Consider the following 144,179-nt stretch of genomic DNA (forward strand, 5'->3'; position numbering starts at 1 on the left):
AATATGACACATGTCCCATGAATTTAGGGTGTACCTTGGTGTTAAAGAACTAAATGAGTGCTACCTCCAGAGGAACACACTGTGTGGGAGATGAGAAACCAAAGCTGGACCAGCATACAGATCAAGAAGCTTGCAACATTTGTGAACAGTCTCACTTCTCAGTGGGAGACCATCTTGTTGTTCCAAGATTATGGAGCCTTACTCTCAAAGGAAAAGATAGTGTATTGTGCCAAAGCAGCCATGACTGAAGGAGAAAATGACTCCTTCTCTGTAGTTACACTGTAGAACCGTGCCTGATTTGCACAGTAACCGAAGCAAACTTTTTTTTTAAGATTAGCTTTGTGCAAGATGTCTTTATTGAACCAGAAATTTGTGCAAAATGCTAATTTCTTCTCACTGAATGAATAAAAAGAATCATTGCTTTGGTCTAAATATGAATATTATTTTTGAATAAAACCAGAGTTTGTGATATATTTCATGACAGATACCTAGAGTGTGCGAGAAGGGATTTCTTCGATCTTGGTGTGATTTCATGCTGTGCACACAGCAGCGTTTTTAATCTGCTGAGAAGTCTTTCTCATGCAAACCGAATCAGTCGATGCAGCTTCTAGACCATTGCGCTTGTTGTTGCAAGCCCCACTTTGCATTTTGTTGTAACATCTTGTCTCGTGCATTTGCGGTGTCAGGAACTAGTGCAAGTACTATGCAAGGTCAGTAAACACTATTGAGCCTCATTCTGCAGGTGTTGTAGGTCTGTTTGTAGGGCTGGGTGATAAAACGATTGCTATACGGGATCGCAATAAAAGTTACAATGATAAACTTTGGACATTTTTAACTCCATATGGATAGATCTAACCGCCTGTCACACAGCAGAAATAAATGTGTCAACAGCCAGTCAGTCTGCAGTTTTTGGCTCGCATGTCAAACAACTTTCCCACTCAGACTCAGCCTTTTGGATCCTACTGTGTATATATATAAATAAAGATGTAGCATAATGGCTGGTTTACAATTTTACACTTTTTACTCAGATATCTACCTCTAAAACTAAGAGATGGCCAAAGGAATTCGATGTGACAGCTTTTAGTTTTACTTACATTTTAATAAGTTACAAGGCAAGCTAGCTTCTACTGTTTTGCTATAAAGCATGTTTGCAAAGTTAAATGTTTACATCATGTTTTTCTATTTTTTATGTTAAACTATTCTTAAGTTTAACTAATGAACCTTCTGGTTTCTTCAAGTTTCAGTCATCAGGATATTCTTCAAACTGGCAGCGTTATTAAATTATATATCGTGATAAATATCCATATTGATCAATATGGAAAAAAATGATCATGATCGTATTTTTTGCCGTATCACCCAGCTCTAACCACATGTGTCAAATCTCACAATCTCACACATCCAGCTCTATGACACTGGCGAGGGAATGGCGAGGGAATGGTGATGATTATCAGATGGTGTGATATATTTATGATGGTGGAGATGGGCTTTTTTTTGTTGTTGTTATTTGTGAGCACATCATTATTTCTGAAATCTGAACTTCTGTGCTGGACTCCGTCCCTGATGGGACTAGGAAAAAAGGAAATATACACCCCATACAGTTCATCCTTCTCTGTTTACCAACAGGAGGTATTTCTTTTACTGGTTATGAAATAGTTTGTACAATGTGTACTCTAAAGGAGGCAAGTTGGATTAATATGAACATTTCAAAGAGCCAGTGCTGCTCTGTTGGCGGAAATAATAATTAGATGAGTTTGTTATTCAACAAATTTGAAAGCAGGAACACTCATACACATATTAATTAAAATATAAATGGGTAGGGCTTCTTTTTCATTCATTCATGACCCACAGCAGTCACGGACCAACTAGCAAACTTCCTTGCAAACTTAATATGGCAAGATGTTTTTTTTTTTACAATAATTAAGACTTTTTATGGGCCTTATACCTTCTTATACTTGTGTTTTTAATCATTTAGGATAACTCTAACAATAGGCTACTCACCAAGAAAACTGTAGCTCATCAATATTGAAAGGAAAGTGTTTGTTTAAATAAAACTCCAGTCTGCTAAAAGGAATTCAGTGCTTTTCTGTGTTATCTGGGATTCTGTATGATCACTTTACAGTATGTCACCATTTCCTATCTGCAGCCCTCAAGTCATGGAGTCCAAGCAATCTGAGTGACGCAGGTGTATCTAAATTGACTCCTCTGACACAAGCTACGTTTACTTGGAGCCTATTCAGATTATAATCGTTTTAAAAGCCTAAACAGAATAAAAATGTTCCCTATAAACACCTCAATAAGAATAAACAGGCCCAAACCAAATGAAATTTCAAGTGGCTGCAGAGGGATAGTTTAAACCTTTCTGTAAACCCATCAAAAGAAAAATTGTACCATGTAAACAATTTAAACTGATTACTTTCTGGCTGCGTTCTTTCTGTGCATGCCCTCCGTCTTGACATAAATGCATGTGGACGTAAGTTTCTCCACTTCCAAAAAACGGCGGCTTCCAAGCTGAACTGGACCTCAGCGGAGAGTTTGTTTTTGATACAAACTCTTAAACAACTGAACATTATTGGATGCCTTAAGGGTAGGAAAAGAAATAACGACTTATTCAAACCAGTCTAGAAAAAGTGAAGAAAGCCGGTGTACACCGATGTATTCATCACTTCTGCACATGTCACACAACCGATTAAATGCGTTGGCGCATGTAAACACCAGACCGTATTAGATTAGATTCAATTGGAATGATTTCAATCAGAATGAAAAAAAAAAGTGTGCATGTAACTGCAGCTAGTGTCATTTCCACTGAACTGTTTCATTCAGGCTTTGGGCACCTTTCTGCTCGTCTCATCTACAGCAAATCCCTTTCAGACATTTAGGTAGCAGTGCTGCAGAAAACACGCTTGTCACTTCATGTTTTATCAAATACCCTTGACTCAGCATAATGAGAGAGAAGCTCTTAAATGCTACTACCAAAATATTACTTGTGTCCATGCCAGAATGCCTTTGAACTAACTCCGTTTAACCATCTAAGAGGGTGTTAAAGATATTGAGAATGATCCTCAGGGCTATTAGTGTTCATATAGGTTTGTTGCTGTGTGTGGGGCACAAGCTGAAACTGAGGCTGACTGGGACTTCAGCAGCGAGAGGGCATTATTCTAATTGGTCCCTTGAATGTTACAATCCCCCTGTATCCCTGCAATTTGAGGCAAAGATTGCAATTTCAACTGTCACTAAATATTACCTTCATTTTTTTTTTTTTTTTTTGTGGTACAAAATGCCCACTAAAAGCTTCAGAGTGCTTATTTAGCAAGGGAATATCCTTTTCAAAAGTACCCTTTTTTGTAACAAATATATGGAAAAACTATTCCCTGCTTTTTCCCTCTCTTAAAAGGCAGTGGACAGCATGCTATTGTAATAAATAGCATAATATAGTTCACAATTGTTGGATTCTTCTCATTCTTTCTTAAAAATCCTTCAATTTCTGTAGTATTTTGTTGAGTTGAATCATGTTTCTTGAGCATTAAACATGTTCTATGATGTCCGCTGCAATATGACATCTAATTCACTGAGCTTTTATATCCTTATATAGTCTGATCCTTATATAGGCTTCTATAGTCTAGTAAACATGAGCTGCAGACAGAACCTGTCTGGCAGAAAGTGAAACCTCTTGACCCATGACTTTCAATAACGTCCAATCCATAAATATTACTCCATCTTTTTTTTCCCCTACTGAAAGTCTGAAAGATGTAGGATGGCATTTTTAGGGCCTTGGGCAATGCGCTGTGCACAATCACTGATGGTGTGGTATAAAAATGTGGTTTGGATAAATGAAATGTGGTGTGCTTTAAATCTACAAATACAGTAGACTCTTATTGGAATCTACACATATGCCATAGTTGATATTATCAAATTAACCATATCACTAAACATCTTTAAATTATAACTGGTTACATTGCATCAGACATTTAATTTAGTATTGTAAATGTCTATGCCGGTGTTAAATTTGCAGTTTTTAAAAAGTTATGTCTATGTAGTATGTAAATGTAGCTGAAAATTTCAATGACAGTTATTATCACAATGTCCACAGAAATGTAATTACTGCTGGATAATAATATTCTTCCCTCATTCTCATCAATATACTCTCTCATTCTCTCACTAAACATTCATAATTCCATTAAAACATGACTACACTCTCAGTTTACTGACTTAATTATAACAATATAAAATATATAAAATACTGTTAAGTGATCAAACATAAACATCAGGTGCGATGGAAATGGAAAGACATTTTCTGGCAAGTATTCGACATAAGTCAGACTTTCTTGTCTTGTGTTTATACATAATGAATGAAGATCATTTGAGTTATGGTCAAATTTTACACAGATCTAATGACTTTGAGGACATAAGAGTGCATAATCAATGTGTAACCTGCACAGACCTCTGCAAATGTGACTGTCATACTGTAACACTGTCAGTTCATTATATGCTTGATTTCAATCCTCAAGCACAGTCCACGTGAGTATGTTGGATTCTTCTTGGCCCTGCTCTTCTATTGCTCACACACTGGCTATCCTGACTAACCGCATGCTCCAATTTGTTATAGAAAGTGCAGCGTCAGGATAAACAGAGAGTGAGCTATGACCGAGTAGCTCTACCGCTATTATTGGCTGCCCCGTGTTGTTGTTGACCTAAAAGATTAAATTAATCTATGTTTCCAGCCCTAACCTCTTCTGCAGCATCCTTCTTAATGCATCAGATGTTAACCATCATCCGTCATAGAGTCTCTCATTCAGCTATTATTATGGATAATTCAATGCCTTGTGGTCACTGCGCCTGCCCTGATATTAAAATTTTGACTTGAATTTCATCTGCAGCTGCAGTACTTGGACCCGGTATTGATCACATCAATGATTCAAAGGGCAAAGTGACTCACAAGCAGCCATCAACTGACAACAATGAACATACATACTATTATTTATAGTATTTAAATTAAAAGAGCCATTTTATTTTTATTTGGAGCTGTCATCAATGACAAAATACCTATACTTTGTCTTACTTGTAGAAAAGGGATTGATTAGTTGGAGTGAAATGGATTATTTCAGAGGCTAAATGAGGTTTCGTGCTGTTTGCCGGAGCTGTGAGTTCTCAGGAAAGTGACTGAAATTGTCTGAGTTCTTTGTACAAACAGCAAGTTTGTCCATCATCCCTCAAATAACTACAGCACCATGTCAACAGTCCTGCAGTAACTGTGTGCTTTTGGCAGGCAAGTGACCTAAAAAACGCTACCCACAACTTTTGGGATGATGGAGGTGTAAGCCCCTTTATCCTGCTAAATGAGCTCCATCTCCACAAAGTAGTCAGTCTAAATATTTAGTGAGACTCCGCAGTAATGTGCATATACCTATATGTGTTTCTGAGAAGAAAGCAATCAGGCACAATTCATTATTCAATATCTCAAAAATGGAAAAGTTCCAAGTATATTCTAATCTTGAGGAAAAGTATAAGACCATAAATTTCCATATATTTTCGCTGGATATCAAACATATGTTGATGTATGCATTAATAAACACTTTTCAAATATATCCCATCAATCTTTTATGGGATATATACTGTATATGAACAATATATCCTGAGATATGCTCATATTTTAGATTTAAATTCACTTAGAGTAGCATTAACAGACAGTCGAGTGAATACTGTTGGTTGACTAATTTTCAACATATGGCGACATCATCAGGCAGCAGTTCGCACAATAGGGTGCGTCTGCCCTGTAAACGTCTGCATATTCTGTTTGTCACACCGTGGAACACCATAGTTGAGTAGATTACATGACCGTGCACACTCATTGCTTTGAATATAGTGAGTCCCTTAAGATGCCTGCCCTACCAGTGCATATCCACAGCTGTACTTATCACCATGTTAGTTACAGACAGTGCAAGGTCTTTGGTTTTGGTCATATTGTAGGTTTATCTCTTACTTACAGTATCAAATGCTTTTTTTCCAGCTGTTCAGCTATCAGGATTTCTTTCTTTAGTGCATCTTGATGATAGACAATGTATTCTATAATATATTTAGTTCATTTTATCAAATAAGCTCATTAATTTCCTTCTGTCATCTAAAACTTTCCAGAATTTGATTTATTTTTGCACAAGTAGGTATCATTTTTTTTGCACTCTGATTGTGTCATAGGAAAGGAAAACTCTCCGACTGTGCTCTTATTGGTTACTGCGGGTCCATAAATGAGATCTCTATGCATGGGAGGACAGAGATCCTCAGGCGCTGCCACAGGCAGGAGCACACAGTAGTGGAGAGTTTCCAACATTAACCTGCAAAACATGTATACTTTGTGACATACTGTTATAATTTTATCATCTGGCTGCAAACGTACCGTTATTAACTCTCATGTAAGCAGAACTGCAAGAAAGCAAGTCCACCTGCATTGTCACACAAACATGCTTCACACAGCAGTGCATATCTAATGGTGTATCCCCCACCATGTAAAATGTTAAATAATTCATTCGCAGCTACATTTCAGTCTTGTCAGACAGAAACCATAACTGGGGAAGGTACTTTTTTTTTTTTTTTTTCCCTCTCCCACAAATCAATCAGTAATGGTTTGGGATATAATGTTACAGAAATAGCAATGTGACCTTTCAATTTGAGTAAGAAATAGAAATTGACACCACAATTGCAAATACATGTTTTCTGTTTTTTTTTGTTTTTTTTTTTACATAACAGCATTGAAATACAGATTGTTTTCATGCTACAGTCGTGGTAAAAGATGTACAATTTACTAAAAGTAAAAACTCCACCATAGAAAAACCCAAACCCAAAACCCAAATCCACAATAATCTTCAAACGATGTAATTTAGGGTCTTATGTACATAATAGTAAGCATAACAGCATCTTAAGAGTATTAGTAATGAGTTTCAATCCAAATTCAAAATTTTGTCATTTCAGTTTTTGTAAACTTACCTGATATTGTGTTTGGATCGAGCGTGGTTATGCTCAGACATTTATTATGAAAATTAAGCAGTAAATTTCACAAACCACTCATAAAAAACGTGACGCTGTCATTTCCATCTCATTTCCGGTTGCTGGAGTGTCTGTGTTACTGGGAGCGTTTCTGCAACTCAACCCAGTTAATTTTGCTATATTCTTCATTACTGTGGCTAATTACCTGCTGTACATTTAAACATACACTCTTAGCTCTCTCCTCCTTTCAGCGACTTTCTCAAAAGTCACACAGTTGTCTACACAATATTCAAACCTGCAAGTTACTTTAGCCTAGCAGTTAGCGATGGCTTCCCTCTCTCTCTCTCTGTTTACCTCTCATTCTCCTGCTCTCTCTTGCTCGGTGTGTCTTATGTTTAGCTATTCCCCTGCCTCCTATAGTGATAATGTATATGTAATAATTTAATCATTTTCCAGAGGCTTTAATATTATATACTGTTGGGTAGTTAATCTATAACACACTGTATTTTACTACATAAGCTGAAAGTTTTGGACGGAAGACTGAACTAGTAACCACACACTTAATGGTGGACACCAAAACAGAGTAAGCACACCTGAACATTACATCCTAAAACATCTCATTCCAAATCCATGGGCATTAATATATTTATATAAAGCCTCCAATCTTCTGCAAAGGCTAGCTGGTAAGATTTGAGAACCAGGCTGCAGGGATTTACTCCAATTCAGCCATGAGAGCATTAGTGAGGTTGCCACTGATGTTGGGGAGATAAGGCCTGACTGGCATTTCTGTTCATCCTAAAGGGGGTTGAGGTCAAGGCTCTGTGCAGGCCAGTCAAGTTCCTTCACACTAAACTCATTCAACCATTTCTTTATGGATGTCAATTTGTCATGTTGAAACAGGGAAGGACCTTCCCCAAACTGTTGCCACAAAGTTGGAGGCACACCGTTGTCTTGAATATCATTATAAACTGTAGTATTGAGGTATCTTGACATTGTAACTAAGGGGTCTAGCCTGGAAAATGAAAATATGTGGGTAGGAGTGTGAAATTAATGCACGGGAAAAAGTATATTTCACTCAGAAATTAAATGAATTGTGGGGCAAATTGTGGGGCAAATTTATAACATACCTCAAAATTGTACTTACTGCAGTATAGTACTTGAATAACTGTAGTTCTTACATATAGTTCTTGTGTTAATACAGTGTAAACATTTGTAAACATTGAAAGTATCCAAGACAGACTGGATTGGACCTTTTTTTTAAACATTTTTCTTTTTGGTTTCTTCTGAAACTATTTCCATACTGTGCAAGCAATATATCATGCAAAACACTAACTGCAAACATAGAATCTAATTTCCTATTCATATCCCTACAATTTGGACATGATTTCCACCTTGCTCAGTGAGCAGACGTAGCAGAAACAGCCCTTAATTGCAGATGAAAATAATAGTGTCTTCACATGTCGATTTCTTACCGGGTCTCCACTGATTGAAACTTAATAAGATGTGAAAACTCTTCCCTCCCTTCTACTGGATGAGGTGAACAGGGGAAAGAAAAAATCCAGCATAACAGGAATATCTGCTGTTTTTTTCACAGCTCAAAGACACTCATCAAGGTTGTCATCGTACAGAGAGACCTTTGACCCCTTGGTTAAGCCTGATGTTAGACTGGGAATCAGTGCGCTACATCTGGACTCATCTTTGGGCATTAGAGAGCTTTTGAAGGTCACTGTAGACCATCAACTGTCTCCTTTTGTTCTCTGCATTGTTTAAAACTCACACTTGACAGCTGAGTAGAATCAAGATTTGAGCACAACACACACACTGCCTCCTTGACATACATAAATGAATTAGCATAAATCAATTGTTTAACGCAATATCACTGAGCATAGTTCAGAAATATGTAATAATTGGCTATTTGCTGAAATGATTGATGATGTTGTCTTTCTTGGGAGGACAGACCCATATTTCCTTAACGAAGAAGTCATTTTAACCCAAACCACGTTTCCCTACCCCTAACCAAGTGGTTTTCTCACCGAACCTTAATCACAGAGGTGTCACATCGGAAAAAAACAATGTAACAGTGATTTTTACGAATTTGGAAGGCACTGAGAAATTATGTCCTTCCAATCTAGGTGTCAGATCACGAAACACTTTGCCATCGTTGGGGGCAGTTACAAGCAATTTGTCATTTAACTTGAAGGACTTGTTGGGAAATATGGTGATTTTGGTTAATATGAAAGAGTGTCATTGACAATTTTGCTCAATAATCAGCCAAATCTTTCTTTCCCCAAAACAGAACCATATACACATTGATATAATGCATCTGTTGCCATGAGCCAATGTGTTCAGCAGTAATATGCTGTCACATTGCAGACTATTCATAAACAATGTTCCTTATGTTAATAAAAAACATAATTCAGGTGGCATTATGTTACTTTGAAATAATAATGTATAATGCTAGATAAACTAGATTTTGAGGAGACAGGGTTGCATTTTTCCATATTTTTTTAGAAATATTACAGACTAAATTTGCTTCTTTTAAAAACCAACAAAATAATCAATGATGAAAGAAGCTGTTTGTTAAAGCCTTAGTCTAAACTAATCAACTATTCATTTGAAAGAGATTGGAGTTTCCCATACTTTGGTTTGGATTGAAATGTCTTGACCCACTTCTGTAATTCTACCTCTTGTTTTCATTAGCAGCTGCTCCATCATTCAGTCAGAGTGCACTCGGCCCATTAGGAGTTATAACTCTTGACAGTGCCTCTCTACTCACACCGCTTCCTGTGTTTAGTCATCACTCAGAGCAACAGAACTGAGCCACATGGTGCCAGTCGATACACGAGTGCATAGAAACGTGGATTTGAAAGTCAATGATTCTGTTCTATCATAACATTGATTTTTTTTGTTCAGTTGTTTTTGTTCTTTTTTTTTTTATATATTTCCAATTATACAGATAATATTTCACGTCAGATGTGATCCACAGTTACTTTCAGTTTTCACTCTTTTCTCTGGATGTAAATCAGCTGCTTCTAAACTTCTTCTTGTGTAAAACATATTGACTCTTGACATTCTCCCTTCTTTTCACCCAGCAGTGCCTGTGTTTGTATTGTAAATCAGATCTTGTGAATTTATAATTAATGACAATATAAAGTGTGGGATGGGAATACGAAAACCGCTGTGTGTTGTTTTTTTTCCATCACTTTTCCATCACAATTTTTTTTTTCCATTCACTCATGCATTAAGTTAGAAACACTGAAATATGAAGTCTTTCTTCATCAATAGTCCTTTAAAAATTGTGTAAACCCTACCCACTTGCAGCAAATTTCCTAAAATGTAAACTTTAGGAACTCTCAGTGTTCATAACTACTGCATAAACCATCGTGCATGAGGCAGGGTATCGTTACCTTTGAGAGGCTGCATATTCTTCACCAAGACATTTGATGCATTCTAACGAGGAAACAATATGTTTTTGCAGTCGGTAGCAAAAAAACAACTATTTGTTTGATTCCTGAGCAGCAATTTGTTTTGGCTGGGTAAGTGCTCAGGGGTAACAGTACTCACAGTATTGTCCACAGAGGGAAGAGTGGTATATGGATTTTTAATGGCAGCGAACAGTGTAACCTTGATGCTCGTCAACCACATATAAATTAGATGTGTTGCAGGAAGCAAACAAATTCCCAGTCCTACCCCGCTGATATGTGTCTCCCAGCTCCAGCAGAGCTCGCTGCCTCCACCATTTGTCTGTGTCCCCAACAGTTCCCATGCACACACCCACCCGAACCAGCAGCTTGAAATGAGATTCACTCAAGTGCATAATCCCTCAGTTTTGCTTAGCTGTGATTAATTGTCCAATGTCTCTTATATGGAGGGTCCACAGAACCAGCTTGTGCACCTCTGTGTTTTTTTTTTTTTTTTTTAAAAACCCACACTGGCGATTCAGTACGCCGCAAAAATGTCCTCACAAGTTAATCGCTTGCAAACTTGTCCAGGGAACACATTGTAATCTTAATGTATTGTTAAAGGCTCTTCAGCAATTAGCCCCCTTGGCAAAATGATTTACGGACCTGTCATTAAAAACCCGTCAGGGAAATAGACATCATGCAGAGAAATGGCCCTCTGGATCAATACTCAAGTAACCATTAAAGCACTGTGAAGCTTGTCATTAGGGAGAAGCATTGGTGTTTACAGAGTTTCACACTCATATATGTGCCTGGATGTTCTCCAGGCCCTCATTAATAAATCCACGCATGTTCTACCATCATCATACACACTTATAGCCTGTTTTTCTACAAGTTTAACTCACTTTGAAATCCATGCTATATATATTTCTACTTTATATTAAATCAACAGTATCAACCCCAGATTGAAATGAAATGTTCCTGCTAATGAAAGAAAAACAGGAGAACATTCAAGTATGTAAGGCAACGGTGTCAGGTAATTGACAGGAAGACGACTGTGATGCAGTCACAAGGGGATATCAGCCATTAGTGCATTTGTCTCCGTTTGATACTGTACAGGGGTTTTTTTTTCCTCCGTGACACGTACATCTTCATAGTCTGCCTAATGCAATGTTTCTGGATGAAGCCCAGAGTCTGGTAAGCCCTCTTTGATCTTATCGACATACAATATAATGATGGAGCTGTGGCCTCACGCCATAATGTGAGGTTTCAGGCAATTAGATATCTCTGCTTTGAATCTAAATAAACAGTTGTTGTGTCACTTCAGTGCCGGTGGCTACAGGCAAGAAATTGTTGCACAGTGTCTGGTAGAATAATACACAAAGACTGAGACTTCCCAGACAGAGTGCATGCAGGTCATTTTATCAGCAAGCACAATAAGCCGCCCTAAACTCGAACACCCAATCAAAGATTTTTACAATATTTTCTGAGTCAGTGAGAGATATGTGGAAGCATGCACTCATCTTAGAAAGAGTGCACAATCAGTAACAGGAGGATAAAACTATGAACATGAAGTGAAAAACTATTGTTTATTATTCAGTTCAGAACTTTGATAATGAGTAATTTGCAACCTTGTATTACATGAAATGTTTTAGAAAGTTTAATTATCACCACATTAAAAAAAAAACAACAACTCCTGCAGTGTGTTTAGCAGAGTAGTTATTGTTAGGCTACAAAAATGCTTGGTCAGGAAGGAAGATCAGGAGAAAGATCATGGTCAAGATTGAAAAAAGTCAGCATTAGTTCCCATCCACCACTTAACTGTCACATCCTTATTCGTAGCAGGCCACATGAATTGCACCCTGCTGCAACCCTGTCTTAGAATTTAATACTAGTTAATTATTGGTACTAATTTGTTTTCCCAATTATGCATAATCACTGCCTGGATTATGTTCCCTAGTAACATTTTTTAATGGAGGAAGTGCTACCTTTTTGTATCGCACAGAAGAGAGATGGCGTACGAAGAATGTGACATCGGAGACCGGGGTTTGCATCCTGACTCCCACGTGTGGTTTACTTTAGGTATCATAGTTTTTCTGCATTAAACCAAGACCACGAACTTTCTATGACCTTGACCAAGTGTCGAAAGTGCCTAAACATAACAATTAAAAAGTTTAATAATGCTGTAGTCACTGCAAGCAGATATTTCATTGGCTATCTGTAGAGTAATTATTGTATTGTCAGTAAACATTCTGATATGCTCATTATGTTGATAATTATATGTACTGTACGTATATATATATATATATATGTATACATATAATTTCTAGGATACAGGGTTGACCTATATTGGCATTGAACATTGCCGGTGGATATGCTGTAAATGATTCATTGCTGAATCATCTAAATTTCTGAGATAGGGATCATTTTTCACAAAGTACTAAAATGAATAGAAGGAAACAGCTTCTTCAGATTTTGTACAGACACCACTAGCAATAATTTCAAGAAGAGGAACAAACTAGATGATGAGAATAAAGAAAAGACACCAGTACTCACTTAAACCAGGTACTTATGACATTCTCATTTCTGAGAGAGATCATATCCAGACTTAACATCTCAGGAAGTGTGAGTTTCTTTTCTTTTAGTGCTAAGAATGAAAACACTTGTCTGCAGTCTGCAGACAAGTGCAGAGAGTCATTACTTTAAAAAAAAAAAAATACACAGAACATATCCACTTTAGAGTGATTTTGAAGCAGCATGCCAACCCTGGATGTGAACCAGAGACATAGTTGTGCTGGCAGGAAGAACTAGGCCTGGATGATAGATGATGCTGGAGGCAGTGTGCTGAGGAGCTGCTGACGTCTTTGAGACCCCCTTCCTCTCCATGTCCACTTCCTTCTGACTCTCATCTCGCTGCTCGCCTCCTCGTCTCCGATGCCTAATCTGTCTCCTCAGTGAGCACACTCTTTAGTTTATAGACCCCCCTCCTCCTCCGCCCCTCATCCATGACGCATCACCCTCTATTCTCTTGATGTCTCCTCTGTGGCCTAATTGATGGGTGAACACTAACAAGTTGCCCTCCCTCCATCTCTCCATCGTGTCCTGGTCCTGAAGGGCTTCTATCCCTCTCTCTCTGTCTCTCTTGTGCCTCATCCCCCACCCCCACCTGCCCCTTTCACTGCTCCGTTCATTATTCATTAAGTTTCCCTTTGGATCTAGAGAGAGCAAACGCATGGCTTAACTCATAGGCAGGCTCAACAGCTGGCCCAAGGCTACCTGAGCAATGTGTAAGTGTGTTTGTGCAGAAGGGAGAGAGAGGTAGAGAGAGAGAGAGAGAGAGTGAATGACTGACAGACGGACTAATTGATTGACAGAAACAAAAAGAAGGAAAGAGTGAAAGTAGAGAAACTGAGCGTGCCCTGCCGAAAAAAGAGTTTCAAAGTAGTGTAATTGGGCTTTGAAACCCGGGAAACACAGTGCAGCCAGGCTCAGGAGTGCCGGTTGCAGGAGGTGATTGTATTTTCAAACCACAATATAGGAGAATGTCGCCAAGCTGTGAAGTGTCACGCACAGAAGAATCGAAGGTAAAAACAGAATGTGTTTTTAAAACACTGTTAATGTTTTGTGGAAGAACAGGAAAATATTCCACGTCTGACAGTATCTGCTGTAGGTTATTGGTGCATCAAAGAGAAATAGAGGTTACTTGAGTTGTGTTTGATTTCATTATTTCCTTTTAGATTAGAGGTTCTATCAGCAATAATACACAACTAGGTTTCCTGATATGATACTTTCTCCATCAGGACATATTTATTGCGAATCAACGCTAATGATACCATCATTGCATCATTACTGCATCAGATATTTTTGAAGTTTAGTTTCTTATAAGAATGGTGTTTGTTTCAGCGGCAGAGTTAACGATAAAGTTGATGTAAAGTAAAGCAACTAGTCAGTCATACCATGGGATAATTGTCAGTGGAGGGTATTTCTTGTCTATTCTGAAATTTTGTTTTTTGCGGCTGACCGGAGATGTGTGGTCAGGAATAGATTTTCTGCTGTCAGGTGCAACGGTAGATGATAATGTTGAGAGACCTGAGTTTAGACACTGAGGCAACTGTTGGAATAGGAGACTTTCCTAACGACTACTGAAATGTAGAAGTTTATGTGCCAGAATATAATAAGTTTGGCTAATTTTATGAGAAGATGCTATGCCAAAAGTGGGTACACTTGACATAGTGTATTGGGGATAAATTGGGTTTTGTTTTTTAAATAATATTTTGAGGTTTAGAGAACAATTAGATATAATTTCTTAGCATTTTTTATATTGCTTAATTGTGCCAAAGTACAGTAAGTTTAGTCTCTATACAGCACAGTATTGTGACTGATATTGACATCTCTATGTTTTAGCCTGAAGATAAACATATTGTGTTGTTAAAAACGAGGTTTGGACACCTTGTGCGTGTCTCTGCTATTATTGCAGGTCTGTGCATTCAATCCCTGGTCAGATTATGGACAGACACTGAACATCATCAGAATGCCCCGGGGGGAACAGACCCTAGCAACAGCCTGTCAGTATCACCAGATGTGTAGACACTTGAGTAGGAAAGTGTTTTTACAGATGCATACACGGTTGCAGATACAGCTTTGAATTTCAGAGAGCAGCGCAAAGCATTTCCAAACACGGCTCAAAACAAAACGTCATCCTTTATTGAACGCTCAGCGCATCACTTATGCATCTCAAAGCATCAGCCGACTACTGATGCACCCTGTTGTCTGTAAACAGAAGCTTTGTAGGCAGGAGTGTAAATTTAGTGGGATGGGTGGTAGCACGGATACGGCAGTGTCAGAAAAACCGGACAGTTTAGGGCATCTGTTTTATCTTCTCAGCAAAGCTTATAGATTTGTTTCAGGAAATGTTTCATCTTTTGTCATATATAGCTTTATACGGCAATAAATGTTGATATTTAAAGTTGACAGACAAAGAAAGGATGTTTGCAATTACAGGAAATGAAAATGGAAAACTGTTCAACATCAAATTGAAATCGACTGATCTATTTAAATACTGTACTCCTACATATTTCAGTAGCAACTGTCCTTATGTTCATCCATATAGTAATACTATAGTAATGTCTTTATGAGTGTACATTTCAGTGTTAAGTTCTACCTGATAAAGAGCATTTGTGCTCAAAGCATTCTCTGGTAAAGTTATGTTGGAGTACATGCACAGACTCGTTCCTTTCTCTGGACCCCTAAAGCCCAAAATGGTATGCAAAATTTTCTTCTTAACTATTGAAAGCTACACTGATTTTTTTTCTTCTTAGGCAAAACCAAAATGGGCAAATTAAACTTTATGAATCTTCATACTGTGTTTCCTGAATTTCATTACTTAGATGTTGACCTCACTCTCCCAACTCTCCTAAACTTTCTGGAGTAATTGGTAGCCATGCTTTGCTAATGGCGCCATTAAGATTCTGGAGGATGAAAGTAACACTCACCTTCTTATGACTTCAATTTTAACCATGAGAAGCTAAAAGATGCTTAATGTTTTTCTTTCTTGTGTTTCAATGTTAGACTAGTTATGCCTGAATATGTGTGAATATTTTAAACCTTTGAAACAGGATCTGATCTCCATCTTCATTTAGGAAAATAACAGAAAAACACAGATGAAGGCAGAGTGTCGCTCCATCAATCCTGAAGGTGTGGGTTTTTGGTGGGAAGATGGAAATCAAATCAAGTCCTCCGAATTAAACAACCACAGAGGTTGTTTGACCATGTACTCCAGAACAACCCATCAGAGTGTTTTGTAATCCGAAGCCTCTATCGGCAGTAATCGGCAGGACAGCGTCATTTGTCTGTGCTTTCCAAAACCATTACACATCACAGTTAAAGAATTATGATGTTTTATGGTGTGATAGTGCTGTGGGTAAGGTTTAGGCACAAAAAACATTTGGTTAGGGTTAGGGAAAGATCATGGTTTGGGTTAAAATGATCACTTGAAACGTGGTGTGGGTTAAAGTCACTACTTCCTTAAAGTTAGGCAACCTTTATTGTCATGGCAGCAAAGTCCACTAAGTCATATCCAGCCACCCAACCCGCCACCTCCATGGATGTTTTAAGAGAGCTGGGTATAGCGTTGGAGGTAGGGCCCCGTTCATTCCTATGAAAGTTGCCCAGTGGAACATGAAGCCAAAAAGGTTTCAGCCTCCGCATTATGAACGTATGATCTTCTGCATTGTGGGGCCCATAGAGCAAGCACACTAGTGTTTTTTTTAACCCCGCCTCCCAACCGCATGCTCACTGGAGACTTCCACGGTCTGAACTGGCTAACTTCCGGTTTAGTGCTCCACTAACTTGAGTGGTGGGAAAAAAAACAATCAATCGTGTGGCTCTTCTAGACTTCCCAAATGTTATCAGACTGAATGGATCAAATTCTGATAGTAAAATGAATCATATCATGGAGGTGGGGATGCTTAAAAAAATATATTCACCGTTTTACAGCCACTTCTTTTCCCATGATTGTGTGCAGGGAAAAAAAGCTTTATGGGCCCCTGTCGGACCCGGAAGTTGTAATTACATGGTTTGGTCACTTGTCAAATTGGCTTCAAAGCCTGGCAGTCTTCCTTTGGGCTCGGCCACCTCTGAATATGGAGATTCGTCACCTTATATAGACGTCATCTGAACTGCGTCACTTCTAAAGGTCATAATGACTACGTCTGCTAGAGGGCGTCACTCAAACATAACTATAGGTCATTTTTAGTGACTGACATTACAATATACAGTGTTGTTTTTCTTCGGGAGGACAGGCCCCGATCAATGGATGATTGATGGATGAATTTTTTTTCGGCCCCATTATTTTGTGCCTCAAACATGTTCATTATTTTTTAGATCTTGACTTTTTTAAGCTGAATATTGAAGCACCATTGCATAAAAAACAAGTCCTTCCCTTGTTCAAGACATGTACACATCAAAATATACTGCCACGTTTCATATTTTGATAAGTTGTCCATTATTTCAGTCTAGCTCTGCAAGCCTTCATGTCTGGATATCTGCACTCTATTTACCCCTATCAGTTCCAGCAGAGCTCTGGCATTCGGTTCGGATTTACAGGGACCAATCAGTGTATGATGCTATCAGTCGACATATTAATATATCTCGTCCTTACAAGCAAAACGAGCTGTCATCATCGGCTATAACCTCTCCTTGCATTTTCTTGTGGCAGCAACATGTGTGCTGTGTAGAGTTCACTGAACAGTTGGCTGGGACTGAAAGGCTTTTGAATACACGAAAACACTTATCTCCAGTTTTTCTGCTAAAATGAGAAAATCAGTGCAACACTCTGTCTGCAGCACCCACAGGTCTGAATGTCAGTGTGATTTGCTGCCCGGAGTTTGATCCAGAGTCTCTAGTGCTTTTAAAATGAAACTGCAGGTGTAAATGGAAATCAAAATAACTTGCTCACTTTGGCATACTGGCAGTTTATTAGATGATAGTGAGTATTTTACACATATTTCCACAGGGAAATTATAACAAAATGATAATCAGATGATGGATTTAACGCTTTGTTACTTTATTATTAGGTTATTAAGTGGTAAAACATATCTATGTTGTTGTTTTAAAGTGCAGCTCTCTCTTGTCCTGCACAGTTTTCTTCACTGTTGACGCTCTGTATCCTACTGGGACAATCCGGGAAGGTAGGCCATTTCCAGACCTGTGTGTGCGTATGTGTGTGTGCAAGAAAATGAGACAGGGATAACGTATCGCTTCCCGATCACTATCTTATATAATCACGTGTTAACAGAGAAAGAGAGTAGCAGAGGAGGAGAGAGAGAGAGAGAGAGAGAGGTATGGGGAAGCACAGAGAGGCCGGTCCGAGTCTGACAGCCGTGGATTGATCTGAAAACCGACCAATCAAGCGCCTTCCTCGGCCTGAGCTGCCGCAGTAGCCGGGCAGGATTGGAGGATGCTTCGGCTGAGAGATGCGCACACACGCACGGGCTCGGCTCGCTCGTCCCGTCGCCCGCACACACACATACACACACACACACACACACACACACGAGGAAAAAAAAAAAAAGAGAGAGTATCGGCTCTCCGCAAGCCGTGCAGTCAAGCTCTGCTCTGGAGAGGATAGCAGCGGTAGGGGGAGGAAACTGAAAGAGAGACGGAGGGAAGGAGAAAATGAGGAACAAACTCAAACTTTTTCGCTTTTAATCAACCGTCATGCGTGTTCAGGGGAACGCACGAGAACAGGTAAGAGAGAGAAATAAGTTTGTCTGGCTTTGCACTGTTATCCCGCACATTAGAGTTTTACATTTGCACCTGTGCGCGTGACTGTGTGTGGCGCCGGCGTGTGCCACAGACAGTCTATACCATGTTGTGTTTGAAATAACTAAAGAAATAGGAGTCTTGGTGTTCCGCACGCGCGTACAAGCAGCGAGGGCATGTGTGCGCGCGCGCTTATAAGCGGTGAGTTTTGACTGTGTGCGCATTTGCAATTGCGCCCCGTGAAATGGGCACTAAAGAAACAGACATGAGTGGAAAAAAGAAGAAGAGTGCGCACTTTCTCCCAGTCATCTTCGCTACAATGAGTGTGTGTTTGGCTCCCGCCGCCTCAGTGTTTTCTCCTGGGGTGTTGTTGCACACAGCGCCTCGGTGGAGTTATTTATGAATGATAGACAGGCTGTTATAACAGAGTGGGAGTTGGAGCATCCGATCCCTCTGATGTGTGTGCCGCACCAGTGTAGCCAGACTGACATTTACGCGCACTGCAGGAAACAGGAGTCCACTCATTGACTGCAGCCCTCTCCATGAGTCGAGGCTTCTCTTTCCGCACCAGATCCAATCTGTCTGTATAGGGAGAGAAGAAGAAAAAAAAAACAAGAAGAAACAGAACAACACGCGTTTTAAGTGGATGCCTCAGTCATCTGAATTATCTAAATGCTTTGACAGTCATGTGTAGGGAGACGCGTGAGCCAAGTGCCAGATGCTTAGCTGTCCCTGTTAATGTTGCATTGATTGGCTTCTGGTGAGCACAGGGAGAATTGTATGGCTGCCAGTTTTAAGCATTGCATTTTTTTTTTTTTATTTCAAGGTGCTCACCTCTCTGGTGTGTTTGCAAATGTTTGAAGAAAAAATATGGCAAGTGTGATATGAACCAGTAGAATGTTGTGGGGCAACAGTGTCTGGGAAGAAAAAAAACAAAAACAAATAAAAACTGTAGATGATGCTGTTTCTTCTAGACTGTAGCTGAATACTTGACAGAATGGCTACACAGTGGGAGGAATTTAGATGTCTGACTTTCATGCAGGAAACATAAAAATATTATGTACATGTATGATCAGAAAAACTGTGCTTTGGGGGAAGGGAGGGGGTAGCGTCTGCTTCACTGAAACAGTCTTTTTTTAACAGCATACAGTATAAATCTTTATGGACTAGGGCTGCAACAAATCATATTTGTTATTATTACATTTATTCCATTTGTTATTACAATTATGTTCACTGTCTGTTATGCTGTCAGTTATCTTTTCAGTCAATTCAGACTATAAAATGTGGGGGGAAAAAAACACAAGCAAAAAAATGGCTGGTTTTGTTGGACCAACATTACAAAAACAGCAGACCCTCATGTTTGAGGAGCTGAAATCAGCAGGTGTATTGCATTTTTGCTTTGTAAATGACTGAAACCATTGAACTTGACGTTAATTTGTTTTCTGTCAACCAACTAATCGATCACTCAGGGCTAGACATGAGGAACTCGGTGATTTAAGATTCGATACCACATGTGATATGCATTACAGGCCTGCATGTTGTGCGCTTAAGTTATTAGCTTTAGAACGCCTGCTGTTGAACATCCATTCATCATGTCAATATTTTCTGTCTCTGGTAATTATACAACCCATTATCACTCACTTTCCTCCTATTTGAAATGTGCCAGTTTGAAAAATATAAGTGGAGCACCACATGACCACTGACCTAAACTGTGAATTTACAAAAAAAAAAGTCACAGCTACTAAAGCAGTTACAGAGGCAAGCAGTGTTAAGTTAAAAGCCACAACGTGTTATGTTTTAGCTTTAAAGTGGTCTGGCTATCATCTCTTTAAAATGAGGTAGATGACTGAGTTCCAAAAGAGGCGTAACAGTTGGTGCTTGAATTTGACATGTATTAGTCATGAAATTGTTCAATTTAATCTGGCAAGTGGAACAGTCTGGAATAGCACGGCAGCATATGCAAAATATAGCCCACCAGCTGCACTGACAAACAAAACAACAACTGTGTTTTAAAAAGGGATGGATGAACATGCAACTGGGGCTTCAACTAGTGATTTTTTTTTTCTTCATTTCTTTTATGTGTTGATGAATGAACTTGTGATTGGTGAAAGTGAGGCACTGAAATTGCTTGGTCAGTCTGACTGAAAGCAAGAGAAAAAAACCACCAAACCTCAAAGTGAGGGAAAAAAACAATTCTTTTTAACTTGATAAATGGCTTAAATCTCACATAACTGGAATTGTGACAGATAATTTTCTAGCTAATCAAAAAATGTAGTGATCATCTCAGCTCTACAATGAATTGGATTTGCTCAATACCACAATATGGCTAAACAAATCCATATTGTCTTAGCAATAATCAAACCTAATGATCTTTGAACCTATGTGGGAGGTTTTGATTTCCAGTTTCTCCTCCTATCAGTGACTCGTAGGCTTTCCTCATAGAAAAAAAAAGATGGAGTTTCCCACTATAACCTGTATGATAGCTCTGAAAGGACAAACGTGGCCCTACTACCCTGTATTAGACACTTTGTTGATATACTAGTATGCATGTTTGCCCAGCCTCATGGATGTTTCCTTGTTTGAAAAGGGCACAGAGCTAATTACAACCTTATTAATCTCACTGAAGACAGCGACTCAGAGGAAATGTCCATTTTACTTTACTGGTTTTTGAAAAAGCACGCTTTGTGAATGATGCAGACATGATAATATCTGCACAAAAGGCCAAACTGCACATGTTAATCACTGAAATCCCTGATTTGACACCAGTTACACAAACCCTACCCTGAAGTGTTGTGTCAACTCAAGTGTGAACAATTGTGCAGTTATCAGTCATTCATTACAGTGTGCTTGCAGCAGAGGAGACATCTTAAACCATGCACATTGCTCAGAATGGTGCAAGTTGCAACACAACATAAAATAATAATTTCTCAAACTAGGACCAATTTTAGATCACATGCTAAACAATATTGTAAAAACTATGTATATGTCTTTAGCGAGCTGAAGAGCTCTGCTAGTGACAGGCTTGTTATGCTCTTCAGAGAGATTCAGGAAGTCCTTTGTACCTGCTGCGGTGAAGATTTTTAATGAACATTGTCGTTGACTGTCACTGTTGATGATGACGATGATGATGTGATGTTGATGACTGGGATGGTGGTTGTACTGAGGATTGTGGTGATGTTAGTGTCCTTGAATATGTTGATGTTGATGTCATATATAACCACTAACATATACCAATACAGTCACATTGATGTTTACACTATTTATTATGGCGCTGTCCTCTCCCCTTATATTGTACTGCCTTGAGATGTGTATGCCTTTTCCCTGTTGTCTCACCTGTTGTCTGTCCTATATGTATGGTGGCACTCAGTTTCCCTCGTGGGGGATTAATAAAGTATTTCATATCGTATATGGTTACAGCACTTCAGCTTAATGCACCACTGATCAATCCACTGCTACCTACAAAACACTCTGCTAAGGCTCAATTTTGAACTGTTGTTTGATCAATAAAGTTTAACAAGTGGTCCACCACCACGAATAATGTATGCCCATGTATGTTAACAAAAATTTAAAAGGTGTACTCGACATGAATTCTACTTAAGTCTGTGAAAACAGTTGTACTATATAATGTATTTTCTGGCTCTGGAGGAAGGTTTCTTAAGTCTGAAAAAATAACCTAACTTGGGCTTGGAAACTTAAAACTTGTAATCGATTGTCTCTATTAGAACCTAGAGGTGTAGTGTTTGAAAGATGTACCAGGCACGGAGGACCTAATCAAATATGCTACTGAGTGGAAGTATGGAAATTGCAGTGTTTTTGACCCATAGTAGAGATTACAAATCAGGATATCTCTGCCTCTGCTGCACAGATTTTACCATTAAAAATGAAAAAAATCTGTTTCTTTCAAGTCCCCAAACTTTATGGAAGATTGATTGTGCCGAGTCAAAAAGCATGCAAGGTCCATCAAGGATTCATGGTCCATGCAGAAATGGTTCACCCCACATAGCTACAGTGTGATGGCCACCATAATGTTTTCAATCATATCATTAACGGACCAGACAGGAAGAAAAGAGAACAGTGGATTATTGTTCCAACTGCACAGTCAAAGGGCCATTCAAAGGATGAATCATGCTTTTTCTCCAAAACATTCACAGTCTCTACACAGATAGCAAACAAAAAGTGGTCATTCAGTGAGTCTGTCTGCCAAACAAGACTGGCAATGTAGAGGTTTTCTGAAAGTAAGAATGGTAGCTTTGAAAAGGCAAGTGTTGATCAGTGCTGTCAGTGTTGCAATCTTCTAAATCCAGGGCGCGACAAGGTAAAATAATCCCCTGTTTCTAATGCTGCGCTGTGATGTTTTTTTTTTTTATGTGGATTCAAGAGATAAATGAGGCATGGAATTTTGTCATTAAATTTCTTATCAGTCATTCTGCCCTGATGGGAATGTATACACAGAAACGCACAAAAATGAGTTCTCATATTGAACATTAAACATGCTGTAAAGATTGTATCCCTGACAGCAGCAGTCACTCAATTGGAGGTTGAAGAGGAAAAAGATAGCTAGCATGAGCAGAGCTGACAGGGGGAAATAAATAGCTCCACCCTAGTCAAAGTTAAAAGAAGCAACATTCATATGACACCTTTACTGTTTGACAAATTACAGTAGTTGTTTCTAAAAAAAAAATATTTGCACCACGTTTGCAACAACAGAAAAAAAAAATCTCACATATGGAATCTGATTGCTACTTCCATCTACCTGTAGATGTTCATCATTTGTATCCTGATAGAAAAGCATTATTTATCTTACAGTATCTCTGAGGGACTAGTATAAATGTATAACAACTGCTGTGCGTTGCCATTAAAGACTTAAAGGTGCAGTGTGTAGAATTTAGTGACATCTAGCGAAATGGATGTGGCAGAAATGGAATATAATATTCATACGTACGTTTTAATTTGTGTATACTCACCTGAAAATAAGAATTGTTGTGTTTTTATTACCTTAGAATGAGCCCTTTATATCTACATTGTGAGTGGGTCTTCTTCCACGGAGCCCGCCATGTTTCTACAGTAGCCCAGAATGGACAAACTAAACACTGGCTACAGAGAGGGCCTTTTGTGTTCTTCACAAGTTTTGCAGCTACTGTAGGTTCTCCTACATGTATGGGAGGGGAGGGGTATTCAATTGATTGCAATCTGCAACCTTGCTGCTAGTTGCCATAAATCCTACACACTGGTCCTTCAAATATTCAATGATATGGACGTTCATATCTGTTGGAAACTCTGCCATCATTTATAATATTATGTTCCACGTGACCTGGTGTCCAGTTAAACTCATTCTAGTTAAAACTTCCCACACTGATCATGCTTTGACAGATCCTGTCTGCTGCTGCTATTGTCTGTTACCCAATTCTCAATAAAGTGAACTTGTTACAATCATACTCATCCAAATACTGTAGATATTATTGACAGATATTCTGGTTGTCAAACAAAACACACAGCATTGTCTGCCAATGATGACATTTTCTTTGTTGGTCAAATTAAATCTAAATATTGGATGATTCAGTCCTCAGCATTTTCTTTGCCTTGAAATTCTTTCTGTACCATTATTCCAATTGGGAATTTTGCATTGTTGTCATTCAATCCCATCATTAAGACAAACAGCCAATCCCTGTCCAAAAATGTGACAGTGTAATAAATAAATGAATAAATAAATAACTAAAGTGAAATAAATGTCAGACTTTTGGTCATTGGACCGTTGCCAGCACAACTTACAGATTATGTCGTTTCAGAGACTAAAATAGTCTACCGGACAAAGATGGTGGCCAATAGCCAATCAGGAGACAGATGGTAAGAGGCAGAAGCTGTTTTCCATGAAGTGATCAGCTAGCTGGGTGGGTTTAACTACATGGTTTTCATTCTGGGAAAGATCACACTTGGAGGCTTTGAGGAGAACAGAAGTCAATTAGAAAAAAACTAAAAAAAAAAAAACAGTTGTCTTGATTTATTGATTTAAACCAAAAACACCAGCTTCAATATATGATTAGGTAGAGAAAGTTTCAGCAACTGTTCTTCTAACTCACAGTTCTGGATATTCTGTCATCTGACCTTTACTTCTTGTAATTTAGACTTCCATTGCTTATAGTGGCACACAGAGCATTCTGCATCACGTTGACATTATTGCACTTTGGGTTTCTTCAGTATAGGTGAAAGCAACATTAGAGTGATTCATCTCCTGCTCTCACTGTTAGTGATAAATGGGCAGAAAAGCATTTCCTTAAAGAACACTCGACACTATGAAAAGAAGTCTTAAGTCTGATCATGGCAAAGTATATTTAAGGCCATTGCATCAAGGCGTTGTGATTCTGACTTCACAAAAATATAGTGACAGTGTTCCTAAATGGTTAAAAGAAATTGATGAATACATAGACTGCCTCATAAAACCCCTGGAAGTCTTGAAATTTACTCAACGCTTACACAAATCACAATTTGCACTCCTCTTAACAGTCAGCCGGGGGCGGTCACAACTCTCCAAACAGCACAAAACACCTTCTCTCATTGCAATATGTGTAACACATGGTCATTAAATGATTTAATTGAAGCATTGCTCTATCCTACACGGCATAGAGAAGCTTTGGGTTGAGTCATATTGAGCATAGTAGGTAAAACTAAAAATGCAACATAATAAACATCATAAAATACAAACCAATAAATGAACACCGCAAATCAGGTTTGGCAGGAAGCTGATTTTCAGTGCATTTAAAGTAGGTAATAAAAGTGCCCATGCTTCAAAGTGTGATGTAAGAGAGAAAAATCTTCCACTGCAGTGGGATGCAGATGAGAATATTCTCTGTCTGCATATTTGTCCAGTGTTTTATGGGAAGAATGTCTTTGCAGCCTGTGAAAACAGAGCCATTTGATTGCCAATATGCTGCATGAATAGTTAATGCACTATTAGGGGGGAGTTGGATTTCCATGTCACATTTGTGAGTGTTTGCTCAGAGACTTTCCCTTTTTTAAATAGCTCTTAAGGATGAACTGTCATTATGTAATCGCTGCGCGTTTCAGTCGGGATCCTGGGGGCTGCCTGCAAGTATTTTATTTTGTTCTCTGCTTAAAAGCATCGGGATGGTGGGTATGCCTTTTGGTCTCATTCGGGAGGTTTCAGCTTCTTCAAGGGAAAGCCTGTTTTATTCACCTGGGCACATTCTTTATCATATTATCCCTCTCTAGATTTACATTCTAAGCTTTAGGCATTTTACTAACACTTTAACACTCAACAAAGAACACAGAATAAACTGGTAGGCATTCTGCATCTTGCTGGAGGAGAATTTAGCAGAATATGAGACTGATGATGGACACTGCTGAGATTAAACATCTGGAGACAGGATAGTTTCTGTAGCAACCCGGTCATTATGACATCAGTTTTACTGGAGAATGTTACAAAAACATCTGAAAAAGCACCCAGTGTGCTACATATTTGTTAGAATAAGTCTAAAAAACAAATTACCCACTTGTGCAAATGAGAAAACATTACATTTCCCTATGTTTTAATGGAACCAAATGGTTTCATTAGAGTAATGTACAGCATTTTCAAGTGAAGCTCTATATAAATTGTTTATCATGTTCACTGTTAAGAGATGTCACATTTACTACCTTTTTAAGATACTGCTCTCAGTGTTTTATAACTCAAAAGCCATGTAGTATCCTGACAGAGAGGAAAGGAGAGTCACGTTAGTTAGCTGTCAGTGTCACAGTGCAAAGAGAAACCCTGATGTATGGCACTGATAAAACATTAGTGTGCTGTGCGCCTGTCAGACCTGCTCACCCTTCACGTGCAATGGCGAGTCGTGGAAATGTGAGAGAGATGTTAATTGGACCATGCCAACGCTTTATGAGAGTGAGAGTGAGAGGGGGAGATGGATAGGGTGTCCCTACTGATTCACAGATCTGAGGTGGATGAGAGGCGAGCCGCGGGGGGCTGTCCACTAGACTTAAGATGACAACTAGAATTTTAATATCGCTTCAATACCTCTACGTAAGGTTGAATTCAACAGTTTTGAGTTTTATAAACAAGCTTAATAGATTCTTAAAGTTGAAATGTTATCTGTGTAGACATGTAGATGGCATGTGTATCGGAAAAGGAAAAAGAATGATGTGAACAAGCAACTCTGCTCTATTTCCCATTTGGAGATACCAAGTTTTGAACAAAACACATCCCTGCTTTGTCCTGCCATTCATACAGTCAGTCCATACTGAATACTCCATTGCCACCATTGCTATTAATGTTCCAGCTGAGCTGTGTAGTGTGTAAGTAGGTTTTCTTACAACCGTCTCCATAACTGTGATTGAACCATTCACTTTGTAGCAGCATCTGCCCACTTCCTCGCCCCAAGGACTGGGCTTGTGAGCTCGCGCACTGTTGCCAAACTGTCAAACCATGTGCCAAAGTGTCAGACAGCTCTCCATGTATTGAAATGAATCTCAATGCACCGAAACAAGTCGAGAAGCTATGCCAAGAACCTAATTTCAAGCTTGACATCCAACTGATGCCAAAACTAGTGTTTATTAAAGTTTATGCCAGTCTAAAAAAGAATGTATTTTGATTTTGAATCATGACCATACAAGCTCATTACATGACAGAAATATTGCACTGTAGTATTTACATCAAGCAAAGTGCAAACAAAGTGCTCATGCTTTCTCGTAAAGCACCAAACATCCCATTTTAGCATGAGGCATGAATATCTTGGGGTTTTGGTCTGTTGGTTGGAAAAAAACAAGACATTTGAAGATGTCACTATGGGCTCTGGAATGGGTATTTTCCCTATTTGCAGACCAATTTTACATTTTTTTTTTTTAATTTTTAGACCAAACAATTGACTGATTAATCAAAAAAATAGTAGATAGTTGCAGAGGAGGAAGACAGCATTACTCAATTTTCCTCTGGAAACAAACAAATAAAACAAAAAAAAAAACTTCCATTGCAAAGAACACTATAGAGTTAACAGAAATACTAATTTACTATCTGAAAGAAATGGATTTAGTGTTAAGTTTATTCTTTAAGTCCCATCAACAAGTGACAATCTGCATTACACCATTTGATGCTTACACACAGGCAGAGATCTCCTGAATTAATGTCTCAGTGTGAAACTGAGAAGAGGCACAGTGCACGAAAAGCCTCAGGGGAACAGCAATCATTAGAACTAAATGTGTCAGAATCAAGGAAATCCCACTGGTGATGATGAGGAATGAATATGAGAAAAATCATAATCTCAGTTCTGAGTGAGAAAGTCATGATTCTCATTTTTCAATAAATCACAAAGCATTGCTGAAAGACGCAGATATCTGAAATTAATTTTGTTTGAAAAAGCTGAAAGCCCAAATGCATTGCGCTGCACTGCTGAAAAACCTTAAAGCTGAAAAATGTAAAACTGGCAGAACTGGAAGTTGAACTGCATTACCTACAGAAGCTGAGAGTTGATAAAAGACAGAAAAATTGCTGAAAGCTAAACTGTAATACTGTAAAAGCTGGAAATTGACATGAATTGCCTGAAAAGGCTGAAGGCAGAAATTATTTGTATAGATAGCAGACAGATGAACTGAATTGCTAAACACTTTGGGACAAAAAAAGGAATTAGCTTAAAGAGCTGAGACCTGCAAACAAAAGTTGTGTTTGGTTGGAATAAACCTTCTGTACTGTCATAAGTAGTTAGAAAGAAAGTATTAATTGCATGGAATAAACATTCTGCACAATACACACTACTGCTGCTGCCACTGCAAGCTGCTGCTCCAGCAGCAATTTTTTAAAATCTACTAGCGCCACCTACAGGTGAAGTTATATCAAACGCTACAGACTTGCCCATCTGTACAACTTTGCTGAATTTGGTTACCATGGAATATTACATTTAAGAGATATGGTAGTTAATAAGTAGTCTGGTAGTGTTTCACTTATGGTCACAAGGTTGGACTGTTGGTGCCATGCTGTGTATATTCTCATGGAGAACTTGTGTACCAAGTTTCATTTCATTAAAGACAACAGAATTGTAGAAATATCATGTTATAATATAACAGAAGCTCCCCCTGTGGGTAGAACTGTATCAAATGTTACACACTTGTGCAGCGTGGCTGTGCGTACAACATTCCTAAATTCTGTTGCAATCGAATTTAGCATCCAAGAGTTATGCCCCGCTCAGTGCATTTAAAATTTTGGTAACCAGTTACACACAAACAGTAAGTCATACACTATTATATATATTTTAATGGTTTCTGCAGGTGCAAGTATACAGAAGTAGTTGGTGATTGAAAAACATACAGAGGAATGATAAATAAAGCTTTGAAGAACAATAGTGTGAATTCAAGCGTCCACGCTAGTGATGTAAAAAAGAAAAAAAGCATCAGCATGAAAACATCAGTCTCTCCAGTCCACACAGCATACTGTAAACACTCCCCTCCAACTACTCCTCCCTATCTCTGTCTGTGCCGTCTACATCACCAGCTTATTCTTTTCTTGGACTATGATGTGGCATATTAGTCTCTTGCTGCCCCCCCCCCCTACCCCCACCCCCACCCCACCCACGAGTCTCTGTGGGCACTTGAAAAGCAGTGTGGTGAGCATCTGCGAAACCCCCAAATCTCTCACACTTCATCCTCTCATGAGGGAATCTACCTGGCAGCGAGAAAGCAAGCTTATCTGTGTATGAAATGCTAATGCGAATAGCCTCAGCTCTACTTTGTGGATGAGAGCACAGGGGCCCTCTCCTAGTTGTAAAACCTACCTGCTCTGTGTGTTTTAGCATGTGTGAAATGGTGAAGCCCGTCAAACTCTAGTAGCCTCAACCCGAATTTAGACTTCTCAGACATGAAGAGAACCCAGTACTGTAGGTTATATGAATACATTTCCATTCTGAATCCACTTTGTGTCTTCTTCTCTTGTTCTATTTGCCACAGGATGTTTTAAATCCCAAAAGCACTACAAGCTCATTGAAGTAGTGCTGAAATGCTTAGTCGATGGACAGGAACTTAAGCAGGAACAATTTGATAGTAGAATAATCATTTCTGAAGCCAATATGCCAATCATTTGCTTCTACCAGCTTCTGATAAACTTGTTGAATGTATTTTGGCAGAAATTGAAATTAACATGGTTTACAGCCATGTTGGATTGATAGCAGACTTATTTTCTGCCTTAGCTGGTGCATTCCACCATTTCTTGACTCCACTCCACCATAACTGTTGATCAGCGTAATAGTGTGAAACTATTGGCAGGACATAGACATGAGATACCAACAGATAGCATGCCCAATAGCATTAATAGTGGTCAAAAACTCTACAGGATGCCTTTTTAAGTTTTAAACTGCTGGTTGGGCAAAACAAGAAATTTAAACATGATGGTTTCTTGACTGTAGTTGATGATCTTATGTCATCATTCTACAGATTTGAGCAAGCTGTAAAACTAATACAACTAGTTATTTAAGTTTATCATCTCACACATACTGTATGAAGAGTTTTGCCTCATGTGATGCATAAAAGTTAGTTTGATGCTCCTATTTGTGATTTGCATGCATGTGCCATATTATTATATGCAGTGAACTGATAATGGGGAATTCTCATTACTATTGTGAGGATGATTTGCCATGTTGCCCAAAACAGGAAATTGACAGAAAATTAAGAACCAACAATTTTGATAATTCATGAAGTCATTTAAATAGCAGATAAGCCAAAAAAATAGAGTAGTTCCAGCTTCAACATGGGGGATTTCCTGATTTTCTCTGTTTTGTATTGTTGTAGACTGTTGGTCAAATAAAACAAGCCATTTGTAGATGTCACCTTTGGCTCTGTTAGCATTATTTTAGTATTTGCTAACTTTTTATAGACTAAACAATTAATTGGTTTATTAGAAAAAAATAATCAACAGATTAACTGACGCTGAAAACAATCACAAATTTCAGCATTTCAGTCTTCTGGCAAATGCTTTGATGTAGGGCTACTACATCCACTACCCTTGTCTGGATGTTGTGCAGCAGCGCTGCAGTGAGAGTGGTGAGAGATGATGATGATGCCAGTTGAAAAACTGTGTTTTTTCCCTGCAGTGGCCAGCAGATGGGTGCTGTCTGCTCCATCCTGGCACTCACGCTGTATGATGAGAGCTCAAGAAACCTGCCATTAAACACACAACAGATGGGACATTTTCCATCTTCCACCCAGCTCTCATTAAGCAGCCAAACAACATATAGTGAGGTTGACGAGTGCAGGCATGTTTTCTAATTTGACACCAAGAAAAAAAAAAAAAAAAATGTGAAAGAACTCCTTCAAAGATAATTAAGGTTGTTTAACTTGGCATGTAAACATGAGGAGATGAGACCATCAGAGGCTTCCTGCTCTCATCACGGCAACCTTTGCCTCGCCGAGCAGTGTGAAGAGGATGGTGTGTTTCGGTTTTGAGGTAATCAAAGCTGAGGGTTAGGACAGATGGCGTTTGGAGGGTAGTGTACTGGAAGGACAAGTCGCTGTTGACTTTGGGAGACATAGTGGGAGGGGGTGACTGACACACCATCCTGCCCATTTGACTCAGTGGGAGTCATTACTGCAATGGGCCTAATTACCTTCAGGCCTAATCTGTGTTTAAAAACCTGCTGCTTATTGCTTTTAATTACCCACAAGTGTTGGAAAAAGAAATGAAATATGAGGTTGGACCATTTGTCTGTTATGTTTCTTCGATTTGTATGTATACAAGAGAGAGAAAATAGGTGGATTAATTTTTACAATATGTCATATTTTCAAGCTTCAGATGCTTAATTGTAGGTTTAGTGTTCTGTAATTCCTAGACTGTTTACAAGGTGGGCTTTAACTGTTCTTATACTCTTAGTGTCTGACAGCCAAGTGTGTTTTTTTGCTTTATTTCATGGCTACACCTTGATTTAAAATGTTTCTTGGACAGTCTGACTGTCTGTAGCCATAAAACTAGATTACTCTCACCCTCATCACTAGGCAAGAAGAAAGAGAGTTTATTCTCAGATCTTCAGATCTCGGTTTGACAAGAAGAAGAGGCGAGGGAAGTGTTATCCATAGAGCAGGGTCATGATTATTAGATGATCTTGGGGTTGTTTTCTGCCGACCATCCCCGGGTTACGTAATGTGATCAAAGTCATATTCTTGCAGGTGTTGGAACATGTGCTTGAGTCAGCTATGAGAGAGAAAAATGTCAATCATTTTCTCCTGAAAAAACTACTCAAATTGATATAGACTTTGTGTGACTTTTCAGTACAAGCAGTATTATTGTAGTGTGAATGAGCTGGAAATGAGATAGATTTATGAAGATGAGTGTATTTAACTTTGGACTTGGGCAGTATGAAGGTTATAGAAGTAAATGTGTGGCCATGTGGGGTTGCTGGTCTGAATCTCAGGGCGTTTTTCGGATTTAGAAATAACTCTCCAGGGAGGTGCTCAGAGCTGCTCAATGGCCAGCAGTAGACAAGTGTGATATTTCAGAACAGTTTACATCTGTGAACACTATTTTATGTGGCTGTCTGGACAGAATCTTCATAACATCAGGAGTCGGTGGTGCTAACAAACACAATGGTATAAAAATATCTCACAAAACCTAAGACGGAGCTGCATGGAAAAAGGGTACACAAGCTCAGATTCTTTATGTAGGAAACGTACAACTAAAACAATTCATTCAGCCATGATTCCCTATGTGTTTTGTAATAAGATGGCATTGTGGAAATACTTGTCTGCTTGGCTAAACCTCTGAATCACTGGCACCTCTCTCCAACCTATTTGTCTCCTCCAATTTCGTGGAACCTCCAGGGTGTGCCGCACATTCAGAGGATTGCCCCACTTGTGAAGCTGATCAGACTAATCTGCTTCCTTTCACAAACAATGAGCTGGGTCAAATCACCCAATAGACTCCAGGCAAAAAGCACTTATTTTTAGAACAGGTACAGATCAATGAAATGTGTTTTTTTTTGCAGTTCTGACAAAAGTGGCTGTTATTACTGTCACTGAATTGCAATATACAGCAATTGTAACCTAGATAATTCAGTCTACAAGTGCTTATAATCACAATGTAACACAGGTTCTTGAGGTACCAGTTAAACAGTTTAATGAGCCAAATTTGTAACAGTCCATGGGGACAACTTAAAAATAGATATTAAATATCGTTGTTAGATGAAATGCAGTGATAACAAAGTTAGAGTTGGATGAACTTACACATGTAAATATATAGTATATACATAAATATGTACACTAAATCAAATTCTGCCACCTCTCTCTCTTACAGTCTGCACAAAATATATTTATAAAGCCACATGCTGTAAAAAATAAAGTCATAATGATTGTTTTTGACAAGAGACTAAACTACATATTGCATCTATTATGCCAAATACATTTTTTATAGTTGGCTTCCATTTTAGCTTTTATTATAACAGGTTCATGGAGAGAGCACATTCTTATTCAGCAGGAACAACAAAGGAAAATAAATAAATTCAGGATCCTTTCACGACAGTGTTCAGTTAGTATACAGTCTAATTTCACATAAATGCATATTGCTGCGTCACTAATTCTCTCCTCTGCTGTTTATGTCGTACTGTACTCACTTGAACCTTCTCGTTTGCTTACCTCAGCTCAGTTAACATCGCCCGAGACTACAGGCAGCCAACCAGCTCCTATAAATGAGTGGAAAATGTTTTATACACTTTCAGGTGAGGTGAAAAGTCAAGAGTCTCTTTGGCTGTGGTGGTCTCTCTCTCTGACTGGCCATCTTTGTTCTGAGGATAGAACAGTGGTTCAGTGATATGTGTTTTGACCCACCCCGGTCTTCTGCTATCTGGTGTTTGACATCGACAGAAAGCTGATGCTGTGAAATTGAATGCAGTGGGTGAGCTCTCAGCAGGAGCCCAAAACATTAGCTATTAGTGGCAGGCGACAGGAGCCTGTTCTCCCTCTCTGCCGGGCTGAATTGAGGCGCATCTCTGTTGCTTTCTCAACATCTCTCTCCCTCTCTCTCTCTCTCGTTGTCTCTCATTTTATCTTCCTGCCTATTTAAGTGTTTCACATGCTGCAGTGTCATCAGCGGCTGTGGTTACGTGCGAGAAGTGTTGGCTGTATTCCGGCTAAGGTCTTATTTAATTTAAATTGTTTACATGACTAGTTGATTCCCTGCAATTGAGATTTCCTGTGTCCATGAATAAAACAGGAGATGGAAACACAGTATTTCTGTCTGCCTATGGTGTCCAAGCCACAGACCAATACTAAAAAAAAAAAACGTAAGAAAAGATTGATTATACCACTGGGGGTGTTGGGAAGAAGGAAGGGAATGATCCAGCGGCTCTGCAGGAGAAGTTTTGAGTTATGGATGCTACTAGTTAATATGCTCATTACTGACTAGTTCATTTTGATTAAGTGATCAATTATTTTGTCTATAAAATGTCAAAAAACACCCATCCCAAGTTCCCAGAGCCCAACATGGCATCCTCCAATTGCTTGCTTTTACTGACCAACAGTCCAAAAAGCAAAAGTATTTAATTCAATGAAAAATTTAATGAAAAACAATAACAAAGGAAACCAACAAAATGCTCAGATTTGAGAGTCTGTAATATAATGATGAATGACTTAAATGATTCATGAAAACTCTTTGTTGTCAGTCGACTCATTGATCAAACAACTTATCATTTCAGCCCTAGTATGAGTCTTCACACACATGGTGAATCAAAAAAGTGAAAAGATGTGTCTTTTCTTCAAACAAGTCCCACAAAAAGACAAAAACCAACAATTCTTTCAAGTGTCTCTCAGTATTTTATAACTTCCTCACTCTTGTCTGTAACACTCAGCCCCAAGCTGGGCACTGTAGTTTTTAACAAACCTTACCCAAACAGGAATAAATAGTGCATTTGTTGGGGACTATTTTCTGTGGTGGATTAATACACATTCAATACTGTAGTGAGTATTTAAGGCAGCAGGACAGTGTATGTTTACCATCTAGTAATCCATCTAGGCTTCGAGTTATGCGCTTGTGGCTGAACCACCAGTGGTTCGTACTAACCAGCATCCTAGAACTACTGGCAGCTACGATTTAGGTGTGATGACAGCGAGAAGCGATAGCCCCTTGATAGACAGACGTGATAGACGGTGATAGACAGATGGTTCATCCAGTCACCTGCCAAGTATTTTTTGAAAGTGCCTGCTCTTTTCCCAAACAGTTTCCAAGGACAACTTCTCAGATGGTTCTGTGAAATGAACCATCTGGCGCATCATGTTAAATGTATATGGGATTGACTCAAAATAAATTATATTGCACACATGCATGGTAATGAAGGAACATGTCACCCAGTGCGATGACGTGGCTCAGTGATGTGTTTTAAATAGTTTTTTATACACTTGTTAGTAGGATAAATTCATTGAGATTCACTGAGAATAAGAAAACAGAATATTTAAAATTAACATATGATTACAACAAGCATCTTTAGCAGATTGGTCCTAATTTAAACTTCATATTCAAATCAAATCATTACATTTACAAATCAATCAAAACTGACTTGCATGTGCATGTAAATGTCGCCACTTTTGCATGCATCTTGCCAAAATCTCCTTGGCTGCCACTATGCATAACCCATCCTGTTAAGTGCTGCACATACTGTATATAAACACGCCACGGGCAGAAGGCTGCTCAAAACAATATCATCATCATAAAAGGGGGAAATTATTTCCATTGACAGAGCCAGATGCTGTTGATTTCATGGCTCCCTGAAATGTATTTTGCTTAGAATCAGCATGATAATCAGACAATTAGGAGACTGATTGAAGAGAGCCCCAGGAGGCGAAAGTGAAACCACTGGAAAAGATATTCTCATTCTGACACAGAGTCTGACTCACTCAGGTACCACGATTGTCTCACTGATGCTTTGACTGTGTAGTCGTCTGTGCAGTTACAGAAAGAGTGCAGGGGAAGCAGGATTTGGGCGTCGCTCTACCTATGCAGATGAGAATCTTGTCCCAGATTACACATGTTTAGTGTGTGGCTGAATATTTATCCTCTGCTGGTTTAATCCAAGTGGATGTGGAACAGACTTTGCCCTCCCTTTCGGTGGCGTGGCTGGCAGTAGGTATTACACATTACAACCACCGCACTTAGTCAACATCACCAACTTCTATAGTTGAGCTGCATAATTTGAATGTAGAGATACTTGAAACATGGGGATTAGTCAGGGGTTCTAAGCACATCTTAATCCATATATATGTAAAATATTTATATTTATAAAAAATAATGCGGTGATTATCCTTCAAAGTATGTGACAGTCGTAAGTTGCATTAATGTCTCGTTTTAGCTTTTCTCTCTTATGTTGTCACATGCATTGTATGAGATAGAGAGCAGCAGCCTTTGAAGTCTGTCAGCTCCTATATCCTATTAAATATCAAATACATGTGTTTGTCCTCATTATAATCCCCACGAAGCTGCTATTCTACTGTAGCATTTTGAATGTTGGACCAACTCTCCTGCTGTAAGTCAAATAGTATTTGAGACTGTGGTTGTTCTTTTGTTATTAATTATCATTTATGGAAAAAGGTGGAACTTTTTTACTTTTTTTGTAGTTTTGACTTACACTTTTCACATGAATCACTCTAGCTTCACTTGTAAACACAGGTAGTTGGTTTTCAACTACTGAAATTGCTGATTATGTCTGTGAAGTGCATTAATGACATATTTTACCAAAAGTTGTTCAGTTTCACTAGAAGCCATTTCAGCAAAAGCAGTTTGCTTTTTCATGCAAGAAATTAACCATTTAGTTTTCAATTGTGGTCAATTTATTGTTTTCAGAGATGTGAGTCAGCGCCCTCGGTCATACAGTTGAGAATAGTCAATAGTCTCTTCATGTCTGTCTGAAAGGGATGGATAGCGTGGCACATGTGTATTTCTTTTAAACTTCCGGTATAATATCTACAGTGAAAATCAGACATGTATGAATCCAATGCACCCACTGAAACTGCACACACTGACATGCAAGACATGAATATACAGCATTTACCATTACGTCAGTTAGGCAGAATGACACTTTACAACCCTCAGCTATATTCCACTCTACTGACAAGCCGTGGCATTTTCTAGTGCTGTTACAAACTAGGGAACTAATTTAACAACAACAGATAAACTGCAAGCATGTGCAATTTTTTTTATAGCGGCTGTCAGCATTACACTGACATGGGTGAAAATGATAGGGTCATTTACCATTTAGGCTCATTTATTCATTAGAACTGTCTCACTGACTGTTTAATAAATAAAGGTAAATTGAAGGTTGTCTACAGGCTTTACAACACTCAACTACTGTGCTGTTGAGTGTGCTGTATGAGACTAGGTGACTGACTGTAGTGGTTGACTAAATAAGCTGGCACGACTGATGTCAGGCTTATTCACTTTATACAAAAAGGTCAAATGAAAGGGCAAGGTTTATGATAATTCAAATCATGTATTTCACACGCAAATAAGCACCTTGCCACAAAGACACCTAACAGACTCACAAATGCAGACTCCGTTCTGCTCTGTGAGTTGTGTGAGGCTTTCAAGTAACTCCCGGTGATCAGTGTGTTGCCAACAGAGGACAAACTATATAGTCGCGACACTGCTAATAAAATAGCTCAAGCACGTCTTTCGGTTTCCATTACTTTCATTTTTAATGCTTATACAGATTTATCTGTATGAAATTGCCAGATGAAATCAATGTATTTGTTGGGATCTATTCCCAAGGACACTTGGCATACTCTGCGTGCAGTTTCATAGCATAGAAAAACAAATTGGTGAGCAGTGGGGAGTGCCAGCTTCATGCTTCAGCAACACTTAAATAACACATTTTACTTTAAAATCCACCTTAAAACAAGATGATTCTCCATAACAGCTTCTCTTTAGAGACCACTGAGTTGCACATGCAGGTGTAGTGCACATTCTTCTGACCGCAGGACTTGGAAGCTTGATCTGAAATGCTCACTAACTTAGGGGTTCAACAGCGCTTGCTGTTATTTCTACCAATTCGATGCCATCTTCAATATGTAATTTTGATTGAAAAAACAGTTTCCTTCTGTCGTTTCCATTCCACTGCCTTCTAAAAATCACCCCATGCCTTACATTTGAGTGGCTTGATGTCTGTCCTTATCATAGGAAATGTATTTCTTCCTTCCACACTTATTATTCACCATGCTGAGGCACACACTAAGCCTCGCAGCATGCCCCGGCCATGTTAAAACACCCAAATCAAACCTTTTATTTAGGTATTTTTTTAATAAAGCCAACTCCTTTGGCAGCACAGCCAGTGCTGCACTGCTCTGATACATGACTCTGACCTCACAGGGCAGTATCAGTCACCAACCACACTCTGACCTTATAGGCATGGACAACCTTTTAACAGCAATGTAACTCCTCAAGTCTAAACTTGTTTGTATCATTTGCATAATTGCAAAAATGTCCTGAATACCGAACAGAGATTTCTTGTTGCCTCTTTGTACTTTATCACAGTCAACCAGTTTGAAGTGCATGTCCTCATCTGTAAGGATTTATGAGTCGCAATTTAATTGGAGGGAATTAGTGGACATTTAGCTTCTAATATCCATCAAATTAATCTCTGTTTCTGTTTCCTCTCTTCTCTTTCCCAGGAAATCCAGAATGGCTTCCGGGATTAACCTCTGCTCTTAGTAGAACTACCCAGAAGTTCACGTTCATTTACACAACGTCTCACAGCCTGAGAAATTCCATAATGTAAATGTATCTGGCTCTTTTTTTTTTTTTATTAAACCTTCGGCTTTGGGCCATGAACCTTAGAGGATTTACCGGGACCACTGTTTCCATAGTCTGGATTTAGATTCCTCGTTTGCCTGGACTACTTCACGGACCTGCAGCGGTGGCTAGTGGTGGCGGCTGTGGCGGCGGTGGTGGGAGGAGCTTGCCACCTTGGAACACAGGGATAATTTTACAGACACGTGCGCCACCATGAGGATATCCACCACCTCCTGTATCTGTCCCTTTCTGGTCTGCCTCTGCTTCATCCAGAGGTGCTATGGGGCGAGCCACCATGTCCCCGCCAAAGTGCCCTCCAAGAACCAGACCAAACTGGCCAACGGGGAGACGGAGGTGCACCACAGGCCTAAGCGTGGCTGGATCTGGAACCAATTCTTTGTTTTAGAAGAACACATGGGACCAGATGCGCAGTATGTGGGAAAGGTAGGATTTCATTGAACTGACTGCAACTGTAAAAAAAAAAAAAAAAAAAAAAAAAAAAGAATCTTTTGATCCCGGGGAACTTGCTTTTGAACAGCTTACTTAGCATTTTGTGTCTCCTCTTGTTTATTGAGAAATGGGTTATAGCAGTAGCAAGCTGTTCTATTGAGGCCGATTGCCACATCAGCATTGTACATACTTCTGATGGGGAAATTCAGGTTCATTTGTGAAGATGTGTGTTTTTTTCCATCACTACAATGTCCGGCGGAATTTCTCTCATGATAATGTCCAAAAAATGTTTTATTCTCTGTGATTAAGGGGTGCCTCACAGCATGTCTACCACTCTGGGAAGCCAGCTACGCAAGACTGGATTAAGTTTGAAAGTGAGAATAGACCTCGACATGAAGCTGTCTTTGAACTGAAACATTAGATTTGGTCTCTCGGTGGGAAATGAATCTGGATTTGATCTCTTGTTGGGAAATGAACCACCACAGTAAGAAATTGGGCAGTAGTGCAATGGGGATAGAGTAAACCAGTGTGCTTCATAGTTAAGAGAATTTTATGAATGTAATTTTAGTGTCATTTCAGAGAGCTTGATGTCTCTCACAGTGAAAAAAACATAGGCAAGGCAATTTTATTTGTATAGCACATTTCATGCACAGAGGCGATTCAAAGTGCTTTACATAAAATAGATAAAAATGAGCTAGCATAGAAAGATGAAAAGATAAAAACAATGTGTGAAAGACATAAAAAAGAATAAAAGTCAGTGTGCAGCTATGAGTCAGTGCATTTATTAGCAACAATTAAAGGAAGAGGTGAACATAAAGTCTTTAACCTGTTTTTAGAAGTAGCCAGAGTTGGGGCAGTTATGTGTAGCATAATAGCTTAATGAGGCTTCACCATGTTTCATTTTAGGCCTAGGAACAGTTATCAGCCTGGTCCCTGATGAAGAAGTCTATTGGGTATATAGGATGGAAGAAAGTCTGAGATGTATTTTGGCCCGAAACCATTAAGTGATTTATAGGCAAGTTATTTTTGACAAGTAGTATTTTGAATTCAATTCTATAGCACATCAATGCATTACCAATGCAGGGACCTGAGAACTGGTATAATAAGTTCAGCTTTCTTTGTTTTTGTCAGAACTCCAGCAGCAGCATTCTGAATGAGCTGTAGCTTCCTCTGTGCTTTTTTGGGAAGGCCTGAAAAAAGACTGTTACAGTAGTCTAACCTACTAGAAATAAAAACATGAATTCGTTTTTCAAGGTCTTGTTTGGACATTTATCCTTTGATTCTTGCTATATTTTTAAGATGATAATAGACCAGTTTTGTTATTGACTTTATGTGGGTGTTAAAATTTAGATTTGATAGTCTTATACATAATGAGGCCTAGTGGGAGCATGTAGAGGTAATAATGAATAAAAGAGGCCCCAGAATTGAACCTTGAGGTACCCCACACATCATGCTAGTTCGCTCAGATTTGTAGTTACCAATGGAAACAAAATAGTCCCTTTCTTGCAGATATGACCTGAACCAATCTAAGACCATGCCAGAAAGTCCAATTCAGTTTTCCAGTCTGTCTAATAGTATTGAATGTTCAACAGTGTCAAAAGCAGCCCTAATATCCAGTAACACAAGGATTGTGTTGGATTATGTTCATGCAAATGTCATTTAGAACCTTAATAAGAACATTTTCGGCGCTGTGACAGGGTCGAAAACCTGATTGGAATTCATCTCAGATACTATTTGAGGTTAAAAGGTTGTTAACTTTGCAACTTTCTCGATTATTTTATCTATGAATTGATATGGGTCTGTAGTTGCTAATTACAGAAGCGTCCAGGCTACTCTTTTTTAGTAGAGGCTTAATAACTGCAGTTTTTGAGGCCTTTGGAAAAATGCCTGATAGGAGAGAGCTGTTAACTATTTGCAGTCTGTAGGCTGTAAGTCTGTAGCCAAGCAGCTATAGACATTTTTAAGGAAGCTCATTGGCAGAGTGTCAAGGCAGCATGTTGAAGGCTTAAGATGTTGTACAGTTTCCTCAAGAGTTCTGTAGTCAATGGCATTAAACTGGGTCATGTTTATCAAGTTACTTTTATACCGATGTAGTGGTGACACATTTTTGTTTGACATGGAGCTATTGATAGTTTGTCTAATGTTTTGAATTTTATCCCTAAATAAGGAGGCAAACTCATTGCATTTATCGGCAGATAGGAGTTCAGGAGCTATTTGTGCTGGGGTTGCTGGTCAGCCTAACAGTGGTGAACAGAGTGCGTGCATTATTAATGTTTTTGTTGATGATATCAGAGAAGAACGATTGTCTAGCACTTTTCCGATCTAGATTGTAGGAATGAAGTCTCTCTTTTCCGGCACTTTTTTTTCTGGATTTTTACAGTTGCAGCATTTCTCCATTTCTACTCTTATCAGAAGTTGATATCACCCTTACAGGAGCAATGACATCAAAAACATTCACAATTATTGAATTGAACTTAATTAAGAGATCATTAACAGAGGCTGAGGTAGTAGAAATAGTTTCTGCAAACAGTGCACTAGTTTTCAATCTAAAATGAATGTCAGGAGTAATAAACATTTCAAAGAAAATGCAAAGATGATCAGTCAGAGCAACATCAATAGCCGCAACAAATGATGATTTAAAACCCCTTGTGATAAATAAATCCGAGGTATGCCCTTGGTTGTGGGTGGGCCTGGATTCATGTTGAGACAGTCCAAAGGTGTCAAGTAAGTTGTTTACTTCTTTGGCATCGTTATTATTGGGGTTGCCAACATGGATGTTCAAATCTCCTGATATAGACAGACAGTCATATTCCATAGAGATTATGGACAGTAGTTCAGCAAACTCATCAAAGAAACTACTAGAATATGCATGGCAGTCTGTGTACAGTCAGGAGTAAAACACGAGGGGAACATTTCAATACAGCAGCAAGATATTCAAACAATGAAAAGTCTCCAAATGATACCTGCCTACATTGAAATAAATCTGAAAAAATAACAGCTACTACTCCTCCTGTCTTATCAACTCTTGGAGCATAAATGAATTTAAAATTCAAGGGTGCTGACTCAGTAAGGAGAGCCGCTCTGTGATTCAAATCAAGCTAAATTTCAGTAAGGAACATGATAATTTATGACTAATAATCAGGTGACTGATTAGGAGAGACGTATTCGATAGTGATCTTACATTAAGTAGCGCCGCTTTAATGGTTGTAGTGACAGAGTGTAGGGACACAATGGGCTGTTGGGGAACAGCAATTAGATGTGATGTATTTACAGTACATGTTGAATACTGTTTGTTTAGTCTAGCAGTGATGCCGACAAGACTGACATGAGTTTACACTTAGAGCAGTTTGATAGTCAGGCTGTTGTGACACAGTGTTCTTGGCAGTGATGGGGCTGCAGGTCAAGGGGGAGGCGGAGGGGGACGTGTAGGGTAGTAGTAATAGTAGTAATAGTAGTGGGTGTTCTTCTTGCTGAGGGTACAGTGCAGCTCGGTTGTTGGCGGTTGGTGGCGACTTTTCTGTTAGCTCCACAATAAGCCACAGGGAGCTGGTTAAGTCCTCTGCTTGCAGATTGCCTGCCCTTATCTCCTGAAATGTGAAAATGTGTTTCTCCGCTGCAGTGATCATTATTCTAGGCACTCAGGCACAGACTAATCCCCTCAACTGCACTCCGAGAGAAAGAGAATGAGAAAGGCAGAACGCTCCTCTGACTGCACATATGTCTGTATTTCAACAACTGTATGATTTGAAGGGAAAAAGAAAGAAAATAGGGATGACATGCTTCGAAAAAAAGGGCGTGAGGGGAAAAAGAACAGCAAGAGTAAATATCACTTTCCACCTCAAAAGTCTGTTTATTGAATAAACCTGGGGTTTTAATCACAAATGTCCTTACTAGCCTGACAAAGCAGAGAAAAAAAAGGTTATTTGTTGGTGAAACATGTATTTGCTAATATTATTTGATGCATGAATGAACCATAAAATCCCACAGCCAACAAAAACAATCCCTCAGCATTTATGAAGCGTCGTGTCCTGAGAATCAGACAATATGATAGCAGAGATATTTGCTGCACATTCAAAGCGTCAGTTTGTCGATGCACTAACGGCATGAAGACGTGGTTACTCTAACATTAAATTCATCCACTGCTTTGAAGTTTATGATTGTTTGGTTTGCTGGCTGATTGCTAGCTGTACTCCTACCTTTAGGGTGTTGTTGTTCTCTCTATGTGTGTGTGTGTGTGCATGCGTATGCATATATGTGTGTGTCTGGTGAGTGCTGCTGATGAAAGCAAAACAAACATAAACAGCTAATCCTGGATGATAATAAACCACTGAGAAGAAACATAAACATTATTAAGGAATCAATTTGACATGCGTGTTTAAAGAGATGAGGTCTCCAGATGGTTAGCACAAAAAACATTTAATTATGTGGGTTGGGACTGGTGTGCAGTGTCCTAATGTGGCCAGGAGACAGAATGACCCTTAATTAGACAAAGACGGGGGAGGAGGAGGAGGAGGAGGAGGAGGGGGAGGATTAATGCACTCGGCACGTACTGCTCTGTATTATTATTTTTTTTTTTTGTTTTTTTTTTCTTCCTCCCTTTGCTTGATTAAAAACTCTGGACATTAGCAAGCAGCAAATGAGCAGATCTACTACAGGGAATTGCCAACACTTTCTTTGTCGATAATTGATTTCATCAAAAAATATGTCAAGTTTTGAAATAGGCATTAAACGATAAGGTATGTGATAAATAGTGCAAACAGAAATGGAATTCTAATTATTGCACGGTCAATATAAAAAGCACCCGTATGCTAAGAAATCTGCAAGGTCAAACATAACACATACATACCGCTATGTTTCACTTGGCCTTGGCAGCTGGAAATGTTATGTGTACTTTTTTTACTAACGTTCTCACATAAAGGATAGCACAGAGCGACTTCTGGGAATAAGTGAAGCGGCCAGCCTGTCAAGAACATTTTTAATCCCCCTGAGGTATGCCGTAATCCCCAATGACACCTTTCTAGGGGGGCTGATGCATTTGGGAAATGACAGCTTTGTGCATGAGTGAGACGCAAATGCTTGGTAGGGGACAGGGCTTCTCTAGATATGAGACAGGAGACAACCTACTCCTCCAAAGGGAGGTGTGAATGTCTTCGTGTCAATCAGCTCAGCATGGCGCTTTGAAGTAGTCAGGCAGGTTACAGACTGGATGGTAATTTTTAGAAGACGATGCAAATCCCCAAACCCTGAATGAATATGAACTGCAGTGAAATGTCTGCTGTAACTTAGTTGGAGGATGTTGTGCAGCTTTTGGATAAAAAGCTGCACAAACCCTCAATCCTTGGTCAGAAAACCTTGAGTTGTACCATCATTTGGTGTCTAGCTGCTGCTAAAATATGCAGTAAATAATGTTAGATTTGACAGAACGGGAACTTCAACCCAAACTAGGAGGAATACCCCTTGTTTTATCCTGTGTTTATTTGCAGAGCAAAGTGGCAACCTCTAAGAAAGGTGCCTAAATGTTTTATTCATACATCTAAAAATGGATTGTGCTGTGACAGAATCAGGCAACTGTCTTGTATGTACAGTAATAGCTCAACAGTGGGAATGGAAAAAAAAAGAAAAAAAAAAGTGAAGTGAGGTTTTTACATAAAATTGCTTTTCACCCACGCTTTGTCATGCAGGAAACAAGTGTATGTAGATTGGAATGTTTTCAGTGTTTAACCAGTGAAGTGTTATATGAAATAACAAGGAACATTTCACAGCTAGTGTTGTTACATGGCGTTGATGGAAAGAGAGACATTCTGGAAATGGCAGGAATAACATATTTACTGTGTTAGACACTGAGATATTTTTATTTAACTGAAACGTGCACACATGGGTGTGGAAGTACATGCGTGTCTGCAACTTAAGATTTGTTTTTCATCATCGATTAAGCTTTTAAATATTAGTTTTGATGAGCAAATGAATCGATTGTGTGAAAAAGCCCATCACAGTTTCCCGGACCTCAAGCTGACGTCTTCAGATTTGCTTGACGTGTTCAACCGACAGTCCCCAAAACCTTTAGATATTCAATTTACAATGATATAAAACACAGAAAAGAAGTGAATTCTCACATTGAAGAAGTTGGAATCACAATTTCACTACCTTAAAAAGTTTTAAGATTAGCGTAGCTTTAAATAATTACTGATTATATAAGAGTAGTTTCATTGAGTCAGTTTTTCAAGTGTACATTCAGTTTTCTGTGAAAAAGAGATTGATTGATTTTTTTTTTCCCTCACCAGTTTTATAAGGAGTTAAGTTCAACAGTCTTTGTTTGGAAAGGCTCATCATTATGCAGTCAGGGATAGAAATGTATCTTTAATGCTGTGTCCTTGATATGGTCACACTTTCATAGACTAAAAAGATGAAAAAAAAAAAAAAACCCTAAAGAAAACCAAGTGAATTGAGTTCTTCCACTTCCATTGATTCAGCAAATGCAGAAAATAACACTCGAAGCTCATGTCTGCTGTCTGTGCAGGCATGTATAATTTCCAAAGTGCATTCCTCTGTCCACAGGCTGAGACGTTCAAACATATTAGCACCATTTACACACTTGAGACTAAAACCATTCGCCTTCACTCGCTGTCAGAAAACAAGGCAGAAACTTCATGTTTCCTAAAGCTGATGTGCTGACCAGTTCTGTCTCATTCAAATATCAAATTTTAACAGCAGTTAGAGGCAGAGCCATTAAATGAGTGTCAGAGTTGCTTCCGAGACTCTTAATAATCTCATTACTGTACATCAAGAAGCCAACCATCCTGCTGGGAAGACAACGATTCATTCTGTTTCTCCTAGCAGATGTCAAAATAGAGGACAACTATTAGGGCGGATCTCCACGATGTGCATCGACGGCACGTCTTCAGCACGCCCCTCATCACTGTCTCTTGATGTATGGTCATTAGTGGTGCGCTCCATCATCAGGGTTTACTGTGACTGTTACAAATCAATCGAAGAGAAGGGGGCCGTTCAGAGGAGTTGATTGGGAGGGAGCATGGTCAAAATGTGGTGATAATCAGACAATCAAGCACGCCCACATAAAAAGTGATTAAGTCCTCTTGAGTGAAGTATAAGAGCCGAGATTTAATCAAAAACGAACCCACCCCCCTTCGCTAATTGCAAATATGAAGCCAAGGCACTGATCATCAGCTAGGGCACGTAGCCTACTCATTTCCCCTCCGTCCCTCCTCCCCCTTCATCACCCCCCACCCCACCATGCACATTGTTGATGGAATAAATGCTCCGTACCCTGACTCCCACCTTCAACTCCCAATTCTGCATCAGCGAGGTTTCTGCTTTCAACATCGAAGCCGTGCGGTTTTAACGAATCACTCGCAACCAACGTGAGGTAAATGTCGCTGTACTGTTTGTCCAGCGTTTGTCTGATTACAAGAGTTTTGAAATCACAACGTAGAAAACACAGTTTTACATTTGTGCCTGTAGCCTGTAGGCCCATTTAGATATGTCATGAAGTTGATGTCTCAGTGAAATTGCAACTTGCTGGAAGATCGACTATAAATCAGCGTGGGATCAATCAGCTAAAATGTAGCCTCTGTGGTTGTATTTTGGCATATTTCATGTCCTCCCTCTGGTATAAAATGTGATACTGTGATTTCTTGTAATTGTCACATCCACAGTTTTATGTTGAACTTGCTCATTTTCTGCCACAGATAGAGAGATATTCTCCTTGTTTACCTCCTTTCAAACACAGCTCATGATAAGTGGACATAACAGCGGTAAACCAACATCCTCATACACAACCGGAGAGCAAACAAGGATAGCGAGGCACATACATTATGTGGATCTTGTGCGTTGAATACGGCCAGGCCATTACAAAGGGCATTTACCAATAATGCAATTCAACCAGGCACATACATTATCAGGATCTGTAAAATGAAAAGGACAAAGCCAGTGAAGAGGAGAAAATAGGTAGAAGAGCAAAATGGATGAAGGTCAAGCTGTGTAGCAATTAATAATGTATCTGGATAGCACTCAATAGAGCGTGTCCTCCAGCGGCGCTATGTAATTATTAAAACTGTGTTACATGTCATGTACACCTTTTTCCAAAAAGTTGATATTCCCCAAGCTCCATTGAAGTTCGTTGATATAAGGAGATGAATTTCATTTTCTTGACTCTACCTGAAATGGGAAATGATTTATGTCTGTTTGAATTGCTGCCACTTCTAAGCATTTTGGCTGATTATCGCAGCACCATGTGGCCAGTCAGCTCTATATTTATTCAGCAGAAGAATTGGCAGGAATAGAATAATTGGCGTGTTGGTAACGTCTAAACTGAGACTGAATGCTGCAATGGTGCATGCTGTTCTGTTTTCACAGAAATAGAGAGAGTTTTTGCACAAGTTACACACTTTAAGCGCCGCCCTTTGGCCGTTCATTCCATAAAAGTTTGTGCTAATAAGTGTTTGTAAGAGATCCTTCTTAAAACAGACACAAATGGTGGAGTAAATAGCTGCTGGATGACGTGATAACTTTAACGCAAACAATGAAACATTCCTTTGGTCAGGCTGGAAGAAAGAAAGAAAGAAATGCAGTTGCAGATCATATTTCATTATCCAGCAGGCCTCGATTATCAACCAAAGGTATCAAATTACTGACATTTTCAATCTCTTACTAACCCAAATTTTGATGAATAAAGTCTGAATTAAATAATTAAATATAGTATAGCTAAACAGACCAATGTTATAAACAGATGTTCAACCAATCCAGAAAGCCAAAATGCCAGTCCAGAAGTCCACAGTAAAATATATGACATGTACTGACATTATTTGTTATTATTATTATATAAAACCTGTCAATTTATCATGGTTTTGATATTAGATTGTATCATCCAGCTGTATTGCCTAGTTATTATTGCTTTATCAATAGTGCATAGTTTTCTATTGAGGATAGTCTTAACTAATAACGCATCAGCTTCTTAGAGTAGGAGGAATAATGCATCTGGTTATTATGATGTTTTTGTTGTTATTAAGTCAATTAAAACAGTAATGGTGATGCTAAGAAAGGCTGGTTAATGTAATAATTTACAATACATCTGTCAGCTTGTTACATTTGTATCTGTTCTGAGGGGAAATGATTAGCTGATAATCAAGAAACAAAATTAATTGCTTACATATTTGATCAATACCAATATTTACTGCTTACAGCACCACATTTTCTCTGTTATTCATCAGTGTAATTTGCACACTGTGCTCTTGTTAGTCGTGATTTGTGACTTTTCATTTGTCATCGACTCTAGCGGACTAAATGTGTGACTGAACAACTGTAATCAGAAGTTACAGCTTTAGTTTGATTACGTTTGAGACCCATTAAGTTTATTATATTATCCAGCATCATTACACCAGTAACAATACTATTTAATGTTGCAGAAATGACACTCTAGAGGTGGATTTCTGTCAGACTTAGACACCTGACAAGTGGTACGACAGAGCCAAAGGTAAACCGTTTTGTCTGTGAGCACCAATTAGCTTGTGAACACAAACACTTTAAGGCTCCTCTTGACAATGAGTATACAGAGAGCAAACAGTGAAAACATCTAGCTTGTTAACAAAAGAAGATGCACTTTCTCTCAGGTTGCTCCTCCGGGCATATGATGAAATTATAAGTGAGGTTCTCCCAGAGATTGAAGTGTTTTCACCAGCGACTTTAGAGCCCCAGACTTCGTTGATCTCTTTAAACTCCTCAGAAATGCATTGCCAGCTGCCAGCCGCCAGCCACATGCCAGTCATCTATTCCACTAGTCTTTAATAAAGTCACCCATAGAGACAGAGAGATAAACACAATCCCTTGTTTTGATGCCCTGTGGAGGAAAAGGATTCTTCTAAGTCTTTGTGGGGAGATGACAAAACAACAAGGTTGCGGAGGTCATAATTTCCCCTTTCTCACAATGCCTCCCCAGGCATTACTGATCAGAGATTTTCATACATTTCCATTCATTATTTACTGCATGGACTGGACATTGCAGCTATCCTCGCCTCTACACTGGCTTGCCACACATATAGCTGATGTATGTTAAGCTCACATCAAGCCCGCTCTGTGGTTTAACAAAATTGACGCTAATTACATTAAGGCGGGTACTCATGAAATTTTCTGTGTGATCAAAATTAATGAGGTATAAATAAAATATCCCACCGCTGACGCTGAATGCAGTAGAGGCCCCTCTATTTTGAAATCATGTGACAGAAAATATGCTTTGACTGAGAAGGGAAAGATTTGAAAAAATAAATAGTTGAGGGGGTATTTTGACCAGAAAAAGTTGGACACAACTTACTTCTTCTAATCTCTTTGGTTTCCTTTGGCGTCAAGCAGTCACAGATGGTTAGTTAACATGAACAAGTTGTGTGCAGTTCATTTACAGCCGGTAGATACATCTGCATAATATCTATCGATATAAGTTTTCATATTTTGTTTTCTTTTCCTGCTCCTAAAGGCTGCAGTTGATTCAGATTTTTGGAAATGACTTGACTGTCTTGAGCGAACTGACCGGTGGATGCATTTACCTTTTTTTTCCCATTTGAAACCATATCAGTCACCCAAAATACCCAAAAAATATATATAAAATATATTCACAAATGACCAAGACAGTGATATTAAGTGAGATTAAGATCATTTTAAAACCAACCAAGACCTCATAACTGAAAACACCTGAAAAAAAGCATTTAATCAGGCTTATTTCTCAATAACCCTAACCCTTTTTTTTTTGTATTTGAATGTTCAATATCCTCATATTTTTAACTCTCAGCTGGCCGTACACTGCTGTACTTTCAGCCCCGTGATGTTTGTGTAATGGCCCGCAACCTGTTGACACTTTTATCACCCATAGATTTTGGAAGGCAGTAGTCGCCATATGCATCATTGGTTCACACTCTGCCGAGCATGATTTATTGGCTTCTGCAAAAGAAGTCAATGGCTAAATTAGTACTTTGACTGGAGGCGAAATTACATTTATGAGCTGGAGTTGTAGAGTGCAGCTGAACAGAATAGAGGTGGACTATTTTTTTATGTAATAACTCTTGATTCTCTGCATTTCAATGATCATATCTTTAGGTAGGAATTGATTATCGAACTACAGCGAGCGCATGAATCTAGTTTTTCTAAATGTCTTTCGCTACATTAAAAATTTAGAGACCGCAGAGTGGTGTCAAACCGTGTCAACAGAGAACTTGTCTACACTGTCATTGATGTGTAAACACATTTTGGTCCTCGCTTTGGAGATAGTGTTTCACATTACTACAATCTAGCAACTGATTAATTACCTGATTCAACAGGATCTTTGACTCCTTATCTAATTACAAGCATGATATTTACCACGGAAAGGACAGTCAGCTCTCATCAAGAGTCAGGCCTGCAATCAACAGCAGCTTTCTAATTAGTAATTTATTTGCTAGTCCAGGTTTTGATTAGATGTGGCCTGAGGACCTCAGCTGTTCAACTTGTTAAATAACTCGTCTCTATGTATGTTTGAGCATTTTTAGCACAAATAATGTTGAAGTCTTTTGCTTTTTTTTAATTATTGATTTGTATTTCCGTCGTTGTACAAAGTGATTAGAAAAGACAGCTGGTCAGAGCTGGGCTTCATGGTCAGTGATGCAACTCAAGCACATTCATTGAGTTTTGTTTTTTTAGCTATACAGGCTTTCCAGTTATGTCATATCTCCCAGCAAGAGATATCTAATGGATGTCAAGTGGAGAATTAGCTGATATAGTAATCAATTATGCAACAAACAGATAGGAAAAATATGTACAATGTGGTTTGGTTCATAATGGCTGCGGTGTTTAATGCTCTAAATAAAACTGAACAGCATGATAATAAATTGTTTCTAAATTTAGGTTACTATGAAAGTGGAGTGTCTTGTTTTCAGCTGTAGTCTGTACTCCAAAACACTCGAGCTGTGTCCCAGTTCAGTGACTGCATCAGTCAGATGTGTTTACAGCAAGATCATTGCAGCTGACCAGTTATTTTTTTGCAAGCTTTGCCGGATAACATATGTAAATCATTATGTATCATCAGATGTAGGGCCGTGTGATATGGCAAAATTGTTTATCTCAATGATTTTTAATGTATGAGATAATATGCTACGTACCACGATATCAAATTCACAAGTAGTAGATTCAGAACCTGAAAAAGAACAAAGTGCTTCAAACAGATAATCTCTTTAAATGGGTAATCTTCAATCTCAATGATTCCTGCTTTGCAACATGTTTACAGCCAGGAATCCTTAAATCAGTTATTTGTTTATTAGTTAACATTATTCCTTCAAAGATACTATTGGCACCATGTCTTTTATCATTAAAAAAAAACAACACAACATGAAGCAAACAGTAATGTTAGTTTGTTGCTTAAGGGTGTTTCTCTGAGAGCCTTGCTGCTTATTCCAGGGGATAGGTCTAATTGCTGGTGTGTGAGACTTGCACTCTGTATGCTTTATTGGGTGGTAATGCTTCAGGTGATATGTGGCATTTTCTGTCCTTGCTAGCACATGTTTCCAGCTTAGATGACATACATACATCACTAATCTGTTCCGTGTTTGACTTGCTGCATTTTCACTACAGCGTTTTTAAAGTTATTGTGACTGTCGAGCTGTCATTCTCTGTGCCGATACAAAAAGGTTTCCTCAGAGGGAGAGCTCATCTCTCCCACATAACTGTCCGACTTTTGTTACCACACAATAGCGAGTAGTGTTTTTAGCTAACTCAACCAACTGTCCTGTGTTTATTTCGGGAAATGATTGGTTAGAAAAAGCTTTGTTCCTGTGATTTAATGGGTTGTACTGTTGTCAAGCACTGACAAAACTTAACAATATGTTGATGTTTCTAATTTTCTTACAGAGGACATTTTCTGTTGCGATCAGTGTTTTGTATCGTTTATATCACCCAGACCTGATCAGATGTATCAGCACTGTTCCCAATCAAAGACAATGCAGGAATTACATAGTACTCTTTGCTTAGACATGCACATCTAATTCCTAAATAGTCAGCCCTATTTAGAAATTTTAGATGTTACATGTAAAATACTCAACTCTCGTCCAAGGCTCAGAAACAAGAACCATCAGTAAGGCTTTTAGAGTTTATTACAACTTCTAAAAGCGATTTATTGCATCTAGCATCGTTGTACTGTACAACATAATCAGCACATTTGATTTTTCATTTGAAAAATGAAAGTTGCACTTACCCAAATCACTACAACAGTAGTAACTGAGTCATATCCCTGTTGATTAGTCTCAACCTGAGTCTGCTGTTCCTATCTGTCTTTGTTTGTCATAATTTTAATATAACAACTCAACTTGAAATATTGTTTTTATTTTATTATGTTTTTTGACTGATGCACCTGCAGTTCAGGCGCAGGTGATTTTACCTCTGTGGAGCTCCGTGTTGTTTTGAAAACTCAACATATTAAAGTGCTGAGGGCTACTCTCTTTTATCTGACCAATGCTGCTAATTGGCGTTCAACAGAAAATGACCCGCGTTTGTAGTAGAGGTTGTAATTATGGTTTATCATGTCAAAGCTAGTCCCTTTTTATGCCGTTTTTACATGATTTTGTTGTTGTCGTCTCCCCCTCTACATTTTGGTACTTTGCAAACAGGTTTTTTATAATATCCAGGCTTCTCCTGACTCTGTATAGATTATAATGGGAGAAAGAGTAACATATTATCTCCATACAAACACAGCATGAATTATTTATTCACTGCAAGAATGTGTATCTTATGTTCTCCAAAGACTTGCATAAATCTTGTTTGAGACTAGACTGAGGTGTGCTTTGGAATTCAAAGGTTGGGTTTACACCTCACTGTTGTGCATCTACAAATACAAAATACAATAATACCACCAGGACCGCCATTATGTAAAGCATTTTCAATGCTCAATGAAAGTGGATTGTTCTGTTCTGTTCTGTTCAGCTATGAGATTTTCCTCAAGGAAAAAAAAAATCTATGTTTCATAACATGTTTTATTCATGGATGAAAATGAAATAGTTTAATTGATGATACCATGGTGCCCTGGTTTGGAAATTCAGTGGTATTGTAAAATATAGTTATGAAGTTTAAAACTGCAACCCAGCTGAGCAATTGGCATGAAAGTCTTAATCCTCTTGGTATCAATTATGGCTGAACAAGTGGCTTGGCTTTCCCTTATTCCTTTCTCTCCTGTTAGGAAAGAGGCAGTATTCTTCCATCTTTAACAGTCTTGTAAGGATTTCTCCCAAACCCTTAATCTCTGAAGATGCATGTCTTTTAGCAATGCTCAGGTGCAGTCAAGCCTGAGAACAATGTGATGTCTGAGTTAGATGATGGGGGTATTCTTCAGCAGAAACATGGGCAGAGGGCCAATATGCAGTGCAGTAATGGTTACTGCTATGTAAAGCGCAGATGTTTTTACAGTAAATGGCCATAGTACCGTACAGATTGTATGGAAGTGTAGCAGATTTGAATTACAGTTTATTCTTATACAGAACAGATCCATACCTCTTATTTTTTTTAGCATTATTGCCATTATTTTGTTGATTAATCCAATGATTATTTTCTCTATCAAATCTTCATATTTGAGAAGCTGGAACCATCTAAAGTCTGGTGTTTTTTCCTCGAAAGCAATTAACCATTCACCAAAATGTATGATTAACTTTCTGACATAACAGTAAAAGTGCTTCTTCATGCATTTATCTTGCAGCCATTGTACAGCAGTGCACTGTGACCATTGTAACTTTTACAACCACAAATCATATTTTGAACACGTGAATCGAAAAACTGCCCCAAGAAGTGATTTTGGCAACATTCTCTTCTTTGTATTCACACCCTCTGTCTGGTTTCCCTTGCAGCTTCACTCAAACTCAGATAAAGGCGATGGATCCGTCAGGTACATTCTGAGCGGGGAGGGAGCTGGGACTATATTTCTCATCGACGAAGTGACAGGAGATATTCATGCCGCTAAGAGCCTGGATCGGGAAAGGAAAACACATTATGTCCTGCATGCACAGGCCTTGGACCGCAACACAGAGGAGGCACTGGAACCAAAGTCGGAATTCATCATCAAAGTGCAAGACATCAATGACAATGCACCCAAATTTCCAGATGGACCCTTTGTAGCTACGGTGCCAGAGATGTCAGAAGTGGGTGAGTAGTGCTACAAAATAAACTGGACGTTCAAATGATTGTGCTTTACATTCAGCAGAAACCTTTGTCTGAATCCCGCCCTGAACTGTCACGGTAAAGACGATACAGTTTGTAGCATGCAGTCATACAGAGAATACGCTCCATGACACAAACAATTACTGTCAAAATAGTTTAATTGATAATTAATAATTCCAGTGCACGAGTTCCACCTGGAATGTTTTGGCAGTGCACCACTTAGCTGTAGCGTGCTCATGGATGTATGCTAGCCGGCTTATCTGAGGAAGCCTGGTTACCCCGGTTACCCCTTAGTGTCGCTGCTGTCAGAATGACAAACGAGAGACCCGTAACACTGACCAAATGCAACACTATTATTAAAATAAGCTCCGTTATCTCGAAACGATACCGTATCTCCCCGTCCCCCTCCCCCCTCTCTTTGACTGTCACCTTTGAGTGAAGCCGTTCAGAACAACGATAAAAACATTTCATTTCTGACGTGGTCAGATTGTGAACGTTGTAAGAACCACTTCTGAGCGAGAAAATATAGTTAAAAGGTATTGCAGTAGAAGTAGTGGTTTCATCCCTCTGAGTGATATGTTATTATATATGACATCATTAGATTATTAATACTGAAGCATCAGTGTTAGAGCAGCATGTTACTGTTGTAGCTGCTGGAGGTGAATCTAGTTTCAACTACTTTATATACAGTTAGATCATAAATCAGTGTAAAACAGCTGTCAGCAGGTGTGCTGACTCCTTGCAAGAAACAGAGAGGTTTTCTTTTTCCACTGCAGAGCAACTACACAATTTCAGCAACAGTTTCCACTGCAGCACAACTAAACTGTAATAGTTTCAGCCAGTGAGCCATTGTTGGATGTTTACATTTTTGAAAATAAAAGACCAAAATGTTTTTTTCTGCTGTACAGAAATTGTACCAAACCATGAATTTTGTGTACTTTTACACCCCTATGAAAAAACTGACTGAACTTGATTTTTTATTTTTGTTGCTTTGAAATATTCATCATGTCTGTAATCCATTTTATACCCACAGTAAAGACTAACCTATTATGGCAAGACCTTTGACTTTACATCCTGTGTATGTTTCAAATAGACTCATGACCATGTGCTGCTCTAAGAAGCTTTAAAAGGAGGTATTAGTATAAAGACCTGCATCAAACATGTTGTTACCCTGTGCAGCATTCTGGTTTGTCCTCTCTCTGATAATGTTCTACAGAATGTTTGATCATCTGTAAGCCAGCCGAGTCCTCTTTTTCCATCTTTGTTTTCTGGTTATTGTGATGCTTTCCCGGGTGGGCAGGTCTTTATAAAGCACTCAATAGTGCCTTCACAGCAATCCCCGCCATCGAGACTGTGGAGTCCTCCACATCATGGAAGAATGAAAAGCCTCTATCCACCTCCTCTGAGACTGTTGCTCTTCGCAATGCCCAGCATCATGTGGCAAACATCTATTTTTTATTTCTTTATTCTACTGTTCTGTTTTTAGCTCAAGTGAACAAAAGCCACCCTATTCTCAGTCCAGTGGATTCTGCCTCACAGCACAATAGCTCAAAAGTATGGTACTCAAATATTTCACAGCACTCCTTCAAAACATATGTAGGTTGTCCAAATGGTGGCCAAACTGCTGTCAGGGCAATTTTGCTTCAAATATACTATAAGATAGCAAATTTCTGGTGCTGAGAGTTTGTCGAAAACATTCCATTTATATCTGTCTGTCTAAAATAATCCTTTCACTCGCTCAGAAGAAGTTGAAATACTAGAAAATATCTCAAAGAGGGAGTGAACAGCTTCATCGGTTTCTTGCAGCAAGAAGATGGAAATGTGCAAAACCGATTAAATATGCAAACCCCAATAGACCTGTAGGCGCCCTCTTTATAAACAGTCAATATCTCCCTGGTTGCATTCATGAATATTCATGAACAGACAGGCCTGACACACATACAACTTTGCTAGTCAGTATTTGTTTCTAAGTCGGATGTGTCAAATACATGTCTTAATCTCTTCTGAGACTGCTACACTGTATGTTCTGGCACGTTGTGTGTGGAATAATGTTTACCGGCGCACTATTGACTATTTTATTTTTAGGTTTGTACTGTATATAAAGGTGTTGTTGCTACTATAAGAGAGAAATAAGTATATTATCTCATTAAGTGAGTAATGAGTATAATAGCTCATTAAATAAATATATGATTTCATTAAATGATTATGATTATTTCATAAATCATCTTTAACTCTAAATGAATGCACAAGAGGGTAATGAAAATATACTTGAGTCACTAATCTGTGTATTGGCATCCTTCGTTTAGTTCTAACGAGACTACTCATTTTAAAGTTTCAATGTTCGCTGAAAACTTCATCATCGGTTGCACAAAAAGAATCAATCGCCATTGATGACCCAAGGGAGGAAATCAAGGACTGTGAAGGGGAAAATAATTAGCCTTTTTTTTCCCGCCCCCTCTTTTGCTCATGTACATTAAAGTAATCCCTCTTCGGTTCAGCGTCTGCAGCGTCAAATCGGCTGTAACAATCAACTGTCCTCACACTCCAGAGCACTAATCCCCCAGCATTTGTCAATATGGGCGCTCCCAAGTGCAGGAAGGGGCTGTCTGGGAGTGTGGCAGCTAATTGGTTGCGATGTTCTTTTTTCCTGTCTAAATTGATTAGCTGGGCATGTGCCAGATAGTCCGATGTTACTGTTTCATACCTCCCATCCAATGGTAAAATCAGATTTTTTGAAAGCTAGATGAAAGGAGTATCAATTTCCTGCTACTGTATGTCTCCCAGCTGAAATGTCTCTAAATGGAGTTGTTAACCATATCAGTGTTTCCTGTCAACCATATCACTTCTGGGAAAATCACTGTTTAATAGTGGTTTCACTACTCGGAGGCAGAGGTGGTGGTTTGTTTAGATAAACAGTTATGATTAAATGAATGTTGGAAAATTGAGTAGAATTGCACACATGGGTAAGTGTCAAACCTTTAATAAACAAAACAAAATAGAAATTCAGGGTTCCATACAGGACTGAACACGTACTTTTGATTTATTTTCCCTTATTTGTGTCTCTCAAATGTGGTTTCTATTAGAAGCTGTGATCCATTGTAAAACACTGATCAGTGTTGGTTTACTCCTCCATATACCCCATGTTTTATGAGATGTACTTGTACATTTTGTTTTACCTTCAAAATTCTAATCAGATTTCATGTCAGGCCTCTCTGAAAACCCACATTTGACATCTGCATCAAGAGATGTATTGACATATTTTATACCATTAAAGGTCCAGTTTGTAGAATTTAGTGGCATCTAGCAGTGAGGTTGCAGATATCAACTAACTGAATAGACCTCCCCTCACCTCTCCATTCCAAGTATGTAAGACCTATGGTGGCTGCGAAAGGTCCTCTCTAGAGCCAATGTTTGGTTTGTCCGTTCTGGGCTACTGTAGAAACATGGCTGTGCATCATGGTGGTACATGGTGTAGATAAAAAGGGCTCATTCTAAGGTAACAAAAACACAACTATTCTTATTTTCAGGTGATTATACACTAATTAAAACATACTTATGGATATTATATTCCATTTCTGCAAAGTCCGTTCCGCTAGATGCCACTGAATTCTATACACTGCACCTTTAAGATGACGTCTTATTTCAACCCATTAAGTCTCATCCAACATCTTGCTAAGTAATTGCTGCTTCATTATGGCACAGATTCATGAAATGGGAGTTTTTCATTTCCTGACCAAATGAAAGTGGGGATGAAGCAAATGGCACAAAAGCCTTGACTCAGACTGAGGAAGAATGAAGTACCTGTTAGTTGTAATCAAGTTTCAGAGACCCAACCTGATATTTTAAAAGTGTATTACTATATGTTTTGTGGTTGCGACAATGAGTCCAATGAGGTCAGTAGAGATAGATGGATTAAAACTTTAAGTGTAAAATGGGACACAGTATGTAACTAGGTAGGTTCTGAAGGGAAATGTATATCAGGATATGTTAAACCAAGTACAATTTTCATAATATTTTTGTGAGAAATTCAGAGTCCATTTTATAATACAAGATCATCTCTGCTTTACTATTGGCCCGCGGCATACCAGCATTATGTATAACTTTTTCCAGATTTTTAGGACTATAGAGCGTTACATGAATATGAACACTTACATTTTAAGGGAGCTGCAAAACATCTGATAAACTGCCTGAAGTGATGTCACTTGATGTTATGTGTTCATATTCATGTAATGTCAAAATGTTTTGCAGCTCCCTCTGGAGCCACAAAAGACTTTATACTACTTTTTTTTCACAAATGTGTAGTACTTCCCAAGACCTTTAAACAGACTTTGTTCTTTAAAATAATGTCTGTCCCATAACTAAATTAATTTAAAGGCACTACACCCAAAAGGGGTTTGGTGGTTAAGTGTAACGAGTCCAAAAACTCCCAGATGACCTGTGCAAAGTCATAAATACTTTTTATTAATCGTTTCAGTTTTTATAAGTTAGCACTAACAGAGAGAGTTCACCCTATAAGACAGACTACAAAAGTCTAATTTTGGTAGTATTGTAAAGTGTCTTTACTCTCCTGGAAGTCTATTACAAGAAAAAGGGAGCTGTGACCTTAAAACTCTTTACAACCAGATTTCAAGCAGAGCTGTACTATGAGTGAACCAGATTTTTCAAAGTTTTTTCATCAAACGGTTGCATACTGACTCTTGAGTGTTCACTTCAATGAGTAGAGTCAGACCTTTTTTAATGTCGCTCTCATCACCTTAATAGTTCCAAACATACAGCACAGTACTTGAACACACCTAAGTTGAAGTGCTTTGTGAGAAATTGCAAGCAAACTGAACAGTCGATTAGTGGTGCATAATGGCTGCATTATCGGTCAGAATATGCAATAATTCTGTTACCACAGTTACCACACGAAACATAAAAGCTGCTGACATTTATACACACCATTTTGTGATCATATTATTAACCATCCTAAACAGAATTGTACAAAAAAAATATGAATCATGCAAAAGGTCACAGATGAGGATTTTCTTTACTTAAGCCATTAACACGGAATGACTCAAAGTTCATCAATTAAATTATGTACTAACTAATGCTTTTTTCTTAGATAGATGATTTAGAAGTGATTCAACTTCCAAAGCAATCCCAGAATTGATTAAGTCCAAATAATTCCCAGTGCAATTTTCGCTGCAAGGTTGATAGAGATTCAGAGTGCCCAAGCATGCTGTGGAGTACACGGTTCATTATGGCCTGTATCACTCATATCTGGTGGGATACAGTGGAGTGAGTTTCACTTGTTTCATTTACTTTAATTCCCAAAGGATAACAACAGAGCAAAGTGTCCGTAAGATTTACAGGCCTCTTTGATGCAGATAGTTCATACATTATTTCTGCTAACACCATCATACTATGATATTTACATATATTAATGCATTATGTAAGCTTGTAGTGCAATTACAATGCACTCATCATGCAATTATAATGGGTTAATGAAGCCTGTAATGCTATTTGAGCAACCCTTCAAGTGTTAAATTGAACCACAGTGGCTTACACACAGTTTTAAATAAGTGTAAATAATGAACCATCCCTCTAAGTTTCGAAATCATTTGTCTTTGTTTTTGTCATCTTTTGTAATACAAATATCATGAAAACAAAGACCAGCGCTTGTGCTCATAGCATTTTTCCATTTGAGGGTTAACAGTTGAAAAATGTCCAGTGATTTTCAGGTGATGTAACACACATTGCAGGTTCTAAATGATTGTGCAACAGTGACTGTGGACAACTGATTGTATTTCTGTATGATTACACTGTATTTTTTATATGATCATGCTCCATCACAAGGTCATTGTGAAAGTGGCCATTTTGTCACTATTAAATCTGAGTGGTTTTGTGTTCACATAATGGCTGTTAGCTAGCTAACCACAGTATCTGGCCAAATAACATTCATTTTTACACTGGGAACCATGGCCCTGGACCCTGGGCCTTCAATACGACCACATGTGGCTATAAAACATCAAACATAGCAATAAAAATAATAGCCAGAGCCCTGTCACATGGAAGTTCAGCATATTAACGGTTTCTTTGCCCCATCTGGCTTCACAGCACACAGAGCTGATTCTGGAAAACCAGTCACACAAAGCTGGCTATCATGACATCACTAAATCCAAATATGACATTTAACGACTGTGAAAATAAATGAAAAGAGTAAATCACATTGACTTATTTTATATATTTGTTTAGCTGGAACAAAAGTAAAATATCTAGAATAATCATTAGCTACTGTTCAACAACTGAGGATGGATCCAATGCTAATCCAATGTTTTTGTGTTTATTTGAGCCTAGGAAATACTTGAATTTCAGTGTAGATTTAATATCTCTCTGCCAGAAGTAAAGGCAGCGATGCCATACAAACAAGTTAAATGTAGATATCAGATGTCTCATACTGACCTGAGGTGAAATGGGAAAAGGCACAAGCTCTTTGTAAGCGATGCTCAGCCATTTTTCACTTGCTTCAATTAAGACATTTATTCCCATTTCATGACCATGGCAATGAAACTAGAGATCCAAATTGTAGGTTTGAAGTATACTTATTACAAATTGCAGAGAAAACTGTGATTATCAAATGATAAAAACAAATTTGTGTATTTCTCACTAAAATGTGTCTTGACTGCAGGCTAGTTATAGGAAAATTGTGACAAATTTATCCATTTCATGCTGACTTCTGCTCCTGAACACTGCAATACCAACATAAATTCAAACACAGCAAAAATTCAGACAGAAAATTGAACATAGGTCAACCCAAAGAGTTACAGTTTTAACTATACAAATAAATACCAACAGATTGACAGTGTTCATAATGAGACCAGTTAACAACCAGCAACTTGTGCCAATGAAGCAATCAACAACGACTCTCTGCATCCTTATGGCCGGTGAAACTATCATGGAAAGTTTGGAGTTAACATACATTTTCAGAAGCATCTTCATCTTCAAGTATTCTTGTCAATTCCTGCCCAGAATAAAGCAACAAGTAAATTCATGTTTGTCATTCAGCAGAGAAATAAAACTGGGAGTTACTGAGTTCACTCACTGACTACTTTCGTGGATTGTTTATCCACTTAGTATTCGTGAAAGCCTGGAAGATGTCGGGATATTGTCCCACTCACAACTCAACAAAATATGATTGGCTAAGACAACTGTCAAAATCTAATTTATGCCCACATTGACTTGAATTACACAGACATTCGTTACAGTTACTGAAGGTCCTGGCAGGGAGGAGTCACTGATTTACCCAGATACCATCAGAAGAAAAACTATGATTGGTCCATTTCCTGCTCTGTTATATCAACCCACTGTTTGCTAAGTTTATAACTGGCACCAAGAATTTTTTACTATTATTGCAGTGAATATAAATAATTAAGAAATACTTATTAGGAGTACAAAAATTCTTTCAATATTTTTTACTAGGCCTTCCTTGAAGGTCCAGAGGGTTTCCTTCTGCCTTTTTACATCATTTTTATTTCATTACACACATCGGTTTGTCATTTTTTTTTAAACACATCATGTGAAACATTGTGTTATTATTTCCTAAAGCATGCTAGGTCATTGTGTAACTAGCAGTTTCTTTGGGAGACTTCCTAAAGCTGCAACTCTTTGTTTTTTGGGGTTTTTTTTATTGGGGACAAGTCTAGCATTTTAAGTATCTCTCTCTTTCTATCTCTGCTATAATATATTCAGATTTTCTGCACAGTAATCCTCACTGGATCTGATGGCCTCAAACATGTTTGCTAGGAGATTTTCAATAGAAAGCCACCATACAGTGAAGCACATCAATACACTTGTATTAATATTTAAAAAAAAAAAAAAAAGAAAAAGTAATTTTCAGGAAATCATTTTACTGTGTTCATTTTTAGGGACATCTGTGTTGCAAGTCACAGCGACTGATGCTGACGATCCCACCTATGGAAACAGTGCCAGAATAGTCTACAGTATTCTACAAGGACAGCCATATTTCTCCGTTGACCCCAAAACAGGTGTGGTATAACTGTGCATGCTTTTCAAAAATGCTTAGACAAAGTTAATACTCGCTCTCTTGCAAGCATGGTAACTATAACTATAAATGGGAGTAATAACTATGTTATAATCTTCATTGTTGATCTCCTAAAGTGATGTATATATCATTCTGTGAAATCTGTGCACCATACTCTCCTTGCGGTGAACATCCTGCTCTGTTATTGCAGCACGTCTGACACCGTAAAAGCTAAAGCAGCCACAGCAGAGTTATGGACTACTCATACGACTGCTGTATTGTTGAGCACGCAATCCATTCTTTGTGAGCCATAACTAACTCCTCAGGGGTCAAAGGAGACATTTGTAGAGATGCCTTTAAAAAGCCATTGTTTCTTACCTTCTGAAAGCTGCAGTGCTCAGTTTTTTTTTTCAAAATCCATCTTTTGTATGAGAAGCCTCTACTAGAATCTATTAAATGTTAATAAACCTTCTAAAGTGCAAGACATATAACTTTTATATGATGTGAAGAATGTCTTGCTGTGAGACAGTGTATGTCTGTTTACGTCTGATCCCTCTTTGTCTCACAAAGTGAGTGTGTGATTGCATGCGTGTTTCTGAAGTTTTGCATGCTTGTCTTCGCTGCCGCTGCTGCTGCTGCCGCCGCCGCTGCTGCTGTCGGTTAACATGAACAACAATCCACTTGTATGAATTGATTAATTGCTGTCTGGAACAACTATTGGCCCCTTTGAGACTATACCGCCCATGTAAAACATGAATTCTTTGTTGAATGAGCAACACAAATGAATTGCTGAATATTTTGACTTTACCTCGAAGGAAAATGCAGTGGGGATTGATGGAGCAATTTCACAGCGGTGTGGTAAGGCAGAAGTAGTGCCTATGTCTGAATGAAAACTTGGCTTTTTCATACAACGTCATATATTTTGTCAACTATACAGTATGTTACTTTAGTTGAAATGTATTTTAAATCACATTTTGACCGTAAAATACTACACAGATTCTCCTTTGCCCTCTCCGTATGTTTCGGACACATTAGATGGCTTGTTTTGCTTGAGCTGACTCGGCATCTTGTCTGCATTGTAATTCAGCCCGGGGCATGCAGAGGAGTGAGTACGTGATCGAAGGCCTAGCCAGCTGCACTCTCTGCACAGCACTATTCCACCCACACGTATTAATTTATACAAGTCGGCTGTTGTTTTTGCCACCGGCGATCCACCATACTCACTCAAATTAGGACATGGAACTCCAGTGGTCAGTGGGAAGAGTGCACATGGAGGGAGCTGCACCTGCATGTGATCTTTAATATGCTAAGTCTTAAAGCAGTTGTGTTGGCATGCTGCCACATTTGAGCACCGGCACTGGGGAGGTGAAACTGCTTCTGCATCTGTCTCACAGCATATTAGCTTGCTTACACCTTCTCCTATCCACATGTACCTGGCTCCCACAATGCTTAAACCGCAGAGGTACCGTCTTTGGGAATTCATATATTATTAGCAGGATTAAGAACACACACATGCAGCACACACATGGACAAATCCACCTTTTCCCATTTGACCTTGTCCTGGTGGCCTGATGCAGCAGTGACAGATATTACAAGACCCATGAGGTAAGAGGAAAGGTCATTTAAGAACAGAGGGTAATGATAGCATTTGGCCGGCACATATGGTGTTGAAGGAATCCCCAAAGGACCGTCTCGGACTTGACCCAAATCCTCAGCAAGCGACAAAGTGAACTGTTTTACCTGCTTCTCTCTCCTGGCTCAGTGGTTGTGATGACAATTCAAAGCTACCAGAGAATGAAATGATAGACCTGCCTGACTTTTTGGCAAATTAATTGAATGTTACTGTTATTGGACTGCAGTTACAGTATATAACACTTTTTCAATTTTAGAACAGAACAAAGCGCTGATATAACAGGTAGCCTCGGCAAAGCAATCAAATGTGTGTTTTAGCTCCTGAAACTTTTACAATATACACCATGAAGTATTTGCAATGCCTTGTACCCTGTAGCTTTCAAAATTAAAATACTGTTCAAAGAGAACCTGCTGTTATAGATCCAGAATGTAATGACTTTATGTCTCTCAGTCAATGAAAAATACAGCATGGCTGTATTGCTACTTCATAGCTGAATTAGGGTTTGGTATGTTTATTATGAAGGGTAATGTGTGCAAAGTGAGAAATGATTATCTTACAGTTTCTGAATTATCCGATTAGTTTTGCCTCAGTGCAGTTACTCTTTAAAAGCTATTTAAAGTAAATTTACATTATTTCATTCTGTTCATAATCTAGATTAATTCACATTTATAATATTTATTCAGACTCACTTTCCAAATGGAGTTAGACTTAGAATTAGATATCTGTACCAGGTTTTTATTACTATCTTTAAAAGTTTCATTTTACTTTAAACAGAATACATACAATATATGGATAGTGGCACCTGTTGCTCAGTATTTAAAACCATACACTGGACAAATACAACACAATACAAAGAAATACAATTAAGTAACTAAATAGATAAACAAATGCTCAAATGTAGCCATTCTGACAAACTTAGACAGATTGGTTTCTCTTTGATATTTTAAAATATTTATATAAGTATTAACACTGCAACAATTTGAAGCATGTGTATTTCATTTTGTGACAACTGAACTATTACTTTGATAAACTATATCATCCTTAACAAAGACATGGATACATGGAAATCCCAGTTTCCTGTTTTTTTTGGGGGGTGTTTTTTCCAAGACACTTTAACCACCCTTCCCTCTCCAAAATATTTTACCAGAGGTGAATTCCATTTGACATTCAGCATTTCAACAGTCAAATAACTAAGAACGACATGTTAATAGCTCAATACAAAATGACACAGAGTTCATACTTCTTAAGTGACTTATTAACTCAGAGAACACCATTAAGGCATCAGCGTGTCTCCACTGGAAATAAGATTCAATCATGGATGCAAAATTGTAATTGATGCACTATGATGGTGTCATACAGAATGCAAAAAAAAAAGAGGAGAGATAGGGATTTAGGATTAGATTTACTTCGCTGGAGAAATAAATGAGCATTCAGACTTTGTCAAGACAGAAATATAACAGATACAACTGATAATGATGGAAAGCCTGAGGCTAAGAACGTGGGTAGAGGAAAACAAATTGTGGCAGCTTTTGCTCTACTTTATAATAATTTGGTATTTCCAAAATATTTTGCACAGCCTTACGATTATTTTTCATGGAAGACAAAAGTAATATCTCCATACTTGTATATACATAAAATGATGGAGTTGTCAGCAAGAACACATATACTGTAATAGTTGTGATTGTAATTTCCATGATAACATTATTACTCATCCTGGCAACATGAGGTGTAATTCCAATGATCCAGTGTGACAGTCCACAACGTGTGGTGGTGTTAGAGATTTACATTTCTATCATAACCTCTCTAACTGACCACTCAAGAGTCTGGAGCGTACCGAATTTAATGGCGATTGCGGCAGTCAATTATTCTAGTTGATTTAATTGATGAAAAAGTAATTCATTCATGAAAAAAGCACCACGTGTCAAGTATATGTGCTGATGAATGTATTAAAATAAAGTAGCTGCTGTGAAAATCCGACATCCAGAAACCACCTTTATCAGAGTGTTAAGATTAGGTGTCATTCATGTCCTTCAATAGCTGTTTTCTGAAACAGTTTTCAATCAGGGACAGATAGTCAATACTGCTTTGAAAATCTGAGCCTATTTTTAATTAATTGTTAAGATCTACTGAAATGATTCGTCCAAAATTATATACAACATGTGTGCTACATAACAGAGACTTGCCACACAAAATGGTAACACGTTAGTTCAAATCACTCTAATCATGAGCAGATTTGTGCAATTTCAAAATTAGATGGTGTCCCTTGCACTATATAAAGAACAGTGAAATCAAAGGTGTGTCTAGATTATCCACTCGTTGGTTAGTGAAGCACAGAGACTTTGCAGGATTTCATTCTAACTGCACACCATACTGTAGCAGTGAAGGTCACTGATTATTACATATTCACAAAGAGCGGTGAGACTAATCAGTGAAATCACCTGGTGTAGCGTGTGGCTGGAGTAAAAACCTAAAGACTCTTAATTCGGTACCATTTACTGCACTCCCTTTCTTCCTGGAGTTACTCCATGTGGAGCAGGCAGTTTAGAGGTCTGGTTTTTAATATTCCTCACCAAAAAAACATGAATCCATTTGTGATTTCCTGGATACTGATTTGAAAAGAATAGCTCTACATTTAGGCAAATCCGCTTGCTGGCTTTGATGCTGAGAGTTAGATATACACTAAATATAAAGTTAGAACCAGCAGGCAATTAGCTTAGCATAACATAAAGATTGGAAGCAGGGGGAAACAGTTAGCTTGGCTCTGTTCAAAAAATAAATAAAAAAAATCTGCCTACATGCACCTCTAAAGCTCACTAACATGTTATATCTGGTTTGCTTAATCCATGCAAAAAAACAAAGTGTAACTATGACAATTTGTGGCTTTGCAGGAGATTATGTACTGAAACTATTTCTTGGCAGGGAGCATATCAAACAAATGACACATGTTAATTAGTGAACTTTAGAGATATTGGTAGACACATTTTGTTGCCTTCTGACAGAGCCAAGCTACCTGTTTACCCTATTTACCAGTCTTTATGCTAAGATAAGCTGACAGATGTCAATCTTCTCATTTTAACTTGGCACGAAAGCGAATAAGTGTATTTTCCAAAATGTCAAACTGTTCCTAAAAATTTCAACATATGTTGCCTTTTACAAAGCAGCTACTTGGGTTGCCCAGATTTGCTCGAGGCAAGAGTCTCCAACAATAGACACGAATCCTGGTAAGGTGCCCTTTTAGAAAGACCCTGAACCTCCTACCTGCTGCTCATGTTGTGACTAGTCTGGGAAATTTGGTCAAAAATAAGAACAGATGCACAAGGACAAGCAAGTATTAGATGGACAGACATAACCTCTATCTGCTTACTGAATGTAAATCGCACAGGGTGAAAGTGATACCTGAACTTAAGACAGGTTTACCCTGAGAAAGCTTTGTCAGTTTTTATCTTGCAATGCCAAGGACTGCTCTAACAATGTTAGGAAATAAAACTAATCTTGTAATGTAGCAAGCTAAGTGACATGCTAACTATATTAGGAACATTAACTGCAACGGAATGACTTGATTACATGGTTTGCAAATCTCAAAACTGCCAGCCAGCAGTTTTAATAAGAGCTTTCTATATCTCAGCAAAAGAATATCTTAGACAGTGGCTGCATTTATCCTTTTTATAGTCAGGTCGTAACTCCTGTCTTTCCCATCAGTACTGTGCATCTTTCACTTACCTGCAGAGACATCAAGGTTGTTCCTCTTGAGTCTCATAGTTGAATGCCCCCCCTCCCCCCCAACCCCACCTCACATCTGTACTCGCACACACAGGCTCAAAGACACACCACACTGCAGAACTCCCAAGTCCCTTTTGCATCCTAAATAGGCTAATTTCTCTGCTGATCTGGGATTTGGGAGTGTTCAAGTTTATTGAAGGAGCTGACACAGATCAAGACTTAATCCATGTTGCAGTTCATGGATTAAGTCCTACCTCTGGTTGGATCAAGGCAAAAGCTGTCACTTTGTCAGTCATGCTTTAGTCTTGACAATCTAACCAAATATTCTTAATCAGATATATGATCTAGTTTGTAAAGTAAAAAAGAGAGGTGTACTATCATCATTTCTATTACTATTATTTCTGCTTCTGGTGATGTTATCCACCTTTTTCTCTAGAAATGCTGTGAGAGTGTAGACACACAGGGATAACATTGAATCAGATGGGCCAAAAACCAAGATTCCTGAAGCTGGAGATTGAAGAGCGCTTTAGTAATCTCCTATAATCCTTTTTGTTCACCCAGGAGATTGTCCTCCTTTAGAAGTTTCCAGCCAGACAAAGAGGTGGATAGTGTGATGGTATCAACTCTAATAGACTGGGGAGGTTGAGGAAAAGGCTAACCACCTCGCTGTGTCAAATGGGCCTAGGTTCACAGAAGTCAGCTCTTTCTCAATTATTTTCTAAATTAACTTGACGAGTTCCATAGAGATTTAGCGGAGACTATCTGAGGTATTACAGCTCAGAATTGGTCAGGAAAGGGAGTTCAGGGGTGTGATCTTCATGTCAAAGTACTGACACTACCTTTCAGGTACTTGTACTTTCCAAATAATACCCCTGTGGCCTTTTGGTATTGTTAAAGAATTTCATTTAAAAATGAATGGCATTCAGTGATTGTACATTTGTAATGAAGCTACATCGCACCAGTTAAGAATCTGTGGTCAGAAATCTTCCTACCAACTGAGTGTTTACTTTGTTTCTGAATGGTCAGAAACAGCAGGACTTCTCATTTGTTTGTTTGATTGACAGTAGCACTGCTGTGGAATTCCCTAGTCCAAAAGAGAAAACCTCATACTTTTTTTGTGTGCTCATTGTTCCCAAACCCATTGCTGTGAAATATTGCTCGGGAGCGATGCGCCATCATGAGTAAAGGGGTAATAAGAGACTTGAAAGGTCAGATCGTCTGTCTCGGTGTTGTTTTAATGGAAAGTGTGGCCACTTGCCAAGGTCTATGTCTCTCAAAGACTTCATGTTAAGTCAATTCTAAGACTCCAGTTAATAACGGACCACCGATAGGGTTTGCAGAGCCCGCATCATTACAGGAAAGTGGCTGCAAGCACTTTGATTAGTTTTGAAACCAAGAAACGCAGCGACTCCATGCTGAGACCTGGCATTTGAAAAGAACAGTGTGGCAAAAATAAAATGCTTGTGTTCAGATTCTTGGAAATGTTTTGTTGAATATACTGAGTTTTTGTACTTCCACTGTGCAAGAATAAAAGATATGTATTTTTTTCACCAGGTTTCCCATCAGTCTGATCACATTTTCCTATTTGTAAGAATCAAATTTGTAGGGAAATATAAAAATTTTACATTTAAGGTTTTAGCTGACATGATGCAAGTTGACGATCATGGTCATCTGTGTATTCAAATATACTTCAGTTAGATAATTGACAAGTTATACAGTTGGATTTGGCAGAAAAGGAACTGCTGTTTTAGGAAGCTCTTAAAGAACACAGCAACAAAGATTCTACAGAACGAATCCCCACGTAAAAACACAGTATGAAAACTTAGAACTTTAAAAAAAAATGTTGGGATGGTGGAGGGAGGGACAGTTTCGGCATGAACATACCAGTAGAGTAATAGTGAGAAGTGTGAGGCTCTAATGGCCTTGCAGTACATCTGTCTGATTGGACGTGAGTAGTCAGCTGATGAATGAGCCAGTGGTGGTGAAGCATGAATGATCAGCTGATAAAAGCAAGGCTTCAAGATTTTATTGATTTATTTTTCCAGCTATTTGTCAAATTAAAACATAAGCTATAGGCTTGTAAAAAAAACATATATATTTTTTAGCAATATTAAATTATTATTGATAGAAATAAACATCATAAAGAATCTCAACAGTTCTCATATTAACACTGTTGTTTATATTATTTCCCAGTGTTTTATATGTAGTTCTAGTATTCCCAACAGGGGTGTGAGAGCAGCATAATTTTCACTCGGTCAGAGTCAAAACAGAATATTCTGTCACCGTCTGCTTGGCATTTGAAAGGCAGACAAATGTATGTAAAATTCACCACCAGCTCACAGGTCAGTCGGCTCCCATTTAATTAGGGAATTTATTCATCTAGAACGAGACAATACATAACCATCATTATTACTTTTTAAATTAAGAACTAATCCACAGAAATAATATTGAAAAAATTAAATAAATAAAATATGCAGGGAGAATAAAATGCATTTGCTCCTTTAACAGAGTGTTTTATATAGTGTCAGAGAGGAACCTACCTGGCAGTCAGAGTACATGTATTTGCTTTGATATGCTTTGGAATAAAGCCCTGCAACACATTAGTGTCTTTCTAGCGTGCTGCCCCACTTAACGGTTGTTCTTTTGAAAGCAGAAATAGTACACACAAAAATGACACCATACAAGCAGTAGACACTGAGAGTTGATAGATAAAACAATCCGAACCGCCATGATATGTCTGAAAGTACCTCTCAAAAAAGACGCTCAATCTAGTCTCACTTTATCTTATTCACATTCTACAAGTAGTGCCTATGTGTAGCCTTGAAGATGAATTTGAGGACATGCAGTGTATTATGATATTTTGCATTTAAAAACTCTTTTATTCTCCAGTCAACTGATTCTGTCCTTTTTATGGAAAAAAGTCTAAGCCATTAGAAAAATATGAACAGGAGGAATCATTAGGTTAGATCATTAGGTTTATTCATAGCACTGCGGACGTAGAGTTAGGAACACAATACATCCACAGAAACGTCATCACCTTGTCAAGTTTATATTTTTAATGGTTACATTGTGGAGATTACAAAATCATCTGACATTAGGTCAAGTCTTAAATACAATTGGGAGCAGAACATTATTATTGAGAAACATTTTCTGCTCATATAACTCTTATTTTATTTCTATTGCCTGTGATAGATATTACTATTTAATTCATTTAACCATGCGGTTAATAACATAATTTCCCTTTTTGATCATTCATTGCTGTTGAATCCAGGTTCACAGGCAGTCTGTGGGACTTGAGCCACAGCTCAGAGTGACAGATGATACGTGACCTAAGATCCCCTGGATCTTAATACTGTTGGCTGCCTTGCTCCTTGACCCACTTTTAATGATTATTCTGCCTGAGGCGAGTGGATTAGTTTCTGTCTATAGAGTGCTGAAGAAAGAAGGAGGAAAAAGATTGTGTAACACAGCTATAGCTGCCTCTTGTAAAATTAAGAAATCACAAAACTGCTTTAATTTACTTAATTTGTGTTAAATTCAACCTGCTACAGTTTAAATTAGAAATTGAACAGAATAATTGATGTAAATGATCATTTACTTCATCAGTCATTTGAGTCAATGCCTAAAGATCTCTTTCAGACACATTTAATATTCAATTAATGTAGTTAGTTAAATGTAGTTCAACTAAACAGATCTAACAAACTACTGACAGAGGCTCTAGCTTTGGCTTTCATATAAATGTATACTAAACTCAAGTATCTGACCATAACTATCATTTTCCTATCTAAAGAATAAATAAAACATAATAAAGATAGTTTCATATGGTCATAAGAAACAATTGCAATAGGTGATATAATATTCTTAATTTGTCATTCATTGGTTTATCTAAAAAAGAGTTTCCACCACCACTTTTATTAAGGAACACGTAGCTATATTGCAGTATAATTGTGCATGCAGTATAATCCTGAATGAACCCTGTAGTGTGGAAATCAAGGAAATTGATTTCCACAGACCTTCCTTCAGTGAGTTGCTTCCAAAATTAAAAGTTCTATTGTTTTTAGTCTGAAGACACTGACAGCCCAGGATTTACTGTGAGCTTATTAGCTAGTTAGCTTGAGGCTCAGAGTCATCTGACATGAGAAATGGAGGAATATCACTATGGCGATCCCTGTGTTATTCGTCATTGTATACTAAAACACAAAATGAGTTTGAAAATGTTTGACAGAGACATAAAAGTTGGCCATCTAACACTTCTAGAAATGGTGAGAATGATCTGTTGCCTGCCAATACATAGTAAACATAGAGTACATCAGCTAATTGCAGCTAATTGCAGTTTATTGCTTTCATCTTGTTCGAGTAGGATGCAAAGAAGCAGGAGTGCCACTGAAGAAATTTGATGTTCTTAGCGTCTTGGCTTCTTCACAACCCCCCTAAACCCCTACAAAACAAAATACAATCAAAACAAACAAAAGAGGGCACAGATAGTATAATTTAAGTGTAATGTAATTAGATGAAATTAGATTATGCATTGTGTGATTCATGTAAAACAAGTGACTGGCACTTTCTACTGAAAAAGTAAACCACTTCTGAAAATAATACATTTTCACCAGACAGATGTTGTTCATCCCTTGATTCATTTTCAAAAGCCATCCTATTGCTTGTTGTGATTTCCACTCACAACAGGGGGGCAAAAGTGACAAAAAAAGTCCATTTGCCATTCTGACCAACACCATGTCATTTCCTCCCAGGTCTCACCGCTCCTGGTCGACCATTGTGTGTAATTGCAGGGTTCACAAGTTCACAAGAACATAAGTTCAATGGTTGCCAGAGGGTCTTGGCTATGGAGAAAGCCAGATTTACACTGAAACTGATGTAACTGGTGGAACATATTGAATCAGGCTCCATGTGGTGATGTGGTTTCAGGAGCTAAGATGGTGAATTAACCCTCTAGCACAGATATAGGTGCACAAAAAAAACCTAATATAGATGAACAGAAACGTTAAGACTGCGCCCACAGACACGCACACTGACAAATATACGTGCAAGACATTCACCTATTGCATTCAATAAATCACCCACCACACAGCAACACAGGAAGCAAATTCTGTACCTCTTTTAGTTTGTTACTGTGTTGCAAATTTACCTGTGTGCACTTTCTCTGTAGCAGACAGAGGTGCAGTCATATATCAATAAGTTAGCATTGTGAAAGTTCATGGCTGTGCTTGCTGTGTTATTGTAGTAATAAATGTGATAAATGTGAGTGTGTGCCTTAGAAAGTTGCATTCTGCCCTGATCCAAGGTTGCATAGTCATTTTAAATATAATGAAAAGTGAGGAAGTGCTAACCTTGACAATGAGAGGCTGGGAGAATCAAAGATGAAAGAGGGACACTTTTATGGTGTTAGTCTTTAAAGGAAAGTGTGTAATGGTGTAGTATGAATGGTCCATAACTGAAAAAAAAGGTTTTGGTGGGAGAAAATAATAGAGAAATGACAGTAACATCTTGTAACAGTGTTATATATGTTTCTGTCTTAATCCATAAAAGCATACTTTATGCTGTTTATTAGTTGCTGTTAACTAAGAACTGATTATTCATTTTAATGCAATTATAAATAAAAAGTCTTATGCCATGAGAGCTCTTATCAAATTCTTTTCATTTCATCTCAAAGGATTTTCTTTCCTCCAACCTTGCAGGAATCATCAGGACTGCCTTAGCTAACATGGACCGGGAAGCCAGAGAACACTACACCGTTGTTATCCAAGCCAAAGACATGGCAGGCCAGGTCGGAGGCCTCTCTGGCTCTACTACCATCAACATCACTCTGACAGACGTCAATGACAACCCCCCCACGTTTCCCCAAAGTATGTACACAACATACCTGAAGACAGGTTCAAATAACAAAATACAGGCTTTTCAGTTATATCAGAATGTGCTTACAAACATTTCAGGTACCATCAAGGAAGTATTTTTGCAGAACAATCAGTGAAGACAATAGTTAAATGTGTAAAAACTGGGTTGGGAAATTGCACAAATCTAAAATAGATAGTTGTGGTCTGTAGGAATAAGGCACAAGACATTTAGGAAATTGGAAGTCAGTGCACTATTTTTGGTCATGCCCTCTATTTGAAAACTCAGCTATTCCCTGAGAAAATCGTTGCCTTTTGGCTTTCTTTGCTGGCAAGAAGGCAAATTTAGTAAAGTAACCAATTCTAATTAACTAAGTGCTACTAAAGTTCAACTAAATACAGTAGCTAGTGTTACACTAAATGGCCATTTGTGGCTGGAAATGCAATCAGCTGTATTCTTAGTATGTACTGTATTTTGGCCTTGGGCAGAAAATCTCCACCACAGCAGCCTGAGGCAGGCACATTACCTGAAAAGAATTTATAAGAAGAGTCCTATACTGTATTTTCATTGGGGAAGTGTTAGCAAACACAGCAAGTAGATGTAACTTCTATTTTTGAAATAATCCTCACAAATTCTGAAAATGTTTGCAAATTAAAGTCAGGCTGATTATCCATAAGTGTGTATTTTCTGTTATTTTCTGCTTGAATGCAAACAGAAAAACATTTTTTTTTTTCAGTTCTGGCAGAGACAACACAACTTTCATTTAATTGTTAATTTTTAATGCACACATTGATTAACCATCTGTCAATTTTTGATATTTTAGAGAGCAAATCATGGATTATTAAGGCTTTCCCTTACAACACATTTACCATTCCTTACAATGATGTATTACGCTTCATTATTGTGTGACTCAGTAATTAAGCAATGATGAAGTTGTGATTCTTTGTCTTTGAAAGTGCCTCATCAAGCACAATCCCCCTCGGCTCTGAGTTTTTCATTTCGTGCTGTAATGAAAAACTATTTCAAAACCATCAACATTTTCTGAATAATCATCTGCCTCAGAGTTTGAGCTGCTCCATTGCAGCTCTATCAACCTCGGTTTAGCATTTAATGTCAATTGAAGCACTGCAGAGTATTTTTAATGACATTCCCTCAGGAACAAATGGTGACAGAATCAAATTGCTTAGCTAAGCCCTTTAAGGAGAACATTCAGACAGCAATGTGGGGCAGATCAGGCCCTCTTTGAAACATTTTTTTTTTTGCTGTCTCTAAATGGGTACACATCAATGTTCATCCACAGAAAATTACCAGCTGTACGTCCCTGAATCAGCTCAAGTAGGGAAACCGGTAGGGAAGATCAAAGCCAATGATGAGGACCTTGGCATCAATGCAGACATCAAGTACAGCATCATTAACTCAGAGGGGGCCAACATGTTCTCCATATCCACGGACAGGGACACAAGAGAGGGAATCTTGAGCCTCAAAAAGGTAAGAACATGTTGTCTGCATCACATTTTTTTTTGTATTAGCAGTAAATTAATACAGCTCTGACACTGTGGAAAGAGAGTGAACAGAAAACAGCAATAAGATAAAATTGTGCTGGGTTACATGCATGCATCATTTTCCTGTGAATCCCTTGTGCATACGCAATGTGAATCCAGTGTGGGAATGGTGGACTCCACCACTATCAATAAAAACTACTATATAGAGAGATAATTACTGAACATAAATACATTGAATGGCTACTGTTGAACCAATGCTGACCATAAACAGTATCAAAAATGGGGTTTGATTTCATTAGAATTACATTTCATCCAAATTATTTTAACTCTCCCTTGAATGATAAAGGTTTATTACTTAGGAAAGGCATTCAAAATGGAGGACAGACACAAGGTATTTTGCAGCAGTGTTGAATTTAAGTAAAACCTTTTTGTTTGCAATGAAAACACCACTGGATACCTTTAACTGTCTATACAGTATATGCAGCTAAACCTAAGTGAACTAAATCATGTCGTCAGCATACATATAATTAAATTGATAGTTCTCTTACTCTTTCATTACAACACATATAATTTGTTTAGTCATCACTGGTCTATTTCGGTGTCTTACTGTGACAAAAACACAATCAAAAGGCAAAAACATAACTGAACTCTGCAGCACAAACTTGAAATGATGAATGAATTTTCTCTGAGTTTAATGCGTAGACATGCAGCATATTTATTTAACCCTGTTCAACATTCACATGAGTCAACTGAACAGCCATCTGTGTAACTGTAGTGAGAAGCTGTAATTACATTTTTCTACTATGAGCATGCTAATCATTTAAATCTTTATAATGTCCTTTTACCAACAGCCTCTGAACTACGAGAGAAAGAAGACCTACACTCTCCAGATTGAGGGGGTGAATACACACGTGGATCCTCGTTTTTCCTATCTTGGTTCTTTCAAGGACACTGCCACCCTTAAAATCACAGTTGGGGATGTGGACGAAGCCCCTGTCTTTTCTATGGATTATTATATCATGGACGTATATGAGAACGCACCGAGTGGCACAGAGGTGGGCGCCGTATTAGCTCGAGATCCTGACAGCAGGAACAGTCCTGTCAGGTAAGACACTCTAACTCCTATATGTACATGTACAATCTTCAGAAATGATCACAAAATATTCAGATGTAGAGCTGCTCTGTTGGCATGCTTTCGTATTGTTTGTGCATCATTGGATAGAGGTTTTCTTGTTAAGAAACACAGATTAGACAAGCCCACTGCAAAAGTAAATAGTAAGAGAGGAGGTTGCTAATATTGTGAGGCTTATTTTGAGGCTTAGCACTCTCTCAGCTGTGACTAACAGCCAATATAACTGTCACCTTGTCAACTAATTAGGGGCCAAAAACATGTTTTTATATATAGAAACATACCAGCCTTTGCCAGACGGATTTATAAAAATGTTATGATTCTTGTTACCATATCTGTTCAGATTATCTCAGTTAGTAGAGCACACGTTATGCACACGCAAGACTTTTAATCATGACTGAGTCTGTTTTTGTCATATGCTCATCATTAATTACTTATTTTTCTTTTAATCAGAGTTGAGGTGTTTTGGCTTTGCCCATTGAGGTTTAAGTCAACTAATAAGATTATTTTTGCCTCAAAGAAATGTTTGTCCAACTAGCACTCCCAATTTGCATGTCATATCTCTGCCGCATATAATTGTACCTTTTTATAGATCAGGATTTGAAGCTTTGATTTGTTATTGTAGCCTTTAACTGAGGTCTACCAAATCTGAGACTTTCTAGGTGGCTTTGAACTTGTTTCAGTCTATACTATGTAAAGCATAATGTAACTATACTATGTAACAGCATTATGGGGATGTATAGATGTACAGCATTAAGTTAAATAGTCTCCTGATACTATATTAAATGTTTCACATCCACTCATAGTATCAGCAACATGCATGGTGAATCCTTCTCATTTTTGGGGATAATCAGATAGTTATAGTAAATGATGGAGTCACTGTAAACATGAAAATCCTCATAAGATATTGAGAGTATTGCTGATATATCAATAAGAAACAATCATCTGTTGTGATTACATGTTATAGGATCATAGTTTAAAGCCTCGCCACAGGCTGTGGAGTCTAGCACAGAGACTCATGACAATTCTGTTGTCCTCCATGTTTTGGAGAGGTGAGCTCTGTGGTTATTGATGAATGAAGCCCAATTTAAAATGGGAGGGGTGTGGGTGGAGGGAGGTAGACACAAGGTAAAAATGATTCTTTGATTTGTGTCAGTATCTGAAGATGTTGTGAAAGATCATCAGTAAACAAGAAGGTAATCTACATATGAAAGAGTTTCCTTGCTCTCCTTGTGGGATTACCTCCTCCTCGTCCGTTCTTACAGTACATCTCTCCCAGTGTTCACCACATAAAGACGAAAGTAGCAGGAAGTGTGTCAATGACATCCACTTGAACCCAGAAAAAGCTAAACAACTGTGCCACTACTCCCTGTGTTGGCATCAGAATGCAGAATGCAGCAGGGATCAGTATTTGGCTCTCTTTGATCATCAGAAGTCTGCCCATGCATGCAATGAAATAAACATGTTATTGAAGTGACATTTCAAATGTTGATCTGAAATTCTTGATGGCTCATTACCTCTGGTTGCTCTTACAGTATACATTATCATAATCACCAGGAACAGTTCTGTAAACGTCTTGGCCTGGAAGCTGTAAAGCTCTGTGTGAAATCAAGTCAGTCCTGTGCCTGAAATCGCATTAACTGACTAATTTGTTTTTCGTTGTTGGGTTTTGTTCCTTTAGTTGTAAGCAGCTGCAGTAATTTTAATTTTTGAACTTTGAACTTTTGAACTTGTTTTAGTCTCAGTTGTAATAATGGTGTCAGAATAGCAAAGCTGTCTCAAAAATGTTGTTTTCTCTTGTGTAATAAGCATTACTGCCTCACATGGCTAGTACTGTGGCATGGCTATAGACCTGCAGTTTTGCTGATGGGTAGTGCACTCCAAGGTCTTTGTGCGGTGTACCCAGTGTTCTCAATCTGCCCTTATCTATTGTATTTCACTTTGATTCCATATAATTTCCTACATTTCTTAAAATGCCAGAGAAGGGGATCATTAGATATGGAGATATCTAGGTATATATGTAGTTCTCATCATTTGTTTCAGATGATCTGATACTAAAACCTGCTGTTTACCAAAGGGTTGGGTTTTTTTTCTTTTACTATTAAGGTGTTGTGGAAAATAATCATTATGCATGCTGTAACAGCTTGTACTTTTGGCTAGTTATCTGCAGGAGTAAGAGAAATAAACTGGAGACTATTTATACACAGTGCTCAAGATTTATCTCCACTAGCCGTAATTAACAGTGCTGAAGTGTTTTTCAATGGATTTTTTCCTACAAGCCATAAAATAATGTGCTTTTCTTCGTGACAAAGTGAACGCTTAGCACTAAACTTTTTTTTTTTTTTTTTTTTACAGCTGAAAAGCCGTCATGCTTGTATGAGCCTGAGCATTTAATAAATCATGACAACATTTCTAGTGAGGGTGCTCGGTACAGTTGTAAGCAATCCAAGCTAAAAAGAAAATAAATAAAAAGAGTTAATTATTTAAAATAAATGCAATCCTGGCATTAATATCCCTATACCATTTCCATCCCTCATGTCAATTGAAAACTGTCGACTTAGGCTATAATACTCAGGAGAATGAATGCTGGATTAAAGGTGTAAATAGGTCATTAAGAGATAAATTAGGGAATACATAGTCAACGCTCATTTTGTGCTTCAACTCATGAGAGTAGCAGCTGAGCCCATTTCTGCTTTGTATTCCGCAGACTGCTTTGCTTCCAGTTTGATAACAGCATTGCTAGAAAGCCATTACAACAGTGTAAACATTGCCAGCAGAACATCGCCTTTTGTTATTATTAAATATTGAAGATAATTGCTCTTGACTTAGAAATATGTATTTTCAGAACATTCTGTTAAGACCTTAAGTCCTTTTAAAAGCAGTAGGGATTGTTCTATTCATGTGCGTTAGAGGTGGTACTAGACTTTGAAAATCACAGAAGCATAAGAACATCCCCTTTGGCTTCTGCTGTTTCTGCACTTCATTCATTTGGCTGCATGATTTTGGTTGACTGAATCTGTTATCATTGCCTCAAGTTTTTGTTTTTCTGGTTTTCATACATTTTGTTTTTAAATGTACAATGAACAAAAGTAAATCAATGTGCATTTTCTAAAGCCTCAATGGAACTATTGAATTAAAGCCAGGGCACAAAACATGTGCTTTTGTAGTCTTATAAGGCATTTAACTTGATACTATTTGAATGAGGTTGGCTTCTATGATATTTTCCCCATTTTTGGCTGCTCAAATTCTACATTTTATGTATTTTCCTGACAGTTGTTCAGTATGGAACAGGAGAGGGCTCCATATCCATGCTGAAGGGCCCTTTCACAAGATATGCTGGCCAAAGTAGGAATCAAATTTATGATCTTGGATGTATTAAAAGAGCTTAATATGGAGCAGCAAGTCAGCCTTGCTACCAATTTTTTTCTAGCAGCAAACTTTCACATTGGCAAAAAAAAAAAAAAAAATCCTGTGCAGCCCAAAAAGCTGACAGGACCCTTCATGGTCAAAATTACAAAATTACTCTTGGTATTAAGAACTTTTACAACACAAAGATTAGGTATTCACAAAACGTCGGTCCAACCTCACAAGAGAAATTACAGTATAGGTATAAAATTAAGCTGGTAAAAACAACCTATAATTACGTTTACGCCATCTAGCAACCATGGTAATTATGACCCAGGGAAGTGAGGCAGTTCAGGTGACGTCAATATAAGGTGACAATAGATAGATGGCAAAAAGTGGACTCAGCTGCAGAAGACACCTCCTGCTTCCAAACACAAATATCATGTTTCCAACGGCGAGTTGGAACATTATTCTAAGAACCGTAACGATTGTCATAGTGTTTACTGTTGCCATGACGATGAAGGTTGCATAACTGTAAGGATAATTCTAACCCAATCCATGATCTTTTCCTAACCCTAACAAAGTGCCCAAACCTATCCAAACCTTTAACAGGGAATTGTAATGGTTTTGGAAAGCGGCATATTACACCTCCTATATGGATCGTTCTAAAAATACTCCTATAGGTCGTTCTGGAGTGCAGGTACAATTGACCTATGTGGTCATTTGAATATGAGGATGTGTTGCAAAACTTTCCCAGAGCCCAGAAAAGATATTTTTATATGTGTGATATAGTCTCAGTGTAAAGTCTGCTGCACAGCATGAATACAAAGTATAGTGAGCAAAACAAATTTGTGCTGGCAAAGGCAACTATTTGTAGAATCAAAAGACGACACAGTTGAGTCCAGTATCCAATTATTCATAATACATCTGTGATGTATCTGTCATGATTTGGAGGTCAAAAGATATTTAGACATAAACTGCATCGAATGTGGTAGTAAATGTTACATATAACCATGGTTCCAATATCATTGCAATGCTATATTTCAGCATGAAGCAGGTATTAAATATAAGCTAAAATATAATCATTTCAATATAGTTAAAACAATGGGTATGTAAAACCTACACACCTAAACCATTTTCACTTTTCAACCATATTTAGTTCAGTGTTTACATGGAATTTACATCTTTTGGAAATCAAGAAACATACACCTACTGGGCACCAACATCTAACTGTGCTCTATAGCCTGCAGGTTATCCGCTGCCATCTTCATAAACTGTGATACCTCATCAGTTATTTTATTTATCACTATGTTTTCTGAGAAATGCACTTGGAGTGGCTACACAAGATTATGGATTTCCTTTCCTAACAGGTATTCCTTGGACAGCAAAGAGGAGGAAGTACGGTACTTCAGAATCGATGAGAGCAGTGGAGTTATCAAGACGATGCAGCCTCTGGACAGAGAAGACATGCCTTGGCACAACATTACTGTGATGGCCTCGGAGGTTGGTAGGTACCCAGGTTGCTTTCCATAAACCAAATGTTTACAAGTGGGCAAGCACATGTAATGCACCTGCTGCGTTTGTTTGCTCTCATGTGAGTATTAATGAATGAGCAGATGTAGGTAAAGCCAACAGTGGGGTTTTTTTGTTTGTTTGTTTTTGATCTGAATATCTTGCCATGTTGACATGGTTCCTACTTCTAGGAAGTCTCTAAAAGACTGAACAAACGGAATCAAATTTAATTATTGTAGCTCAGGAAAGTCTGGAAACTTGAAGATGTTCTGGTTCTGTCTGAGGCCCAAAATGAAATAGCAATTTTATATAAGTAGCTGCACACCTATGCTTTTAGCAGACTTAGAGTTGCTTTGTCTTACAATATTTCGCTTTCATATTGCCACAAAAAGTGGATTTTATGTCTTTGTAATTGGTTACTATTGGTAAATAGGCAGACAGGGAGGTGCATACATATATATACTAACTATATATATGTTAATATATACACACAGTATATGCACTGTACACACTACATGCTATTTTCTCCACCTGCTGACATAGATAATGAAATAACCATGGTATATGTATATCTCCCATGTTTGACACCTTTGAAAACTGTAGTAAAAATGTGATTTACTATTATACAGTTGCATGAAAGAAGCAGTTAAAAGAGATTGCTCTTTCTTTCCATACTTATCCTGTTTAGCCTCAAGCTAATGGCAGACATTATAAATCATTATAGGAACTGCATTCAAATTATGGCTCAGTTCTGTGCCTCAACAGCATGATTTTAAGAGCAGAAAAAAAACAAAGATACATGCTATAGCTCTACCCAGATGTATTTTTTTCCTCATACAAGATAACAAGACACCCTGAAGGGATCATATAGTCAGAGAGCAGTCCAGGTTCAAAATTACAGAGTGTAAAGTCGGCGTCAAAATCAATATCAACAAAAGGAAGGTTCCATAAAGAGGAATGACTGTATGAATCTGTAGTACACACTCTCCCTTTACCTACAGAATAAAATCTGCACCGCATTTTAGGCACTGAACAGATTCTATTAAGATATTTACTCCAATGTCTTGCACAAAGATACTGAAGAAGGATATATGTTAATGGATACACATTTAGTGTTGCCTGACTCTGACTTGCATTGAGTCCACCAAAAGCAAGGGCTGTAAGCGGTCACTCAAGCCACAATAACTGCCTGTTTCCTGCAGCTCTTAATCTAATAATTTCACCGCTGCTGCTTCTTCTTTGACCATTTCTCTCTTGTAAAACTGATCATGCAAATATGTATCAAGGAGATACAGTAAACAGATGGTGCGTACAGCTCCTTCCTGACAACCTAGATGTGTATATTCTGCTTATATTTACTTTAAATTTTACTAAAAACCAATAAGGCTCAATTATTTGGTCAAAGCAGTATTTTGTTTAATTGAGAAAGTAAAGTCCTGTTTATTTAGTTTATGTTGTGAAAATATCCCACATCAAATGTTAAAATAAAGGTTTCAACAGTAAAAAAGCATCTGTTTTGCATTTGCAAGTATTAATGGTAATTAATCATTAAACAAGACACAAGGAGTACCCACACACTGAAACAGAGTTCAGTTTTCTTTGTTTGCAACATTTCCAACCAACTGGTCCTCCTCAGGCAAATACCGACAGGAAGGAAATGAGGCATATATATATATATATATATATATATATATATATATATATAACAGAAGTATTAAATGCTCATTTCATATAAATAGTAGTAATAAGGTCAGTAAGACAAAAGCACCTCCAGGTAATCATTAACACGGTTTCAACCCATGTCAATACTCAACCACAGGGAGGGTGCATTACATTGCATTGTTTACATTGCTATATATTGAGTATTCAGAGCAGTATGATGTTTTAATAGCTTTATTAACAGTTAGATCACAATCACTAACAGTATTTAAACATAGTCCAATACCAGGTGACTTAATAGTGAAATTAACAATTAAAGTCTGGAGAAAACAAGGATGACGAAGATCATTTGCATATTGATTAGAATGTATTCAAATAGGTTAGGGTGTATTTTTCTTATAATTAACTACCAAATCAAATTAGTCCCAATTGTTTCAATGTCCTTTCTTACACTGAAAATTAATTAAATCAATGCAGGCCCCGCTAACTTCAAGAATTGCTATCAGGTAACTTGGGTAATTTGTAATCACAATTAGGCAAATCTCTTGCCGACCAACAGAAGTGCTGCATGCTAATGTTTTTTTTTATCTTTTCACCTCTCCTTAGTATTCAAGGATACAATTACATGTCAAGACACAGTCAAAAAGGCAAAATGATAAATTTTTAGCACTTTGAATGAGCAAGGACACATGGTTTCATAGACACAAAGCAGCATGCAGTTTACTGCAAGCTACCCTGCAACAACTTTACCCCACCTTCTAATGGCCACCGGTGGTATATAGGCTATCCATAGTCAATGAGTGTTATTTTCTGGATCAGTGAGGTGCTTCACATCTAAAAAGCACAAAGAAATGTCATCTCCCCTCTGTGGTGCAATGTTGAACCTTCTGTTGTCGTTGGTGAAAAGACGCCAAGAATGGAAACGTTTCTACGAGATGAATTAAATAAAATTCTAGAAACATTCGTTTAATGCAAAGACTGCCACACCTGCGTGACTTCATTTCTATTCAGAGAAAGTTTAGCTTACCATGCATGCTATTTTTTAGCACAGTCCTGCTACACACTCACGCCTGGATGCTTCCTAGTAAAACATTTTTTCTTCTACTGTTGGTGCCTGAGGTGCCTTGTGGGTTGAGGGTTAACAATAATAATTAAGGAACCAGGAAAAAAATCAAGAGAACTTTTGCTACCCCAGTGATTTTTAGGTGATATGTTTAAGAAGACCAGCCCAACCCCTTTCCTAGTAAACAGTAATCTATGCCTTTGTATAAATGTGAACAGCATTGTTGTGTATTGTTGCTTCAGACAGGCCTCACAAGTACTAAGAGCAAAATACTACTGTTCCATTTCACCTTCGGGGCACTACAGCCTGACATTTCTTCAGTCATGGCATTATAATGTTCACTGGATATAGAGTAGGTATCCACCACATACCATTATACTGAAATAAATCTGTAATCTTTTTGTTCATATTTTTTCACCAGAAAGAAACACATATTTTCTTATATTACAAGGGTGTAGGTGGCTATTTTGTTGCCATTTAGACTGCTGCTTGGTATTAACATCAGATGAGGAAAGGCATATATTTTATGTGGTAGATGAGTTGCTCCTGCAGTACAAAGGGCAAATTATACATCACAACCAAGCACCCCAGCTAGGACAAGAAAACACTGCACAAAGATGATCAGATGTGCTTTAATACACAAAATTGCCCTCTGCAACATTGCATCCTTCAGTACTTTTATAGTACCGAAGCCTAAGACAAAAACCATAAGCAGTCTAACAAGAAGAGCACAGAGTGTCCTAGTTTAAAATTACAGTGTAGACGCTCTACTTAGTTATTAAGGCTTACATTTGACTTTCATCTTCTTTGTCACTTGTTCTTTCTCTGGCACAGACAACCCCAGCCTTCTCAGTCACGTTCCTGTTACCGTCCAGGTCTTGGACATGAACGACAATCCGCCAGAAATAGCGACAGACGAGGAGGTCATTGTATGTGAGAGCTCAAGGCCGGGACAGGTGAGCATCTAGGATTCACCTAGAAAAATCCTTTTACACCTATCTGTGTATCTATTTCTATTTTTCTCCTCTTTTCCCAGCTGTCTCACCTCACACGTTCCAATCTTTCTACACCACAAACACCGCAGAAGGAAAGTGTTGAGAGCTGTGCATTAACCTCAGTCAATCTCTGCATCCCATTCTTTTTTCTTTTGCACTGAACTATTGTTTCCCTCAGCAGTTTGGGTTGCTCACTGGGAGAGACTGTAAAGACATTTGAGAGAGCTGCTTAATCATCCCATATTCAAAATAAGTATTTCAGCAGCAAACCATGACAGCTCTAAATCGAAGCTCATTCCAATTTGCTCTCAGTAGTCTTTGATTCATTCAAATTAAGAAGGTTTTTGCGATATAGAGCAATCAGCAGTATGGAAATGACTGAAAGGGTGGTTTCGCAGAAGGATGATGGAGTAAAGACTGGGAAGACACAACTAAATACATTTTTTAATAGTTTCAAGCTTGTGTTAGAAAAGTTTGAATTAAGGTTTGCATTAAATTTGAATTAAAGTTGCATTATAGCCTCAGAGTTATTGGCCCAGAGGGGTTAAGTGGGAAACATTATAATGTGTTAAATGGGATAGTTGCACACCACCATTCAGCATGACATGACAACACATGTCAAAGAATAGAACTGCTCATTCACATTTTAAAACGTGTTTGCATTTGAATTCTTATAGCCTACAATGGCAATTAGGTTAGATTACATTAGATTGGATTAGATTTTATTTCGAACATGTTAAAAATTTTTATAAGTAAGAAAACAAAACAATAACCAGTAAAATAAACAGCGAACATATACAGCAAACTCTCAATAAACAACATAAATAAATATTTCATGTCTGAAAAGAAGTCAGAAGAAGGGAACACAATTCCTACCCCCCTTTTTTATATCAGTAAACTTAATATTAAATATGAATATTCCTACTTTCCGCCCCAGTGTTCACCATACACAACTCGATCAAATTAATCAAATTTTTAAAAAAAACACAATAAAAACAAGCAGAATAAAAACAAACAAAACAGCACAAATCAAAAACAGCCAACAGTACACATCGTCCTGTCTTACTATGTCAGTTCCCCTCTCCGATCCTCCATCCAATATCCATAATGTTATTTTTAAACCTTCATTTAAACTTATTAAATGTTTTCATAGGTTTTAATTTCCTCACAACAGCTGTTCCATAAATTAATGCATATTTTGCATTAGTCCTTACTAATTGTTTCTTGAATGTACAAATTTCACTCAAATCGTGATGACTTTCTCTCTTTTGAAACAACTTTTGGATACTATTAATGGATTTTTGCTTTGTACATGATTTGAAGTCAACCAAATCAAAGTGCTTTAATTTGATAAAGTTATATCTATCTATGAATGCTTTAGGGATACATGATATTGGATTTTTTGCCAGTATCCCATATGGCAATATTTTCCACCTCATTTTGGCCGATTGCCGATATCAATATATGCACTTTTTTTTTTCCCCCACATGGCTGAGGAGACTATTATGCATGCAATCATAGATTGTACTAAATATGATCAAGAAAGACGATATATGAAGGAAGAACTCAAGAAGACTGGAGTTCAGGAGTTCAGCATTAAAACTTTAATGAACCTGCCAAGTGAGTCGAGCAGTAGAGTTTCCTTTGAGTTTATTAGACTGACAGGATTAATGGCTAAGATTTAATCTTTGGTCCACACTCCAAAGCAGAAGGTGGTGGTAATGCACCTAATACACTGGTTGCCAACCACCATTATAAACCAAAAAGAAGAGGAAGAAGAAGAAGAAGAAGAAGAAGAAGAAGAAGAAGAAGAAGAAGAAGAAGAAGAAGAAGAATTTTTTCAAACAGAGTGGTACATCGTGTCAGCAGAGGTATCTGTGCAGCTGAATATAGCAGCTCCTCCACGGACTGTTTCACCCTGACAGTCCTGGTACTTCCTCTGCAGGCTCCACTTCACTCAGCTCTGTTCGGGCTGCAGCACCCAAAAATATATTTACCCAAAAATAAAATAAAATTAAATTAAATTAATGAAAAATCATTGGAAACACTGATTGTAACAGTAAGCCATTAATGACAGCAACAATTTGTTTCATGCTAGTCACATGACCTTACTGACGTAGGCTATGCTAGTAAGGCCAAGTGAATAGTTACAAGCTATTGACCTTATCGTCATTGATGTAGCTAGCTGACCACCTATCAAAATGGCACAAAAACGCATTCCAAGCACCTCTGAAACGACCAACGTACCCTCCTTTTAGTTTGATTATCGGGAGCGCATTGACAGGAGCCGTGCCCACACATAGCTGTGGTAATCCATGAGTCATTCAAACACAAGAAGCTCTACAAGTCAATGTTTGGCTGCGATAAGGTAGTTACCATACCGGCCATGACCAACAAGATGGTGCATACGAACGATAGCTATCAAGCATTTATGTAGATTTTTTTTGCTGTGGCCACTGTGCACAATGTTCTAACTTGTCGGTACACCAAGTACTTTACACGTCCACGTACTGGTAAAAATTACATAACTAATTAATAAATTGATAATTAATTATTTCTGATAAGCAAAATTAATCTGAATAACCCTGTTACACCAACAAGCAACACAGACAGCTGTATACGGCTGCTGTGACACATTGCTTACTGTTGCCATGGTATTCAGCACCACTGACAGCGTTCAAGCACTCTGTATAGTCAACACGTACCAGTTAAGTTGCGCTCCCCCGCCTTTTTTTTTTTCAGCACCTCCTGTTCAGAATACATTCCCGTGGCTATGACCTCCACATAAGTACACTCAAGCACTCACAAAATACATCCTTATACTGCACAGTTAAGAACAAAGGTGTGTCCAAATACACCAGAAGCACACAACACCCCAAATATCACACTGAATATAAGAACTCCCCCGTGGTGACAGGGGCTATCAGGTCGTTTTTCTCTCAAGGCCGGCTGTCTCCAAGCTCTTACTGTGTCTTTTACCAATTAAGGGTAACAAGCTGACAAAAGTAGCAGTGAGGCTGCCCTGAGAGCACTCCTGTCATTGTTAGATGCCAACTTCCTCCCGGCACAAACCAAATGCTCTCAAATCCAAGTGTTGCAAACAGTCACTCTCATTCAGGCAGGATACACAGGTAGTGGGGAAAATGTTACAAGGCCAGTTGGCTGTAGGTCAGAGGAACTCTGGCACTGACCAATTATGGTCAACAAACCATTAGACATGCATCAGAAACTGAATCTACATTTTGTCTTGCATTCAATTAGAGTGATATGTGATTCAAAATGGTGCATCAGCTAATTACAAAGTTGCAGGTGTTGTCTTTGGAAAGTAATGTATCTTCTTCTGAACAACAGGTGATCCAGACTGTCACAGCAGTGGATAAGGATGACTTTGCCAATGGACAGCGGTTTTCCTTTGCTTTGCCAAGCCAGCTACCAGTAAATCCCAACTTCACCCTGAAGGACAATGAAGGTAATTAAAGTGATCAATATGTTTGTTTGCATTTCTTATGAGTTTTGCGCTCAGCCCTCAGGGCAGGACTCCATCCACAATGCTCACATTCTGAGATCCAATAAGCTGTACCGATTTCCTTTTAGCTTGGAGGTGCAATAAAAATATGTGCTCTGTCAACTAGGTATCGTTGTCATCTGGAGACCAAAATGCCACTGGGATCTACTCAGAATCAGGTCTTCATGAAACATCATAGTCATAGTGGTTCAGCATGTTTGCACATAGTGTTGTCAAATGGATTACCCGCTCAGGTGCTCTCACTTTCCCCTCCTGCGCGCATTATTTTGTGCCGGCACAGAGCCAACAGTGGGTGTTACCATGGAAACCATCTCAGTCTCAGGTGAATACCTAGCCCTAGGTTGGTCGGCAATCACAGGGCTTTTAAAAGCTCTCAGCCAGAAGATCTCACAGTTGCCCACTGAGAAGAGGAGTTCACAGCACTCCAGATGAATCTCTGAGCCAGAGAGAGGCAGAAAAACAGAGTGCAAGAGAGATTTAAAAAAAAAAAAAAAAAAAAAAATCGATGCGATAATAGGAGATAAGTCTGTTTAGCCCTTGGTCCAGTTGCTTCCCACCACTAGCCTTCCCTTTCCTACTTCAACTACATTGAGGTGCAGAGGCAAGTTTTGCTGCATTCATGTAAGTGGCACTCAGAGACATCCCTCACCTCATATCCACTCCCACTCCTGAAGGGCAAATGATTTCAACAAGGCAAGGATTGACTGTAGCACTTGTCCAAAGACACAATTCATCAACTTATGACAAAATAAATAGTATATGCATGAAATTTATGTTTTACTGGGCAGCAGTTTGCTTTAAAAAAAAAAAAGGTACACATAGCCAAACACAGCTGGAAGTTTGATTGTCATTGCTAGAGGAGAGGACAGAATATATATATTTGTTTACCATGCTTGATCATTAATAATTTCTCATTGGGAATATCTATTACTATCTGCAGCAGAGGCTCTAATTCCAAAAGGATCTACAATGATACCATTTTTATCCCAACTATTTACTGATTGGTATTTTGGCATTTAGTTATGGGTGTGAATGTGTTGTGACACTTGTTAAATATATTTCTTCTCATTTTCACTTTACAGTCCGGGGTATGACTGTGGAATACATGGAGATATTACACCTCCACTACTGTCTGCAAAACATCTCTTGCTGATTTGCCATATGCTGTGTTAGGGAAACACACTGTGGACATGAAGGGAAGCTAACAGAAGCAAATACTGATAAATCACTTGTTAAACAACAACAGCAAGTTGGCCACAGGGATGCAGTCACTCTTTGCCAATGTCGCCCATTGCTCTGCTTTATGTATAATAAGATGTCTGCTAGATAATATGACATAGTTGACAAGTTATCATATTGATGACCTTCACAGCCTCTAATACTGTTATGTATGCTGAGGTAAATGGGTAGGGAAAATTTGCCAGGGTAACTGTTCAGTAATATATTGACCAAAAAAATTCGAGTGTGATCCTGGCAGATTTTTGGGGATGGGGGGCAATACCTCCTGGTGGGGTCTTTCAGGGCAAACTGGTCTCAGATGAGGGACCTCAATAAAATTAATTCAAAGCACTCTCTGCATCAGTGTCTTTTGAAAGGACTAATTTGATCAGGGAAACCAGGGCACCCTCTTGGAGCCAGGCCTCAGTAAGTGCCTGGTGGGCAGGTGCACCCAAGGGGACTGTGTCTTCTTTGAGAAGCACAGTGAAAATTAAACTCTTGAAATACGAGTTTTCTGATCCAAATACTCGCCATTTGAAAAAAAACTTTCCCACTCTTGCAAAATGATTCTCTCAAAAGTTTTGAGATTTATTTCAACACAGCCATCTGTAGCAAAATATTCCCAAAGCATTCAGGAAGGAAACCATTCTTTCTTGAAGGATTGATAGCCGTTTTTGGGTTCATGCTGTTTGAGTAATGGTGCCTTTCAATTTGGGTTTTAGCTCCAGCTGCATACCATCCCACAGGCTCTTGTTTTTCTCAAACTAGCTGTAATATAATCCCATGTGGGATGAGCCTATTGTGTGTTATGGCATGGGAATAGAAAATTATTTCTTCTTTAATCATTTGTCAGAGAGAATGTGAAAGAAAGAAGGGAATTTTATGTAAGACATGCTGCACAAGGTAGACATTTTTCATCCCTTTTATTCCTTTTCTTTAACCAAGAAATCTTTTTAAGAGCATGTTCTGCTTCAGAGTAAAAACCTGGACTGTTAGTTGACAAGAGGATAGAGAGGCAGCTGCCCATCAAAGCCTCCATCTTGTTCTGTTGACCATGGAGAAGCTCCACTGACGCAGTTCAATACCTTGATCAAGGGCACATTTAAACCAGCTTTTCGACAAGTGGTTCTAGTTTGAACAACTACTTACTTAGCTTCCAACTATTAGACACACACACGCCCACACACCTTCTGTTAGAATTCCTTGTCCACCTATAGAATGATTCACATCACTTACTTTGCCCTCTGAATTCTGTCTAGTTCATCCAAAGTATAAAAAACACCAGCCGTCCTCTTAAAGTTAAGCTGCTGCACCCTGAATTCAAGCTGCTCCAGTCACTCGGAGCCTGCTTTTGCACTTGTGCTCAAAAGAGGTGTCTGAGTTGTATAGTGGTCTACTGCCACTGTGGATTAGAAGTTATTTGCTGTGTTCACAATATCCGGGTAAGAGAGAGGCACAATGCACCATACTGTTGACTCCAGTGTCTGATAATTAAAGTAAGCTCTTCACACTCAAAGCAGCTTCTCTCATTTCTGTTGTAGCAGACCAACAGTTGGTAGCTGCCCTATGCCAGGGGCCTAATACCTCCTTCTGTCATTGCGAAACTGACGAAAATCCCTCTCAATCACTCACACTACTAACTCTCTCATGACCTCCTTTCCTCTTCAGTTACAGTTTGCACACAATGGATCTTTATGAAACTTGAATTTTTGTGGCTCTGTGCTCTTTCTTTGTATGAGGGGAAAAAAGGGATTTGTTTTGAGATGTTTAATAACTACATAGTTAAATAAGTAGTGATATCGCAAACGATTCCTCCTTTTCAGGTAATTTAACAATCAGGAGTTTTAAAAAAGAACCCATTAACTGAACATTATGTCTTCTTCTGGAAGCTATTTTCTGTCTTATTGCAACAATATCAGATTTGTTAAAAGCTATTATCTTGTTGCAATTGATGCTATTCCTAGGGAGACCTGTAACAGCTCCAGCTCTGTTTAACAGAACCAGATCAGCATAGCCATCGAGTGTTAATTTTTAGAAGAAAAGAGAACACAGATCCAGTCTTTGATTGAGATCAAGCCTGTGAAATTGCACTCCTTGTTTGCAAGGAGATGAAGCCAAGGCTCCTTAAAGACTGAGTATTCATTCAGATGTGTTGACGTAGTTTAAGTGCTGGATGTGCTACAATAAATGCAGGTCAAACTATTGTAGCATATTAGACACCATTAAAGCTGAAAAACAAGGTGGATGCCTTTGTTCAGCTGCTCTCGGAAAGCACTTTGTGACAAACCTGTTCTGTTAAAAGCCCTTTAAATATATTCAACTTGACTATGTCTACTTTACAATGACTGAAAATTGAATGCCTCTTTGATCTTGTTATCTGTCACATTGTGATGACATTTGCTTCTAAAAAGGCAATTAAATGGGGGCTATGATCTCTAAATAACCCACATACTCAAATAGATCAATTGATTTCTGAAGGCATCTTCTTCCAGTGTGCATACAGAAGACCTTATAATATTACAGTTAATCAGCTGTGTTGAAAGAAGTGCTGTCAAGCCATTGATATGTGGGGCGTTTAATTAGCTTTTATGTCATTCACACTTCACTTGCAATGGGTGTTACTCTTCTAGATTCCCAAACACCCATTATCTGCTGAAACTGCATGATTTGTGCAAAGAGGGCAGAGCAGCCTGTCTCGTGCTGGTTTTGTCAAGACTTTGCACAACAAACAGCTGAAAATTGTCAAAATCTCGCATTTGAGTATTTGATGAGCTTTCCTATTATTCAAGCAACATTCAGATGTTTCCCTAAGTCAAATTTAATGAATTACTGGATAATTAAAAAACAAACAAACACTGCATTGATTTTACTTAATGAACCAATATCATTTTGCATGAAACTTGTATATATGCAGTGAGGCATCGGCAGCCTTTAGCGCTGCTTTGGAACACTGAACCAATTTGTTCCTGTGTAAGAGAGGAACATAATAATAGTACTCTGCAGTCCCCTTTGATTGTTGCTGCACAAGGATACAAGCCAACCAGTAATTAACTAAAATATGCAAAACACAACCTTATATAAAACACATACTATACTGTGGTGCTGTGTACATGCTGAAGCCAACGCAATGGGCAAAAAATATTGGTTTTCCCAAGCAGCCTGTTCACTGCTGGGTATGTATTGTTAAACTAAGCCTTCAAACTTATCCCTATTGAATGCAGGGGCTTCTTTTAAAAGGAGATTGTTACGTTTGTGTCCTGATGTGCTGTTTGTTGTTCTGTATGAAAGGCTATTTCTGTACAAAATGATATTAGTGCTTGAACAACACTGAGACATTAATATTCAGAGCTGACTCTCAGTAATACTAAGGGTGTTGAAGTATATGAATTTGCCAAGTCCTGATCGATACAGGACATTCAGTTTGATGTGTGACAGTTTGTAATTATTTGGTTGAGGGGGCATACCAGTCTAATTTAGGGCAGCAACTAATGATTATTTTCATCATTCAATCTGCCAATTATTTTCTCGATTAATCATTTTGTCTATAAAATGTCAGAAATTAGTGAGAAATGCCCTTTATAATTGCTTTGAGCTCATGGTGACATTTTCAAATGTCTTGTTTTATCTCATCAACAGCCCAAAATCTAAATATATTCAGTTTACTATCATGTATGATGCAGAAAGGTTTCAAATCCTCACATTGTTGCAACCAGCAATTTTTTAGCATTTTTGCTTAAAAAATGGCTTTATTATTCGATATAAAAATAGTTTGTGATTAATTTTGCGTCCATCAGCTAATAGACTAATTAACTAATCATTGCAGCTCTAGTCTAAGTAGTCTAATACAGTCAAATAACCTACATCTTGAGACATGTACTTCTCAGAGGACTTTAAATAGATCTTGAGCATGATGGTGGGTTCACTTATACAACACAGACCATACGGAGCATTGATTCCTTACGTATATACACCTAAGAAGATTAGAACAAAAATATTTGCTGCTTCTGTTGCCAGAAAGAACATGGATGTGGATGTCAATACCTGCACTAACTACACAATAGCCTATATACATTTTTTTTTGACATTTGCAGCCAGTATAAACCTGGGCCATCCCCAACATTAAGTACCCAACTTCAGAATACAACCTAATGTATTTTTTGCCCAGAAATAGTGCCACCATAGAACTGTATGTTGAGCTCCAAGTGGCAACTAGAGAGAAAGTTTGTGCTGAATCCCATCAGCGGCACCTACACACACCCACCAAAGTTCACAAGGAATCCAGCTAAGTGCATGTGTAGGCAAGTGTGAAGTCTGTCGAGATGTTGTTGCGTCGCATGTGTCCATTATTGGTATATTTTTGGTTTGTATCACACTCTTACATATTTTACAGTTGGCCAGCTCTATGTGAAAGATATTATATGGTAAATACCTTCAATATTTTAAAATTCAAATATGGTATGCATCTTTTAGTTTATCAGCTGATACTGTAAATCAGGGATTTTTATGTTTTTACACCCTGTTTCAGTACCTGCCTTCATTAAAATGCTGAGATTTTTAGTTTAGACATACAAGGGTAGAGATTAGAAGGCTTTATTATTTTGTCATGTCATTCATATATTTTTTTCTTATAGACTTTGAGAGCCAGAGAGAGCTGAATGTGACCCAAGGAATCAAAATTAACTCCTATAGGGCAAATTTTCCCACAGACTGGCTTCATGCTTCTGGAAAAGTGAAAAAAAAAAAAAAAAAATCAGGACATTTGCCAGTTAGTGATTCATACTCTTGGCTTAACGAACCCAGTGTAAGGGGAATTCCACAGGGTTTCATAGAGCCTCACACACATGCATAAATGTGTGTGTGCATTTTTTTTTAATGTGATAGAAAACCAGACACCAGAAAAAAAGGAAAATTGGATGCCAGTGATCTGTAAAATAGCATGGATCAAAACATTCAGTATAATTTTCAATGAATTGTGATATTTTTCCCTCATTTCTTGGGTGGTCACCTGCACTGCACTGCAGGTAACTACTGCAGTTGTCACAACATGGTTAAACTGTGCTAACACGTGCTGTCTCTCCTCTTATGTGGATGCTGCGTGGCTGCAGATGGCCCATCTCACTGTGGCGTTAATCAGCTAGCACACAGCTCTCCTCCACCCACCTGCAATGAGAGGTGGTTTAATGTGGAATTAGCATGAGATAATTGATGTGCACTTCCTTGTTGTGGTCCATACCAGAACCCGCGCTGCCATGACTCAGTGTAAAGACTGTGACGGCGAACACCACATACACACACACACTCGTTGGTCTCTCTCTGCCTCAGCCTTCTTGTTCGTCCTCTCTGCTCCCTCTTTGGCTCACACACACACACACACAAACACACTTCCTCCATTCACCCCCCTCGCCTCCCACCCCCCCTCTTCCTCTCTCATCTTCCAACTCCCCATCTCTCTTCCTTGTTATTTGCATCCCTCACACTCTCCTCTCTCAAACCCCCCACCCATCTGCTTGCTGATTCGGTGATACTGCGAGTCTGACTTAATAAAGCTTGAAGTACGTGTTGTCATTCCAAATGTCGATCATTATAATTATTCATAGATGGAGCAGAGATTGGAGTGGGAGGCAAGGTCTCAAAGCAGCAGCATGATAGTACAGCACGGCGGAGGTGTTTTCACTGGGTGGAAAGAAAAAGGTTGTCCTGTGCACGATTCAGCATTTCCGGCCCTTAAAATATCGTGTGAATATATATCAGTCATGTGAGGACCATGTTAGTCATCAAAGTAGCTGATCCACACAGCCATTTAGTTTGAATGAACAGGAATCATCATGTTACTAAGTTGGTTGTTTGATTCTTCATGACATAATACACCTATGTAAAGAAATAATTTGCCTTCAGTCATGTCACTATCCAGTCCGTCTTGTGTTAGTTCTCTATATACATACAGTGGTCCTTTAAAGGTGTACATATATGGTCTTCTCCTGCTCAGAGAACCTTCCCACACAGCCTACATGTACCAGTAAGCATAGCATGTTAGGTTTTTAATTCTTAACCTTCAGACCAGCTCAGTGTGTGTAATGCATTGGCTTATGTGTTGGTGTAAGATGTACATGAATGCCTTTTGAAAGGAAGTATTTGTACTGTTGCGATAGGAAACAACTGAACAGAGCTAGTTTTGTGTAGCTAGGTATATGTCATCCTACGTTTGGCCATTATACTACAACAAATAATACAGCGTCCAAAAGAACTCCCTATTTCACTCATTCACTGCTCCCTATATAACAGAAACTGAGTATATTACTCAATGGAAAGCAGTAGACATAGTCTATGATAGTAAACAGTGAGAGATTTTGGACACAGCATATGCAACATCATCTATGATTGAGTTCTACAAAGCTCTACAAATAACTTCAGGGACAGATTCTCAAGATTTTGTTTTTACTGATCACCACAAAACACGAATTGAACTTTGGCTACAGCCTTCAAGTTGACCTATCGCTTCTCTTTTCTACCTGGGCCTTTCACTCTATTATGCGGAGCATTCACTTAAAGTAGTTCCTCAAATCAGCACATGAGATTTAAGGTCTCTTAAAATGATCTTTTTGCCATCCATCACTAGTAATGCCCTCACACATTCTCAAGTAAATCCTCTAAATGTCGATATAAAATCTCCTTCAAGAAAACCAAATCTCAGTGTACAATATATCATGTCGTAGCTTTCCATGTACAAACATGGATTTAAGTTGCAGATGCATCTAATCAGTAGTGAGCTGCTTTGCTGTTATTTTGCTTATCTTTGAAGAAAGTTTTTAGCACTCTGCTGGCACAAATACCAGCATTCCCTCCACAATATGGACAAAACAGTGGAATCAGTGTAATGACTTGACTTAATTCTGGTTTAAATTTGTAGACAGCTGGACCATAAATACCACCAAATGGCAGCTCTGTCCATGCAGGAGATTCATTTGTATTTTGTTCTTTCTGTTCTTCAGCAGTGGACTCCATTAAACACAATAAACTAGGTTGAAGTAAACTAGGCTGCTATATAGGCTACAGCTATATAGAGGACATTGGCAAGTAGCCTGATTGGCATGTTATACAGTAAACATCCTGTCTTGACATCAAACACACATAAATAGGGATGTACCAGATAGCTGAGATTGATATTAATTTTTAAAAATTCACAACATCTTCATCAAGATTATTGGCGTGAACTATGCAGTGGTTTTACACAGCATGCCTGCTTTGAATAAAAGTCATTTAGGGCAATTTGTTCCATCACAGTCATTGGCAACATTTACATGGACCCTAAAATTCCACTAATAATCAGAATAATAGCCCAATCAGAATAAAAATGCCTCATGTAACCACCTAAATGGGGAGAGAGTGGCCTGATCCGGCTTGATTGGAAGACATTTTCCAATCAGGTTTAGAGGGGTGGTGTAAATAACGATGTAAATGCTTAATCCGGTCATTTCTTTCTGGGTGGAATAAATATATTCTTTCTGCGTGTGTGTGTGTGTTAGCATTGTATCTGCGAACATAGCAGTGCGGTGTGTGTACAGTCGAGGCTATTCGTCAGTGAATAAATGCTACAAATCCAAGATGCAAGCCAAGTTCCCATGTCCTGCTTTTTACCTGCTAATTAAAGTGAGGGTTTGCCCCGAAGTTAGCAGCAATGGTTTAGTCAAACCTTACCAGATCAGTTAAGGTAGACCAGCTATTCTCATTGTAGTGACAATCTAAGCTGCTCCTAAACAGAAAGCGGAGAAATATCTGGCTGCTGAGTCTCTCCCCAGGTAAAAAGTTAAAGTCCATCGGAAAGGGACAAGTGAGTAACGCAATAAGCTCCTTTTTTAAAGCCACTTTTTTTTTTGTGTTGTATCTGTGTGTTTATTTGAATCCCCTTCTTTGCGAAATCTTTTCATAAAACCTTCCTCTCCAGCTCTCTCTTGTTTACTTTTCGTCTCTACAAATTCAGCCTTTTTCGCTTCTGTTTATCTACATGACATGCTCCATTCACAGAAGTGTTTCTGCAGTGGCCAAGGTGAACTGTTCTTTCGCAGCACATTAAAATAGTAAACAAACACCTTTGAAATTAATTAGCCCTGGCATACAGAGAAGCAGATCATTCAAAAGCAAAACATCCATGCAAAATATCCAATGGCAAATGTTGTGGATTGGATTTTTTTTTTTTCTATTTAGCTGACGATTCCTAACCTTAATCTAAATGTTTCTCTGTGTAAATAGATAATTGCAGGCTTCTCTAAGAGCAAGGTGCAATTGAGTAGAAAGACGAAACCATCTATTAGTCTTTTTAGCCGAGGGGTCTAATCTTCCTCAACGTTTCTTTTATCATTACAGACAGCACAGCCAGCATCATAGCAAGACGGCGTCGTTTCAACCATCTGACCCAGGAGCTGTATGAGCTGCCCATTGTGGTGTGGGACAGCGGGGAGCCGTCGTTGAGCGGCACCAGCACCTTGACCCTGCGAGTTTGCCCATGCCAGCGCCACGGCAGGATCCGGATGTGCCAAGGCGAGGCATTCCTCTCCTCAGCGGGTCTCAGCACGGGGGCTCTGATTGCCATCCTGCTGTGCATAGTCATCCTGCTGGGTAAGTTGGGACAGCCGCTGTGGGAACTGCAGCAGGGGAGAGCTTGGATAGAGGAGATGGACCATAGAAGAGCAGGGAAGGGTGGAAGGGTTTGAAAGGGTTTGACAAGGGCAGAGGAGGAGAGAGAGAGATGAATAGACATGCGAGGACACAGGTAGAATTCAGAATGAGGGTAGAAAGAGCTGGAGAGGGCAGGGTTGGAAGAAAAAGAAGAGAATATGAAGGACAGAAGAAAAGGAGGACACAGCGAGAGGAGGCTGGAGGAGAGGTGACTTAAAAAAGAAATGGTGAGGACAAAGACGGCTAAGAAGAGGGGAACGGAGATAGCAGGGTCAGTGTGATTCAGAGAGGAGGCGTATACAACTGAAAGAATACTGTGAATAACCCTACCATGGTCGGAGAGGCAAACTTGAAGCTGAGAGCAGTGAGGATTCATGTTTAGACAGGCAGCTCGAATCAGAAAATCAGATTAGACCTAAATCACATTTGTTGACGATCTGAAATTCATTTGTATCATTTAAATGTATACAAATGAGTCCTCTTTCTATCCCGCCATCACTCCCTTCTTGGCACATGTTTGACACCGTATGTTGCGACTAGAGGAGCAGAGGACAAGCATGGAGGAACGCGGTGACAGCCAACAACGTAGATACCACTCTTGTTGATTTCATGTGTGACGGATCCGTTCTGCAGCATGCATACAAAGCACCGTCAGAAATACAGTGAAAATAAACAGGGCTACTTCCATGTTACCAGCTTGTCACAGCACCCGGAAAACATGTATGCGTGCCTTGTTACTATGGCAACCTGTCTTTGCAGTGACAGCAAATGATTATATATAAACTTGCAAAAAAAAAAAAATGTTTGAATGTGGCGCATATTCAAAGTCAAAAATCAAATGGAAGTCATTAAATTTAGCAAAGTAAACAATCTACTGTCAGCTCAACTTGGGCTTTGAGATGTTCCTTTGCAAAGCAACCTGCATTCGGACATGATTAGAAAACACTGTCTAATAACACGGCTTCACCATTGCTGCTCTCCCCTCCTCTTGTCAGTGATTGTCTGTGGACATTAGTGCGTGAAGGTTATGCATATTCATACTGGCTGCCTCCCTCCTCTATGCCAGAGCCTCTGGCTGAGGCGAACAAAAGGCCATCACCACTGTTTGGAGCAAACGCTTGAGTGAGAGACACACACACTGAATCACTAATCATCAGCACAAGGCAGATACTAGATACTAGAGAGAGAGAGAGAGAAGAGCTGATCACGTACGTAGTTTTTAGTTTGAACTGTGATGCATGATGTGTCTTACACATTGCTCAGTTACTGGACAGACATTTTGTAATCTATCATTCAAAGGGACATCATATTTTGTCAGTGGGTCGCAGGCAAAATAAATCAGATTCCAGTCCATTTAACAGACAGTGATTTGACCTGTCTGCACCGTTTGACATAATTTGCCATCTCTGCTACAATATTCTCTGTTTAAATCTCACTGGGCACATTTGGTGCATATAATGCCCCTCCCTTTTGTGTAGCAACTGAGATATGTCTGAGTATTGAAGTGTCATGTATCGACATTTGGATTTGAATGCTTAGTCAGATTCTAAATCTAAAAACTTTCATAACATTAGACAACACATTGTATTTAGGCAAAGTTATTTATCCAACACTGACACATTGAGTCATTTGTCACATGTTTTATGCCCAAATAATAACCTTATAAAATATGGATGAATGTGAGCTACAGCATGGTCTCTAACACTTCCTGGCCATCACATGTACTTATACCCAAAAACATTGTTAGTCAGATTCAAGGGTGTAACAAAAGAGTGCCGAGCTGGTTTTTAGACAAAAGCTCATTAGGTGACAAACAAGACTAGGTCAAAAGCTATTATATGGCTGGACTGTGTAATAAATGCTAGAGGGCTTTTATTTGTATGTTGCCTGGTTACCATCAGACATGAACATTGCAACATTATTAAGATGTTTGTCTTTAAGTAAGTTCAAGTTTATTTATTTGTATAGTACTTTTCATACAGTAGTTGTAACTCAAGGTACTGTACACATAAGAAAAACATTAAAAATACTTAAAATACATTGCACCAGATTTTGAATGTAGACTATATGGTGCTGTTTTAAGAAAGGTTGAGTCAAGATTTAGGCTATTTTTAAATGTTTCAAATATTATTTCACTTACTCACAATCGGAAAAATAGTTTTAATGAAGTAACTATCAAGTTAATCATTAATTCTAAGTTTAAATGACCCCAATACAGTGTTTCATGTGTGTAAAGTTTGCATTTGTAAATGTATTTGTTATATTGCTTTTATTTTATTTACCATGAACACAGAAGTGTTTTATTTAGAAAAGACAATATACGCATGTAACATGCAGAAATTGACAGTAACTATAAGTGTAAGTGATGGCGCACAGATCCTGTCTTCTCAAATAGGCGTTATTTGGATAAACTGACCACATACTGGGAGCCTTAATGGTTCCTTTCCCACCTGAGAAGATATTAAAACTTAATAAAGTAACACAATAACAGTTCTACAGTGAAAAACAGCTTAATCTCCACCACTGCATTGCTGTCGGTTGGTGCAAAATGCATTCTGGGACATTTAGCTCCGGCTGCCTTCGGCCAACCAATGGTATGACTTCATCACTCAGCTACTCAGTCAGTCAATCAGTCACAGACAATGGGGGTTGTAGGGTTGGTCCAGCCAAAAAGGCATCTACAAGGTTCAGACAGGACATCAATGTCTGTATCGCATATGACTCACACATTCAATTCTGTCTCATCTTTTCTTGTAAGTGTGTGGTTTGTTTGTGTCTGATTGTTCTGTCTGTCCGATTAACGTCCGTGTTTTATGTCCTTGCCCTCCAATAAGCCATTGTAATTAACCGTAGAGTGAGTCAGAAAGGGATACAAACTATCTCATGGCTGACTCCAGTTTGTAGTGGCCTTTATACATGACTTACAGAACATAAAATATTAGTAAAGTCATGGTTTTGGATTTTTGTGGGTTGGACATAATTTAGAATTTTCAAAGAAATGATACAATATTACATAGTAATTGCATCAAATGAGGAACTGGATTAAAATGCACAACTAACTACAATTTATGTGTAATGTTGAATGAACTTGACTGACTTTTTAGCATTAATACAGGACAAATACTAATGGCAATGTTTCTTAATAGTCTAAAAAGGTTTTTCAGAATCTAAAACTATCTGAAAATCGTTGACTTGATGTTATACAGTCATTCTTGTCAGCTAGTCTCCTCTCGTTCCAGCTCCATAGCAACAAGTCTGTTGAATAGGCGTTATCATCGCACATCTGTCCCAAATATACGGGCTAGTAGGGGCTCACTAAACCCACTAGTACGTTCAAGAGGCTGTTCTCACCCCTTTATGTCAGTAAGCCAATATTGATGGAGCCCAGTATGTGCAGAAGGCCTGTTATCAGGCATGTGCTGTCAAGTGACTGTCAAGTTTCTTTCTGCAAACAAACAAACAAACAAAAAAGACTGACACTCTATTATCAGTGAAAATGCAATATTTTAAGATAGTTTCCGCATTAAAATGTGTTTTGATAACTTTTATAGTGAGAAATGTGCATTTTATTTTCATAATCTTCATTCAGTGAATGTATATGATGTTTAGTTTATTACAAAGATTCTTTCAGGTCTTTCTATCACCGCTATGGACGCTGCCATCGCTGAAACCATGAAGCTTACATGGTTAGACATGGCAACGAGCTAGATTAAATCACATGCAGCTGGGGTGACATTATTATTAAAAACACAGGCATGGAACTGCACAGAACAATTAAATATATATAGATAGATTAATCTTTACATAATTACTTCAGTTATGAGTAGTTAGACCAATTATTAGTTCAGACCATAATGGAAAAGTTTGTTGCCTTTTACATTTGGTTTGACACCATCCAATTACAACTCAACCGGGGCTAGAAAAACGACACATATAGTAGAGTTACTGGACTAAATTTTTAGTAACATGTGAGATTATCAGGTGAAACATTTTGATGTGAAAAATACTTTGTTTTACTTTAAATTTATGCCATTACTTTAGGCCCAAGCAACCCACTTAGCAGGCAACTTCATAAACCCTCAAGGGCCCCATTAATCCCCAGATTCACTGTGGGCCAAATTGGGCAGCCCTGACCTAAACCAATTTGAAATGTAAATTTTAAACCAATTTGAAACGTAAAGAACAGTACTGTTAAGCTTCCCTATTAAATCACATACATCTCATATACAAAGAATTACTGTATTTTCTCTCTCTCTCTCTCTCTCTCCTCTGTTTTTCATTTCTCAGATTTTGTTTCAGTATAATTTTCAGACAACAACAGAAGGGATAATAATATATTACTCATCCAAAGTATAGAGGGTATTTTAATATATTTTAAAAGAAATGCTCACATGCTGTGTGTGCTATGTCGCTGGCTTTGAGTCAGCCAGTCAAGATGCAGCAATCAAGGCAGTGACACACAAAAGAAAATTTAGAAAAAGAAATAATACAGAAATAAATTCAGCAGTAGTTTGTCTCATTTGCAAAGAGTGGCTGTTTTGAAAGAATATAATATCCGTTGTCAAAACGAAATGAAACAAAACATTCCCTTGTTTTTTCCAAAGTGCAGTGGCGAGGACCAAAAGCAGAAGGCCTGCTAGCTAAACTTAACTCTCAGCCATGTGCTTTGTTGCAGCCGTCATCAGCACAAGAGAATGAAACCTGCGCTAAGTTATCAGATATCTACACTGATTGCGAAGAATGGATGAGTTTTTTCATGCTGAGACTTTGTGAAACAGTGTCTTACTGGGGCGGGCTTGTCCCAGAACACCATTACCCACCGCGTCGAGGACATGGCTCAAGACAACCATGAGCAAATCACGGATGAAGCAAGTGGGTTTTTATGCCTTTTCCATCGCTTACGACGAGAGCACTGATATATCCGATTCTGCAGAGTTGTTGCAAAAATTTTGAAGTCGAGCAGGAGCTGGCTGGCATTGAGACACTTTCAGGTACGACAGAAGTAGTGGATTTTGGAGAATCCCTCTGGAATTACAACTGATGGAGCCACGGCGATGGTAGGGAAGAAATCTGGCCTCACTACACTGGTATCAAAGAAAGTCCACAAGTGTGGGGGCAATTTTAAAATACCATTGTATTTTACACAAAGAACAGCTGTGTGCCAAAGCAGTTGGGCTTAAGAATGTGATGCACGGTGTTGCCTCTGTTGTCAACAATATACACTCCGAGGCACTGTCTCACCGTCAGTTCAAGACTCTGCTGGATGAGATGGATGAGCAGTATGATGATGTGCTGAACCACCAGGAGGTGAGATGCCTGAGCCGAGAGAAAGTTCTCCGCCGTTATTTTTTTTTTTGAGTTGCATGATGAGATCAGGATGTTTCAAGCAGGAAAGGAGGGTAATGTTCCCACAGATAAGCTATGCATTTTTGACCTGGCTTTTCTGGCGGACATCACAGAGCTGCTCAATGTTTTGAATCTTCAGCTCCGAGGGAAAGACCAGAATCAGCCAGCTGTTTGATCACATCAGAGCCTTCAAGCAAAACTACTACTGCTCAGCAGATATCTCTCAGCAGGTGACCTGCATTCAGATGATCACAAAAAAATATAATGTGAAGTTGAGTATGCATCCAGTCGTGGGGCCTTTTTTATATTTTTGTTTATCAAGCTTTATTTTATTATTTATATTAAATTACCATAGTTTAATTTACTCCTGGCCCTTTTTCCTCCCTCAGCTTTTGCATACCTCCTGTTTTTTTATGCCCAGATTCTTGCACTGTTTCTTCTTTTTTTCCTCGTCTCCACGTTCAGCAAATTTGGTCCATTACTCCCCAGTCTTAGAGAGAGAGGTAGGCTTGATGGAAGGGAATGTTCACAAGTACATGGACATTCTCAGCCATCTTGTGCTGGAGTTTGACCGACACTTTGAAGATTTCAGACAAAACTCAACAGTCGTAGAGCTATTTACTCTTTCCTTTTTCTGTTAATGTGGACACAGTCACTGAGGAGGTTCAACTAATTGAACTCCAGACTGATTGACAACTCTAAAACAAGTTCAGAGCTCCTTCACTTACCGGAGTCCTACAGATGTGTTCCAGCAGACAGGTATGCAGAGATCCACAGACACGGACAGGTAATGGAAGTACGTACCTTTGTGAGCAGTGTAAGCTGAGAAACTTAATGACTCTCACCTCTATGACATCCTCACTCTGTCAGTACGTCAGCTGGAGCCTAATGAAAACAAAGACAAGCTTCATGTCTCCCACTGCAAATGATAAATGACTGTACAAGGCATTGAAGAATGTAATACTTAATTTTGTGATGATGTGTAACTCAAACGTTGCTCAATGTAAACTCAATATCCAATATTGATTTGTTATTCTGTGTTGTCACTATGATCTTTAACTTAAGCTGATGTCAAATGTCCACTCATGATTACAAAAAGGTGGACAATACAACTATTTTCAACTTTAATTTTCTGAAGCACTTTGAGTTGCACTTTCTGTCAGAAAGGTGTCTTTCCTTTTAAATATGTTGATGCTCCCAGAAAGAAGCATATGGATGTTTTATGTTTTTAACAATCATCTTTGCAAATTATTAAAATTACTGTTAAGCAGATTAAAGAGTATTGTTTTTATTCATTTGAATTTTTTTGGCCTTTCATAGGAAAGAATTTGGGCACCTCTGGTTTAGGTAATTTAAGTAATTGTTCATTTCTTTAGGATTACTAATCCACAATGTCAGGTGAATAAAGATTGCCCGTTTTGTCTACTTGTCTTGTACAAAAGTCCATTGTCAAAGTAATGGTTTAAGACCTTTATTAACCAAGTGAACGCAAACAGTTCATCTTATTTTTGTCCCAGAGGGCCCCCGAGCCATTGTGTCCCTGCTTAGACCCATAATAGCCTGTATTCAGAAATCATTTCACATTGACAAAAGCTGGAAGAGGACTAAGTCTGGCATCTTCAGTCTGTTCAGTCCACTAATTCAGTGCGATTATTATTCTCACATGGCCAAGTGAACTGAAAGAGTAAAGTCTCAAGTGTTTGACTAAACTGCTCAAGCTTGGTGGCAGCACACCTTTAACTCGAAACTGCTCCATAATCCATCCACAGAACGCCGTATATCCAAAATATGTGTACAAAAACTTTATCCCTTACGTAAATACAGTAGATAAGCCAGATGCATCATTGCATCCTTGATGTTATGAAAGCTGAAACCTTCACCTCCTCTTAATCCACCACCAGTAGCACCTTCCTGTCTCTCTGTCTAGCTCTCACCTGATGTGTTATATGGTGTCTTATCCTGAGAGGCTGATGTAACACAGTGGTGTGTTGCCGTTTGGATAAATATAGTACACAAAGTTTGATATGCAATGATGAGATGCAGGAAACATTTATACCATCTTTTTAAAAAAGCTCCCTTTTTGTTCTTTGAACCTTTTTTTTTTCTTCTTCTTCTTGCTGAAATTCAATTCAATTTAAATGTGAAGGAAAGATGCATCTGTAGGAACACTGATCTATCTCTCTTGTCTCTACTGATGTAGCATAATGAACTCCTTTTAGATATTGCGCTGCTGTAAAAATGTTCTTCCCTTGCTGACGCTATTGTATTAAATAGATGTTACTGTTAACATCTTGCAGAGAGGTCATCATTAACCCAAAGAAGCATGACTCTCATTAGTTGTAGGAACAAGTTCCAAGATGTAGCATGTCATAAAATATTACTTGGCTTAATGACTTCATTAAGAGTTGGAAAAGATTTTTTTCACATTGTAAGCTACTTATCTGCAGACACATACAGCAACATCATAATATATTTTATTTTATGCGGCAAAACTGATTCATTCTTTCCATTACCGGCTTCACCTAAAACTAACAGATGACGACACGAGACACAACTGCATATGCTGACACATGTTCACTTTCTCTCTCAGCTTATCGTTTAGCATTTTTGGCTTTGAGATGTTGTTAAATGTGTTCCACAGATGATGGTAATGCGAAAATTGTCATCAACTCAACAGCTTGCATTCAAAGAGTCATCACAGCCATGCTAATGTCGGCTGAAGCATATTATTGATTTACAACCTCTCAACGCTTGGCCAGTTTTAGTGTCCTGATGGAAATTCAGATAAAAATGCACATAAAATCGGCTTGTGTTCATTTGGTTGGCTGTTTACGAAGCACAACATGTTTTTCTGTCATGAGCTATGAATTAATAACTAACACAGGCACACACACAGGGATTGGTATTAGCATAAAAAAAAAACATGGCTGAGCATTGTAACCACATTCAGCTGTTTTTATGTGATGATGTTGTGCTAAGTGGCTTGTTAATTTCATTGTTTAAGAAACCCTTTACAATTTATCTTTCTCTCATACTTGTGGAGTATGTTATTTTATTGTAAGGAAGTCGTTTTCCAGAATTGTACTATTACGTTACTACTGATTTTTCCGGTATTATTCTCATCACTTCTCAATTTACTTTGCTCATTTGATCTTTTTCTTCAAGGGGGCATGTCAAACTGCTATTTCACAGTATCCCTGTTAACTGTCTGTTGTCAATTTCATTATTATTCACAAAGCGTCTTCTGTCTTGCAGCCATCGTGGTTCTTTTCATCACTCTGAGGCGGAGCAAAAAAGAGCCCCTCATCATCTCTGAAGAGGATATCCGTGAGAATGTGGTCACCTACGACGACGAGGGCGGAGGGGAGGAGGACACCGAGGCCTTCGACATCATCGCCCTTCGCAACCCGGCTGCCGCCGAGGAGCTCAAGTTCAGGCGGGACGTTCGCCCAGAGGCGAGGCAACATTGCGCCCCGCCCCGCAGCCGCCGCAGCCCGTCGGTGGAGCTGGACGAGGTGGATGTTCACGAGTTCATCAAGCAGAGACTGGTGGAGGCCGACATGGACACCACTGTGCCACCCTACGACTCCCTCCAGACCTACGCTTACGAGGGCCAGGGCTCACCCACAGGATCCATCAGTCCTTTAGACTCTCCCGGCACACATTCGGAGCAGGATTATAACTACCTGGACGACTGGGGGCCCGAGTTCCAGAAACTGGCAGAACTCTACGGAGAGGCAGAATCAGATGTGACGACCTAGTCTGTGATTTCACTCCTGTTAAAACCAAATCTGTTTGAAATCCGTTTTTCAAATTTTCAGTGAACGATATAAACAGAGATGCTGTCAAACTGTTCCGGTGGTTTTTAACTTCTACTGTTGAACTGAAAAGACTGCTCTATTTTGTTTTTTTTTTCTCCTTTTTCTTTTTCATTTTGTCGCTTTGGATCATGGGTCGTTCATCTGGAAGTATTGAATCAGATTTTGAGATGGAAGAACAACAATATGGGGAAAAAGGAAAATGATATTTTCCTTGGTGTATATTTTTTATTGCTCAATAAAGTCCTTAAATCCATATGAGTGGATATGTGAGAGAGAGTGTACACTTGTCTTCTTCCTGCAGAATGGATATACAGCATGTAGTTAAGAATATCATGGTGGGAGGCATTACTCAAGGTGTTCATGATTCACCACACAGAGGATGATGCTGAGCCAGCCATATGTACAATGATGACAGAGCCAATCAAATGAGCTTATGTTTTGTGTCATTCATTCCATGCAGCCATTATCTTTTAAACACTCACTGAAATAAGTCATAAACCACATATTTATATTATAAGCTCCTTTGATGTTAACTGAGAGAGGGTAATACAGAATAACCTTATAAAATGTGATTTCAATGGAACATTATTGCAAGTGGCATCTTTAATCCACAGGGATATACTCATATGTTAAGGTATATAAATTTAACTATTCACAGTTTTCTTAATATATTACAAAAACTGTGATGACAAGGCTAAACCGGTGAAGACACAAAATACTTTGGTCCAGTTTTTCTCTGCAATGGATTTTATGGAACAGGAAAAAAAAAAAGAAATAAGAACCTTGGTTTCCTGAAGTTTCCCCGGGGTCTTCTCATGGTCAACTTTCCAATTTATTAGATGTTTGGGAGCTCTTCTATAGCAGCCAGACTCTCTGTGTTGGTTCATTAGTTTGTTTGTGCGTGACACTTTTTGCAATGGGACTGCTGAAGGAAATATGGGTATGCTCTTTTTTTGGATTATGCAGATGTACATGCTGTTTCTCAACATACATACTAATTTTAAGGGTGTTTTCACACCTGCCCCTTTTTAGTCCGGTTAAAAATCGAACTCTGGTTCGTTTCCCCCCCTCGGCACAATTCGTTTTGGCAGGTGTGAACACAGTATTCGCACTCGGGTGGGGACCAAAACAACCGCACCGAGACCCTTTAGAGAGAAAGTGTTCTTGATCCGGTCCCAAAAGAGCTCAGGAGCGGTTTGTTTGTGGTGGGAATGCAATACAATGCACAATGCAATGCAAATGAGAAATGGAGGAGCCGACGGGTGAAAGTAAAAGTGATTGTAGGCAGTTTAATTGGCTGAACAAACTTTTTAGTTTTGTTACCTTTTCAAAATTTACATTAGCTGTTTTTCCAAATGTGCATGAGTAGTTTTCCAAAGTCCCAGTTTAATTGGCATCCTTCAGTGCACACTTCTTGTTAGTAGAGAACAGAGTTAATTCATTTCTTGTGCAATAACTACAAAACAGCATGCAAGATTCCATACAGTGTTTATTTCATAGTATAACATAGCCTGACCCCTACCAGTTAGACTGATGCAACATTTGTGACTTTCTAATCAATTTAATGGTTTCTGCCAAGTAAAACATTAGAACGAACATCAAATTTTAACATTTTAATTTACACGATTTCTTGTCTGTGTAATACCGTAGAGGAGTCTTGACCTCTCTCTATTAGAAATCTTATCTGAGTCGTCCCATTCAAAGTACCAAAGTGACATCGTCATGGTGCTTTATATGGATGTTAAATGGAAGGGACTCTACATCCCTTACATCCATTAGAGAACAAAGAATCGTCTCACATTTACCACTTAAAATGTCGAAGAGACAAGAAAACTCAACTTTAAAAGTGGTGTCATTTTGTCAGCCGGGGGATAAAGCAGCCGGTTCACCTCCAAAAAAAGGTACCATTTGCTTTCATTTTGTGCTATAAAGCATTTTGTAAAAATGGGGTCATGTCTGGAAAGTTCAAATAGCTTCCAAAAATGGTGAATGTCTCATTTTTGCAACAGAACTTTTCATTGTGTCTCTGTAAAATGATGACAGGAGACAAAAAAAAAAAAAAAAAAAAGAAAACGCACGTGGGCTCTAACATCTGAACTTGTATCACTCGTACATGCCGATTAGTTATCTCCACCCAGCCCTGACTCCTCTGTCCTGTCGTGCTCTAGTTCAGTGTTGGTTGCTTCAGAAACGCTGACGATGGTCTTAAGAGAGACGAAGGGAGGATGATGAATATTTTAAACTCTCCACTCGTACATCCTGATATCATGACTCCTTTCTCTTTATAACAGTCCTGTCTCATTCTTCTTCCTCCTCATTCTCTTGCTCATTATTTCTTTCTGCCCACAGAATGACTGTTTCTGTCTTTCTTTACAATTGGATTGAAACAAGGAGATGAGCGTAGAGATTCTTTTAACATTTGTGAGGAGCCTGAGGGCTGGCCCACGGCAAAGGTCATAAAAGGTAGCCAAAGGCAAGTGTTGAAGTTCCCAAATTTGACATTCAGTGGTTATTTCCCTGCTAATGTGTCTATTTCAGTCACTGTATTTACATTTTTTTTAAAGTGTATGATTTGTGTTTGCTTCATAACATTAGATGAGCTCAGCAAATGTCAAATGTTGTCTCACAATCTATCATTCTCCTCTCATTCATCCATTTCCCCTATTCTTCACAAAATCAGTCTCTCTTACTGTGGTTGCCAAGGGAAACATAAGTCACAAAAACTTCTGGATGACTTCCAGGCACCTAAAATGTCAAAATTTCTTTCCTCAGGCAAAAAAAACCAAACAAACAAACACACACACATACACACACCAGTACTCAACCTAAAGGGCTGTGTAAACAAGGTTAAAGGTAGTTTTGGAAATGGGAGCCTTGTTCTGGAAGATGGATACTTTCCTCCATACAGTCGTAAAGTGCTCCAAATGGTAGAATGTCTTTCGGGTAGAAAATATATACCTTCAAAACTGTATTTTTGTTACCTGGATCAAAGCACTGTCATTCATTTGTTGAGAGATTCTTGAGGAACTGTCCCAGGTCACAAACACTAAACTCATTGTGTACACTGGTCTCGAACCCAAGGACAGTGCACCAATTTAATACAACTCAGTCTTTTGAAGATTGAATAATTTTTTATATATGGCTCTGGAGGAGACTTTTAAACTCTAAGAAAATGGTAACCTCCATTTGGGATTGGAAATTTTTATAAGAACAGACATTTTAACAGGGTTGAACCCAGAGGTCTAGAGTTTAAAAGATGTGGGAATTTTATCAGGCATTAAAGAGCCTTGACAAAAAGCGCTACTGAGTTGCATTATTGAAAATTTTAAGATCCAATGTTAGAGTTTGACCTATATTTAGAACTAAAGTCAGACTATCGCAGGTTCTGCTGCACCAATTTTGACCAAACCCTCCAATGTTAAGTACAATGCTAAATCACTGGTGCACCATTTAAATTTCAAGTGCAGAAATTATAACAGCATAGTCAGACTTTAGAGTGAAAGGGTTAAAGAAAATACATATGTTAGTACTGTATCTTCATTTTTGACTGATCCATCCAGAAGTAGCCGACATCGATTTCAGTACTAAAGCTCACAATTTTAAAACCTGACAAAAATAACTGCAACAACAACAACAACAAGCTGACTTTTATATATTTAATGATGTTCAAGTCAATAAAGACAGCCCCAGGGTAGGAAATCATTTGCTACCTCTAAATGATTTAGTTGCACGATAAGCTAACTTTACTAAGTGTAAGGATCAAGGACCCCATTCGATCTGAAGGCACTGAATTTGACCCCTGACAGATTCTGTGGTCTGCAGACTTGTTATGACCCAGGGTTAACAACAAAACAGTGAACAAAAGGGAACTAAAGCTGAGCGACATAAAATTACCTACTCAAACAAAAAGGAACAAAAAGACAAGTTGGTAACCTAACTCCTTCTTAAGGTATCTTCTTTGATAACTGGTTTATCAAGGATTAGATATAGGCCTATATAGTTGGCTAAAACGCCTGAGGTTTAATTACAGCTGTTTTAAAGAACTGTGGTACATAGCCTGTTAGAAAAGACAGATTGATCATAACTAGTAAAGAAGTGATAATTATGGGTGAGACTTCCTTAAGCAGCCTAGTTGGGATGGGGTCTAAGAGGCAGGTTGATGGTTCAGATGAAGAAATCTGAAATTAGTTCAGGAAGGTCGATTAAAGAAAAACAGTTTAAATATATATTTACAAGATTTACAGCTGTTTCTAAGGTTCCTCTGTTTGGGGATAAATCAGTGCCGGTTGAGGGCAGAAGGTGATGAATTTTGTCTTTCATAGCTAAGATTTCATCATTAAAGTGGCTAATGAAGTCGAGAGGGAGAGAGAGAGAGATATCCACGATACATGCACAGAATAAAGGCACATACAATAAAAACATCAGAAAATGCTCAGACAACCTTAGGGTCATAACACCTTCCCCCTTAAAGATCAAACATTTCTTCCCTAAAGAAATGTTTGATTTCATGGACCATATACGAACACAGAAGGCTTTAGATACCTTCTGCTTTATCTATGGATAAAGTCACGCTGGGAACTATGCAGCAAGTTAACAGCTACACTCCTCATGGGGCCACCTAGTTTTTGAGCCCTGCCATGTGTAATGGCGCACATAGGAAAACCGGGGGCAAGTTAGGCACATCGGAGAGCAAGATGAACGGAGTCATGTAGGAATTTTCAACAACATCAGAGGGAAACACTTTTCCTCCAGCTAAATCATTCCAAAGAATGAGATCAATCCCTGATACTGGCAACTGGGACCACAAACCAACCTGTACAGGGCCAGACACCATGGAGGAGGAAAGATGGAGGGCATGGAGAGGCACATGTAAAGTGTTCCTCTCAATTCCCCAAACCAGTTTGAGCCACAGTATGTTCAGTAAGAAAAAAGTCAGTACACCAGTGTGAATGAGTGAATTTCTGGCACCAGTATCCCTTAAGGTTTTAATAGACACAAGGCTGGCTCCATCCTCGGGCAAGGACACAAAACCATCAGAAATGAACAGAACTGGACATCAACCTCAATTCAACATCAATAACATCCATTCCCATGTTAGCCACTCTTTTGATTACACTGGGAATAGTTTGGATACACCCAATGGCGGGAGAGACTTTTTTAACTGGTCTTTTTTCTTTAGCACAGATCAAATGTCCCATTTCATGACAAAAAAGTCCCGCCGGGGACTCTGGGGTGATTTTCGTCTCTCAGGTGGAACTTAATCACGGGACTTTTTTCTCATTAAGATAAATATTTTCACGTAAGCGGTTTTTAAACTCAAAACAAGTTCCTGTAATTGTGCAAAATCCTTCGTTTCGGTGGGATGACACCACTTATCAGATAAACCTCAGGAACTAGTTTATATGCTGGGAGAACAGTGGACTTTACAATCTCATAATCTAGACTCTGTTCTAGGAACAGACTGTTACATACTTCCTGCGCTTTACCTACTAATTGATATTGTAAAAATATTGGCTGCACAGCTTCAGGCCAACGTAAAGCAGATGCAATACCTTCAAATGCATAAAAGAATCAACCTCCGTTTCTCTGAATGGAGGAACAATTGCCACATGCCTGCTGTCGTCAAAGCTATCCCTAAGGGGCAGGAGTAGGTGATGTTACCCGGTTGGTGGAGGCAGACATGCTCCACTCATAGGTGCTTTGTTTCCCGCTGTAACTCTGTTTCTCACCTCCACCTCTTCAATGCGGAACAGCAGCTGAATCTTCTCGGCAGTCATGCCAGGCTGAATCATCCAGTGAGGCGGGGGAGGCGGCGTCTCTTTGCGCTCCACATTTTCACCAGCAGCCACAGGAGGTTTCGGAAAACACACCCCTTTCCCCCCTAGTTTTTCAACAAGGATTCGCTTTAGATCAGCTTTTTTTGGCATTCAAAGGCACTTGTACATCAAAGAAATTGGCAATAAACAAATCTGCTTTTTTTAATACGTATCCAATTTATTAACTGAGAGATCTGTAGTACAGTCATCCAATTGAAACTCCATCCTAACTACACAAGGAAAGAAAAAAACTGGCAACCAGAAACAGCACACACACACACACACACACATTACCTACCACAGCTTATCCAAAGACATGAAATACAAAAAGAGAGAATGGACAAGCCCCCAATGCATTTTACGACCCAGCCAAAGGGAAACCCTGCACAACATAGAAAATGAGACTTCCCTCTTGCCAACTCTCAAGAACCACCGGCAACAGAGGATTTGCAGCCCTGTAAAAATTTTATTTTAAAATCTTTTAGCTTCAGAGTGGGTTAATGGCAAAACAGTAAATAAAAAGGGAACTAAAGCTGAGCAACATAAAATTATCCACTCAAACAGAAAGGAACAAAAACACAAGTCGCTAACCTAACTCCTAACTTTAAAAAAAAAAAAAAACAGGAGAAAAGAGGATTAAACAAAAATGCCACCCGCCCCCTACCGATCCTGGGCTATTATATCAGCTTGGCAAATCTATGTACAACATTTCACACAGAAAAATGTTGGCAGGCTGGTTGGAAGTGGAGAGAGAAGACCCTGCAGGAGACGGAGGAAGCTGGCCTTATAACTGCAAGCTCAGAGGCTTGAACCAATCAGCTCCCTGGAACAACCTACACACTCACAATCATTCAATTAGCCGAGCTCACCTGCAGCCCATCACACACACACAGGCACCACAGCGGGATCACCAGAGAGAGGGAGATGGAGATCCATGCTACATGTACAGAATTAAAGTACATACAATAAATACATCAGAAAATGCTCAGACGACCTAGGGGTCGTAACAACACTGCATTGCAGCCTCTCCTTGGCAGACTAATGACATGAAATCAACATAATTCCCTCAGCTGATGCAGTGCGGGTCTATTGTACACAGCATGTTCTTATCAGATGCGTAGACGTGCAATCTGTGTAGAAGATAAATCTTGTGGAGAATAAAGCTTTTTTAAGAGAGAAAGGGGGGGGAGGAGGGCGGGATTTTTCATCCATGACTGCAAAAACTAATCTTGAGGCAATTAGTTACTTGTTAGGTAATTAAGCATACATGATAGTTAAGGAACAAGTTTTAGTGAAAAATGAATTTAAATGTTAATTAATTAAAAAGCGGTGTAAAGTTTCCAGACGGGCGCCAAATTGCGCTATTGTACTGAAAATGAATGCAAAGATAAGTGTTCAACACCGAGAGAGAGGTTTACATGGATTAAACAGTCACTCCCTGAATAAAGATTTATTCTTTATAGAGCCACAATCTATCAAAGCTCTGCCCATATGTTTCCAAGATAAGGCAGGGGTAATATCTCACAGGCCGTATGAGGATATGTGTTGAGGAAATAGCTCCTAAGGTTTTATCTTTTGTCAAAAGTAGCAGAATGGATTATCTAAGAAAATACTAGTCCTATTGCAAGTGATGATGGTTCTCATGATGTTTTACTGCCTCTCCCACCCTCAACACCTCCATATCTTCTGGAAGAGCAACCATGCATCATACAGTAGGGTTTGTTTACAGAGCATGTTTGCATACCAAATGACTTAAATTGCATTTTGCATATCAGGTCAAGGATGGATGTGCATTTGTGTTTGTGTGTATCTGTCTGCCTGAGAGGTAAGGTGTGTGTTGCGTAACTTTTTTTTTCCCCCCCTCACTGAGTTGTGTTAGCTAAGACCTCGGGGCCTGCAGAGCCAGTTGGTGCTACTTTTCATACTGTTTGAGGTCAGAGGCTTCTAAGAAGGTTTGAAGCTTTCACATAGAGTATGATTTAATGGAGGAGGGCTTTGCATATTATAAATGTTCATGACTCTGGAGTATGTGAAGGTGAATTGGAAATAAAAGATCAAAGAGACTAAAAATCCTTTCAAATTCAAGCTTGCGATCATTAGAGTTGTTTTACCCAAAAGTTTGCGAGGCTGCAGAGATTTGTTTTCCGTTCAAAAGTGTACTTTGTAAAACTTGGAATTCCAACTTTAAGATGCAGAGTGACTTATCAGTGTCACATCTTATTTTCACTGATGTTTCTCACTGTTGAGAGACCATTATGGGAGAACTCCATACCTGTGAATTCTGGCTTTGAAAATAAGTCTATTTAGAGAATAGCGTTTTGACAAGATTTGATAATTTATTTTTTTTTGAAGTAATTACATGTCTTCACTGCTGTCAGGTAAAAAGGTGAAGTAAGGCTGAAAATGTGTTGATTAGCATTTGTCTCCCTAACACTTCACCTCTGCGGTAATGCATAATTTCCAATGACATGAGAGAATAAACAATGACGAATTTAAAAATCATGGTTGAAAACAGCATCATCAGTCAGACAGCTGACCTACATAGCCTTGAAAAGTTATGCAGGGGAGGAGTGGGGACAGGCTGCTACTGCTGCTGACTTCCTTCACCAGCGTGTGACTAATATAAAGCTACAGTACATCATGAAATTGAAACCCCTTCTCATAAATAGGAGACAGAGTCATGTGCTGCTTAATGCACATGGAATGAACTGCAAATTCTGTCATAAAATGTAAGTCAGTCAGATTTTTAGTGAGAATAATAATTTGTTTCCCAGAATTAGAAACAACTGATTTAGGAGAAACCTAAAATAAGAAATAAGAATAAGAAAAATCCCTCAATGTTGTTGACCAGACACTTATGTCCCACCATAATCACCAGTATTAGACAGAACCAGTTACATTGTGGGGGTCCAAAAGGTACATTCAGTGAGAAGCAAATTTTGGCCCCTTTGTTTTCCACAGAAATTTGACCAGTGGAGTACTTTTGCAGTCTAGAAATCAGCCATAGCTAACTAGTGAAGTTTGTGTGACAGCTCAGGCTCGGACTGGGGCCCTGGAGGGGAAAATAGCCACGAATGTGTGACTAAAACATGGTGTTCCGAAAAATTGTCTCAGGTGTGTACAAGGCAACAGAATAAAGGACCAAAATATAGACACTGACGCTGCTACTGGTATAAAAGAGAGGGTAGTCCAAACAAGGCAACAGGATCTTGTGGCTGGAGCACAAAGGCACATGGTGACACTGACAATCGGCAGTAAGTGAACAGGTATAGGTAGTAGGGGTGTGCCCGAATACAAATACGTTATGCAGCAAAGCACAAATAGTGTTCTGTTTTGTTTTTTTACGAATATTTGTTTCATACAAATATTTCAAAAAATGCATTACATTACATTACATTGCTATCTCAGTCTCTCTCCTTTGCTCTGCTGTTATGTCTATCAGCAGGTCTCAACGAGGGGAGTCAAATCCATCTGCTACATGACACACATTTCCTAATTTGGACATCACTTCTGGAGTTGGGGGTGTTCCCCAGAGATAAAGCTGAACTACTGACACATGCAAAGTGCTCCCAAGGGACTCTTCATAGCCTGTTGTTCTCCTTCTCCTTTCCATAAAATTAGTTATAAAAAATAGGCAATAAATGAAAAGTGCAAAGCAAGCATCGCCTTTGAAGTTCTTCCCTACATGTTACAGGGTGTGCTGTCTCTGTGTTATGGGTGTATAAATAAATATAGGTCTGTCTGAACATCTGTGATGCACTTGGTTTTAGCTCAGTAGTCAGCACAGTCATCTATGATCTGGGAGACTCAAGTTCAAGACCCCAGTGTGGGGACCTCCTTCTTAAGGTAGTTCATAAACACTTATTTTAACACTTTAATATCCTAAAATTAAAAGTGTAATATAAACAAAACAGGATTTTTAAGCCTCTTTCCACTTTTAGTCGAATACAAATACAAATACAAATACAAATACTGGGCCTTCTGCACATCCCTACTATGTAGACAACTGAGTGATTGGGGTAATGAGTGGCAGGTGTACTGGCAGATGACAATCAGGTGGTGACTGAGACTGGTGTAGGGTGATTGGAGAATGAGACACTGGTAAGCAGGTGGTTATGGGAATCAGGTGACTGAGAAAGACAGGAAAGAATGGATAAATTGCAGATAATGGAAAGTTCCATGAAAATGCAGGGGCCTGGAGAAGTGAGAGTGTGGCTAAAGACAGGGACAGAGGCACTGAAGCAGCTGATGCGGCCAGAAGAGTGGTGTTTTAAAATGTATCGATTTGCATTGAAGTTAACCACTGCTCTGCAGCTCGCTGTATGCAGTCTCAAAGTTAGAAACTGACAACAACAGTTCATTTTCCTCCAGACTCCTTTCCCTTCTTCTTGTCTCTGTACATTCATGAGTGATTCTAATAAAAACTCTTGATAAGAGCTAATGTTTTTGCACAGATATGCCTTTATCACAGTTCAAACCAACCAAAGCAATTTTGTGGTTGAGTCACTCTTTGCATCATTATATGCAATCACGTCACCTCTAAAATTTGTTTTATATTCAGTCTGAACACACCTCTAGTCAAACAAAAAAAAAAAAAAGTTCATGTTCAGAGGTTTATGTTTCATCTCTCTTGTTACCACCCCTTAACATACAAGGGCCCTGCTAAACCAGTGGGAACTGCTAAGGCTCCTTTGCCACCTTGGTGTTGTAAATATTACATGTGGGTTTCATCTGTCTCTTTTTCAAAAGGTTCCTAAAGACATTCAATAGGAAAGCAAAGCAAGATACACTCTTTGCTCTTCCTTGGACCTTCAACACATTTGGCATGGATTCAGTTCCTGTATGCAGTCACTGTCCTATCAAAGAGTAAATCTAACGCAACTTTATACCACAGAGGATGATGTGCCACTGCAGAATGAAGGGCCAACTCTTTTTTTTTCAGTGAGGATGGATCTGTGCAACTCACCAACTACTGAGGAGACGAAAACATCCCCATGCCTGAATCACTCCACCAACATTAGCACTTAATGCGCTAATTAGTCCCTGATGTGGATGTCTCCTCACAGAAGCTTTCCAATTGAAAACGGGGAGTTCAAACTTCGATTCATCTACAAAAAAACACTTTCTTTCAGTGTTCAACAGTGGTATTTTGTCATTGAAGAAGTACTTTGGAAAGTACTACTCTCCTATCCGGCTGCAGTTTGCCAGTCATTGTTGTGAATGTCTTTTTGCTTCCTGGCAGTGTGATATGCTTTGTTCAGTTAAGTCTATTGAAAAATCATTACTTTCCTCATAAATATGTGAATTTATGCATCAAGATGCTTCAAAATCTAATCAGATACTCTGCTCAATAGTGCAAACCTGTGGTTAAAATACAAATATTGTTCTTGAGTTTCTGCAGGAGTTTGATGAGAACTGCTAAAACATGAAAAATGGCAGCTGCAAGCAATTTTCACAGCTCTTCACTAATATGAGTGTGGTCATACCTTCCCTATAAACAAAAAATGATTACTTCAGCGATATTAAGAACATTAACAATTCATCTAGGTGCTCCGGTACTCCCTGCTGTTCTGACAGTTAGAAATCATAACAGTTTAAATGATTAAGTGAGAAGTAATCCACATGTACTGCACACACGGTAACATCTATGTATTAACGTAGAACACTATTCCCAGTGCTCAGTAGGTAAAATCACGCTTTACTGCACTCATCTCAAATGAGGTGTGTTTTTAACTTGATAACATCGGGCTCTTGTGGGCCTCATGTAAGCCAGTGCCGTGTCAGCACAGTATGAGTGTGTCAAGGTCTGCTCAGTGTTCATGTGCTTAACTCTGATGGGATGTTTCCACCTGACACTGACAAGCTCTCACAAACCCCTTCAGATTCCTTAAAAGCTACACAAGGTCAAATGTTAAAGGTTCTGTATGTAAGAATTGTGAAGCAAGCCTGTGGACTGGTTTCTATGTGAAAGACCTGGGCTGGATTTTCCATGAAAATCCAAAGGATGTGACATTTTGCGCGCTCCCGAGTGCCTTAACTCTCTCCTGCTAACGTCAACAAATGACTAACATAACAACACAACAACACAACATAACAAATCTGGCGCTATCCGACTAGAAACACCCTGCAGATATTAGCTCTCCAGCTAATGAGATGGTAAGCTACCTCTGTCAACTTCTGCACATTTCACAACAAAACACACCCACAATGGCAGGTTGCCCATTCCTGAACACACACAGCTAAAACATTATTTCCTCAATAAAGGAGCAGAAAACAAGCTCCAGAGCGATAGCAGAACATAACTTACCCCTTTTGTTTTTCTGTTAGTAGTCTAAAGGTCTGACTGGGTGAGACCTTGAGTGAGAGATGCTTTGCTGAAATGTGCAGAACACAACATCAAAGATCTTTTATGTTATTATGAGAAGTGTAAGCGAGGAAAAAGAGTCTCGGTAGAGCGCAAGCAACAGGATGTTGACTGCAGCTCACTTAACAGCCACCGGTGTCACTAATGAGAAGGAATTTCTGATTCTTATAAATAGAACCTTTAACGTGGCATGCCAAATAAATAATGCACGCAGTAAATCATGCAAAAAAAGTAATTTACACAGTAAGTAATCAGTGACATCACACCCAGGTTTCTGAAAGACTTTTTGAAACCTGGGGTTTGGCCAGGAATTATTAATTTGAAGGAATGAATTACTAATTTGTGCACAGGCATGATCAAAAATTTAATCCTCAATACCTGCTGGGCCTCTAACTCCTCCGCCCCACAGGTGGTAACAGATCAAAACTTGAGAATTAAATACGAACAGTGTCCCAACAGATCAAATCAGAGCTCCATCCAAGAAGAGTTTGGACCACCGGCATTGGATTGTGGATTACTGATGACATACTGTGCAATTCATGGGCAGTGATGGGCAAATTAGTTAAATTGCAATCAATTACTGATTACACATTACTCATTGTAAAAGTAATATATAAACTATAAGCCATAAGCTCCGTCATAAGCCATAAGCTGTTGCCTTTAAACAGCTCAAAATCCTCCTCACTCACACGCTGCATGGTCATGCATTTTGTATTCAACACATGTAGAAACAGAAAATGAGACATTTGTGGTTTAACAAGCAGGCAGGATACAGTTTGGAAGGATTTTTCTGAGCATCCAACATTTAGCATTAGTGTAGCATCAGTGACTGCACATTGCACTCCAGAAGTCTCGACCTCAGCTGCGTGATTCACACCCCCTCAAATTCTCAACCAAACTAGCGTCAGGTGACTCCTGAATGTACCCACGACCATGTGAACACCAGGTGGAAACGGGGCCTCTTATTTGCCTAAACACATCCTTGCAACCTTTTAAATAAATGGCAAAACTGAAAGAAAGCTGGCCAAAATTTACATATCACTACAATTTTACATACTAAAAAATCCAAATCGGAAAAAAATTCACACATCAAAGTCAAATAAAAAAAAAATCTTTCCCCATAATTTGTTTTCTCAGGTAGTGCAACAATTACAGTAGGGTGTTTAATTTCTTGGCTGGGTGCGAATGCAAGGAATGCATTGAGTTCCTTAAATAATTCTAATTTGTGGTTTTAAAACTACGACAATGAAGTGTAAAATAACACAAAACTTATTCCCCATTTTATTCATTTACTTTACCAAGAGTTACTTCAAATTCATTCATTTTGGGCTTCAGTTATCACCAAATAAAAGATGGAGACATCCTGGTTGGACTGTTTACTGTCAGTTCAACACTCTCACTTTCATAATGACCTGCTAACTCCTCCACATTAACCTAAGTTTAATATCTTAAGTGGTATGGGAGAACTTGTCTTGGCAATCAATCTCTCACATTTAAAATGCAACATATTTGCTCAGGTCAAAAGCAAGCAGACCGTAATACATAATTTCTTGGAAGTAGGTATTCAAGACTTTCGTGTGAATGAAGTCTACAGCACTGTATTGGTTTGGCTCATACTCAGTTCTTTCAAGTGTTTACTGTATATTTGGAGAGTGTTAACTAAATAGGTCTGATGCCAAAATTGAAGACAGTATAATGTTTCCTAAACAGCTCAGGCACAAGGCTTTTGAGATGTTATTCAAAGACGTCCACAAATCAGCTGCATCACAACAGCATGGCAGGACAGTATAGAAACCCTACTCAAGCATGTGAATGAAAGGAAAATTGTGGCTACTTTAATTCTTGCACAGTTGGGGAAAAAACATATAAATATATATATATTTTATCGTCAGCTCATTTATCTCATGTGAGAGTAGTGAGGATGGCACCATCTCCCTTGTTCATCATTGACAGGCTTGCTTCGGATGCCAGGTGTAGTCATTTGTCTTTGAAATAACTGGAAATTAAGAGGATAATGAGGTCTTTGGGGAGAAGCCGATGAGTGTTTCTGACATTCAGCTGAATGAGGGACAGAATATATAAACCACTTTGATTTGCCTTCATAAAAGACAAAACTATTTAGCTTTTCTCAAACTGATACTTGTGAAAGGAGGGCAGCGTAGTGTTTCACTTTTGATAATATAATAGATGATGATAGATTTTAATGCGCTACAGCAGTGCAGCGGAGAAATTCTTCATTTTAACTGAAGTGCTTTAATACAAAACAGAAAAGCAGTCATGGTTTGTGTTTTTATTTTTAAAGTATTGAAATTCGAGCTCACGTCATGTCTGTCAAATGACATTCTTCTGTTTCATCCCAAGGTTTTATTGATGGAAAAGCTTGTGAGCAGTGACCGTCAGGGCTGCTGCTCCCGCCGCTTCTCTGTTTTACCATCTCGTTAACAGTTAATTACCTTCACCTGGCGTCCTAGGAGCATACCAGCCAGGACAAACCAGCAATGCTTCAAATTTGAGAAGCTGGCACCAGCAAATGTTTGGCATTTAACTTAAAAATGACTTAAGTGGTTATTCATTTATTAAAATAGTTAATTTTCCATCTTTCGACTAATTGATTAATCGATTATCATTGCAGTTGTAGTGAAACCCCCCATGTAATAACCTTGGTTGGCCAACAAAACTGTAATAAAAAGGATAATATCAGCCTTACTTCAGTAGCACTGTTTGAAGTAAAGAGAAAAAAAAATCCTGTAAGAATTCCTTTGGGTGACAGATCCCCCTAAGCAATGTTTGCACCGTGGTGATGTTATTTGCAGAGTTGAGAAGTGTAGCAGCGACATGCAGAGTGATCCGTGAAAACCTGCTGGGAGTAACAACAACAACATGCCATAGGTAATGCAAAGGACCCATGTTCATCACTGTTTGCAATCTCATGATTATGCATATTTATGTGGCACACACATGTGGGGGTCTCATGATTATCCTGTATTATTCTTGATCCAGAGATAAAAAAAAAAGACAGCCTGAGAGAAGTCTCTGGGGATGTGCTTCTGCCGCCGCTGTCCGTGTTTCCTGTGGCGTTTGCATGTTTAACTGAGGCTAAGAACAGCACTCAAACACTCCATTTTTGAGCCGTGTAGCTTCTTACTGCTTCCAAAATGAGCAAGAACCTCAAGAGATGAAAAGCACAACATAAGCAGAGATTAACAAGGAACATCAAACAGGTAGAAATGGGATGTTGATTGTTCTTGAGCTTTGAGAAATTGTTTACAAAACTGATTTGAGGAATTGCTCAGTAGGCTTTATCTTCTTTTGGTGGAAACTTCTACTACAGGAACATCATACACACAGTACTCTCACATCAACTTCAAGTGCTTAAATCTTATATGTTACTTTCCAAAAACATGCAATAAAGGAAAAAACGTACAAAACCGAAGAGACTTGGACAAAGATTTACTAGTTTTCTAGTGCCAGAAGATTTCCCTGTGGAGAACTGGGCAAGATCATCTTCATTATCATGTGTGTTGTGTGAGGAGCACAATTGGTTCTCCAGACTCCAATCCCAAGACTCTGGGGAAATGTTTCCAACCCACATGTGTGGATGACATATTGAAATCATACGGCGCTGTTGAATCTTGTCCCAGTTACTCACAAGCTAATATGTGAAGCCTGCACGGCGGCTGCCTCATAGCACAGTCATGTCCCAGCTGACTAGGCGAATCTCCAAGGGAAGTTTATTTAATATGATGCTGTAGAAGGAATAAACAAATAAATGAAACCCTGCTACACAACACTTTTTATTATGAGTCCCACTGTATTCCCTCAGTGACGGCAATGTTTGCAACCAAAACAAGAACAACAACAAAAAAAAAAAAGGACAAAAGAAAAAAGCCAATTGATGATGACAGCAACCAGAATCTCCAGATTGCCTTTGATATTCTCTCCAAAAAACTTACATTTCGCTATAATGTCAACGTTTAACTTTTGGCTCTTTGAAAAAAATGCCGACAGTTTGGAGGGTTGGCTCGACAGCAAACTGGAAATATAAGCATGACCTCTGGGAATGCTATTTAAACAAAATAACCTAAGCTCAAAGATGAATTTACTAGATTTTTGATCTTTCAAACACATCTCGCTGTCTTCATTCGGCAAATCTAGTAGTAGTACAGTGCATGGACAACACTTCCACCATACTGCACTGCTCCCGCTTCACACAGCACATCAAGAACTAATTGTTAGTGAGAGGAGGATAGAGGAGGGGAGGTGCAGCAGGTCCAAAGGGCCCTGCAGACAGCGGGGAGTCTTCACAGAAAACATTCATCTCCTTAAGATTTCTGCTGGTGCTCTCTTTAAAGATGGAACCACCCCAAAGAAGAAAACTGGAGTGGTGTATGATATCACATGTGACAGCTGTGGGGGGAAACAGGAAGGACGCTGGACAAGAGACTGAATGAATACTGGGAACAGCCAACATCAGCTGTCTGTGGATAACAGACTGAAAGCTGTCACAGCATCAACTGGGAAGGAGAAGAGTAATTGATCGGGAGTCAGTGGAAGAGAGAGAAATCAAGGAGGCCATTCACATCAGACAATGGAAACCCTCTTTGAGCAAAACAAATGAGATAATATGATTTGTCTGTGAATTTCACTTGTAGTAATGTCGTCTGTAAATTGTCATTTAGCGTGTATTTTGTATGATGTTAACTTTTTTATTTTATGATTTTTAATGTAAATTTCAAGGCCTGCTTTCGAAGTTGTAAAATCTTGCAGTTTGTTTGTTTTTTCAAAGCAAGCATAGTATGAAAAGGAAACGACAAGAAGAAACACTGATAAATCCCAACTGACAAAAAAGCATCCAGCCAGATGAATGACATGAAACAGCCATGCATATCATCTACAACTTTCTGTCTTTCAGTGGATTTCAGATTGTGTGATTACTGGAGTGATAAACATCTTTCCCTGGTCTGATTACTTCATTAGGAAGCAAAGCTATTTCCTCTGCTGGATGATACCTCTACTGCAGGATGGAGACCTCCCACTCAGAATCCTGCACAACTCTACATGTCTGAGATACAAATCTGTCATTGAGCTCGCTCAAATACATGTGCTGAGGATGCGCATTCAGCTCTATTCAGATGCCGGAGAAAAGGTTTGAATGTGTGCAAAAACATAAATACCACGCTCAAAGTCTGAAAATATGATTGAGCTACATCCGTGTAGCACTTAGAATGAACCTGTTTTGGCTGTGCAACCTTCATCAGTTCATTCAGTGGAGAAAAAAAAAGATGTTCAGTATCACCACCAGGGAAATGGTGGTTTATGAACCCACCTAAACTCAGTTTGTTGACACTTTCAAAGGCTAAAATAAATGTGCACAAAAGAAATTTGTTGTATTCATCACAGGGAACAGAATCAAACTGATGTAAGCTACATGTGAAGGAGACATATCATATTTTTATACTGTTATGATACTGGATGTCCATGTTAAACATGATCAAAGCTCCAAAACTTGAGGTGAATATATTTAAAACTCTCTCTTAGAGTCAAAAGCCAGGACTTTGGCTTTTTCTGAATGCTTTGTTTGCAATGATACCTCTACTTCCTCTTTGTGATGACGTCAGATTGTTCACGCATGCCCACAAACGGCCGTCCATTCTGAACTGCTGGAAATCTAGAGAGGGGCAGCTTCTGGAAGCTGGCCGATCAGAATGGAGCAGGCTCATCAGGAGGGGCACCTAAAACAGACAGGAGCTAAACGGCCTGTTTCAGACAGAGGCTGAACTGAGGGGAAGCATACAGAGCCAGTTTAAGATACAGTTAAGAGTTTTTTGAACTGTAAAAACATGCTAAGATATTCCAGTAGAGTCCCAGAATAAAGATATGGACCTAGAAATGTGCATGATATGCCTGCTTTAAATGCTTTGAATTCATGTTTTTTTGCAATGTTGGAGCAGCATGTTAAACATGCTCATCCATGAGAAACATGCAAACAAAAGTACTTTTTTATAGTTTGGGTTACTCCAATTAGCTCCAATTAAAAAATCTTAACGTTACAGCAGCATACAATGAGATTATACACATGAGTGTGCCTCTTTTCTTTTCTAGCAGTTTAGAGAAGGCTCTTTTTTGTTTCAACATGACAGTGATCACAAAGCCAAGTCCATGAAGAAATGGTTTTTCCCAGTTTGGTGTGGAAGAACTTAATTGGCCTGCACGGAGTCCTGTCCTCAACCCCATCCAACAAATGCTTTACTTCACTATTGCTTTGTGGCTGAATAGGAGCAAATTCCTGCAGCCAAGTTCCAAAGTCTTTTAGAAAGCCTTCCCCGAAGAGTAGAGACTGTTTTAGTAGCATATTAATGCCAATATTTTTGTAATGTTCTGGTGTCCACACACTTTGTTTGCATGTCCACATACTTTTGGCCATGTGTATCACCTGAAAGTCTTTAAAAACCTCTTAAAGTCTGTTTAGAAGCTTCTAAAATCCATGAAATCATCCTTAATTCTTGTTTAAAAAACTCTTAAAATCTATTACAACCTGTTAGACAGTCAACAAACTGGCAATCAACACACAAAGGGCACATAAAACACCACCAAACATCATGTCCCTAACATAACAATAAACTGAGCCCTGGTCTTCATGCTCACAGTGGGTTTTTTATGCAGCAGAGAGATATAACACAGAAGTGAGCAGCATGCAGGTGAACTGCTTTTAGCACAATGCTACAGGAAATTATCAACAATGAGTAACACAGTCGCAACCCAGACCTTCCTTTGTACCAATAATATAAAGTTGCAGTGGAACAGTAATATGATGCTTTATTATGTTTCAAACTGTTTTACCTGATTTATTACTGAGCAGAAAATGGACACTATCTTTTGAAAGGTCACAGAAGTTGCAGACGGCTATATTGGATAAGAGTCTGTGCAAGCAACCTTTTTACCATCATATGAGGGATCTATAGCAATCTATATACTAAGAGATACGGTGTATATGTATAAATATATATATGCATTATTTTTCTCATGTTGATGGTGACATGACAGTTTCTTTGGAGTATTGACACGCTTCCCCTTGGCTGAAAATATGAAGAACTGATTCATTTATTACTGCCAACATTCATTAAGTAAGACCGGCAGCGTTCTTTGCCTTGCCATCTGTGCTATACGAATAACATCCACATTTCACAGCTGGTGTTCAGTGGTGACAGCTATACTGTACGTATGGTTGGGTGAATGCATCCCAGAAACAAACAAACCAAGGAAACACTAAAGCTGTATTTCATCCAACAACAGTGTAGAAATGTTTCCGAGGTGGTTTATATAGGGCTGTAAATCTGGATGTATGACACTGCAACCAGCTTCCATACAGTGTCCACCTTATATCCCAACAAATTGGTACTTTTCTGGTTTTGATGCGAGTACTGTCAGTGTTTTTGGTCTGATCTCCAAAATGTTTTCACATATCTCATGATACTGTAAATAACTTTGGATTACAACATGATACTTTTGTTAAAAAAAAAAAAAATCCTGCATTTATTATTCATCATAGTTGAAAGTAAGGCGAAACCACATTGCCTAAGTAATTTAATACATAAAACGAGGTCAGTATTCAACATTTTTGAATAACCGGCTCAGGAGGGTAGGCTCATATGCAGGCAAAAGCAGATTTTGCAATGCAGTCTTTAGGCATTATGCAGGCAATGAAGAAGGCTGGAATGCAACAGCGGTATAGACAATCGGTCAGAAGCAGAGTGAGACTGAGCAGTCTTACCTGTTACCAAGTCTAACAGCAAATGGGGAACAGCTAGGCAGCCAGGTGATAAGGGGTGATGAGGTCAGGTGATGAACAGGAGCAGGGAAACAGCTCCACAAGTGAGAGGTGACAGATCTGCAATGACAGAAGATGTTAGAGGCACTGTAAACAAGGGTAGATGAGGAGGGAGGAAAGGGGGGATGAAATCATGACACAATTTATTGTCAGAAAAAGAGATTACATACTGTGATAAAACGTAACAAAGTGGTAAATATAAGGTGCTCGCTGGTGGAGGGAATTTAAATGGATGTCATATAAAAAACTGAAAAAAACACTTGATTAATCTGTCATTCCATTCGCCTTTTTAAATCCCTTTTAATGTCTAGACATTTAATTTATACTCTCTCCTGATCAACATCTCTATATTTATGGTCTTTTTTTTTTACTGCTACTGTTGTCTTTTGTGATTGTGCTTGATTTTTGTTTCTCATAATGTATATCTGATCTAAATATTTCAGTTGTATAATCCGACTATACTGATGTTTACACAAAACCTTTTCATTTAGCTTCTGAGTCTACATAACCAGGCCAGAAGTCCTTTGCAGTGCTGTGTTACTAGAAAAGGATTTGAGAAAACATAACTATTTGTCTCAACTAAAATGTAATAAAGCACAGCTCACCAGCTGTTTGCCCAGTGCTCGCATTTTTACATTACATTTTTTTCTCCCTCGGAACTGATCAAAGTTCTGTCATATTTTCATGAACGTGGGAAAGAAAAAATACATTTATACCATTTTGGGACAACACTTGTGCCTTTTTAGATGAGTCTTTGTGTGGGAGGAAGCTCTTAGTCATGAGTCCTGCAGCAGTTTCCTGTGGAAGTAAAGACACTCAACTAGTCACTCATTGTAAGTCACTCAGGATAAGAACATGGGATAAATTAGTAGATGTCTGGCTTTAACGTAAATGGCTGTTCCTGGGAATGGCAGACAGATCTTTAAGAGATATCAATGCAAAATGTTGTTTTATATCCTTTTCAGATACAGCTGTGACACTAAACCTGACCCTTACGTTCCATCATATCTCTTTGATGTCACCACAGCACAGTGTGGTCCAGAATTATTACCATATCTACAAAGAGAATGGATCCAATAATGACCAAAGAAAGAAATACCTTACTTCTGCTGAGTTCAAACACAGTGGCATGGTAACGGCTTAGAGCTACCCTCTAAAGCACTAATGTGTTCAAATACCCATGGGCCCTCATTGCAGCAAGATTGAAAATACCAGCAGTGACTCCTAGCCAGGTACTTAAATAGAAAAAAGGCCTATGGTCATACTTTGTGACATGTAGCATCTTAATGGTTCTGTTATGATGAGAGGTATGGGAGGGGCATAAATCATTTGAGCCCCTGCTCTCATCATCACATGACACGTCACCTGCAGCCAAGAGCAATACAGTCTGCGTAGTAAACTAGAGATCATACTGCGTATTTTAAAATGAAACTGGACACTGTTCTCACTAGAAATTTGATACTGTATAAGTTAAGGTAATAGAATACATCCAATGAAAACCAGTATAGAACAGAATAAATGACCCAACCGTAGCTGTAAAAACAGGACACAGCAGTACATAAAAGACACGACATAGACAAAAACTTTACAGGGTTTGTATGTCCCAATGGACGTACCCAATGCAACATATTAACACACAGTATATAAGTCAGCCAATTTCATCTGAGGTTTAAACAATTTTCTTAGCAACTATTCTACCAATTATTCTAACATTTTACCCTTTTGACACTCAGTTTTTCTCATTAAAACACATTGTTCACATCTTTAATGACAGACAAATATGTTAAATGCACTTTCTTTTTTTTCAATGGCGCACCTCTAAAGCTATTTTTTAATCATATTAACTAGATGACGGTAACACTTAATACAGCTTGCATGCTGTAGGATGTGAATTCACGCATATTTATACATGCACACAACACCCACTAAGAGAAACACACACACACACAAGGCAAGAGTATTTACATCTGTCAGTGTTTTTATATTATTTTTATTCTGTCGTTATTTATATCAGAGGGTAGAGGTTTTCACACTCCATTATTTCCGACAGGCTGTTTAATTTCTGCAGGACGTGCAAAAGCAGCGATCAGGTGGCCACATTGTATTGTATTTATGTGTGATTGTAGGAACACGATGCCTCATTAGACCTTTAGTGCCCTGGCTCGCCACAGTCCCATCCAAACACAATAGCCCATCTTATTATATCTGTCTCTTGCCCACCTGACCACTCCATAGAGAGCCCTGGCATTCATAGTCAAGCTGTTCGAGATCATGGGCGACTGGGACCTTTTGTACATTGTAACATCTGCACATTTGCTGCCAGTGACAGGGTCTGGCGCTGTGATCTCTCCCAAAACAGGTATATTTTTCTGTCTCACCTGTCTCCCTGAAATCTCTCTTCTCCTCTCTCATGTCTCTCCTTTCTTTTTTTTTTTTTTTCTCCCTCTCACCACCCAAAGATGGGCTATATATAACCGCAGCTTCACCGACCTCTCTTGGAATTACTCAACATTTTTCCCTCATTATTATTTTTTCCCCTTGACCACCTTTATATATTCCCTCTGGTTCTGCAGGCTCTTATTTTTTGCCTCTTTACTGTTCTACCCCAATCCATTCTTGGTCATGCTGTCTGCAGATACCCGTCTTTTCCACCCACTCCTATGCAAGCATGTCTCTCATCTTCTCTTAAGTACTTCCCTCAACCCCCACCCCCTTTCTCACATACACATACACCTCTTCCTCCTCTATCTCCTCTATCACCCTGACTGCAAAGCTAAAGCTGTCTGGCTCCCCACCTGCACAGCCCTTAGAGAATACTGACTTACAGTAATACAGTATATTCAGGCATGGAATACAGCATGGGGAGATGCTTTTTATACAAGAGTGGGAAAGGGCAGTAACAGTGTTACACTTTTTCTATGAGTTAACTGTCAGTGATAAAACAAGTGTAAAAATACCAGGCCATGATGCAAATCATTGTCATCTGATATAATATTTAGCAGCTTATGAAGAATCAACTATTATTATATATAATTGAAGAACTGAGTATCAAGTGGCATTCATTTCTTATTGAGAATGTTTTTTTGATAAGCAATTGATTTTAATAAGTAAGGAAAAATGTCAGGAGAGAGCAATGCCATTAAATGTTCACCAATATGTGAAAATGTGAGTTTTTTTTTCTTTTCTAAATGAAATTAATAAAAGAGTTTTATGGTTATATGATAAAGTAGATGTGAATATCTCATACCGAACAGCTGCTCATGACTGTAAAGTCTCCATAACAAAATCAACCAAGGTCAAACATAGTTTTGATTAATGTGTTCTTAATTGGTATGAACACAGAGAAGGTAAATTACAGCAAAGAGCACAGACACTCCATCACGTTAAACTGAAGTTACAGGGGCTGCAATCAGATTTGTTGTGACACACCCCTGCCGACAAAACCTGCAACCTGGCAGGATGACGGATTACCAGGACTCAAAATAACAAACAACAGTTGAGTTCTGTGATTTTTTGCTCACAAGCCTTGCTTCACTTGTAATAAGTTACAGCGGACCATATGAAACCACATGCAAAATAATCGTCCAAGTTACTGGTGTGGCATGGATGAGACTGCGAGTTTGACAACACCAGAGACAGATAATGGTATCATGATGCAGGCACAACAATACAATTTGAAGTGTTGGAATCCACATCTCCTGGAAACCCCTGCAGCCAAACATGCTGCATTCAGTGTAATGCCACTATTATCTGGAATCGGCCGGCAGGGTCTCCACAGTAACAAACTAGCTAACAGGCCACAAAATACAAACATTTGATGTGAAAAATTTGACTTGTAATTGTCTTATTCTTGTTTGTTTTTAATGTACAGTACCCAGGACTCCCTTGAAAGTAGCATGGATACTAATGTAACTGCATAATCCTAGTGGAATGAAATAAAAATGAATTATTAACAAATCTAATGAAGGTGTAACTGATGAGAAAAACATGACCTTAACATAACGACAATTAGAGAATTAGTGGGCAGTCAAGAAATAAAAACACAAGGGGCTACAATGGTGTGGGTGTGTAACAGGCAGCTTTATCCTTTGTCTCAATGACTGTCTGGCAAACAGTGGAGCCAGGCTACAAAGTAATCCACCTACAGAATATGCAATTAGACTTATTTAATTGTTCATTGCATTGTGTTGCCATTGAGGTTGCATTGTGTTGAGCCTGGTACAACTGATTTGCTGGCCAACACTGCATTTAAAATGATGATTTGAAATGAGTGAAGAGGTTGTGTTGTATTTTTTGATGCAGTGTTATTGTCAGTTCAAGCATAAAGACAACAGAGATGAAAAGACTGTAAAAAAAAAAAAAAGTGCACATAGTCTGAACTGTTTAAACACGCAACATTTACACTTTGCCATTATTCATTATTCAAGAGACATAAACTGGCAAAAGGATGAACAGCCAGAAGGCAGAACAGTTCCTATGAGAGAAAGTTTTGCAAGAAAATGTAACTGTCAGGACCACACACCATGGCGCTGACCGAGGTCCTGATCCTACATCTGCAAGGGAGCTGTCCGTGGTACTCACTTGGCTCCTGAAGCTGCAGCCAATGTTCCAAATATGGTGCAAATTTTAATAGAGTTTCCAAAGAATCTGAAAAAGAAAATACATAATTATGCCCTTTTCCATGCACTACTTTCATTCAAGCATTAGGAATTCACATCGAGAAACAGTCGTCGGTTCTAATTCTCCAGTTGGGTGCAAGGAACCATTGCAGATTGGTGCAAAGTAATGACACAATTAAAAGAGTGTATGTAAAATATGTGGGAAATGTGATGGATATGTGGCTTTTGTTTGTTTCATGCACTAATTTGAGGAACGTTACAGTTTCTTCAACAGTCCAAACTGATGTTTTTGTCTCTTCAGTGAAGTGAAAACCTTAGTGATGTTGCATACAGTACATGCTTCATGTACTGTATGTCATGGTTTATTCACTAAGTCTGTTTTCATTGCTCTTTGTTGTATTTTGTTGTCATTGATACAACTTTTCCAAAAACATTTTTGCGATATATAGTATACGTATAGCACATCTCCCTAATCAAACATCACTAGATCTAGATGATTCTGTAACTGGCTGTTATTACTGAAATAGCTCTATGTATTCACTATCTCTTTGACATTTTCTATTCTCCACCATGAACTGACTGTTGCTAAGTACTTGTTGGCTGAAATGTTTATTGTTTTGCCAAGTTAATTAAACTTCACCTGAGCACATTTACAGTCCTTTGTATGCAGATCATTATCTTAATGCTGTTTACAGTATTTCACAACATTTGAAGCACGTCAACAACAGAACACAGAGTATGAGGCTGTATGTCATATTCAGACTACATGAAGACCATCGCATAATTAGTGAGAGTGTGTCCTGACACTGATGTCAACCCCAGGCTGACACTGATGTTACCCAGTAAGATGTGAGCTTGTTTGCACTTCAGCTTCCACATTATCAACCAGAGCACATAGTGGCAAAGCTTTCCTGTGGACTCCGTGTCATTATGCTGTTGATTCTGCATGTGTGCACTCTTAGCTGTCTGTCATCCCACTTTCAGCACACTCCGTGATTAATGAGTCATTGAGACTTCGGGGCCATCTCAGCTCATGTCAACGACACCGACTGTGTGTGCTTGCACTCCTAGCACTCTATTACACATTGCTCACTATAGCACCGTCTATGACGGCTGCACAGTCCAAACATCACAGTCCAGCGGTAAAACTTGTCCGCACTAGATGTCCCTGCCAATTACCAACTTGGAGGGGGTTGTTAGAGAAACACACCACTCCCATAGGCAAGGACCCAAATTAATAACATCAACCATGGATAGTGTGAAGAGAAAGGTCTATCCATCTCACTTTCTTCTGTCTGGTAATGGCACCCAATGTCTGGTGGTAATAGCTTCTCTATGCCACGCAGAGAGCAGTCACACATTAATGAGCGCTGCCATTTGCATGCACAAGCAGCTTCTGAGGGTCTATCAAAGCAAATTGCTTTATCTGGAATGAACGTGACCCCACCAATGACTGGGTTTTGTAAATAAGCCATTATCCATCTAAGGCATAATTACGTCATTAATGTCAGTCTGTTGCAGGGCCTTTTGTGGCCCTGTCTAGACATGTACTTGAACCTAACTGATGAACTTAGCAAACCTTACAATGTGCACAGGCTGGTGGATGCAGAGGTTGCAAAGCACTGTTGAAAGCTAGGTGAGAAATCTACGCCTGGATATCGAAGTACAGGCACAAGCGATCAATGAGGTTATGCAGTTAGGATGGGGAGGGGTAGAAATGTTTGTGTGTGTGTGTGTGTTTAAGGCTTCTGCCACAGCAATACTATTTTTCCACATATACAGTATATTTAAATTCGTTTAGCACTAAATTGTTGTTTTATCATGGACTTTATAATGATTTAATTTTTTCCCCAATTCATACATTTATGACACACACTGGTCCACTAGTTATGTGAGTATGAAACTCATTGGTGGCAGATATGTAAAAGGGAAAGTAAATTACAATACCAGTCAAAAGTTTGGACAAATTCTCATTCAGGTAAATGGGAAGGTGTGTCCAAAATTTTGACTGGTGCTGTATATGAGCAGGAATTTCACATATTCTGATCTTCCATGTTAAAGTGTGATGTTTAATATAATATAATATAATATGATATAATTATGTATAATAGGTATATATCATAAGGTATGATTAGGTATAATTTAGGTATATTCTATAAAATTAGCAATAGAAAAGATTTTAATGTGATGGTATGCTCGGTTTTGTGTATTTGCCACATATATAGCTGTGTATTTTGGTCAGTGTATAGTGGAGGTTTGGGTCATCCTTGTATATGTGTGCATATGTGTATGAGTGTGTGTGTGTGTGAGAAAGACTGGGCAGGCAACGAGCAATGTTTACCGTGATGGCCTTCACATATTGCCATGCAAGGATCCATGGCAACACAGCCTCCTAAACACACAAAGGATGAGATCACATCCAGCACCAAGTGAAAAAATGTCATGTGCGATAGAACCTTTCTTCCTGGACTACAGCTTTTTTCTTTTCTTTTGGTCAGGAAAAGAAAAGAAACGGTGCTGATGTGTTCAGACGGACTCCATGGTGACATGCCTCACTGTTTCATTTTCAGATTATAAATAAGTACAATGTACAATGCACTCTTTCTTACTTTTGAACACCAATGTATTTTGCAGACAAAACAGGAACATCTAAGACAGAATTCATCCAGTTGTACTGTGAAATAAAACATACTGTATATACTTTGAAATCCTCCTCTTTTATTCTATATTATTTATCCAACAAAAGGAGGAGAAGGAAGAAAGGAGGTAGATGATAGAGTAGGAGGAATAGGAGGAGAGGGCAAAAAAAAAAAAAGGTCTGTCCAGTGGACACTAACCAGAAGATCATAATGCATGGCAGCCACTGTTTGAATAAATGTATGAAATTCACATCATACATTTTTTCCTGCCAGGAATAACCTTACCTACCATGCCTACACACAGTACACGGCATGTTCTCTGTGATTTGTAAAGCACAACACTTCCTCACGAAACACAGCAACTCCTTCATGTATAAATATTTAAAAAGAATCCAAGGCTTGTAAAACACAAGTCGTCAAATTTAATGTATAAGAATCTAACTTACAAGAAAATGTTATGCCTTCCTTTATCCAGCATTATCCATTAAGACGATTTGCAGAGGTACGCCCTGTTTCATACAAGTTAACAGCTCACAGTGTTACTGCAGATTCAGATGCTCTCCCAGATCCTATTACAAGCCTGTAGCTTCACAACAAAAAACCCTTCATGGATTAACCTGAGTGAAACCAGACTAAGTAAGGAGGAAGGAGCATGAGGAAATGTTGTGATGTTTACATGTGTTAGCAGGCACTATGAATGAATGAATGACTCATCGCATTATCAGGTAAGTGTCAAAGAGGGAACACAGCAGGCGGAGAGAAGCCTGACTACACTATGTCGATGGTTTGGTAATCAGCATGCTATCACACAGCCCATGTTTAGAGGTGTCACCGCTAATTAGATGTTCCCAGCTTCAATTGTTGGTATATTCTGACTGCCACTGCTGTGAATTGTAAATAGCCTAATCACACTGCTAACGTTGTGAATGTCTGTTGGTTTTAAGAAGGCAGAAGAAGGATTTTTCTTTCTTTCTTTTTTTTATTTTTGGCAAAGATGGGTATTAGTTGGTGTTTACACATGCAGTGTGGAAAGGGAGCCTATTTTTTCCCCTCAAATGTTGTCCTGAATTAATAACTGCCTCAAGTTGAGTGCTGTTCCTCACTTTGTTGGCTATGTAATTGGAGTATGATATGAAAATAGTATCCATAATGCAACTATCACTTCTGCACACTTTTCATGTGTTATTCAAACCCAGTTCTTGGTCTCCTTGTTGTCCTAAGGGGTAATTTTCCAACTGTCAAATTAGCCGTTTGCTTTTACAGTCAATATACTTTCTATATTTTTTTCTGTATTATTTCCCAGCCTTTGTGATTTCAGCACAGTCATGATAATTCTTACAATGAAAGGAATCACAAAAAACCCACAAAGAATACTTTTCATGGAGGTGTGTTACTTATTTCCACATGATACAAATGCAGTTTTGGAATAATGTCTCCAGTGTTGGTTTTGTACTCGTGATGAAAGACTGACTCATTCAATTTCATTGACTAGGCATTGAAATTAACATGATATGCATATAAACATCTGTGTTCATTGTGCAGACTGTGTTCTGAGAATGCTTTAACGAGCAAGAGGAAAGCAACACATCTATATAAAGGACAGCACAAAAGAAAAATGGCTTACAAGCAGCTGAGAACAGAGATTATGGGTCAGAATCCTGAATTCTCGCAAACAATTAAAAACACGAGTATGCAAAGCATGCTGCCTGATGTTGTCTGTGGGAAATGAAGTGAGGGGAAGAGCACGCACACACAGCCTTTTGTGTTATAAACAAAGTGATAATACCCCGGTTGTGCTTCACCTGCATTTAATGTCTGTGCAGGCAGCCAGATATGCTAATGTGACGTGTATGTGAGGAGTATGAACAATTGCTCAGCCAAGCCCTTCTCCCTTGGGGAGCGTGTACTGCGGAGTGGTTTTCGACTTCCTAGTTTTTGCAAACAGTTCTGCAGCCGGGGTGCAGGGAGCATTCTGAAGTAGTGGGTAATTAAATGCAAAAATGGGATTAGCGCAGTGTACTCCATTCCCTGTTTCCATGTGATTCCGACAACACGATATGGGCCTACTAAAGCCAGGGATAAAGCAAACTGCTGTGTTGCAGTGCAGCGTAGATTACATAAGATTAGGACACACACACACGTTTTTGCAAATAATTACCACCCACTCTTTTCTGAATAGATTCCTCAAGCTCTTTGTCACTGCACGTCGTTGTATCTTATACAAGCACTATTCAGTAACTGTGTGTCCTGACGGGAGAAAATGGCTATAATGTTAGGTCACTTTTATGCTTAGACTGCATTATCACAGCTGGAGCCTGGGTGTGTTGCTAGCCTAGATCTACGGAGGAGCACACAGCACACTGACATTGTCCTTCTTTTCTGCTGTTTTATCACAGTCAGACCCAAATAACCTCCATATACTGCAGATGGGGACAAGAGTAATTTTAAATTGGCATGAAATTCCTTTATTAGAAATCTATCTAGACAATCAGGGCTTCTAAGTTACAGAGACAGCTTGAAGTAGCTGTGACTGATAAGAGCTGTGTCTTTGTCTATCCTTCCAAGAAGGCTATCAAGCCAAATGAAAGGTAGCTTCTAACATCTTTCTTGATTAGATCAGAAGGTAATTGACACAGTTTGCAATTGTAAAAGTCTGATCTTTTAACATGGGAATAATGTATTACATGCTGGGTTCATCAAATATAGTAAAAAATGTGAGGTGAAAATCAACCTTGCCTCAGATGAGGCATTTTGATAAAATTACTTCTGGAGACTTATCTAAATCGCACTCTGCTGGACCATGAAAACCACTTATCCTTTGATTATTGCCGTGCATGGTCTGGCTGTCGCTGACCATGACTTTCTCTCTGTGATGACTTTCCATGCTGTGCCTGTATTGGCTTCACACCAATATCTAAAGTAACAAGGTCAGTACTCATTATCTGTGAATAGCAATGGTCGAATCCTGACGAGTCCAGCATGACACTTCGTTGTATTCCTCCTGTGTTTGCTGTTACCCCTTTTTCTATTTCACAGTCAGGCACTTGTGTTCAGTTTCACCTGGCTTTCCTTGTGTTCCTCTGGACTAGAGACACAACATATTATGACTGCTCTGCTGAGCAGGATACAGATGCACATGCACACTCCCCTCATCCATAAGCAAAAACTGCACAACCCCATGCAGTCCATTACCACAAAGTTTGAGATCGACAGGAGATATTTGCTCCAGCAGGTGAAAAGGGTAGCAGTAACAATAAATGTATGGGGTATGAAAGGTGGTTTTGTTCCTTCCAGTTGCATGAAGTAAGGCGCAGGGGAGAGGTTTGAAGTCATCAAAGCATATAATCAGTAATAAAAATCCATGCAGGCTGTAATAGCCTTTGCCTGCTGGTAGACTGAATGTGCGGTAGATTTGAATGTGCCATAATGACTGCATTTGGAAAGCCTTTCACAGTGCTTAATCACCTTGAATAATTAAGACTACACTCTTTAAATGTACAGACAGACTATTCAGTAGTTACAGCTGAGACATTAGACGTAGGAATTCTTGAAACGTTACCTACAGTATGGATGATTTCATAATGGATAAATCATATGCACAGCACTTATAAAAAAAAGTATTCATCGCCGCTTGGATTTTTTCATGTTTTGAACTTTGAATCAGGGTGAATTATTGAACTTTTCTATGTTATATGCAAAGTTTTGTGCAGATAAGATTTTAAAAACAACTCAGATGGAATAATGGTAATTTCCTAACGCAGTACAAACCATTTCCACTTTAGTACACATACAGGACATGTGTTTGCCCAGGAACAGCATGCAAGTGGTTGTAAATATCACAGGATAATTACTTACCATCACCATTCAGCGATTTCCATTTGACATTTAGCATGTGTTTAAATCTTGACTTGTCACTGACAGTGTTTGAAGCAGCAATCTTTACATTTTGTGTCTTGTTGTCTGATGAATTAGAGTGTGTTGCAGACTGCAGTGCATATTGCTGTAAATCTACAAAAAAATTACAAAAAATACATACAGACATAGCGAAAAAAAAAGGATAAAAGCTTAAAATTATGCCCAAACACATTGTCAGGAGTTTTAAAGTAAGTATTGCGTGTGCTTCTTCTTGTGTGTTCTTTGCTGATGGGTGGAAAAGCTGAACTACTTAATTAGTCATTGGCTCATTCCATAGGAGAGCCAGTGTGTGTCATAGAAACATGCAGTACTTTCTATAGAAATGATTAGCCTGCCATTTTCTGTGCATAATCATCTAAAGCCGGGCTTTCAGGTCACATAACACATATGCCCTCAAGTTCAAAATGTCCTCTTGGGCTACAGGACGTCCTCTGCTTGTGGGTAGTAGTGACAATGAATGGCTGACTGTGTTTCTGAACCTGGCTATCTCAACAGAGTTCAGTGCATTTTTTTTTATACTGGAAAATAATCATTTCTTAAGTCTGTGTAGTACTTTGCATAGTCTGGGTCCGTATGATTTAATGGGCCACTATGGCAAATGACAATGTGCTTTGTTTCAGTGTTTTCAAATGGCCCTAGATCAAAGATATATATATTGGATGTATTCATTCACATTATTTTGCATTATTATATAATTATTTCACATTTCCATCATTTCTTCTATTTCATGCTTGCTGGTTGAAGAGTAGTGGAATTGTGCTGAAAACAGATCTGGACCCTTTTTCCCAAAAGCCTTTTAAAACTCCAATTATCTTATCCCACATTCTTACATTAGGACTAGATCATCATTGCCTTAAGAAGCTTTTTTTGCCACACTGGCGGTGTGGCTCTAAGGATGGCAATGTCGATCTGTTGGCCACTCAGTCCACCTGACTGAAATATCTCAACCTCTATTGGATGGATCGCCATCATATATAATACTTGCAAAACTGTATAAAATTCCAAGATACCTCAGCTGTACTTTGTGATTAGTGCTGATTAGCAAATGTTAGCATGCTAGCATGTCAAACTAAGACAGTTAACATGATTAACATTATACCTGCTAAACATCAGCTATGCCTAACTACTAGGAGTGTGCTCGAATACAAATACATTATTTGGCAAAGCACAAATAGTGGGTTTCATATAAATATTTGTAGAATTATTTGTTTTTCAGAAGAAAAAGAAAACATGTCAAATACCAGCGTGTAGGTCAGTTACATCACTATCTCAGTCTCCCTCCTCTGCTCCGCTGTTAAGTCTATCAGCAGGTCTCAACAAGGGGAGTCACATCCACCTGCTACATGACGCATATTTCCTAATTTGGACATCACTCTCGGAGTTGGGGGTGTTCCCCAGAGATACAATACAAATACAAACAATATTGCTGCCTCAACAAATACAGATACAAATACAAATACTGGGCCCTCTGCACATCCTTGCTAACTACAGCCCCGCAGAGCCAAAACCTATGCTGCAGACTTGTGGTCTTGTTAGAAAAGTCTTGTTAGTGACCCTAGTTTTCAGGCATCTCCTCAGCATAATGTCAAAGACCCAATTTTCACCTAAACAAAAAAAAAAAAATCAATACTTTGCCTTGTGCTGCTGCCTCACTTGCATGAAATTCTGATCTCGTCGTGCCTGCCCTTCGACTTTGCACCTCGAACACTGTGCTAGATAAAAAAAAAAAAGGACAGAAAAAGTATATATCAAGGTCAGGAAAATGCCAACATGTCATGGCATTGTTTGCCTTCTTTTGTGCTGCCATGAAATAACATAGAGCTGAAGACAATTTCTTATTTGAGAAAAATACACAGTAACTCCATGAATCAAATTTCTCTCACTAGAACTTACTAAACACATTAATCATCCTGGATATACACCAACAACACAATCATCTTTAGGTATCCATCTTCAACTCAGTTTTAGGATGAATAGTTACCAAGAAACTTGCAACATACTGCAAAAATGACCCATATACACAAAGACAAGTTTTCTTCCTTTTTCCATTTTTAAGAGTTTTTTTTTTCCATCAAGAGTTTTTGTGCATGTGTTTACAAGTTCACTCACATCGTCTCAATGTCCCTGTGGATCTGGCAGCTGAAATTTAAATTCTGTAAAAGTGAGTCATAGCACTTGAGGCAAACAATTACTGTACATCCTGAGCTTCTCTGTGGGAATTGGAAAAGATTCGACGAAGAAACTTCAGCCTCCATGCACCAAGGTCAATCTAAAACAGGCTGAGTGGTACTTTCTGGAGGGCAATACCACAGTGCTGTTTCCAATAAAAAAGCTTGAATTAAAAACCCATTGAGGCAGCCGCAATTGCATCCTCCCACATTATCAGCTGCCTGATGTGATGAGTGACCCTGTGGTCGTCACCCCGACCACGGAGACCATCGATCCTGCAGTTGTGGTGGTCGGCATGGGGAAGACAGCATTTTGCCTGCTGCTGCCGCTGCTGCCGCTGCTGTGTTTATTGCCAAAGCATCCCTCAGAGGAGAGCTTTAATGAGCAATGAGGACAATAAAGCCATGACATGCACGCACACACACACACACACACACACACACAAACACTCACAAACACTGAGTACTAGGGGCTGGTGATCATACACTGTGAGTCACCAGAGAGAAGAAATCCTTTGTAGTCACTGGGTAATGAAGCTGTGGCAGAGATCAAGTCGAGAGGCAGAGAGGCTAACTGTAAGTCTCAAGAGTCCAGAAAATCAGTGGCCCGTTGAACTCGGTCCTCCTTCTGATTGGGGGCTGCAAGTGTGGGGGTTTGGCAGGGTGTTTGCATTTACAGCTGAGCCCTTTTCTATTGTATTTAGAGTCAAAACTTTTGTGATGAAAATTGCCCACTTGACATATCAGCTATCACAAATCAGACGTCCAGCGGTGGACAGACAAAATCAACACCACCGCAATTATTATTATAAAATTATTTCTAGATTGACACAAAATGATACGAAATAACCAAAATGATCTTTCATGACGTCTGAAAACTTATCACAAGTGATCATGACGTCCAGTAATCAGTCATTAGACGGTTCGGCATCCGGCGTCATCAGGGGGAAATCAAACAGTGACGTACAGTTTATTTATCTACAAAAAGCTTGGAAAGACATAAAAGCTCAGAAGGGTGATTATGAGGACAATTAGTCATGACTGCAACTGGACCTCATTTGGCATAAATGATGATGGACAGGTAGAAACAAGATCAAAAACGATAAGAGATAAGATCAAATAATTTAGCACTACAGCAGGACAAAAAAAGACCAAAGAGATAGGTACACATAACAAATAAATCAAAGTTAGAAAGCAATACACAGCACATTACCATATAACCACTGTGCATTCATGTAATATATGTGCAAAACCATTAGTGCAGTTTTGAAAATTCAGATCAGAGCGACATTGTATTAACAGTATATTTAATTACAGTTTTTCTCAGTTGCTTGTACACCGTAACTGGGCTTATTAACTATAAACATCCCAAACCATGACACCATCTACTAAAAGACAGACCTGAATAGAAAGCTGCTCCTCAGGCCCAGCTGAACAGACACCACCTGTAGTGGTGGGGGCTGCTCTAAGGGGGATCTGGCCTCCAACAGGCCAGCCACCTCCTACGGGCCCGGTGACGGCCTGAAGCAGATGAGAGCAAAGAAAGTTCAGATTTTTTTTTTTTATTTAAAGGATAAAACAAGCGAACAAACAAAAAGAAAAAGTAAATTCTGCCAAAATTCTGCCCTGACCCGGCTGTCCTGACCTGACCTGCCCTGGATCCACTCCGCCGACTCTTTGTCCTATAGGAGCCCAACCAGAGATGCCCCCTCACAGCATTTTAGCTATGTTATTTCATTCTCTCTCTCTTTTTCTCTTTCTTTCTTCCTTGGGTTAATACTGCCCCCCCCCCTTTTTGCTCTTTCTCCCCTCTATATCGTTCACATAGAAAAGCCAATCACATACATGCCTGCTTACTACAATAAAAAATCGAAGCTAAACATGTTTTTTTCCCCTTTTTGCTTGTCTGTTATATTGTTGTTGTTATTATTTCTGTTTCTTTTTTTCTCTCTTGTGTTGTCAGTCTGTTTGAGACTAGTTCTCCCTCTTGTCTTGTCTTATACTGTGTAATATCCATGTTGGTCACTTGTATTGCACTATAAACAAAACAAAACAAAACAAACAAAAAAAAAAAGACAGACCCATTTCCCCAAACTATCAACACTCTTCCCCTTGTTTTCACTCATGTGCTCATTTAGAAAGCGTTAACATTCAATATCATTAACTCAAGTCATCACAGCTGGAACCCAATTAACACACAAATTCCCTAAGTAGAAACACTAAGAGTCAAAATTGTTCACACACCAATCAGAACCTCAGGATAAGAGAGATAACAGGGAAGTGAGTCGGTTCACTTGTTTTTGAACATTTAAACAGTGTGAGGCAGAATAAATGTGATTTATATGTTTATGTACAAACTGTTTTTTGTCATTGGTTTGTGTTGGTAAATATCTGGAAATGATTTTACTGTGTTCTACAATTTTTTTTATGATAGAGTTACTTTTCAGTTTATTGTAATACAGTAGGAATTGAAGAATTCAAAATTGTGTAAATTGAAAATGTAGAGACATGTTGTGTCTTTATATTGTGTTCATCATGTAAAGAGGTTATTCTGGGGGGAAACCATAAGCACCATTATTCCTTGCAGTATCAGGTGTTTATGATAGTGTTTTGAATTGATCTCACCAGTGCTGTTTTGTAGTGTTTGTGTATTTGATGGATTTTTTGTGGTGTCTGAAGGCAAAGTTTGGTTTAGATGTAAGATGACATGGTTTTGAGTGGAGAGTTTGGTAGTGTAAAGTAGTATGAATGATGTCAAACATAATATAAATCAATACATCATATAAATATAATATGAACAATAACATATTATTTGGGGAGAAATGATTGCAACTAGTGACCACTGTGTTTAACTCACTGTTTAAATGATCAACAGCCAAAATTTTCACTTTCATATCAGGGAAAATACAATACAATACACATGTACTGACACATGCACATGTTACCACATCATGTCGATTTAATAGCATCATTTTAAAATATAAATTACTATTGTTACACACCTACTCTATCACAGTCCTGTGGTTGGTTCACTCTGTCTTCACACTACAAATTAATCATGCCAGAGTTTGCCTGGCAGTGGACTGGCACTGGTCTCAGTGTGTTTGTCTGCACCAGAGGTTGAATGACAGCTTCACACCAGCCGACAAAACTGAACCAACTAGACAAACGCAGCAGAGTTTCTCTGAACCGCAGTCAGTGAGTCAGGTGTGAAAGCACCCTGAGAGATCTTAACAGGAACTGGCTTTATCATTAATTTTGTCTGCACAGCTGCATGACAACTAATGACTGGGAATATTGCCCGGCACAAGCACACAACCAGTTTAATAATACATGGGATAGCTGTGTTAAATGTTGTGTGTTGGTAAATGAGAGAAATGCTCCGACATTCATCATGTTCAATTGCAGACTGCTCGTTGCGTTGAGTGCAGACTAGCAACAGCCTGGCCTTGGTATAATATATAATTAGGGTGCCTTCAGCACTGCAGTGTTGAAACCGCAGCCCGATGCTGAACCCACAAGCAGATGTAGCTGATTCAAGGAGAAACAGGTGTTTCATTCAAACAATTTAAACACATAAGTCAAGTTGATTGGAATGTTTCACAATCAAGGATGGAAAGAGAAAAGTGGCGATGTTGATTTATAAGCAGCCGTTTGCTAAATACTTTCATTATAACACACTCCAGCGCTATATAAAAAGGTTATTAAGGCAGATACGGGTGTCTGCCATCATAATTAACCAATTAAGCATGTCTGAGTAATTAATATGCTGTGTTTTCTTAGCTTTGGTTCATTCTTTCACATGA

At 38.7% G+C, this 144,179-nt stretch overlaps 1 protein-coding gene across 1 annotated transcript; it reads left to right on the plus strand.

Annotated features, from left to right (window-relative positions):
• Positions 1–18,346: 18,346 nt before the first annotated feature.
• LOC122972905 (cadherin-18) lies at positions 18,347–107,296 on the plus strand. The gene is made up of 12 exons (XM_044340321.1): positions 18,347–18,623; positions 38,268–38,832; positions 53,703–53,997; positions 61,920–62,039; positions 73,082–73,249; positions 74,536–74,723; positions 75,589–75,842; positions 80,582–80,718; positions 84,280–84,401; positions 87,792–87,909; positions 97,546–97,797; positions 106,459–107,296. Exons 2-12 carry the CDS (start codon positions 38,602–38,604, stop codon positions 106,962–106,964), a joined length of 2,391 nt encoding a protein of 796 aa, XP_044196256.1. The 5' UTR covers positions 18,347–18,623; positions 38,268–38,601; the 3' UTR covers positions 106,965–107,296.
• The last annotated feature ends 36,883 nt before the right edge of the window (positions 107,297–144,179 follow it).

The sequence above is a fragment of the Thunnus albacares genome, chromosome 21 (assembly GCF_914725855.1).
Source record: "Thunnus albacares chromosome 21, fThuAlb1.1, whole genome shotgun sequence".
Classification (NCBI taxonomy): Eukaryota; Metazoa; Chordata; class Actinopteri; order Scombriformes; family Scombridae; genus Thunnus; species Thunnus albacares.

Coding starts and splice junctions, on each gene's coding strand:
- LOC122972905 (XM_044340321.1), top strand. CDS start 38,602: ATGAGGATATCCACCACCTCCTGTATCTGTCCCTTTCTGGTCTGCCTC. Junction 80,719..84,279: donor TGTGATGGCCTCGGAGGTTG/GTAGGTACCCAG, acceptor TCTCTGGCACAG/ACAACCCCAGCCTTCTCAGT. Junction 97,798..106,458: donor GTGCATAGTCATCCTGCTGG/GTAAGTTGGGAC, acceptor TCTGTCTTGCAG/CCATCGTGGTTCTTTTCATC.